Source organism: Ciconia boyciana, chromosome 5 (genome assembly GCF_034638445.1).
Source record: "Ciconia boyciana chromosome 5, ASM3463844v1, whole genome shotgun sequence".
NCBI lineage: Eukaryota > Metazoa > Chordata > Aves > Ciconiiformes > Ciconiidae > Ciconia > Ciconia boyciana.
In genome coordinates this window covers 6229764-6373942 of record NC_132938.1, presented here as the reverse complement: position 1 = coordinate 6373942, position 144179 = coordinate 6229764, and positions in this window count along the sequence as shown.

Sequence of the window (144179 nt, the reverse complement as noted above, 5' to 3'; positions counted from 1 at the left end):
TCCCTTCCCTGTTACTGGCTGATGCCAAAATTATTGTGGAGGTTGGAGAGTCCATGTCAGGTAGCTCCAGTGGCAGCTGTTTTGGAGTCACCGAGGGGAGAGTGGGCCAGGCAGTAAAGTACAAAGAGAGGGACTGCAGTACAGACAATATCTTTGTGGGAAAGGTCCCAAGGAGTTGGCTTTCCTCAGTGGAGTCTCTCTCAGGAGAAAACCACCAATTCTGTAGGACTGTACCAGAAAGCCCTCCCAGATGTGATTCCTAGTGTTCCTTAGGTTTCATCATGATGTCCCGCAGTTTCTAAGGCAACTGCTCTAGATGTAATCTATTCTGGACCAAGTCATAGAATCATAGAATAGTTTGGGTTGGAAGGGACCTTTAAAGGTCATCTAGTCCAACCCCCCTGCAATGAGCAGGGACATCTTCAACTAGATCAGATTGCTCAGAGCCCCGTCCAACCTGACCTTGAACGTTTCCAGGGATGGGGCATCTACCACCTCTCTGGGCAACCTGTGCCAGTGTTTCACCAGCCTCATAATGAAAAATTTCTTCCTTATATCTAGTCTGAATCTACCCTCTTTTAGTTTAAAACCATGATCCCTTGTCCTATTGCAACAGGCCCTACCAGAAAGTCTGTCCCCATCTTTCTTATAAGCTCCCTTTAAGTACTGAAAGGCTGCATCAGACTGTGCTTCAACTTTCCCCCTCTACTCTGCTGAAACAGCCCATGTTTTGCAGTAGAGTCACTAGCAAGCAGCCAAGGAATGGAAAATGGCAGACAGACGGTTTGCGAGCTGTAACAGCTTTGCTGGTACCAACAAGTAGTTGCTCTTATTGCTTCCTGCATGTTACGTGAAGCAAGAGTTAAGAAAGGACATGCATGTGGATTTTTTTCATCTGTGCTACCCACAAAGAAGAATTAAATCTTGTTGTGTACTTTAGTTAGGCTCCTTGCCTTTTCTCGGGTTGCAGTTCACGAAGTGTTTTGGTTTCCCATGGATAACCACAGATACCATGCATGGGGAAGAGGCAGGGAAGAATATTAAATATGCCTCAGTTCTGTGTAAGAGCTCTGTAGCTCCTGTATCTTACAGACACTTTCTTTTTTTCTTTGGATATCTTCACTAAAAAATCTTTCTATCACTTGATGGCAGTAGAGCTATAATATAAATTTATAGATAATGATGCTGCATGGATTCATCGAAGGGAAAAAAAACCCTCATATTTATGTTTATCCATATATTTTTCTATGGGCTCTGTTTTGTATTATAAGTTTTAAAAAGACATAAGGCATAGGAAAGCCTTGTATTTCCAGAAGGGATTAATGCAGAGGTTATTTCATTCATTTGCAGCTGTCATAAATAACAGTTGGTACAACCAAACATCCCCTAAATTTCTTAAGCTGTAGCTCCAAAGTCTGCGAAAGTAAAATCAACTTTCTTATTGCATTTTTAACTTCTGTGCACATAATTTGCTTTCTGTTGTTAGTGCTGTGGTAAAGGCAGCAGCTCCTGTAGTTACGAGCCTGTGAGCTTTCATGCTACTGGCAACGCTACTGCTTGCTCTTTTACAGTCAAAATACACATATTAAATGCAACAATACTGATATCAAGTTACTCTCAGCTCTAATTTCCTGAAACTCAGATAAGTCACTAACAAATAGTAAGACTTTGCTATATAACCAACAAATGCTGAAGCCTCTTTGTAGTAGTGCTCCCACAATCCAGATGAAAATAATCTTGGCTAAAATCAAGATCATCCCCTAAATACCCTTTCTACCTCACCCTGGAAGGTATAGCAGGGTATAGCTTTACTCTGGCTCCATCACCTAGAAGCAAACCTGCAATCCAGCTCATGTTTAATACTGCACTGGAGATGCAGCAGTGTGAACTAATTACCAAATAGCTACGCACTAAAATATGAGCTAGTTGCCTTGCTTGTCTTTTTACACAAGTGACTGGCATGTGTTAGCGACTCCGCTACCTGTGGCACTGAATCCAGGGTCTACCTTGCCAGAACCAAGCCTTTATTTTGCTGCCTAGATGCTCTGTGAGCTCTGAAATATTTCCTCGCCTGGAGTTATGAGCATACAATTTCATGAGTTGTCCAAATCTCCTTGCACAAAAATGGCATTGCCTTGTAGAGGAAAAACACCTCCCTATCCCAGTGCTGATCTCTCTTGGACTTTTATACTTTTAGCATACTTCGATGTTTCAGTCAGATCAAGCTGTTTTTTTCCCTCTCTTTTCTTAACTTTCAGTCCTAAAATGTTTTGCAAAAGTATTTGGCAGTTGCACAGCTGCAATATTTCACTGCGGAGGGCACTCCATTTCAGATATCCCCGGCCAGAAGCAGAGTAGCCCTGCAGAGAGCAGGCAGCATTTCACAGTAACCTCTATCCGTAAGCCCGGGAGCCGTGCTGACCGACATCCCCTCCTGCCTTCGAGCGTTTTCCCCAGACACAATGATTTCACCGTTTCTTCCCGCTGCTAGGTGGAAAAGCTTTTGCTCCGCTCACCCTCGCAGACGTTATTTTTGCGGGGGCATACCCAAGCACCGCACTACAGGACCGCTTGCCCGCAGAAGCAGGGATGCGGTCCCAAGCGTCCTCCTGCAGTCAGGGCATCGCCAGCCCCTGCGAGCCCTCCCTCACCCTTTCCCCATGAAGCTGTTGCAGATAGCATTGCTTATGCTTTCTCTCTCTCTCGCAGGTCTCTCTGGTTCAATTAATATTTAATTCTTACACTGAGTGGGACAACCTGAACTGGGGAGACAAAGGAAATCTTGTTCCAGGCTGCATCGGCAGCCTGCTGAACAGCTGCCTGGGGAGGTGGAAGACACAGAGTCATTTCTCCGTTCTAAATCAGGCAGAGATGGACTTGAAAATATCTCCTATCGCAGACATGTCTTAGATATAAATGGGTTTAGGATTTTGTTTTCTTTCCCCTGCCTCCACAATTCAGAAAGGAGACGGGTAATTTCTGCTGTCCTAGCTGGTAGATGGTCAGCACCATCCATTGCCCTCTTCTGAGCCTTATCCTGAACTGAAAAATGCTTTAGCAGGGCCCTCTACAGATCTAACCCTGAGACTTTTCCCTTGAGGACATGAGTTCACTCGGGGGACAGAGCCAAAGTGTGCACACCACAGCACCCACCTTGCACAGCCTCTCTCTGAGCCCTTGTCCTTCTTGCTCTGAGATGCTTGTTCTGCTTCTGGACTGTTAACAAGCCCCACTTAGCAGGACCTATCCTTTATTATCCCCCATTACTTTGTTCAATCCACTCTTAAGTGAGGCAAGCAAGGAAAAACAACCCTTCTTGATATCAGATAAACTGCTGTTATTTCACTCCAAGGTATTTTGACATTAATAATGTTGGGAACGTTCAAATAATAGTGCCAAGGGAATGGAGCAATATTTAACTTTCATTTTACCTTGATCTCATTACTTGTTAGAAAGCCTATTACAGAACAACTGCTTTCTTGTTTATGAAAGGAAAAGAGGAAAAATAACCATAATTTTAAAACCTGGAATGGCTAAAGACAACACAGAGTTTATTTACCCCAAAACAACAATCTCAACTTTAGCTACAGTAACTTTATAGGAGCTGCTGCAGCTTTTCAGTCATCTGCATTTTATGGCTGGTGAGGACTTTTACCATAAATTCAGACATTTGCAGTTCCTTTATCTGTCATAGGAAAGTGGTTGGTAAATGAGTGAAGTGCTCCAGTTCCCAGGGATGTTATGATCCAACATCTGCTGAAGTCCATGGAAAAACTCCCTGTTGGCTTCTGCCAGTTCTGGATCAGGCACTTTTGAAAAAGGTGGGAAAGGCAGAATATTTTTTCCTCTTTATCATTTAGCAGTAAGAGAACTGTTAGTCTGAAGCCCCTTTCCTGTGCCAATGTAATTCCGCTGGACTCAAGTCTTCACTGAAACGGAGTTAGACCAAGAAATATTAGGGATAGATATCTGGGTAATGAATTATGTTTGTCCTCAGGAAATGAATACCTGTGATGTACTTCAAATCCCTGCAGGCTGTGGGAGCCAATGTCTCCAAAACATTGCTTTATAGACAGCTCTGCTGGTTCCAGTCCCTTCAGAAGGGCTGACCTTCCTGCACTAAGCTCAGACACTGCCCGAATATACTTAAAAAAATATTACTGAGTTTGTCCAATTTTTTTTCCCTTTCATAGAAAAGCATTAGCCTTCTTTGTTTAGATGCCTCCTGAAATAATTTTTGCTCTGACAAGCCCACGCTTCTCCTAGGAGAGTCCCCTGCTGCCATTTGCTATCAGCACTATTTCTGGGGTACCGCTGCCGAGCTGTAGGAAGAGTCAGTCTCGGAACTGATTTCTTCCCTGTGGCATTGTAAATACTCTCAGTGTCTGCATAAAGCAAGTCTGACAGGAATCCACCAGCTGTCTCTGCTGAGGATAATATTGTTAAACAACTAATTTCTTCTGAGGTCTTCATGGAGAAAAAATTTAACTGTTCCCTCCATCCTGTTTCCTTCTAAAAGAGAGGGCAAATGGTCCAGGTGTCAGTCACCCTTCTCCATCAATTCCACTCTTCCCTCATTTTCAGCACTAAAGTTGGGGGTTAAGCTGAATTCCTCATTAAAAAAAAGTAATTTTCACCACTCCTTGTCCCAGCCCTCTTTCTTTATTGTACCACCTTCCTCTTCAGCTCATTTGCAGCAATGCCATCGGTTAGGATGGAGCTAACTCACTGCACTTGGAGTATCTAGCCCTGACTAGATCGAGTCTGAATTTCCTCAAGCTGTCCTACGATAACCGCAAGTTACTAAGAAATACCTTATGCCACCTCAGCCTTGAACACATGTCCTTATGAGGATCTTTAAGTTGGGCACCTCTAAATCAATCCTAAATTGCAAACCCTGAGATTAACAGTACCTATTTCAGAGTCCAGGCTTCTTTCATGATTTCCAGTACTCTCTTCCAGTGCCTTTCCCCCTAAAAATTACTACAGAAGTGTCAATTTTCCAGGAAAAAGGCTAAACAATTTGCTTATTTTCTCCTTTTTAATTTCTTTTTGAGATACTTGTAACCAACCAAATTTCCTAGAAAATAAAACAGTTTTGGCTAAGGGGAATGAAAGGACATCATGCACATCTTGGGAGGCCTGAAGCTGATAGACGAAAGTGTTTGTCTCGGGATAAGGCACAAGGCTTAAAGTGCCTTTCAATAGGGAAAGGATTTAGGGCCCAAGAAAAGGAAAGTACAAGGAAATTGCCGAGGGTCGTTCCCTTGTTCTGTGTACTTTGTATGTGCTCTGGTCCCTGTGAACCTGTACTGGGGCAGGGCTGAGAGGTGAGATGTTTGTCCATGGACTTGGATTCATGTTTAGGATGTTGAAGTTTAGGTGGTCACCAAGGTTTCATGGATAATGGAGCAACCTCTGAATCAGCATCTGGACATAGCGTTACCTGCAAAAAAATGCATGCTATAATCTGTTGAAGTTAAACAGCTTGGTCGTAGCCTGAGTTTGGGGTACATCTTTTGATTTCTGTCTGCCCCTCCTCCCTATGCTCTCCTTACTCTTGACCCAGATCACTAAACTCTTCGCCAGACTTAATCCCTAAATTATTTAATAGACTACTACACCAGTTGCTATTTATGTCCCCATGTTAGCACCCATGCGACTTTCAGTCTGGGGGATGGGGAGGAGGAGTTGCATCTCTGGACTCTGAACATGTCTCAGATCTCTTAGGAGCCCTCTTTGCTGATACCAAAGTTCCTGGCCTGTGCTTGTTCACACAAGACCCTTAAAACTCTTTCGTACTTTTCTGCTGGCTTCAAAAAGCAAGCATGCTTTTACTTTAGAAAGAAAAGCTGAAAGCCTTTATAGGAATATCATTGCTATTCCGGTGATCTCTCTTCTACATCTCCATGGACTTAGCAGGCAGAAGGTCTTCTGGCAGGGTAAGCTTTGCCTCTGGTTCAGAGTGAGCAGCTCCTTACATAAGGTCCAGTGAGAAGGGGAAAACTCAGGAGAAAAAAGTATTTTTTTTTTTTTTTTTTAAATAATTAGCCTATTTCTGTCTGGTTTCCTGCCACACTGTTAAAGCCTATCCTTTCACACCAACTTTTCCATAGATCTGAACAGGGACACATTGTATTCTTAGCCCTCCATCACTCTCAACTGGAGCTGTTGCAATTATGAGGATTATTTTATGTTCAGGAGGAAGCTTGCTGGTTCTAGCTGGTCCAAATCCCAGAATTATGGAACAAAATGAAGGGGATCAGCTGGTTTAGTTTTCTGAGTTACATACAATCTGAAGCAGTAGCTTTGCACAGCTCTGATGTGTATGTGCTTCTGTGTCTTGGAAATCTCCTTTCTCACGTGTGGGATCCATTTCACCTCATTATAGACATTGAAGATTTAATTGTTCAAGCTGAAACAGTCTGTGTGGGCTTTCTTTGTAGTCGTTAAAGAGAAAGTGTTTCCAGAGGGGGATTTATCTCATCTGCTCTAGGATGCTGTTTTACAGTCTCCTCAATACATCAGTCTCAGCTGTTGCAGAAAATAAGTGATCCTATTCCCCCCCTCCCTTTGGCTGTACAATCCTGCCCACTCCCTTGTGCTAAAGCTCATTTTTATGAGGAATCTGGACAGCGAATTGAGCTGGCAGAGAATTACCCCTTGTGGTTTTTTTCTTTGTTGTTTTGGTTTTTTTTAGTTTTTTTTTTAGTTTGGTTTCAGCCATCTCAGTTTCTTGGACACTGAGCAGTCAAAAAAAAATCTAGCAATGACAAAAAGAAAGACAAAGAAATAACTAGCTGAGGCCGAGGGCTGTTGAAACAACACTTTCCCCAGCACCCAGCACCTTGTGAGGAATAAAGCGACTGTGGAATTGCACCCTTTAAGAAGACGAATCTCTTTTTGGGGGTATGCCTCTCATACACCAAATGAGCTTAGAAGATCTCCACTTATGAAGAGGCTGACTTCCCTTTAGCCTAAAACCCAGCCTGAAAAGGCAGGTTATATGCACCTATTGCTCCGAAGGAATAGCAATAACTGCTGTGGATATAAGTGCTGGAGCTGTATCCATCTGGGCTGTCTTGGCATAGTCACTGCCTTCCCTTTGCTATTTGTCCATCATGGTTGCAGTGCAGCTCTCCTTTTTGCTCCTGGAGACAGCAGGCACAAGGCACTGCCAACATCATGGTCGAGTTATATGTGGTGGACAGACAGAGGCAGTGTCCTGTTCACAAACCATTTTGTTTAAAATTTAGATCCTCTGCTGTTGCACATTGATTTATTTCCACTGAAGTCAGCATTAGCAAAGGTCAGAGCTGTTTCTTTGTGGAATAAGGAACCATTAAAACTGATAAGACTTTCCATTAGGTTAACAGGCTTTGGACTGGATGCCACACATTATTTGTGAAGAATGTACAATTTGTGCGTTTCCCTGCACTGTACAGACAAGAGAACAGGAATGGATGAAAACCAGGGAAAATTTAGAGCTCTCACTCTCCCATCAGCTTTGGGAGAGAAAGGTGCAGATGATACAGGAATGCAGATGTGATGAGGGATTTCGGTGGCAGCTGCAGTTCCTTGGAAAAAGTTCACCAGAAAGCAATCCTGGTAAAGAAATTGCTGCAGGGATCCACAGCAAATAAGGATTACAATAAAGAACCAATGAAAAAAAAGCAGAAATTACTGTTTTTTCTGGAAGCATTTCCTGATTTATCTCCAATGAGATTCTCTCCGAGTGAGCCTATTAGAGCTCAGACTATATAGCAAAGAAATAATGAAACGATCTTAAAATACAGGCATCCTTGCTCACTGAATGATACTGGTTGCTAAAAGATACATTTAAGTATCTTTTAAGTAAGCTAATAGCCTTGAGGCACAAGGTGACCAGATGAACAAAATTGTTTTGATGTGCTGCCACAAATATGTTGGCTCTTAGTAATATACATGTGCTAATTTTATTGTTAGAGAGTACCGAGTATAAATAATAGCAGGACCATACGGTTTTCTCTTTCCTGTATCTCCTGACTGCAGTATATTAACTGAAACATTATTTAAGAATGAGCATAACATCCTGTGACTACCACATATGCAGTGTAGGCACAGATCATGTCAGTATGGTTCCTTCTGCCCTAGGCAGTCCTCCACTGCTGTCCCAGCATGGCCTTGGTCCCTCTCCATAAACACGCTCCTGTCATGTCCTGGAGCAGGAACATGCAATCTTGACTGACATCATGCTATGAACCCCACTGTGAACCCAGCCTTCCGGTTATTTTGGACACTTTCAGATGAAAGGCAAATAGTAATTATGGATCAGCACTACAGGGACACCACATAGGGCTTGGAAGAGATCCTAGATGAAGTGTGGACATAGCCAGTCTACTCTGGATGGTGCTACTGTGAGCAGTGTGGACATGAACCAGATGACACCAGCTGGGTCAGGAGCCGGGGTCCATTCACTGATGTGATTCAAAGGCAATAAGGATGTACCCACTTAGGCTATCAGATTTGGACTGCGCACTACAGTGAGATGAAGGACTTCTCTAGTAGACCCAGCAACTTTCTCCAGCATATCTAGTTATCTCACCATACCTTGGCTGCATCTCTTGTATGTTAGGCAGGGCTTTCAATAACCTGGACATTTTTCCTAAAATGGGCTGGAAACTAAGGACCATGACGCAGGGAATTATTTTGCCGGTGGACCATGGCAAGTTCAGTTGGCAAAGATTAGGCCTCCTGGTGACTCCTGCTCCTGTGCAAGAGCCATTGCACACAGGGTTGAGTGCAGCAGTATACAGAAGGTGCCTGGGAAAGAGCTGGGAGGGATAGAATGATAATAGCTGCTTTTTAGGAATAATTTCCCTTTAACACAAGACAAGACCACAATGAATGACAAATGAGAGTCAGTAGTTCCACTTTAGATTCAGGCACTATTTTTAAACAGACATTGGCTGTTAATTTCTGTGTTTCCCCCCAAAAGGAAGAGAGACAGGATGGGGCAGGGAGCTGGGGAGGAATGAATAATGTGGCATTCTCTTTTTGCTAAGTGACCTTTTAAAACCAAGGGACTGAAATCCAAATACCAGGGGGGAGCCTGGGGGAGAAATTACAGACAGCATCACTGCTTTCTGCTCTCAGTTACATGCTCCGTTCTTCTATTGAAAAGGCAGTGCAGGAGGCTGAGTTACAGCATGAAGAATAGGGTCAAAATAATAACTCCTTTTTCATTTAACCAACCAGTGCGCTCATTTCACACTTGGCAGATCATTACTAAAAACCTACTCACAAATTCGGAATCAGTTGGCTTAGAACCTAAAATTACAGATTTAGACAGCTGCAGAGTACAAGGAAATACTGAAATGAGTAGTATTTGGTATTTACATTAAATATGACATGGCAAACAAAAGGGGTTTACTTTGGTGTTCTCTGCATGTGGGCAACATACTGAAGCCAGTAACATTCAAAACAGGATTATGCTCCTCTATCTACATTTTGAAGTCGTCATTAAAGTCAAACAGTGCTTTGCGTGTGCTTGAACTCCAGGAACTGATTTGCAGATCATTGTATGATGCCATTGATCTGGCTGAACTCTTATTTGCACCTGACTCATTGCATGTCCCTGTTAAAACTCCTAAAGCCAGAGGCCACTACATCAGAAGATAGCCCTGAGATGGTGGGCGACTGTCTCTGGGTGGACCTGTTTGAGCAGGGGGGTTGGACAGGATGACCTCCAGAGGCCCCTTCCAGCCTCAACCATTCGGTGATTCTGTGATGATGAGAATGGGAAAATTAGGTGTTGGTAGTGCTTAAACTGCTCAGAACAGATCAGAACACAAAGTTCATTTTATTCCTTCCTTTTGTTTCCAGTTACACACATCTGCACTGCAAGCCTTGATAGTGACCCCACCTGAGAGAGCATATTCTAGCATTCATGGTAGTTGGTGTTATAAATCTCCAATATAACATTAAGAAAGTAAATTTTCCAAATAAGTTTAGCCTGAGAACCATGTCCTACATTTACCAGCTGACACAAATGTTGATCCCATGAATAGGTTAAAGGATAATAAGGAATGTAGGGCTTGAAAGGATATTTTGGCCATTGAATCCATCCCATGTAATCACAGCAAATATTTTATGGACCAAAAATGTCAATGTTATAACCAGATCTCCCATCATAGGTCATTAAACATTTTCTAGTCCTCTGCAGTAAACTTTAGATCTCAGGCTTCAACTTTAATGTACCTGACTGAGCATATGGGGGAGATAAGCACCTAGCCATGTCCTGGGATCATGCAAGAGGATCCTAAAGACCCTGGAGGTAATTAATTGAGTAAATATTTTAGAAAGAAAAGAATAAAACCCACATGGATAGTCCAGGTCAACATAAGGTGAAGAAAACCCATTCCAGTCTCTGAACTGTGCAGTTGTTTAACCCAGATTTGTGCTGAGAAACACAAAACAGGTATGTGCTGGATCTCAGTTCTAGAAAACCACCAGTAGATTGGGCTCATCCTCTGTCTCCAGCTGTGGCTAACCTCTGATGAACTGAGAAAGGCTAAAAACAGCAGAAAAAACAATTAAACCTCTCATGTCCAAACACTAACATTGGTGGAAATTTGCTTTAGGATTCATAGCTAAATGTAGTAGTTCAGCTCTATTTTTAACACCACGTATAAAACTAGTCTTATACCAACTCTTTCACTTGTTGAAAATCAGCAAGACACATACAGAAATTCATGAGCCAGACTGTGGTCATAGCAATTCATAATGCTGCAGTGAGGCAACAACAAAGATAAATTAAAGGGATACTCAACAGAGTAACAGTTATGGGAAAAATGAGGGAAATAACAAGCTCTTTAGTCAAGAGGCTGGTTCTGTTCAGCTGAATTTTGAAATTGGGTAGGGAAACTGTTCCTCATTTCACTTCATTCAGAATCAGGAAATCATCCTATGCTGGAGAGACAAACTGTGTTTTCTGTGGCACGCCAGCTCCAGGGGAAACGAAAGGGATAAGTCAATCCTCCCTTCAGTAATCCTTGACCCGAGCCTCATGAATGGCCTTAGCAAGTGATCCTTCATCCAGCCTGAAAATTTCCCTATAAGAGGTGCCAACACATCATGAAATGCCAGGAGTGACTCTGAAATTGGTGCTGCAGCTTATAACAGGTGAAGTGCTGGAAAGACAACGTAGATTCATGTGAAACCTGTGAAATGAAGAGGACGATATGGCCCAAAGAACCGATGATGCTCACAGTGTTACTGCTAGGTCTGGATAGGCATTGAATAGAAGCAAGATTCTGGAGCATCTCTCAGATCTGGTACAGAGGATGGACTGTGCTAAGTTCTACCAGATCCACAGGTCACTGTCACTGAAGGCATCAGGTAGTTTCTTTCTGTCTTCTCAAAAGAAGTGACCATTGGCAGCAGGCCACGGCTGGCTGGCTCTGAAGGCTTTGAGCAGAATCCATCACAGTTTGACCTGCCCTGAGTAAATAGTGACAGAAGGTGCATTTAAACATTGGAGTGACCTGGAGACCTGGTGACTGGTAATGAAAGGTTTTAAGTTTTAATTGTCTGCAGCCCCTGGCCTACTTTGAGCCTCCTGCTGAGTAGCAGAGGTCTGTAAAGACACAGTGCTGAAAATCTTAGGCTATAAAACATCTGCTGGCTTTAAAATGACTTAAATAGGTTATAGTCACACTGTGAAGCTGTTTGTTTCAGTTTCCTTGTTTAAATTATACCAGAGAATTGCATTTGGAAGGGAGGTGATGGATGGGAATTAGGTAAGAAGGGAGAAGATGCTCCAAATCCTTCCCTTCACACAGGCTCTGAAAAGATATTGCCTTTCCCCTGCTCGTACAGGACTATGAAGACAGCAGGGAGTCAGACGGCATTTGTCACCTTTCTGAAAGTCTGATAATTGGAGATGCACTAGGTTATTGCAAAACCAGCCCTATAGTCAAAAGACTACTGTTGCCCACAACTGCTGCAAAGAGTGAACCTCTGATACCAGCGAGCAGGGTGGTGAGGCATGCATACGAGACTATAAACAGTCGTGCTCTGATAAATCAGCTCCTCCTGTGGCAGGTCAAAAGCTATCACACTCTGTTCACATGAGAAATGTCAGATAATCAGCATTCAGTCAGAAGGAGAGAAAAACATGAGCCTAGAACTCATCAGTCAAAACAAATGTTCTAAATTATGTATGACAACTCATTTATCTGTGTATTTCCATTCATAAGATGGTCGAGGTTGGTTTGGGAGGGAAAAAAAATAAAACAAAACTTATGGTTTGGCCTAGTCTCCAGAAACTACCCTTTGACTTGGAAACAAAGTTGTACCAAAGAAATAAGTATCTTCATACTCCTAAACAGTCCAAATATTCCTTAGGGCAAATTTAATAAACCAAGAGTTATACCAAGAGTTATACTTTGACAAGTACTTCCTTCTGATGCATAATCTCCACAGTAAAGTGCTGAAGAATAACCAGTTTTGATTAATCCTACCAAAAGGTGTAAAACCCCCACACCTGTGGTTTCAGAACAGCGGTTGCATACTCCTGCAAGAATAAGAGGCCACATTAGTTCAGGGCAGCATATGTAAGGGCTATGTATGAATGACGTATGTGTATACATCAAAGTGGACTTTGGTCTTTGGACCTCAAGTCTAGTTCCCCATATTCTCAAGAAGTTTTATTGCACAGACTGTTTCACAAGAACCTGGAAAACAGAGAAAAAGAGGAACTTTGAGAAGCTGTTCATCTTGTCATGCGATCTTTTGCCAGGATCAACCACTCATGTTGTTCCTGGCATAATTTTTTTATGGTCTATCTTTAAATATCTCCAATGTAAGAGACATTTCATACCTTATCCAGATAATGAATTCAAATGCTTCACCTATCATTAGACTACTTATCCTAATACCTAGCCTGTATTTCCTGATATAATTTAAGATTCATTCTTGCTCTCCTGTCAGAGGCACCAAGAATAGATTATCCTCTTTGTAGCAGAATTTGTTTGCCATCTCTCTACCTTTCTCTCCTCTCCTCATCAGTATGAACAGCCCCAGATCTGTCAACCCCTCTCCCAGGGGACGTGATCTGTGAACCTCTATAGGTTCTTCTAGTTCCACTTGTCTACATTTAGTTTACATGTTTCAAGCGTGGCACTCAAATCTAGAGAATCGACACACTTCCAACAGTTAAGAGCCAAAGGATTTGTGTCTCATTTCATATGGTCCAGTGTGGTGTTTGGCATTTTTAGCAGCACCAGGACATTTAACTTGTGTTCTGGTTGGATCTGCCAAAGTCTCCCAGATACTGTGCTGAGGAACAATGGTTTAAGCAGTTGGATCCCATCCTCTATATGTCTAGCTTGATTTTTGCTGAGGGTTATTGTTTTGCACTTGTCCACACTGATTTTCTCATAGTTGTCCATCTCACAAAGCAGCTTTTCCGCTCTTGTAATAGCTACAAAATGGGACAGGTATTCACTGATGAAAGACTGTAGAACCCACTACAAACCCTGTGGAAAACTGCTCAATACATCCCTTTAACAGCAAACCTTTGACAACTTCTTTCTGTGTCTGATTATTCAACTAGTTTTGCACCAATTCTATGATAGTTTCTTGCTGAGTCTGCTTCCATCACTTGTTTATGAGGATGTCATACGAGGTATTGTCAAAAGTCTTAAGTAAAAAAGACATCTATTGTTAACTCCTTTCTCCACAGGCCTGTTATCCTGTCATAATGGGAGATTATACTTGCTTTACGTGATTTCTGCTTAACAAATCTATATTGGCTGACACCCATTTCTTTGTTATTTGCCAGGAAGATTATTTGCTTATTATTTACAAACTGCTCAGCTATTTATTTTAGGAGGATAATGTTTATATTTTCACTGTCTTCTGAGAACTGAATTTACCCCAGCTTCCTTCCCTTTCTTTTCCCCTTTCCTCATCCTTTAAAAATGGATGTGTACCCACTCTGCTCCACTCTTCATTATCCATCAAGCTCTATGTTAAAAGCAGCTGGGTTTTCCTCCCTGTTTGTCTGACTGAATGCTGCTTCTGCACCTCACTGCTCTGGCTGGTAGAGGCCTTTCCCTCTAACTTTCAGACTGGATTTATTTCTGGGCATTTTACACCTACTTTTTTTTTTCCTAGGTCTTCCATTTAACTTAAGTAGTTCTTTTTTCCCCCTGCTGTTTATCCCCAAGGAAATATTTGCAATTTCATCCCTTTCAGACTTCATTCTGCTAGACTAAACAGAAGAAGCAGTCACCTATTTTATTTTATTTTATTTTATTTTTTTTCTTGCATGAAATAGAATATCCTATCAATCCCTGGAATATATTTTCTGCACCTTTGCCTGTTGGATTTCCTCTTTCTTTGACATGCACGACCTGAATCGTCCCAAGCACGCCAGGTGAGGGCTCAGCGGTCACCGATGGTGACATAGCTGCAGGTCATGTTTGTCTCTTCCATGGCTGCATCTGGTTGGTGTCTCGGTCCAGGAGTGACTCACACCTCTCTAACTCACACCGTAGAACAGAAATCCCCATTTTTCATCCTGAGACACATGAGATCATATTGTGCTACAGAGCATAATCCTTTTTTTATTATTTTGACAGGCTTTAAAGGCATGTGGTTATTCCTGTGTGTTTTTTCAATTCTCTTTGTATTCATGCTGCTCTCCAGCTTCATATCACCAGCATACTCCAAGACTTCACTCTGACTTTCTGTGCAAGACTTACTCACAGAAATATTTTACTGAGATCACTCTCCAGAGAAGTTTTGGAAGAATCATCCCTGTTCCCTTTATGCACTACCAGTTCCTCTTGCTCCTTCCCCACCTTACTGCACCAGTACCTTCCAGCTGTGTCTGCCTTGTCTGGAAACTTCTACCATGGTATCAAACTTGAAATGCAGAAAGAAGACGGGACATTTGCTTCATTTCTTACATCTGCAGCATCAACTCTCAAATGAAACAAAGCCACCAGGCACCCTTGGTAAGACCAGGGCTGAACCAGACACCTCTCTGCTGTGTTAATGCAATTCTTGGCGCAGGGTTGTGTCCCAGAGCAGCTTCCTATTTAGGACTTACATCCTACAGCAAGCTGTAAAATTCCCCACTATCTCTCCTGAGCAGAAAGAACTGATTGCTTTCATTTAATTAAAATAAGATGTCATGCTTTAGCCCTCACTCCCATGCACATTCAGCCCAAGCTCAACAGCAGCATTTCTTGAAGCCTGAGTTGTGGGGTGGTTTTGTTTGGGTTTTTTTGTTTGTTTTAGTTTGCTTCTTCTTCGGCAGCTCTTTGCATTCTTCTGGCTTCTGAGTAGCACATATTATCAAGCTAATATGTGAGAATCACCATTTTAAGTTCAGGTATCTTTGCAACAGCCCTATGCCTTGGGGAAATATATTATCCTGGGGTTTTTTACAGGCAGGGAACTGAAGTAACAGAAGCAAAGGGTCAAATCTGCCACTGCAGATGTATTCCAGTGCAATCCAGGGAAGCAGACAGCTGTATAAAACTGCGCTTACACAGCGATTAACCAAGCTATTTGATTTGTGCTTAATGGTTTATTACAGTCTTCTTTTAGTTTTGTTATATTTACTAAATCTGCCGTGGAGCAGCTTAGGGTCAGGATGCTAAATCAGCATAATGATATTCAAATACCAGGCACAGGCACTGTGCTGTTGTAGAGAAACGAACATATTTTTACACATCTAACCTGCTAAAATGAAATCTGATTCAGCAGCAGCATGGGTTATATGCACACAGAGCAGTGGGTGACACAGCTCGCCTGCAGCTTGCTCCCTAAGTACTAAAACCCTCTGCCTGCCTTAGTGCAGTGTGGGCGCAGATTATCTGAGGACACGCTTTCAAGTGGCATTACTTTTAAAGGGAATTAGGCTGTCTGAAGTGTGATTTATATCTAAGAAAATATGATAATTGACTCAGAGCTGGGTGCTTTGACCCATCTGACTTTGATGTTCATGTGTTTTCCCCAGTGCCAAGCTGCACTCACTGGCGACAGAATTTTCCACTTTTCATCCTTGCTTTGAGTTGACTGAAATCTGCCTTTTCTCTCAAACTGGACAGCTGCCGCCATCTCCCTGCCTGTTGCAGAGAAAGGCTAAGCAGGTTTTCAGCTTCAGGGGTTTGCTGGAGGGAAGGATCCGTGAAACGGCAGCTGGAAAGATGCAAAATGCAGGTTCAAATAAAAACCAAAAGATTCTTTTGGCTTGCCCGCAGATGGCCCTGAAAAGATCCTTTCCAAATGGCACCCCTTGTTTACTGGGGAGGGTTGTGCAAGGTGATTCCTACAGTCAGAAACAATCTCTGGGAGATTTCTTGACTCGCTGAACAAGCTGATTTACAACCAGTGGAAGCTGAAATGTGAAACTCTCTGTATGGGTATTCTTGTTTTAGTGTCTGATGAGGGTTAAAGCCGCTAGGCCATAAATAACATCAATATGCTCCAAATTAAATCAGGCAGTGGCGAAGGGTCGGGCACCTCTTTACAGGATAGATGCCGGAGCACGGTAAAGTTGGCTGATTTGTGCCAATTCATTTAGTCCCACTTGATACCTAATAATATTTATGAGCCATGCTGCGCTGGGAGAAGGCGAGGCAGTTCCTGTACCTCACAACACATTTAAACTGATGCGGTGTGAAGCTCCATAATCCTGCCTTGATGCCTTACCTTGCAGCAGGGAATGCAGATAGTCCACCCACGGTGCTTGGAAGGGGATGGGCAGGTGCTGGGGTTACGTGGGGCTGGTCTCTCTAATTAAATGCAGCCACTTCTCCACTACCTAGCCATAATCCATCAAAAAGTGCTTGGGGAAAAATAATTCCTTTGTAACAGCATTGATTTTACCATTTATGGCACGAGGAAGCCCTGGCTTTCAGCTCTTGAACAGACCCTGGGGCTGATTTTGATGCAGAGGAGAAGGGGAGCTGTTTTGTTAAGGAAGGTGTTGCTAAAAGCCAATGCTCAGAAATTATTGCTCTGTGCCCTTGTAGTGACCTTTCTTTTAGTTATTCTCCTGTGCTCTAGAAGCAAAGAGATTTTGTGTGTTTGTTTATTTGCTCTCTCTTCTTTTCATCCCTCTTTTTCCTGGGTGTTAGGGCCAGCGCGAAGACCTCAGCGCCGGGAAGCCAATCAAGTCCCAAGAGAGATGAGGCTCAAAGAATAAAACCAAGGATTGTAAACCCAAAGCACATCCCAGGGCAGCCAGGTTCTGACTGTCTGAGCCTATTTTCAATCCGTTGCAACATAAATGGTTTGGGATGATGACAAACCTTTGGCCATGGCTCCCTGGGAATTGGATCCCTCCTGGTGCCACAGGTGTTGGCTGCCTTACCTGTATCATTATCTAGCTGGAAAACGTGCAGGGATGCTAATTTAAATGTCAGCTCTGCTTAGTATTTTATCATCGAAAGGACATTGTGCAGCTAGTTTGTGACCTGCACAATTTATCTCAGGGGATGCCTCCTCTGGTGACCCAAAGTTGGTGGCAGCTCAGCACAGACTGAACGTAAAAATGGAATTTTATTAGACCGCTGTTTAAGGATGAATCCAGCTGAAAACCACCTCCAGAGCTGCCTGGACCCCCTTCCGACTGTTTAAAACAAGTGTCACTAAATCAGACAAATGCCGGTGCTGGGACACAGCAGGCACTAATTTAACCCATATGCTCTGGGAGTGCTCCTACATCTGTTTGTTCTGGGCAGAACTAAATAGTGGAATTAAATTTTTTTCTCCCCCCTATCAAGTAAAATTGTATCACAAGCTAGCCATGCAGTTTTAAGCCCACTGGAAGGTAAATAAAGAGGACAATTTTTGGCTCAAGAGAGCACCAGTAGTAGCTCACTAATTGGTGTTAGCGTAGCGGAAACTGAAAAACTGCCGAGCAGTTCAGGGCTGGAAATCAGGGGTAAACTTGGCTGGGTTGGAAACAACTGCAGCATTGTCCTGAGACATACGAGATATTTATTATATGAAGCAAAATCTTTTGGTTTTGTAGGATTTGCCCCTCAACATTCCTCTCTCTCTCCACAGTCCAGGCTATCCCAGTGTGTCCAGTGGAAGGTTATTACCTCTCCAGTGAAACCTTACCTCCTCCTTGCCTTCACAGAGCCCGGCCACAACATTATCGCCGCTTTTGTGGAATATTTATGCTTCCCAGAGTCTGTCCTTTCTCTAGCCTTTTCGTCAAACGTCTTTGCTCTTTGCCATCTTGTTCCTTCACTATTTCATTGTACTTACAGTCTTTTAGTTCTCTTATGATCTTGTCTCATTCTTTAATAGCTTGACAACTAAGAAAGGGATAAGACAAAGTAAGACCAAAGCTAGTTCCTATTCTTTTAAAGCTAGTATATAAAAATAAATCAATGTAATATCAATACCTGATGGGAATATATAGCTCAAATAAGTATAAATGCCTTAAGTATAGCCAAGGTCAGGTTTCCAAATGCTCAGTGTTTAGTGTTTGTATTATCTACTTTATTATTACCATTATGTGCCATAATGTATTTAAAGCTTAGTCATAGAAAATGAAGGTGGAATATCCACCTCAACTGAAATGTCACAATTTTATGATGAAATTGGTATGAAAACAATCTCAAAATACTTTGCAAGAAGAAATTTCAAAGTTTGTTTCTGAGTATATGAAAATGACCTTAATGGCATATTTTCTTCCAGTAATTTCAGGCTGTGTCACTTCAGTAATTCAAAAGGTGCATATAAACAGTAAAATGGTAGTTTGATCATATAAGTGCATATTACTTTAAAATAGCAGCATTTTTATGATATTTGTGGTTATTTTCATGTTGCTTGCTATTGTAAAGGGACATCCAAATAAACTAATCCTTATTAAGGCAGGGAAGATTGTAATGAACATTTAATTGGGCTTTCTGAAAAATAGTGAATATGAATTTTCATCAATAATTCTGCTTCTCACCTAATGTTCAAGATGAACATATCTTTTTGGAAAGACATTTAGTCTTGATTTAGCAACTCCCAAATGAAAAAGAATTTACCATGAGTCTCAGTAATTTGTTCCAATGGTTAATTATCATGCCTTAAATATGTACATCTTATTTTCAGCTTGCATGAGGTTTACTCATATATTAATTGTATATTTGATTGTAATTCGCCCTATCTTAGCTAGTTAAATGCATTGCACTTATTTTTTTTTAATTCCCTGATTGGATCACATCTTTAAATAACCAACTTAGCATGAATTATGAAGTTTTACAATCAATTATACAAATGCAAAATTCAAGAATTGAACTTCAGCTGAACCATCCACAGATAGTTTGTTCTGCAGTAGCCCTCCAGTTTTTGAATATGTGCAGGAAGGAAATGTTGAAGAAACCCTAGCACAACATGGCTTTATCCAAGCATACCTAGTTCTTACTGTTTCTTTTCCTGCTGATTTACTCAAAAAGCACAGAAATGCCTCCAATACGTCGGGACTAGAGCCTGTGAGTACTGAGTTGTGCTCATCTGATTAAGACTGGTGAAGTCTACTGCTGGCTCATACCCCTGAAACATTTTGTTATACTGCTGCATAAAAGTATCATATTGTGAGATGACCATATTTTGTGATGCTCTTAAATCTTTTGGGAAGGAATCAGTGGGTTTTGGGGCATTACATTGTGCCAAGCAGTGCAGAATAGGACCAAAGAGGTCTATGGCAGATGTCCTGCCACCGCAATAGCCTTATCACCTATTCCTCTTCTATGTTGTCTGCAGAGGTTTTCAGCTCTTCCATGGTATCTGCATATTGGTTTTGGTGGTTAGAAATTACCTCTGTGAGTCCATGCAGAAACGTGCGTAATCAAAATAGTCCCACTACAGTACTGATTAATGTCCTGGCTTGCACTATTTGAATATACTGTGATTTTTTTAAAAGTTATTATTATTGTTTTAATTTGTCCTTAGAGCTGGTTTCTATAGATTGCTCAGTGTTATATACAGTCCTTCCTCTCTGGCTGAAAAAGATCCATATGAGATATTCTATGGTTTTATTGAAAACTTACTTGAATATTGCAATGTCAAAAGGACAGTTAGCTGAGAAGGCTCCTCCAGCTTCAATGAGATCAGTTTTCTTTATATTGTCGGAGCAGCATGATAGAAAATCTGGATTTTCTTATAGTAGATACTATAATATACAGATGCTCAGGTAGTAGGGACACCTAAATTTTTAGATAAATTGATAAAGAGGTGGATTGCTGAGCACAAATCTTGAATTAATTTCCCTCTTACATGGGCAGTTCTCCAGAAGGTCCCTCAATCAAGTGAAAGTTATACAGAGAGATAATATAGAGATAATATAGATATCTGAGATAAAAATGACATTATTTTTCTGGCCTCTTTTCGTTAACTAAAAAGGGAATCTAAGATGAGAAACTCATATGTAAATGAAATGAAATTAATTCTTATCCGTGTTCCATGTTCACACTTTGATTTGTACAAAAGAATCAAAGAAAGGAAAAAAAAATAAATGAATGTAGATGAAACTTGGAAGAAAGACTAACATTCTTATTGAAATGTTAACCTTCATTGAGATGTGTATAATTCCATCAGGATTCCCCAGCTTTGTCTTGCTTTTCAATGAAATATTTTAGAAGCAAATGATTCACTAATCAATTTAATTCTCGTTGGCGTGATGGGCTTTGGAGAGGGTTGGAAAGGATGCATGCTGTGGAGGCCAAGGTGGCACTAGAAGTGGGACAATGTTCTATATTGCATTTGGCAGGATCATAAAGCAGGAGATAAGAGGACAAAGATTAATCAGAGAGAAGCTGGTGTCAAGGAAGAGCAGAAAGGCAAGGAAAGGGTACCAGGCATGCTGGGTGGGAGGCATCTGCTCCAGTTTAAGTACCTGAAAGGTGAATCTCTAGGTTAGAGCTGACCACCTTCATCACTCTTGCAGTCGAAGAGAATAAATAAGTGACCCCAGGGAACAATGCTTCCAACCTTTCATGTGGATAATGTTCATTGCCTTATGCGTCATTCTCTCTCCACTGACTACTAAAGAGAGCCTGGTGTGATTACTTTGAGGGTAGATGAATCCCCTGTCCCTAGTATAGTCCATATTCCCTCCCAAAAGATGATGTGGAAGGAGCAGCTATTTGTCTAATCTATTCTTAATAACCTAATAAGAAAGGAATTCTGTAACTGCAGAGCAGCAGTCTGCAGAGGGTTTTTCCTGTTATCCAATTTAAGTCTTTGCTGTTGGACATCAATTGGATTGCACCTTGCACTGGATTATAGGCCGTAGAAAATGACTGGTCACAACTTTCTTTATTGCGTACCATCTTTATTGCATGTTGCGGCACCCGCGCTTCTTTACCTTTTCCTGCCTAAATAAACTCAATCTGCTTAATCTTCCTACAAACTTTCTTTGAACTTTTTATCCTATTTCTTTGTTCCATGATCTGGGACAGTTCATGGTCCTCAATTAATTATAAACTCAATTTCCATACCTCTGTCAGCTTTCCAACCTCACTTGGACTCACTACAGACGAGTTTTTGCCAGAGCTCCAGAGTAGGGAAGAACAGAAAACCTACATTTAACATTAGCATGGGAGCATTTTGTATAATCCAAAGTTGTGTATTTTTTGTCATTAGTTACAGGCATCCTTCTCTCACCTGCTCCCACAGGACTATATTCTGAGATGTGCAAGTGTGTTACTGTGAGAGCACGCTTCATGGAGCTGCAATCTGAAGAGCATCAGGGGAAATGCCTTGGATCCTCTTCTACTAAGCAAAGCAGCCAAGAGATAAATGTGACAAAGCACCACATAGAAATGCTTGATTCTTAGTGCATGCTATGAAACACACATATATAATACAGGCAGTAAATTGGGTTAATGGGTGTAAACAAAAGGTTAATGTTCAGAGGGGAAAAAAGGAGTGTAAATTGGAGGGCGAGCGGGTAATTTTGTATGGCAGAATATAAATCCCCCACGCTCTCTCTGGGGAGAGTTTACTGTTGAGATCCCCCGTGATGTATTTCTTGGCCTGGACCCAAGGGAGCTGAGAGGTAGAAGAGAGCAGGCCATCCACTTCTGTGGCCTGAAAGCTTAAAAGTACTTAGTTTAGTTTCTGAAGGCGAGTTGTACATACTCTGGAAAAGCCTGTTACTAACTGGGGGTTACTTAGTGAGTACCAGCCACATTACATTGATGTGTGATGGCCAATTCTCTAAGCTGGACAAGGTTTCTGTGCTTCAAGGCACCTGAAAGCTGGAAATGGGACACTGGACAGGATTTACTTGTGCTCCTAGTTGCACTGAAAAATGTCCAAGGTTCCTGGGCAGTATGTCCTGCTTATGCTTTCAGGTTTATTGCATTGCAAAGCTGGAGTCAAGAAGAAGTCCCAGTCAAACAAGCATGGATTATTGTGTGTTTTTCACCTCCTCCTATGACATAGGGTATGGTCTGCTCGCCAAAGCATTGTCTGGGCATTTCTGTCTAGTGCATTTCCTTGTTCTCATTGCAAGACAAACACTGTTGGTAATTTCTGTTCATCTCCTGTGCTGCTTTTGCAGCTTGGGAGACTAAATGTCTTACACTTGGAACACTCTGAAGTGATTGCTCTTGTGAGGAAGAGATTTCAGTGATGGCCAGGGGCTCTTCTGGTGTTCTGTTCTTATTTGTTTATACTGTCATCTTTGCTTGGATGTTCAAACTGCAGCTAATCACAGTCCTATCTCAGGACCATGCAATCCTAAGAAGTATCCTTTAGCAGTAGATTAATCTGTGATTTGCACTTCCCACCATCAGCTTCTCAGTATATTCAACATCCTTCTCTACTGCAGTTATCTTCCAGAGTCCTGGTTTCTCCAATTGCTTGCTCTGACCGTGTTTCTAGAATCAGGGGAAAGGAGAAGTGTGGAGGTGTCTAATCTAGTATATCTCTCTCTGTGGTTGAACCAGATCACTATAAATTAGTCGAAGCCTCAGCAGTGCAAAAACCTTTGTACCTCTAAATGTAGGTGCTGTAGCTGGTTCCTCAGTGTCATGCAGATGCAGTTTTACTGATCGATTAATGCATAACTCAATCGTTACACAGAAATAGCACAGGACCAGCAATAAAAGTGTGCGTTGAGAATACACCCAATGGGGAATTCAAAGATCATAATACCATGTATTAATTGATAAATAAACCCATGAACCATTCTGAATAATGGATAGTTTTCAGAATATGACATGCTGAAATTGGAAACAAGGCAAACTGCTCACTACACAATATTTATGCTTGTCTACAGGATGGAAAAATGTGAATGTTCAACTACAGAGGCAAGGAAAATTGGATGTGCTCCAGGGAGCTCATGATCCATGCATTTCATGAGATGAAACAGATGGATGAAGCAGACACATGGAGTGGGTAGGAGGAGGTGGGAGGATGTGTTAAAGGAAATGGCTTTGTAGAATTAGCAGCACTTCATTTTCTAGCACAGATCTCCCTATGACATCAAATAAGTCACTTAAGACCAGGGCTGGGCTTTTTTTTAAAAAAATAATGTCTGAACAGGTGTTTGGAGGAATTTTAAAAAGTGAGGAATTTGGGAACTCTAATGGAAACCATGAGGATTTGAGGATGTGTGTTCTCCTGACATTGCACTTAGAAATCTTGCTCACTGTCTCTAATCCTGATGTCTAAAAGGTAATGGACAGAGTCACTAATTGAAACGGGCTTTGGAGTTAGGCCTTACACTCTCGGTATTATTGAGTTTATGGAAATAAATAATTCATTTTAAAACGGATAAAGACTTCGAAAATCTGTAGGTGAAAACACCTACATTATAAGCTATTAAAGAAACAAAAACCCCCAAACCACCATCACATGTACATACTTGTCATGGTTAGATACCTTTACATGTCCCGCTTCATGTGACAAATGATACTATCATCTCCAGAGTTATTGCTGTGCTTAATCACAAGGGCTGATTATGCGTGAAAGATTTCTATTCATTCTTGCTAGAAATGTCCTAAATGGCTGGTTGGATGCCCAAGGCAAGGAATTATTTTTCAACTAGTCCTGCCTGTTAGAAACGAATTACCCTTTTCCACCCCAATTCTTCCCCAACTTCTGTATCTCTGCAAAGTAGGAACTTGCCTTTTCGTACCTCCAAACCAGCATATCGCAGAGGGTTTCTACTGTCCCAGTGAAACAAAACGCTTCTTTGGGTCCCAGGCATTGGTATTAATTGTTGGTTGTTTAGAAGAAAGAAACAGGAGAAAAAACAAGTACTTGAGCTTCTGATGTTCACAAATCATCAGAAATTAGTTCACCTCTGGTTAGTTAATAAGGGTAGGGTCTGGCTCAGAGAAAGACATGCAAGCTTGATACAGGTTCATAGGTGCTGCCCAGTGTAATTTGAGAGGGCCCAACATATATGAGACATCTGTGCAGGCTAATAAATATGGTATAGGATTAATGGGAGACCTATGCCCTTCTAAAGCAGGTGTTGGAGACCAGACATCATGCTCTGGAGCCTCTTAAATCACATCAGACACTTGTTTCAGCAACTAAATTGTGTCCTTGATCTCTAGTGACTGCAATGGGAATTCAGGCACCCAGTGCATGTACAAGACTATGTTTAGATGCCTTTAATCTGCCATCAGATCAGTCCTATCCCAACTATGCACTTGTCCTTCTCCCCTTGCTCCGTCCACTTTTTCCTGATACTCATTAGGGACTATGCCCCTGCACAGTCCCTGTGAGCCGCGAATTGACTGCAAAGGCAATTCGGCTCGCAGTGCCCCTGGGAATGCAAGGCCTCAGAGGCACGAGCACATCACGCCTTAGCAAATCACTGCAAGGCTTTTCCATGTTCATGCTGTTTTCATGCTACACTCATGCCACTTTCCCACGTCCAGTAGGCGTGAAGCAATTTGACACAAGTCTGCATTCCCAGGAGTGAATCAGATCCCGCATAGGGCCCCAACTTTAGATCTGTGGAAGATAGGAGTTTGCTTGATGGTCCTTTCATATGTGTTACGGTGCAAACTCCCTGCCTCCTCCACATCATTTTCAATATTGTTGACTGATTTTCGAGGGCTTTTTCATCCTTTCCTGCCTACTTACATGTTGTAGTCGCTAACCATTAGCCACCCAGCAATGAAAAGGCTTCTTTCACAAAACTCCTTAGTTATTGACTGCTCTTCATCTTCCTTTGAAACTTCAGAGAGAAAGCTCTGGTGAAATGTCTACAGAAAAGATCCCCAGGAGGTAATGGATAGAGGCAGGAGAGAAGGGACAGCAGATTGTGTTTTTCTATTTCTATTAAAATATGTTTCTGTGATTCACAACGATGCATTTGTGCCTACATGTGATTGAAGTAAGTTTGCAAACTCTTTGCTTTAGCTGTTGCTCTGCCTCTTCCTTTCATCTTGCTGTTTGTCATATATACACTTTCTGCATCTTGTCTTTTTTGACATTTTAGCTATCTCAGGGGGCAACACTGGCACTTTCACACATCACCATAATAGAAATAAAAGCTTGAAAGATCGAGATCTGAGACCTGCCTATTCCTGGGGCATTGCAATGCAACATTGTGAAAGATGTAGCTTGGCTGGATCCTCAGGAGATCACAAGAAACCTGGAACCATAGCTCCTGAGAATAAATGAGCTGATGAAGGCAGACAAACATCTATGCACTTTTTTTTTTCTGGTGAAAAATCCTGTCAGAAATTGACATATTTCTTTGCATGTGGTTAAGATGAAATTTTGTTTTCCAGTGGAGAAGTAATGTTTTATTTAAGGTTTTTGATGAATAGCTCTGGCTTGTCTACATTGACACATACTTCACACAATGCAAGTGGAATCTCCCTGATGGTTCTTTCCAAATTCCTAATGAGTTTCAGCTCAGGATGAATGAAAACCTGTATATTTGGGTCAGATTATCCATCAGTCCAGACTGGCTCAGCTCTGATACAATCAGTTAAACCCGCTGGTGAAGGAGCCAACTAGGGAAGGCGCCCCACTGGACCCATTGTTTTGTGAACAGAGAAGGACTTGTGGGTGATGTGATGGTTGGAGGCCGTCTTGGGCATAGCGATCATGATGATAGAGTTTTTGATTCTTGGAGAAGTAAGGAGCGGGGTTAGCTGAACTTGGACTTCCAGAGGGTGGACTTTGGCCTGTTTAGGAGCCTGGTTGACAGAGTCCCTTGGGAGGCAGTCCTGAAGGGCAAAGGAGTCCAGGAAGGCTGGACATTCTTCAAGAAGGAAATCTTAAAGGCACAGGAGCAGGCCGTCCCCATGGGCCGAAAGACGAGGTAGCAGGGAAGAAGACCGGCCTGGCTGAACAGAGAGCGTTGGCTGGAACTCAGGAAAGAAAGGAGAATTTATGACCTTTGGAAGAAGGGGCAGGCCACTCAGGAGGACTACAAGGAGGTTGTGAGGTTATGCGGGGAGAAAATTAGAAGGGTCAAAGCCCAACTAGGACTTAATCTGGCTACTGCCATAAAAGACAATAAAAAATGTTTCTATAAATACATTAGCAACAAAAGGAGGGCTAAGGAGAATCTCCATCCTTTATTGGACGTGAGGGGAAACATAGCGACAAAGGCTGAGGAAAAGGCTGAGGTACTTAATGCCTTCTTTGCCTCAGTCTTTAAGAGTAAGACCAGTTGTTCTGTGGGTACCCAGCCCCCTGATCTGGAAGACAGGGACAGGGAGCAGAATGAAGCCCACACAATCCAAGGGGAAATGGTTAGTGACCTGCTACACCACTTAGACACACACAAATCTGTGGGGCGGGATGGGATCCACCCAAGGGTACTGAAGGAGCTGGTGGAAGTGCTCACCAAGCCACTTTCGATCCTTTATCAGCAGTCCTGGCTAACTGGGGAGGTCCCAGTTGACTGGAGGTTAGCAAATGTGACGCCCATCTACAGGAAGGGCCAGAAGGAGGATCTGGGGAAATACAGACCTATCAATCTGACCTCAGTGCCAGGGAAGGTTATGGAGCAGATCATCTTGAGTGCCATCACGCAGCATGTAGAGGACAACCAGGTGGTCAGGTCCAGTCAGCATGGGTTTATGAAAGGCAGGTCCTGCTTGACCAACCTGATCTCCTTCTATGACAAGCTGAGCTGCTTAAGTGGTTGAGGGAAAGGCTGTGGATGTTGTCTACCTAGACTTTAGTAAAGCCTTTGACACGGTTTCCCACAGCATTCTCCTGGAGAAACTGGCTGCTCATGGCTTAGACAGGTGTACCCTTCACTGGGTAAAAAATCTGGCTGGATGGCTGGGCCCAAAGAGTTGTGGTGAGTGGATTTAAATCCAGCTGGTGGCCAGTCACAAGTGGTGTTCCCCAGGGCTTAGTATTGGAGCCAGTCCTGTTTAATATCTTTATCGATGATCTGGATGAGGGGATCGAGTGCACCCTCAGTAAGTTTGCAGATGACACCAAGTTGGGCAGAAGTGTTGATCTGCTTGAGGGTAGGAAGGCTCTGCAGAGGGATCTGGACAGGCTGGATTGATGGGCCGAGGTCATTTGTATGAGGTTCAACGCGGCCAAGTGCCGGGTCCTGCCCTTGGGCCACAGCAACCCCATGCAACGCTACAGGCTTGGGGAAGAGTGGCTGGAAAGCTGCCCAGTGGAAAAGGACGTGGGGGTGTTGGTTGACAGCCGCCTGATTATGAGCCAGCAGTGTGCCCAGGTGGCCAAGAAAGCCAACAGCATCCTGGCTTGTATCAGAAATAGTGTGGCCAGCAGGAGTAGGGAAGTGATCGTGCTCCAGTACTCAGCCCTGGTGAGGCCGCACCTCAAATACTGTGTTCAGTTTTGGGCCCCTCACTACAAGAGAGACATTGAGGTGCTGGAGCGTGTCCAAAGAAGGGCAACGAAGCTGGGGAAGGGTCTGGAGAACAAGGCTGATGGGGAGCAGCTGAGGGACCTGGGGTTGTTTAGCCTGGAGAACAGGAGGCTGAGGGGAGACCTTATTGCTCCCTACAACTACCTGAAAGGAGGTTGTAGCGAGGTGGGTGTTGGTCTCTTCTCCTAAGTAACAAGTGATAGGACGAGAGGAAATGGCCTCAAGTTGCACCAGGGGAGGTTTAGATTGGATATTAGCAAAACTTTCTTCACTGAAAGGCTTGTCAAGCATTGGAACAGGTTGCCCAGGGACGTGGTTGAGTCACCATCCCTGGAGGTATTTAAAAGCCATGTAGATGAGGTGCTTAAGGACATGGTTTAGTGGTGGACTTGGCAGTGCTAGGTTAACAGTTGGACTCGATGATCTTAAAGGTCTTTTCCAACCTAAACAATTCTATGATTCTCTACCAGTTTACATTAGCATAAAATTTGACCCAAAATTTCAGACTGAGACATACTAAATGCTGTTCCTGTCATTAGTGCTACTGAATGCATGGTTCAGAGATCACCAGTTATGTTTGGAATTTAAACCTGCTTCAGGTAGCAGACCAGCTTCTGAATTGAAGTGTGCTCTCTGTGTCTTACTGCCAGAATAAAAAATTTCCAACCGGCATAATGCATTGGGAAGAATTTCTTTCTGCTTGCATAACCCATCTGCAGGAGCTAAGGCATTTCCCAAATATTTTATAACCAACAAATAAAGTATGTCAAAACTAATCCAATGTATCAAACCATTTTGGATAGCTTTACAAGAATATTTGGCTACTAATTTTCAAGTACTTTAGGGGGGAAAAAAAAGGACACTGTTTAACATGTACTGAGATACTGTCATGACAGGTCATGCATGCAGTAAATACCATCCCCAGCTGGAAGAGCTTCAGCAGCTGTATAGCCAAGCACAGTGCCTGCTAATGCATGGCCAATATCTGTCCTTGGAGGCAGCTGGCTTAGGATGCTCAAGTTGATGAGTCTGCTAGGCTGGTTGAGTTCATGTTAGATACACAGGATGCTCACAGCTTTAGGGCCCTGCAGCTTACTTCCCCCAGATGCAGGGATGACATGCTGCTGGTATCACCTTAGGATTTTGAAAAGTACCTAAAAATACAATATGCTCACTCTCCAATTGACAGAAGTGATTCAGTCCCTCAGGAGTTCTTAAAAAATCCCACCAGCACAGTTGTGGGGTTGCAGCAGGCACCAAGGCCGAGGCAGTCAGCAATCATTTTTAATTTGGGAGCTGGCAATCTGATGTTAGGGCTACAAGAACAAAGAACTGCCTTTGCTGTTATTTGGGGAATTAGAATTTGCTCTGATTTTCCATTAGGAAATAAATATGTGTCATCCTGCCCCAAAGCCATGTTAAGTGCACAATAGCTCTGACATTGCTGTTGTGCACTCAGCTGCCGCGTGAGTCACTGCCATCTCTTGACTCAGAGAAGTTTCCCTCATTAAAAGTTGAAAAACAAGCACAAGGGGAAAGAAGAAGGAGAGGGAAAGGTGGACTTTCTGGGCTTCTCTCAGAACTGAAATTAAAACTGTGCAATTCTGAAAGGACAGTGATCCCTCCACCCACAGTCCCTTTGTAATGATCAATGCTTTCTGTAGCTCAAAGGATGTTCTCCCTCTCTCCCCCATTTCAGAAATGGAAGAAATAATCAGCTCAAGCCATGACAAAAATCATGCCTGATGATTGATAGATTTTCAGAAATATTTTGCCTCATTTACTGAATTGGCTGAGTAGTTCCTCCAAATCACTGCATCGAAGTGGTGACTGTAAGGTTTGTTTCAAAATCTCAACCAGGTTTTATTGTGCATCACATTGTAATAACAGACTGAGTTTCAGAGTTTTCTGCATCCAGAATTGGCATGGTTTTCTAAGGAAAAGCTGAACAATATAAAATTGGACCTTTGCCCTCAGGTCACGGAAAAAATATCAAAGTTTGAAGAACTGTGCATTTATTCCTTCTGCTGCCAAGCCTACTTTGAATAATCTGGATGCCAGAATGGGAGAATCAGGGATCCCATCCCTCTCTCCAAGACATTCCCTGTAGTTGATGATGTGATGAATAAAGGAAAAGGAAACTGAAAAATGAAGAAAAGGGTTTTTTTGGCCCTGAAGCATGTCTGCATGGAAAGGCAAAGGCAAACTGATGCTCTGTACTGATCAAACACAAATTTGTTTCCCTCAAGACACATTGACATGGCCCACTCTAACACCATTGCAGACTGAGTGCTTGGGCACAAGGTAATTGGGGTCCATTTTCATTCTTGCACATATATACTGTCAGTCATGGATGTTTTGTAGAAGCTTTGCCTTTGCGAGAGGAAGAACGGGCAAAATGAGTCTCTTCAATGTTGAGTAATGATAGGAACAAGCTGGCACCTGCATTTCGCAAATTTACTCTGAGGATATTTCTCTGTGGATATGGGCAACTCTCCCGGTCTGCCTTCATTCTAGGAGTTAGAAAAAAATTTTAACTAACAGGAGGAAAAATTACTAAGAAGAAAGGCTCCTTTATCTTATGAAGAGGTATCTGGTGCTTTCTGAAGCATCTAGTCCTAGCCACTGTTGAAGACATGGTAATGAGCTGGGTGGATCATGCTTCTGGAATAGTATGTGCCAAAACTGTTTGGTTCTTACCTCTTGGCACTGCAGCTGCTGGGCATAGTTTCATCTGTGCTTCCCCTCTTCTCCTCTCTTTCACTTTACACCTTCATTTTCCATTGATTGTTTTTTTGTACTAAGAGGGGGCCTCCCTTTTAGCTGGTCATGATAACCTGGGTTTTTGACTGATAGGAGTAATGCTTTGATACAAAGCAACCTTTCCAGGTTCTTCGGTTACTTGTTAGATGAAATTTAGGGTACTTATTCCAAGACAATTCCTTGACTGTTTTTTTGGCTTAGTGTTCAAAACTTCACCAAGCACCTCAGTTTCTGTTTTCAGTGCCTTTCCAAAGCTCAGTCTCATGTACTGGTCAGATTGCTCAAGGTCTGATTACAGTGACAAGTCGTGGGTTCCTAAAAATGTATGTTTCTTAGCTTGGTTGTGTGATCCTTTGACCATTTAGGAACATCAGAAAAATGATAACTCATTCCAGACAGTGAAGGCACACATCCCACAGTTCTAAAACAAGAAAGGTATGGCTGCAGAAGCTCAGGGATAGAATGTGCTGCTCACATGCATATGTTCCTCTTCTGCAAAGGGCTGTCTCATGGCATTGTGATCTGACAGAAAGCTGCTCTGCTTTACAGCCATCATTACCAAGAACACGGCAGTGCAGATGAGGTGGCTTTTGACAAAAAGTGGAAGGAAACCACTTGGTCCTGCACATAAAACTCTGGACTGACAAGGTGGGGTTCAGATCTTAACTCTGCAATAGCCTGTCTGGATAACAACAAAGTCAGTCCAGCTGCCTCAGCATCTAGATACAGTCATTTGAGATGGTCTAGGGCATTATGCCAGGTCTCTACTTGCTGGTCCAGAAGGGCAGAGGCTTTCCTTCAATCCCGTGTTATAACTTCCAGCCCGGTTTGGATGTTTTGGTGATATGGTAGCTCATGCAGCTGAATTGATAGTCACTGGGATCTGACCTGTAATCCACTGTCTCTAGTCAAAGGCTTATTTAATTGAATAGTTTGGGCTCTTCTCATCTCTGTGCTCAACTTCCTCACATACCAAAAGAGAATAGTGACACTGAAGATGGTGTTCAGTTTGCAAATTCATGAACTGTAATGAGATTTTAGACACCTACCGCACCTGCAGGTCCCTTAAGAAAGATATCTGACTTCAGCTATTTTAATCTCTGAGTCGAATCCTACCCTTGTATTATTTGTTTGTCATTTATTAGGAAGTGTTTGTCCTCATGAGTTTGTGCAGTGCCCAGAGCAGAAGGATCCTGATCCCGATTGAGATCCCCAGAAGTTGCAGTTGGAGACCAGTCAGATCTGATAATCAGATTGTTATTTCCATATTGGCTCTCCTTCAATTAAACTGTTATTCAGGCATGTTCAGTAGCTTCAAAACTATGCTGGATAACTTCTTAACTGGAAAAAAAGGTGATATTCCCTGTGATGAGCACTGCTTTAATGTAGATGATAGATACTTTGCTCAGGTGTATGCACTCCATCTTTAAGTGATCACATGTCACTGAAAATGCATCAGTGTTTAGCATCTCTCTGACTTTTTCTTTTGCCTTGGAAGAGGGACAGGGGGAAATAGTTTAGTCTTTTAGACTTTGCTGCTTCTTATTGATAAATGTCCTCTGTATTTCCATACTTTAAAGGAATGTTGTTGTATCATGATGAATAGCCCTTTTAGGCCCAGAATCAATTCAAACCTTTTCCATCCCAGTGCTTGAAATTCTTGGGAGGGTATTCCAATTTCCATAGTCTTGTTCGTTGTTATGCAACTGCATCAGCATTAGCACTGAAATCAATCTTGATTTACATTTTGCTCTTGTCCAGGTGCTCAGAGCAGCAGCTTTTCAATGCTTAGTTAGTGGACTTTGCACTAAATAAATTTTTGGAAGATTTATTAGTCTAGTGACTAATTTATTAGTCTAGTCACTTAAAATCTGGGAAGTTTTTATAAACTTTGACACATATCAGCTATGGTAAGGCTATTCCATCCTTTTAAAATACATTCACTGTGATTCTTGGTGTTATTTTCCTTCCCATTTTTATTCTCTCCTCTTTGTTTCCAGATTGTAATTCTACAGCTGCTTAACAAAATGAACTCTTTCTTTTCCAGTTTTTCTTGGCACACACAACAAAAAGGCTCTGAAGTCCTAGAAGAAAGACAAGAAGCCATACTAATAAATATTTTGAAGGAAAGTGTCTTCCCTGTGCTGACAGGTAAAAAATATTCCAGGCAGTAATTAAAGAAAAGAAAATTATTTGAAACCCTGCTCAACCTAGGTATTGCCCTGCCATGTTCAGATTGCTATTCCCAAACAAATCCACTCACATGTTAGCAGGAAAACACATTCCAGTGATTTCTAATTATATCTAACTTCTATTAATACCTTGAACCTTCTTTCATCTGGACTTATCCTTGCAGCATAAGATGGAATATCTCTGAGTAAACCCAGCCATCTGTAAGGTCAATGTACATGAACCAGTCCCTGAACCATTCTTCATGGTGCCGGCCCTCAGCCAGGAGCTGGAAACCAAGATAATTTCAGGAACCAGCAGCAGAAGAAAAAAACCCACAAAACAACTGAATTTTGAAGAATTTATTTGAAATATTAATTAAGAAATACATATGCAGTGTATTTTTTATAAAGGCAGAAGAAAGAATACTGACTTTCCAAAAAGTTTTAAGAAGCTAAAAGCTAATATAAAAGGTCTTGCATCTGCAGGTGGGAACCAAAGCATTCATGTGATTCCAGCTGAAGGAAGAGTCCTTCTTTCCTTACTTCGTTGCTACCTTATAAATATGGCAAGTAGCTGTGCAGAATTTGTCGCCCAATCTTTAGGTTTTGTAGCCAATCTCATCATGTCCTCCGATCACTTTTTAACAGCAGAGCTGTAAAGTTCATTGTTTTTAGTGCCTCTTGCCTACATTTTTTTCTTTTTGTACTTCTTTCTTTGGTGTGGATTTTTTTAACTTCAGCTCAGAAAGAAGAACAAAGAAAGCATTTTAAGGGCTACTCAAGGGCTACTACAAAAGTCTGTTAACATTGTTGTATACCTTCTAGCACATATTGACTATGTATGGTTTAAATAGGAACAGTTTGCACTTTGCACAATGTGCTGGTTCTCTGTGACTTTGGCTCCTATGTTCTGCTTGTAGAGCTACAGTAGTGGAGTGAAATATAGATATCCAGGGGCATGGTTTATCCCATCCTTCACTGGGCATCTGAGACAAGACAGGTGGCTTAATTGCTGATTTTATTTTTTTTTCATCGATTGAGGTCATATGTGATGTGGGATATGTGTGACTGGGAAAAGATAAAGGCAGGAGAGAACAGAGAGGATTTGTAACCAGGTCTTTTCATAACACATACAACTCCTTTTAAAAAAATGAGAGAAATTAGTAGACCTCACAAGATGCCCGGTCCTGTTGCAGGCATCATCCCAGCCTCCCCCACAGACTGATTTTCCTCTGTACTGATTCCAGAATTTCCCCTCGCTCCCAACTGCATGATGCCAATATGACATCCTCTTAAACGCTACAGAGAGAGCTGGAGTTCAAAATATTTAAGAAATGGCTGAAAAGGCAACAATCTTTTCTCTAACAGACTGAAGGAATGCAGTATGCAGTTTTTCAGGGAGCTTTTCGGGTTCCCCAGGAAAAATGAAGTAAATGCTATTCATTCTTTGAGCTGCCACATAGCTTTTACTCACAGCAATTCTTCCTTCCTCCTCTTGCCCCAAGACCTGTGATGACTCCAAGACACCCTGCTACTAATTTCCATGCCTTCCTTGATTAACCCCTTTGTGTAAAGCTGAAAAAGCAGGTTCTTGCTGTCCGTTGCTTTAAGACATTTATTTAAGACATTTATTCTCTATTAAAAATCAAGGATAATAAAGAAAGTACAGCCGCTTGTGCTACACATCTTAAATAGTCCTAGCTTTGAATTAATCATCAAGAATAAGCTGGGGGGGGAGCAATCTGTGAGGGAAAATTACTGTTTTAACAATGCTCTTTCTATCAAATAATATGGAATAGTTTGTTTCTTTAATGGGAAGATAAGTCCTTATACTTCAGACCTTCATCATTAGATCCCCAAAGAAGTCAGCTTCAAGATGCTTGGCTTGATGCTGTCAGATGCTGCTAAGGTGTGATGTCAATGGACAATGAGAACATGAGAATGAGTAACTGGTCAAAACTCAAATGTTCATTTTGGGGAAATAAGATTGTTTCCCCCTATTTTATAAAGAGGAGCTGTGGGAAAGAGGAAGAGCAGTTACAGAGGCATCTGACATCCAGTAATCTCAATGGGAGGTAGGCATCAGGATATCTTTTTAATCTGAGTCTCAAAGCCTTATCCTACGTCATGCTGAGAACCCATGGCTAAGCTGGAAATTGAAGCCAAGCAATCTTAGAAGCGGCAACCTGACATTATGCTGATACTTGCATAGCCCTTTCAATGTTGGTTTTTTAAATGTGCCTATCTGAGGTCTCCTTATGAGTGTACGTACAGTGCCCACCATTCTCTTGAGTCTGCCTGTGTTTCTGTGTCCAGCTGGAATGAAAATACTAATTACGAATTTTTTCTTGCATTTTGTTTGTTAAAAAGCACATGGACAAACAAGGAGGGGAAGAGTCTATGCTACATTCACACCCCAATAGGAGTCACTTGATTGTGTGGTTTGTGATGTGCAATAGGTGTTTGCTTGGAAAAACATAATGGTGTTTGGGGATGCTAGGATATAGCCAATGGTTTGCTCATCTCATCTTCCATTTGGCTGAAGGCTTAAGCAGTTTATTAGGTACAGCAGCCCTTTAAAGTCAGTTCTGTACAACACACCAGCACAAGCTTAGGAAATTTGTCAGGTAAGGGCTTTGAGGAAGCACTTTCGAGACGCCACAGAGGCTGCAGCTCAGAGCCAGCTGATTCTTTGGATTACAGAGAAATCAAAACTGCATCTGTGTCTTTTTGAAAGATTTGTACCTTCTAAAATTCTCATTTGTTTCAAACTCTCTGTTGCTATTTAATCAGCAGTCATTAAATATGTTTTAGAAGACTCGCTGAAGACTGAATACTGCTTTCTTCTCTTTCTGTAATAAATGACTGAAACATCATAATTTTGGGATCTGCTTTAGAGACAGCTTCGCAGTGAGAAGAATCACCTGCATATAGGCTCCCAAGGAAAGAGATGATGGTGCTAAAGAAGCAGAGAAACCAATCACATTTTCCACAGTTCCTTACTTTGTACACTTTTGTCTCTGTTTTTGTTTTTTTTTTACTGGTGAACTGGTTAAGATTTTATTATTGTTTCATTCACAAGGATGAGATGACTCACTTTAATGTTTTAAACATCAGGTGAATTACGGTAGTTATTTTGCTCCCTCTGTAATCAGTAGACAAGGACCTCAACACTATTACATGTCTAGTTAAATGAGGTTATTCCTATGTAAATGATGACTTAGCTTCACTGAAATGTCTTGTCCTTATGTATCAGTTTCAGCAAAACTTCATTTGAAAACTTTTTCTTAGATTCAAGGTGGAAATTTCCTGTCAGCATTAAAAGGGAAAGGAAGGAGTAGTGCTATCTTATCATGGGACACACAGTAGCAGGGTAGTCTGAGAACTCATGTGAGATAGGAGAAATCCATGTAAAAAATCCCTATCCCAATGAACTCCAAGGTCCCTGAAGGCAAAGACCCCCACCCCCAAATCAGAAGGCAGTATCTCCTTTAGGACAACTGGGGTGTAAATGAAATTTATAGATCTCTCAAATCTTTGATAAGTTCCCCAAAAGGCATGCAACTGGCTAACTCGTATTAATTTTCCTTGAGGCTTATGAAAACTTCAAAATGTCTTGGTTTTGTCTCAATACACAAAGGAAAAAAGTTTTCACATCTCAAACAATGCCGTGAGATGCAGAAACTCATTCCTGCCCACGTCTGCAGGGGATTTTAAAAGCTATATGCAATATTGATACATAAAGTATTAGCTCTATAGTATGAAACAGTGTTATATACAGTTGATATAAGCAAACACTTCATGTAACATTTATGTTACATAAACATTAGATATTCACAGTGTAGATGCGAACTAATCATCTCACATCTCAGCTAATAAGCCAAGGATCTCTTCACAGTCGATGGGAAGAAAAAGAGACATTTTTAGGGCACAATTAATTTGCCATATTTTGCAACGTGCTTTAGAGTGAGATGAAGTGTCTATTTGTCTCTGGTGGCTTTGTGGGAACCTATGGGGACTCATTCAAGTGTACAAATCTACATTGCAAAAGTCTACAGTCGGTCTGAAAAATCACCTCCTCAGTGTCTGTAATATAGAGGAGTGCTAAGTTCTAAAGAAAGCCTCTAACTATTTTGATTTTATTTTATAAAGGAAGCTTCTCTTAATGAGTTCCCATTTCAAATCTAATCCCCCAGCTTCTTGTTTGGGAAGATTTCTTTAGATAGGCTCTTGTAACATTAATGTTCTGGTCCAGGACTGCTTTCTTATAAAGTCTCTAGCTATCATCAGTATAGATATACTTCATGTATAATGCACTCACAGCATTTCCCTCGTGTCCTTGCTTCTCTGCTGCTTTCTCATTTGTGTCAAGCCCCGAACATCTGTGTGGGATGTTTGGCAGGCAAGCCTCCATTGTCTGCTGTCAAGGTGGATTTCGGCTGGCCAGACCTTTGTGGTGCTTTGTTGGGTCTTCTCCCATGGGGGCTCTGCACTGCGGCCAGTGAGCTGGCCGCTTCTGTGTGGCTGTGCTCTGAGGGCTTATTTATGGTAAAGGAATCTGTATCCCCTCTTTTTAATGCAAGAGTAATAAGTGAGCCTAGATTCAGCCTACATTTGAATCACTTGTACTGGGGTAGCATCCAGGGGCTTTGGGCTGTGTGGACGCACTAGTCACACGCACAGGCTTTGTGCTACATGATTTATAACTGAATATACACTGTGAGCTAAAAAGCCACACTCTTTAGATCATTTTAAAAGTGCGTATATGGGAAGCTAGAGACTTGGAATGGGATTGAGTTGCTTGAGGGTAGTGTCTGCCCAGGTGCCCCAGGGTACCTGAGATATCTACATGGGCTGGCAGGACCTAGGAATGTCTGAAGAGGCATCCGGAGCCAGGTGAGTTACTCTAAGGTATCTAAAATGGCACCAGGCACACACTGAACCCTGCCTTTGCTATATCCCCTGGCTTTTTTCACTATGCTACTTCACTAGCATCACAGCTTGCATCACTGCTCACCCTTGCTTTCCCCAGCCATTTCAGTGTAATAAATAAAGCTTTCTTCCTTGCCTTCTGTCGTGGTTTAGCCCCAGACGGCAACTAAGCACCACGCAGCCGCTCACTCACTCCCCCCCGCCCCCCCCCCGTGGTGGGATGGGGAAGAGAATCGGAAGAGTAAAAGTGAGAACACTCACGGGTTGAGATAAGGACAGTTTAATAGGGAAAGCAAAAGCCGCGTGCGCAAGCAAAGCGAAGCAAGTGAAGCAGGGCTCCCTCACGCGTAATGGTTGCTTGGGAAGACAAACGCCATCACTCCGAATGTCCCCCCCTTCCTTCTTCTTCCCCAGCTTTATATACTGAGCATGACGTCATATGGTATGGAATAGCCCTTTGGTCAGTTTGGATCAACAATACTGGCTGTGTCCCCTCCCAGCTTCTGGGGCACCTGGCAGAGCACGGGAAGCTGGAAAAAGTCCTTGACCAGTGTAAATACTGCTCAGCAACAACCAAAACATCAGCGTGTTGTCAATATTATTCTCATATTAAAACCCAAAACACAGCACTACACCAGCCACTAGGAAGGAAATCAACTCTATCCCAGCCGAAACCAGGACACCTTCTTCGTTGGAAATGGCACCAACAGACTAATACAGCATTTCAATGCCCTTTCTGTCGATTAATGACAAAGCCAGTCACAATTTATGAAATTTACTTTTCACTTTATTTGGAAGTGTACTGCCACTTGGCAGAAATCAGTCCAGGACACTGGAAGCTTGCAGGGACAGGGAAAACCTGGAGCAAAGGGGCTTGATCTAGACTGGGTCTTCAAGCACAGCAATGATTGATCACCACAGTCCTCACGGCAATGGATTTCATTGACTTATTTTAGTCTACTTGACCATTAACCTTATTTGACCTATTCCATGCTATTTAGCTCCATGATAATACTGTGCATTCCTCAGAAACCTGTTCCAAATACAGTCTGATGTTTGGTGATAGTGTAGTTACAGCATGTACTTTGGCCATACTCTGTTAATTAGAGATGAAAAAACCCGCATGTTTCTTTGACCAAACATTTCTGGTACAATAAAATGGTGACACCGGGTCTTGCATAACAAAAGGGTGACAAGGGTTCCTGTATTTTTGATGTGTTCTTTATACCTTGTTTTTTCTGCTGCTGGTTCTGGAATGGGTATCAACTAGAGAGACAAATAATGTCCATGGCAGTGTCTGAATATCAAGTGTTTGAACTAAAAAATGAAAGCTAATCATCCTCAGAAGCCGCGTTGCAAGAACAAAGGGACACATTCCGGCTCACCCTATGCCCTTGCAGTGCAGTGAGACACTTGGTATGCCTGCAGTGTACATAATTAATAGCAATGAGAAGTAAGTACATGATTAGTATTAAAGATAATAAAAGGCCCAGGTTGCTCATAGTTCAAAGTCAAACTGTTTCAAAATTAGAGATGAAGCTTTCAGTCCTGTTGTCTTTGAGGGAAATCCTGATAGACATCAAGACGTGGCTCTTGGTTTTTTTAAGAGAGCCATTTCCTTCAATATTTGTTTTTTGAGTTCAGTGCTTTTGGTGGGAAAGGAGATGAGAACATCTGAGGGGCTTTGGGAAGGAGGGCTCCTGCGGCAGGAGGAAATGGGAAGAGTCCCAGTTTGAGGAGGAGGAGGTGGATTGAGAAGCTGAGTAGAGTCCAGGAGGAGTTTGAGGATATTTTAAGAGAGTTGTGTGGTTGGACTGGGAGAGGTAGAGGAGCTGAGGTGGGGACAACTTACCATGGGACAGGACAGCAGGTCCAGGGAATGAGGAAATGCATTATTAAGTGCTGACTTGCCACCTTCGGGTGCCACAGGGGTAGGAGAAGGACAGAGACGTGGGAGCAGGCTACTGTAGATGGCATTAGAAATAAATGATTTTGATCTTCTCATAGCTGGAGAATAAAGCCATCAGATGCAGAATTAAAAGGCCTGCCTCTCTGTTCCCTTGCTGCAGAAGCCCAGGAGAAGCTAAGTCCAATTCTAGAAGGAAGAAGCATTAGAAATCTGCTTGACAAGCTGCAGCCCTTCTCCAGCGAGACAAAATGAATGGTGTTTGAGTGATGCAGGCCTGCTCTAGGTCTTGCCTGAGACAGGAATGCTTGGAAGGAGATTGGCCCTGCAGTTACTGTGCAGGTGGAGCTCAGGTCCCCTCCTTCGATCTCCTAGAGGAAATAATGGTAATGAAGGCTGATTTTGCTCTTGGAAAATTAAGTTTCTGGTAACACTTTTAAAAGCTGATTACAGTTTTGCCTCACTTCATACCCTTAGATGACCTCTAGCCACCCCATCAAGTGAGAACCGTATCCATAAATATGTAGCTATGTTGTAGCTTTGGACTGGCTGTCTTCAAAGATGGAAATATTGATTGAAGATAGTGGATCAAAGGCTGAGGGGAGAATACTTTTTACTGAATTTAGGAAGCTTATATATTGCTCCCCGGGGAAGACGCTGCCAATCCTAATTTATTTGTAATTTAATTCCTGGTGATCTAAATTTTCTATGACAAATAGTTTCATTTAATTGTGTCACCTCTGGCTTGTGTGTGCCACAAAAAGAACTTTCCATTTTAACAGTGGGTAACAAAGGAGTAGAAGTTTTGAGTGGTAATGTCAGGGGAGCTTGCAAACAAGCTCAAACTATGGGAGGTCATGTTTTATATTAGGGAGAAATTATACTAGATAGGAGCATAGTCTTGTAGTTGTAGAGAGAATTTCTTTCCAAACAGTATCGTGCCTTTAGCGTGGAATCTAGCTAAGCTGTTCCAAGCCTTTACATGGCTTTCTGAACTCAAGAATATTTGCTTTCAATAAAAAGGGAAATAATAACTCTGGAGATTAATTGCTTAGTAATATGCACTGGCACATAGTGATGGCATCTGTATCTAATGGAAATACAATGAAAATGGGCCTTCGTAGATTAATTCAGCTAAAATAAACAACTAGAAAACAATCTGGATTCCTGGCTAAAGCTAAGAGAAGAAATGAAAATTAATGTATAGAGAGATTATCTTTGGCAAATTTATCTTTCTCTTTTCTCTCTCAGAAGATTACATTTTGGCTGTTTTTTCAGAGCTAGCCTGTTGTTCCTTCCACTGTAAGTGTTTGTGATGGCCGTTAGAAACGCTGTCTGCAGCAAGAATGTCCATGCAGTGCCAATGTGCTGCTTCTGCTATAAACGTACTGCAGCAGCATAAAAGGCAGTTCATGTGTTTCCAGCTTCTCACTGTGAAGTAGAGTGCCCTGGTGAAAGCCTGCTCTGAGCTGACATATCCCTCTCCCTTCATGACAGGTTTCCCCCAGCACAATGACATCAGGGGCTCTGTGCCTCCATGCAGCCGTTTATGCAGGCGATGCCAGGAACAGACCTGATGCTCTACATACCAATACCATCCTCTCTGCAGGAGTAGAACTCTAAATCTGGGTTCCAAATTGGGGTCTCAGCTCCAAATGGATGCAAAGATAATTTTTCTGGATTGTCTTTTTGAACTACTTATTGTGCGATCACAGGAAATACTGAGTTAAGGTTTCTAAGATCACATTTTGTGTTTTAAATAATAATAAAAAAAATCATGCTGCACTATTCATATTTTGATTTCTCCTCACAATGCAGTGATTTTCCAGCAGAAAATGCATTTCTGGGAAGGTAGAGGGGATGTAATTCAAACCGTTAAAAAAAACATTATAGGGTATAAGGTACAGTGCATGACTGAGCAGTGATTGGCTGGGAAAAAAGAGAATTATAGAGACACTACCACAAAAGCCTTATCAAGTTTAGGGGATGTGGCCAGTAAGAGTAGATACAGGGTGGAGATTTTGGAGCTGACAATGGTTGCATGAACACCAGAACTACAACCAGTGTAGCTCATAAGTAAATGACTCTCCTTGAGAGACAGAGCTTGCTAGACCAGAGGTTCAGGTAGGCTGATACAACAGCACTGGCCTGGAAACATAAGCTAGCTTTTCAACAGGGCACACTGTGCAATAGGGCATGACGTACCAGCATGCTTGGTGCCACCTCTACAATCCATTGAGTGTTGCAAGCCTGCCCAGTTTCGGTAGACATCTTTTGGGGAGAAACTCTGCTTTGCAGCACACACCACAACAATTTGTAGAGTGATGTATCAAGCATGTTAAATTTTAAAACAACATATGCAATTTTCTGTCTTGGCATTCTGTCTGCAACATGGTATTTCCAGGTACATTGGGAAAACATAATTAAGGCTGTAGTCAAACAACCACTGCAGAAATGTCTCTCATATTTTAAGAGGTTACTTCCTGTGGTTGTTGTTCCACTACCCTCAGCTGGAGGTTGTGTCTAACACTGATGGAATGAACCTTGTGAGTGCTCCTCAGGATTCACAGTGCAAAGTCAGCATATTTGCCTAAAAAACTGCCCTTGAAAAGGGATATGTGTGCAACATGCTTAGCTTTCAATCCCCTTTTCTTCATAATTTGGGGAATTTGTTAATTCAAAAGACATGCCTGCTTAAGAACCTGGCTGGTGTGTGTTGAAATTTCGCTCCATTCAGGAGAGCAAGGTGAATTTGGGGGATGCACTACCAAGACATGCTGAGTAAGGGTGCTTTGCTGGGTTCAGGCCAGGAGAGACTGGAATCCCCAAAACTCAACACTTAGCCCAGGATTCACTGAAGACCATGATTTTGGAAAAAGCATGGCAAATATTAATGAATGCCTACAGAGCTCAGTCCACTATTTTTGCCATCCTTCTGTCTTATTTTCTGAGTTTCTGACATTAAATCAGGCTTCAAATCATACGTTACCCTGGAGTGACAGTGTTTCTGGTTTTGCTGGGCTTGCTCCATGCTTCTGTGTGTTGTTCCAGACTCTCAGGAGCAATATATTTATTTTATTGTTAATAAAACAAAAAGATTGCATCATTGTTCTGCCCAGTAAGATGGCAATATAAGTCTTGTTAGTCAGCCATCAGATCAGTGTTTTATGGTTTGTCAGTGCATATATTGTCTGTAGCTGATCAAAACAAATAAGTAAACAGGAAAAAAAAGAAGAACTATTAAAAATTAGCTTTATTTAATCTGCTTCTTATAAAGTTTTAAAACCACACTGGGAAATGAAGAAAAAAATTATGAGTTGGAGAAGAGAGAAGGTAATATAAGATATCATTTTTCTCATACTGCTCCACTGTCTTCTTGGTGTGGTAGGAGGAAAGGCTTTAAAGCAATTAATGTTTCACAGTTTGCTAGAAAAAACTAGGAACATAAAGCATCAGATTCAAAGGGACTTTCATGATCACAGTGTCAGATCCTGAGGTATCACCAGCATCCACAGCCAAAATGTATCAAGGTTCATCTTAAAATTGCCATGTTTCTTGACTCCTCAATCTATATGCACACTTCTACTGGGACACTATCCCAGACCCTCATGCTTGTCATGCTTAGAAACCTGCTTTTTATTTCCAGCCTAAAACCATCTATTACTAGTGTGTGGCCTTTCTGATTATTTGTTCAACCATTTAGATGATGTCTGTGAGATCCCTCACATCATTTGGGAATTATGGCTCATTTTTCCAGAGGGAAGATCTTCCCGAAAATGTTTCATGAGGAATCAGGTCCTTGATAAAACATGGCTGGGCTCTGTCTGAGGAATCGAATAGGCCAAAAGAGAATCAGATGGGCTCTCTTGGTGAACTCCACCTGTGCTGAGCTGACCTGAGACGTGCTGATGCTATCAAAAAGAGCAAGAGGCCCCAGATTCCTTTATTCTCAGTAAATCTTGTGCAATTATTTCCCAAGTCGGAGCAAGAGTTCAAGGGAGAGAGGAGCTGATGAATGGCAGACTCAACAATAACCTGATTTTGCAATGCTGTAGGTTGTTTGGGTTAATGACCTGACTCTTAGCTCACACACAACTCTACAGACCCACATGTGCAATTTGATGATTTGACTTATTTGCAAGTCCCCTCCTATATTTGTATAGGGGTTTTTTTATATGGATGTCATCTGTTGGTCTTTACAATCTGTACTTCATAATGGGGATTATAGGCTCTTTTTTCCCCACCTCATTTGCTGATACCTTTTGCTTTCATTACAACAGTTATCTCTTCTTTGTTTTCCCCCCCTGTGTCTTCCTCCTTTTCGTTCAATAAAAATACAGAAGAATGTCTTTGGGGATTATCTCTAAATATGACTGAGAAGCTGTGTGTGTTTTTCATAGTTTAGCTTCAATATCCACTTTATTTCCTTGAATATGAAAAATGCCACCTTGGTTTAGTCCCAGAATTTTGTATATGTATATTTAAAAATATGACTAAAGCTAATCTACACAACATTTTTTTGTGATGCACAGGAGAGACTGTGAACTGTTCCACTAAAAATAGTTGAACTTCCTGTATCAACATTGTTTTTTATTGAAAATCATAGCTTCATTAAAATTGAAATGTTACAAGCAAAGAGTTTTTCCGTTAAAGAATATATAGCACACTATCCTTTTGAAAAAAGGTATTAATTTGTTAGTTCCTGATTGGTTTTAGGACACTGAAAATAAAAAAGAAAAAGTATTTGAAACAAAACTGTTTTTTTTTTTTTAGAAAAAAACTGATTTCTTTATCCACAAAAGATAAAGGGCTGCTGAGGCATTAGGAAGCAACAAGGAAACACCTGTCAATTGCCTTAAGGGAATTAGGGTGAACTCCTTTAAAAAGGTGATGTGGCTGATAGCCCGGCTGGAGTGCCTCTATACCAATGCATGCAGCATGGGCAACAAACAGTAGAGAGCTGGTAGCCACTGCCCAGATGGAAAACTATGACTAGAAATATGGTGGGACGAATTGCATGATTGGAGTGCTGTGATTGATGGCTTTAAACTATTCAGAAACGACAGGCAAGGAAGGAGAGGTGGGGGAGTTGCCCGCTATGCAAAAATGGGATTAATTGCACAGAGCTATCTTTGAACAACAGCAATGTGCAGGTTGAGAGCTTATGAGTGAAAATTAGAGACCAAGCCAACAAAGGAAACTTTGTGGTTGGTGTCTACTACAGGCCACCAGATCAAGGAGAGGAGGTTGATGAAGAGTTCTTTCTTCAACTGCTGGAAGCATCATGCTTGCAGGCCCTGATCCTGATAGGGAACTTCAACCACTCTGGACATCTGCTGGAAAAGTGGCACAACAAAGGCAAGCAGTCCAGGAAACTACTGGAGTGTGTTGAGGACAACTTCCTACTCCAGCTGATGGAGAGCCTGACCAGAGGAGAGACACTGCTGGATCTGTTGCTCACTAATGCAGAAAAACTTATCGGGGAGGTCAAGATTGGGATAGGCTGTAGCCTGGGCTGCAATGATCATGCCCCTGGTAGAATTCCCAGTCTTGGGGGGTACAGGATGTATAAAAAGTAGAGTCAGGACCCTAAATCTCAGAAAGGCAAACTTTCAGCTATTTAGGGTGCTAGTGCGTGGGATCCCTTGGGAAACTGCCCTCAGAGGTAAAGGAGTAAACGAGAGCTGGGAGATATTTAAAGACATTTTTCTTAGGGTGCAAGAGCTCTCAGTCCCGATGTGCAAGAAGGTGGGCAGGGGAGGCAGGAGGCCAGCTTGGCTAAGTCAAGACCTCTTAGCCAAACTAAAACACAAAACCAAAATGCATAGGCAGTGGAGGCAGGGATACACATTCTGGGGAGATTATAGGGAAATGCCCCGAGAGTGCAGGGAGAAGATCAGGAAAGTCAAGGCACAGCTGGAGGTGGAATTGTTTAGGGATGTAAAAAATAACAAGAAAGGTTTCTTCAGGTACATAGGACAACAAAGGAAGATGAAAGAAACTGTACCCCCCTGATGAGAGAAACGGAAGATCTGGCTACAACCGACATGGAGAAGGCTGAGGTACTCAACAACTTCTTTGCCTTGGTCTTCACCAGCAAGTGCTCTAGCCATACCACCAAATTCACACAATCCAAAGACAGGGACTGGGAGATTGAAGTACTGCCCACCATAGGAGAAGATCAGGTTTGAGACAATCTAAGGAACCTGAATGTGCACAAGTCCATGGGACCTGATGAGATGCATCTGCGGGTTCTGAGGGAACTGGCAGATGAAGTTGCTAAGCCACTATCCATCATATTTGAGGAGTTGTGGCAGTCTGGTGAAGTTCCCACTGACTCGAAAAGGGGAAACATAATTTCCCCCATTTTTAAAAAGGGAAAAAAGGAAGACCCAGGGAACTATAGGCCAGTCAGTCTCACATCTGTGCCCAGCAAGATCATGGAGCAGATCCTCCTGGAAACTATGCCAAGGCACATGGAAAATAGAGAGGTGATAGGTGACAGCCAACATGGCTACACTAAGGGCAAATTGTGCCTGACAAATTTGGTGGCCTTCTACAACAGGGTTACAGCATTGGTGGAGAAGGGAAGAGCGACTGACATCATCTAACTAGACTTGTGCCAAGTGTTTGACACTGTTCTGCACAACATCCTTGTCTCTAAGTTGGAGACACATGGATTTGATGGGTGGACCACTCAGTGGATAAGGAATTGGCTGGATGGTTGCACTCAAAGCATTGCAGTCAACGGCTCAATGTGCGGGTGGAGACCAGTGATGAGTGGTGTCCCTCAGGGGTCCATACTGGGACTAGTGTTATTTAACATCTTTGCTGGGGGCATGGACACCCTCAGAAAGTTTGCGGATAACACCAAGCTGAGTGGTGTGGTCGATACTCTAGAGAGAAGGGATGGCTTCCAGAGGCAAACTGTGTGAACCTCAGAATCATTTAGGTTGGAAAAGACTCTTAAGATCATTGAGTCCAACCATAAATGTTAACACTGCCAAGTCCACCACTAAATCATGTCCTTAAGCACCAGTGTCATGAAGTTCAACAAGGCCAAGCACAAGGTCTTACACCTGGGTTGGGGTAGTCCCAAACATGGGTACAAGCCGGGTGATGAGTGAACTGAGAGCAGTCCTGTGGAGAGGACTTGGGAGTATTGGTGGATGAAAAACTGAATATGAGCTGGCAATGTGTGCTCACAGCCCAGAAAGCCAATCGCATCCTGGGCTGCATCAGAAGTGTGGGCAGCAGGTCGGGGGAGGTGATTCTCACCCTCTACTCCACTCTTGTGAGACCACACCTGGAGTACTATGTCCAGCTCTGGGGGTCCCCAGCATAAGAAAGACATGGACCTGCTTGAGCAAGTCCAGAGGAGGGCCACAAAGATGATCAGGGGACTGGAGCACCTCCCCTATAAGGATGGGCTGAGAGAGTTGGGGTTGTTTAGCTTAGAGAAGAGAAAGCTCTGGAGAGACCTTCTAGCAGCCTTCCAGCACTTAAGGGGGGCCTACGGGAAAGGTGGGGAGGAACTTTTTATCAGGGAATGTAGTGATAGGATGAAGGGTAATGGTTTTAAACTGCAAGAAGGTAGATTTAGATTAGATCTTAGGAAGAAATTCTTCACTCTGAGTGTGGTGAGGCACTGTAACAGGTTGCCCAGAGAAGTTGTGGATGCCCCCTCCCTGGCAGTGTTCAAGGCCGGGCTGGATGGGGCTTTGAGCAACCTAATGCAGCGGAAGGTATCCCTGCCCACGGCAGGGGGGTTGGAACTAGATGGTCTTTAAAGTCCCTTCCAACCCAAACCATTCTGTGATTATATAATTTTAAAACTATTTCAAAAAGACCCATTTCAAAACTAGTTCAAAAATGGAAGTTAAAATATTTTTAACACAATTTATTTATTTCAAAAATTACTTTCAAGAAAAAACCCCAAGTGATTTAAAAGCACAGCATTTCACTGAAAGTGGTTGATACTGGAAAATACCTAAACCAACCATTAAGGCCTCACCAATCCATACTCCTCAAAATTAAGATTGATCTAAAATCTGGAGTATACCAGTATCTCAAGGTGTCTTGGGAAGGGAGGAGGGAAATTTTCCATAGCAGCATAAATTACTGAAAACTGTTTTGGGCAAAGTGCTTTAGAGAGCCCCACAGACAACAAATTCGGACTAGGTATAAAGTCAGTGGAAGTCTTTCAGCTGATGTTGCTAGTCTCTGGATTAGGCATAAAGCTGATTTCTTACACTTGCTCTTCTTCTGCTTCGTGTGGCAGATTGAGTTATATTTGTCATGGGAACGGAGTGGCATTTCATCTGACCAAACACAGAGATCAACTTCTGAACTCCAGCCTGCCAATAGGCTCCGTGTGAGGAACAAGTATTTTGAAGGCATGATTCATTTCATGCCAAAGTAGGTCAATTATATCATTTCCTAAAAGTGCCCATTATTTTCCAGGCAGGTGCCCAGCTCCATTAGAGGCAGTTTCACTGCAGACTTTGAGAGTCTGGTGAGATGAATCACACCCATTGAGTTTTAGAGTGTGCCTACGTTGCACACTGCAGAGTTACCTGTGGTACAAGCTGGTTAGTTCATATATCATGATGCAGAAAAGCTAGCTTGACTACCTAGGTCACAGAAAGTATCTTAGTTTCACTTTTCTAGGTGAACTACTCCAATATATCTTGCCTTTTGATACTGCAGTGGATTGTATCCACTTACTGCATTGTTGTAGACAGCACATCAGCCTCATCTCTTTTGCACTTGAGGAAGCCACTTAATGGAGGTCATTTAGTTGCGAGCATTGTACATGGGTTAAAAAATTAACTACATCTCGGGAAGGTCTAATGGGTCTTCTAACAGGTTGCATCCTCCAGCTGTTAAAGATGCTAAACAGATCGCCAGAGGATAAGAGGGCATGTTGAGGAAAGCATCAATTTACACTTCCCTTGTTTTGCCATCCTTTCCCTAACCATGCACTGCTGGATGTTGTTGAAGACGTTTTTCTTTTCAGTTGATCCTTAATGTAGTTTTGCTGAACTCTGTGGGTATTGTTTCATACAAGGGATGCAGAGAGTAGAGTGCAATTCAGGGGGAATATAACAAAGCCCACAAAACAAGAAGTGACAGATTAGGAAAAGCAACTCTATTGAACCACATAAAATGTCATTTTGTGTGCAGGTGACACTTTCACATTATCAGCAGATGACAGTGGTGTTGCCTAAGACCTTTGACAAGCTTTTATCATAGGTCGCCAAAGGCAGAAAGCAGAATGTGCATAGAGACTTTTGGGGAAATAATGCAAATCTAAACTGTCTGAACACCAAAGGCCTTTGTATTGCAAATAATGCTTTATGTTGAAGTGATCACATTTTGCTTGGGGAAATTGCCAACACATTTAAGCAAAATCGACAATGTATTTTCATCTAATTTCCTGATTCAAAAACTTACTTTTTTGAAAGATCCAAGACCCACATTCATTACTGTCCTTCCACTTAAATATTTTTTGGCAGGTTGGTCTTTTAGTTTTAAATAAGCCAAAATTAGCTACAGATAGCTAGAGCTCTGTGTTCCTATTCTTAAAGTAAAATCTGTGAAACTAATTGAGTGAGACTGTTTAATGAGACAAACCTCATTAAGATGGTAATTCTTCCCGGCATACTGTATCCCTTTACTCCTTCTGAATATTTAGCTAGTAGTATCAAAGATTTAGAGAAACATTTTGTGAGGCTTATTTGTCAGAGTACAAAATAAGAATAAAACCTTACAACAGTTTGCAATATGTTCACCTAATGGCAAAAGTGGTCATGAATCAAACATATACATTAAGTCTGGGAGAGCTTTCTTAAGAAGTAGAGACATAGGCCAAATCTTCAGGAGACCCAAACTGAGGGAAGGATTTCCAAAACTCTCAGGGCATACTAAAACAAGCCAACAAAGTTCAGTCTTATACTACCTTTAGCTTATAAGCAAATTTCAGCATTCAGAATGGCGGTCTTGGTAGTGTTAGGTTTATGGTTGGACTCGATGATCTTAAAGGTCTTTTCCAACCTATACGATTCTGTGATTCTGTGATTTGGTTGCAGGTGGCTATCTGGACGGTGTCTTTATGCTTTTGGCTGAGCTCTGTAAAAGTCTAGAGCTGATATAAGTTTGTATCACTGACCTTTTGGTTTTCATATTTGGAGCTCACGTCTAGTGTCCCTGTGATAATAGAACTTGTTTTGAATCATTTTTAATACACTTCTCATTCCAAACCTGTAGAAAGCCAAGCCCAGTTGTCTGAAATATATAATTTCCTTTAAAAATTGCATAATTAAAAAAAACCCCAACACCTGCCAAAAGGGGTCCAGTGGTACAAATCCAAACTAAAACAGAAAACAAGGGTCATGAATTATCCTTTAACATACTTAGTTACAGAGTTTAGTTGCATGAACACAAGAGTCCAGTGCCATTTGAGATGCCATGTGATATCTGAGACAGACACCAGCTCTGGCAGATACAACACAGGACCTATGGGAGACTCCTGGTCTTTTGGAGAAGAAGCTGAAGGCTAGGTGAAGCATGGTGGGGAATTTTGGTGCCCTATGTTTAGGAAGACTTTACAAAGGCACATATAGATATTAAGCTAACGTACGACAGGATGCTTTTGTCTGAATTTAGAAGAATGATACACAAAAATCCTGAGTAATCCAGTAATCCCCATGTGGGTTGATGCAGTATCCAAAGGCTTCTTCAAAAGTTCCTTAGGCATATACAGTTTTTACTACACGTAACTGGAAGCAACCATGGCTGAAGTGTCTCTACTCACAAAAAGCCATTCAGAAAATACAGTGGGGTTCACCTAGGCTCTTGTTCAAGTGAGTCACTTACGTTTTCTATGGTGGAAAGATATAACACCTGGGAAAATTTACCTTGACTATGCGTGCAACTTCTAGATGGCTGAAATGAGGTGGAGACGAGTCCCTCCCAAACGTCCTGAAAGTCCCCAGGGCAGCTGAGCTCTCCAGGTGCTTAAGTGAAGGAGTGAGGTTCAAAGCCTGGATCCATTTCAAGCAAGTGCCTGAATGTTTCTTCTTGTTAGCTTGTAAAGGAGACATAGGAACTATCCCCTTCTCTTTTGGGTGTTTCTTATTAGCGTAAGCATCTCAGCAATTTGTGTGCCAGCAGCTGTGACATCCCACTATATTCCCTGGGTTCTCCCATCCCCGGCTCCTCTCCAGATCCCCCCCAGCTGTAAGGCACAGGGTTGTTGAACATCTTTTTGTCCCACCTTGGATCTGTCACTCCTCTGTTCCCTTGAAAATGTCTCTGTGTGTGTCCTCCAAGCATTAGCCTTGTTTGCCCTGATGTGCTGAGGAAAATATGGCAAGGGAAGGGGCTAAATGAGCCTTGCAGCCTGCAGTCAGAGACCCCCAACTGCCCTGTGCCAGCCACACGGCACGGTTCGGGGACTGGCACCAGACGATACGCAGTCTCTCTCGTGCTTTCTGAAGTCCTCCCTGCAGGGTGCTAAGAAACAAGACAGCTGCCTGTATATTTTCAGGACTTGTTTCCAGTCTTTTACTCCAGCGGCTGTGCTGAGCTGCAGGCACCGCAGGGGTGTGGTGAGGAAGACCAGGGAGGGCAGTCACGCTGGGAGGATGAATCGCACAAGCCAAACCCCTGCTTTAACCCTTTCAGTGATGTGGCTTTCCTATTCCTTTCTTACATTCAGACTATGTCAATGAGGCACAATCTCCCTTTATTTCCAAAGAACAAATGTTCATATATTTAGCATTTGCCTCAATTCAGTATACCTTATCACCTTCATACTGTGGTCCCTCCTCTCTCTTCTCTTTAATGAACAACATTTTAAAACCATTAAAATTTTAAAAACAAGCAGATGAATAGAGAAATAAAACACCACCTTTTGAAAAGCCCAGCTCCCTCTCTGTTTTCCACAACTGCCATCACCTTTGAGATATGATAACAGATACAGCATCTCTCACATTTGAATTTGTCTCAGAAACACCCTGGGGAAATACGAGGGTGAAGTAGGAAGGGGTTTGAGCCCATCACGCCTGTGATGATGCCCACATTGACCCAGCTGGGAGATTTCTCCTCCAGCTGCTACAGAGGTACGGAGCGACCTTTTCACCGTGCAGTTTCTCATCTTGCTCAGACCAAGTGGGTGCACGGCAGAGATATAACTCAGCTCGTGAAAGCAATACAGATGGATTAGCTCGGGACTATAAATGTGTTAGCACAGCACCTCAGCTAATAACTTCTGAATCAAGCAGGTGTTTTGCTTCCGTCCTGGAGCATGTCCAGCTGGGCTTATTCTGAGAGCGTGGCTTGACTGTGTGTATTAATTTGTTCCTGGTTCATCCCTGAGCAGTCAGTGTCTCCTTTGAGACATGATACAAAAGATCACACAGGGAGAAATGAGAAGGCAGAAAAATCAGCTCCCTCAGTTACTTATTATTGCAGGATTTAAATGGTTCAAACCCACTGTCCAGCACTTTTAAAAAAATATTCTTTAGGAAGGATGCACAATGTTACAGGTTCTTCCAGGACCAGGACCTATGAGACCAGAATACCCAGCAATTGCAAAGCACTAAATCAGCTTCTCCAGCTGAGATCACTGTGCAAACACACAATTTACAGCCTCCTGTAGCAGAATGTCAACCACACAATTCCTTTTGCACGATGAACTGCTGAATGTTTTTGTATTTACAAGAATGCATAGAGAAATCCAGAATGAGACATGCTTTATTGCCCTGTGTGTGTGCTGTTCAGCACACCAAGGGAATTGGTTTAGTGGGCAATAAGCTGTTAAAAGACTGAGACACTGGTAGCTAATATCCAAAGAACCCAACTGCTTGGGGCTGTAATGTGAGCAGTGGGTCTCATCAGCATTAATGACTTATCCTCTATTCTGCTCTCACATGGAGAGACAAACATAAGCCTCTATTGAAAAAATTCCTACATTTTACTAAATATAATACAATGGAATTATGACTGAACTCTTCACAATTACTTTTTGCAACTTCTTTTCCCTAATTATTGCAGGTGACATGCATCAGTGAATTTATCACTGAATTTATTATCAGTGAATTCACACCCCTCTGGAAATTAAATGGTGCATTACCCACTTCAGTTGTGGAAGGAAAAAAAATTTAGGAGCCTTTTGGCTTCTTGTCCAGACTAGTTAAGTTCATAATAAATGGGTGGGACTCTTGCAACTGTCAGCAGTGCAAGTCCTGCTTGCTTAGTTCCTTCTAATAGTTATTAAATGTTCAATTTAGAAGCTGGAGGCCAATTGTCTTCTTTGTTTGATCTGTCTTGGGTGACAGCGATGTCAGTGCAGTAAAGCTTTTGTATTTCCATAAATATGGCACTTGTCAGATCTCATCAGCCTTCTGCAAGGTCGTATGAAAGCACAGCTCTCTGCTGTGGTTTGGAGCAGTTGTCAAGGAATAATCAAGTTTATGGCTTTGAGACTCCATTCAAACGTGCACGGTTTGAAAGGGCCCTTTTATAAATGAAATTTTGGTCCTGCTCCTCATTAGGAAGCTCACAAATTTCAAGGGATTTAGATTCTATTTTTGACTTTATCAGTATAGGCTAACACTGTAAAATTCATATCTGCATCTGATTTATCCTTCAGTTTAAAAGTTTTCAGGAGTTTTCTGAATTTATCCCATCTCGAGGGTAGTTGTTGTCCTTGATTTAGATTGACTGTTGTTGTTACTCGTTTATGAAATTTCATCAAATAAAAATTAAATTAGACAATAAGAATACATTTGATGGTCAGTATAGTCAATTTCAATAACATAGAGAAAGATCACAAAGGATGGGTGCTTCCCCTGAGTACTTATGATACACTAAAAAATCTATTTGGGGAGTATATATATAATTAAAATGTGTTAAATATTAATATATTGTCTATACATATATTAATTAGAATGTTTGTACTCAATTTATTTTTAATAATTACATATTTTACTCTTTTTTGAAGTTTCCTGTGGCTGATTTCTGCCCTAATAAAAACTCTATGAGCCTTATAAGTGTGATTTATACTATAGAAATCAATTCGGGGAAAAAGATGCTGCTGCATCAGTGGTGAGGAGAACGGAAGAGGAGGGGATGTTTGAAGAGATGGTTTAAAAAAAGACAGAAATGTTATTTACTGGGTCACTCTGTTGGATTCTGGAAGCAACATGGTATAAATCACAAACCGGGAAAAGGAGAAGGGAGTAAAAATGGAGGAGGATTGAGCAGAATGAAAGGAAATGGAGAGGGAGCAGATGAGTGAAAGCAAAAAGATAGGTAGTGGAAAGTTTAATTAGAGTCTTATAGATGAGAACAAAGAGCAAGGATGTGATGGATACACAAGTCATTGCCTTTGAGAAAAAGCTGACAAGTGTAACAAAGTGTTTTTGGAAACAAAACATCACCAGTGAAGTTCACTGCTGCTGGATATATTAAGGAAAATAGTCCAGGAAGATTCAAAAAGCACTTAAACATGAGTAAGAAGTTAAATAAAACCTCTCTATTACACTAGCTATTGATAGGGGTTTTTTTTTTTGGTTTTTTTTTTTGTTTTTTTAAATCAGACCCCTCTTTAACATAATGTTGAGTTTTGGTTGAAATAAGGGGGTTTTTTTCTTTCCTCACAGAAGTTTTCAGATTTCCCTTGAAAAACTGAAAAACAGTTCTCCCAAAATTCTGCTCTCCCCCTTCATGTCCCAGTTTTTGAACAATAGCATTTTCATTTGGGAAGATTTCAGTCATTTTTGTTAAACAGTTTCTGGAGGAAGCAAATGGAACATCATTGACTTCAGACAATGAAGTACAGACTAATCTTCATCATTTAGCATTATGCAAGGCTTTGCCCTCCGTGCTACACAAAGGACAGAAATATGATTCAACCTTCCACAAATTTGGCTGAGAAAGGATTTTTTGCTTATGTGTGATTTTCCCTCTGTCTTTCACTAAAACCGAAATCGTTTAACTCATTATTCTTTAAAAGTTTTCAGTTTTTTGCTAAAAAATCAAATGTGTCACAAAAGTAGAAATGTAGGGTAAAGAGAGACAACCTAAATGATCAAACTTAACACTTCATTAGCAAAAGAAGAAACATGTTTTCATAAGCTAGCCTTGGTTCATGCCCATATAAGTTAATTCTCCCCTTTCCTCGTTCTCAGAAAAATTATTGCAGAATTTAATTGCTCCATAAGGATATTCTTCCTGTTGCTGGCTAAACTGATCTATAGTCAAATTCCACTCTTGTCTTCTTGGAGCAACATCGGTCTGTAGCTCAAACAGCTAACTTTACTGAAAAATCATATTCAGTAGGGAAAAAAAAAATCAGAAAGGAACATTTAAATCAGCTTTGGTTGGGAAACTTATTTGGCTCCTTTGGACCTCTCTAGAAAGAAGATCTAAATCTCACAGCTGTCTACATAAACATGGGCCTCTGAATCCACAAAGAACTTTTCTTGCTCAGTGAGGTCTTAGCCCATAACAGGGAGCTTTCAGAGAAGCAAACATTTTAGGCCTAAGACTTATGAATCCAGCAGTGCAAATATGGAGCTCTTTCTTCTGTTCTGCCCAAATTAAAATTGATAGAGAAATGCCAAACTCAGGATTCATTTTATTTTGGCAGGTGATGTTAATGCAGCATTTCCTTTCCTTTCTGCTTCTCTACAGGTCTGACACCAAGCCAGCTGGATCATCTAGGAGAAATTTCACAGTGGCTTTGCATGAAGTTCTTATGTTCTGACTTCAGTTCTTTGCATTGCATTAATTTGGACCCTATCCAGTTCAGTGCTACATCCTTACCTACAAGATATACGAACACATTAGACTAATTTATCCATACAGAAAGGTAGTAAGAGCTGTGGGTGTGAAGAACTCAGTGGTATCAAAAAGTGTAGTGTATTTTCATTTTTAAAGTTGAATAATACTCTAAATGCACATACATAATGTTTTACCTAAAAAGACAAAGCCAGTATAAGAATTTTGAAGTTTCTCGGGAGGAAATGTATTAGCTTTGTTCTTCTGATTATTTCCACAATTTATAAACATAAAGCAAAACTTGAAGATACTGGAAGAAGTTTGAAGACACTTGGAAGTTTGCTGCACTTTTAGTAATTGTTTTTATTTTTATTATTAGTGCTTTCATGCTACTTAAAGTTTCATAGCTAAGAGCTAGGAAAGCTTGTTCTTAATTTCATCAAATAATGATTTGTAGATCAAACAATCCTAAATTAATAACAATGGCAAATGGCCCTGAAACTGCTGTTGAACATAAAAGCAAAGACCTCAATTAAACAAATGTTATGTCATCAAGAACCTCTATAAGAGTTACACCGCTCTGATCACAGCTGTGTAATTTTTCTCATCACTGTTAATAAAAAGCAAAGTTAAAATGCATATGAAGTTTTAATTAAAAATCTGTGTAATATTGATGTGTTTTCTACAGCTCAATGCTCATCAAGCATTTTAAGATTTAGGCCAAAGCCACAAGAAACCATATAAAATGAAAGCAAAAAAGAGAAGGATAGAGAAATAGAAACAAGAGAGAGCAGGAGTGGATTAGAATAAAATACAAAGATAAAGTTTCCAGCAGAAGATGAAGTTTCCAGTATATACACATAGTGCGACTGGCGGCCAACATGGCTTGGCATAGTCTTCTCCTAGATGGGGTGGCTCTTTAGAGTAAAGCAGTTGCAGCAGCTATCGAAAACAAAAGAAACGTTTCTTGCAGAGTCTTGACACACCTGATAGTATTTCCTGTTTGGGTAAATGCTTAAAATTATTTATGAAAGCGTAGGCTAAATCCTTCTGTCGGATATATGGACGTTGTCTCTTGGCTGCTGTCACAGAATCACAGAATTGTTTAGGTTGGAAAAGACCTTTAAGATCATCGAGTGCAACCGTAAACCTAACACTACCAAGACCACCACTACACCATGTCCCTAAGCACCTCATCCAAACGTCTTTTAAATACCTCCAGGGATGGCGACTCAACCACTTCCCTGGGCAGCCTGTTCCAATGCTTGATAACCCTTTCAGTGAAGTAAAATTTCCTAATATCCAGTCTAAAAGAGCAGTACAGTCATAAACAGCAGTACAGTGCTGTCTTCCAAAGGAGCTTGCTCTCCAGGCCAAATGAATATCGGGATTTTTTTTCTGGTGTACTTTCCCTGTATCACCTATTACTCAAATTTCAGGGAACAAGATAGGCTATGAAGGTGCTGTGGGAACATTTAGCAGGTGAACCATAGGGGTGGGCACAAGTACCCAGCTAAGGACTTCAGTCAGCATCTCATCAGTGGGCAAGAGATGATAGGTGGACAAGTCCCTGGCCCTGGGGCTCATGCAGGTGCAGGGAAGCCAGGCTATGTTTGACAGCCTCTGGGGCATAGCCTCCTCCACCCTAAAGTAGGTGTCCAAATTGCTACTTATCACAACCTGCACATGACCATTCCCGCCCATGGAGTATATGTGAGCACCTCAGGTATGAGCTTTTGTATGCCAGATGTTTAAAATTGTGTGAGATTAATAAAATGCAGTGAAACAGGACTGGATGAGAGAGAAAGCTGAGAGTCTAAAAGAGAGTATCCAACACCAAACTGCACAGGGGATAACATATATGAGTGGGGTCTCAATGCACTGACCTGCAGAGCCCCATTGAAATTATAACTGGATGAGAGGGATGTTCTGGGAGGAGATCAGAGATATAGGGGCAGAACTCAGTGGGAGAGATTTGCTTTGTCAAATGGAGGTTTCGAGTAACAGAGCAGGAGAAAAATGTGTAGGCAACAGGGAGAAGCTGAGGGTTGTACAGGGAGACCAAACCAAAGGGGAATGAGGATTTGGGCTGGTGAGGCAACAGGACATTGGGTGGTTGAGGTGGAAAGGTGGCGAGGTCCAAGGCTGAGAAAACATTTAAATGAAAGAAATGTCACTGCTTGATCAGGAAGGTGGCAAGAAGTATTTCTTCCTTCAGCCTCCACTGTGCAGCACTGAATTGCTTCCTCCTCCTCGTTACCTACCAGCAGCTCAACACCGGGATGCAGACCCCAGTCCCTTCTCAGTCTGTCTCTACCACCTCCTCTCTTTGGTCTTGTTGCATTTAATAACGCTACACGAGGTTTTGGAACAAGCACACTTCTTCTGGAGATGAGTGTGGTTTTTTTGTGAACAGAAATGTGTCTTAGAGGTTGGCTTGCCACAACTGCATGTTTAACTCTATAGATGCTGTAACAAATATACAAGATTCTGTAGAGGACTGTGTTCTAGAGGGGTTATAGGTCACAATTGTGATTGACAAAACCAATTGAATATCAGCAGGGAATTTGTGAAACAACAGTCAGAATAAAATATATCCCTATCTTTGAAGAAAAAAGATTTTTTTGGTAAAATGTTAATTTCAGGGGGACAACTATAAAAGTGGAGCATTTTCATTTAGAGAGCTCAGACTAAATCTTGATGCTGACATACTTGTTCTGATTTTTCTCCTCCCTTAGCTCATCAGCCCATTTTTATAAGATCTTTGGTGAAGTATGTAGCAAACATCACCATAAACATAATTTTGTAAATTATGTGTGATAACAGAATTATATTTTCTTCCAATTCCTTGCTGTGGAAATTCATCATTTCTTTCATGAAGATAGGTAAAAATTGAAGCCTATCTGCAAATTAAAACCTCACTGACAGCATCACCAGATGATTTACAAAGTCAAGTGTCTAATTACACACTCTCATAAATATTCATTCTCATGTTCACAGTTATGGAGGAGAGAAAGTGAACATGTTGATTAATCAATTGATAGTATCTGTTTCTTCTGGCTATACAAATCAGAAAGATAAGATAGCAGAGCAATTTCCAACAAATATAGGCTCTAGCAGATTGTATTGTTTAGGAATACTAACATGAAATGAAAAATAAATAAATGCTAAAAATTAAAGGATGCTTGAGAGCAAAGGGAGCCATGCAGGCAAAGTGAACAGATTTTCCATATCAGTTGGCCCTGTATGTAGTTCAGGTGACAGTGTAAATTCACGCTTCCCCTTCTCAGGTTCTTCTTAAAATTTGCCTTTTTAAACTTTGCCAAGCTTGAGACATTGCAGCCAAATAGTCTGATTCAAGCTGCTTTTTTTTGGACATAGCAAAAATGGCTAAGCCTTTTCCACAAATGCAATTAGTAAGAAATAATTGTTTTATCTGCATTAAAAAAATGAGGAAAGTGAAAACCGTCAATTGCTAGTACCATGACTATTAAATCTAGAGTAGGAGCATAGTGTCTATCAGTTTTGTGTAAGAGATGTTTATTCTGTTGTTCTGGAAAAGGTGGGGAGGCACATCTGCATTTGTGTTCATTATAAACCTTTGGAAAATTGCAAGTTCGTATTAGAAACTTGCCATGTCTTGGTAGATTCAGCATCGGCACAGTGTCCTGGGACACTCGCACCTCCTTTGGCTGCAGAAACGATCTGCTTTTGGGTCCACATTATGCTGGTGTGCCCTATAGTTCCTGTAAAGGAGAGGACAGAGAGGTGACCAAAAACCCCTCAGGCAGGTCCAAATTTTTGTGACTTCTCTCTCCAATGACTCTTGATAGCCTTTGGAAAATTGATTCCTAATCTAAGCACTTCAGCTATGTACCTCCCGTTAAACTGTGAGAGTCAGGCCACAGAGAGAAGCAGTCCTGAGGAGTTTATTACTATAACAGACTGTCAGAGGTGGGGAAGCAAGGCAGGGATGGAGAACAGGATTTGTCTGAAGCCAGAAGCAAAGGTAGGAAAACAGCACAGCTCCCTGTTCCCTTCCTCTGAGCCCCATCTGCAAGACCACAGGGCTTAACTGAGGCCACCTCCCGCCAAATCCTGCTTGCACTGCTCAAATGAATCACCTCATTGACTTCATGGCGTTGTGACTATTCACACCTTCACACCTTTTAATCGTGACCTTGTAACTCCTCTATTAATACACTGCAAGCTCCTTGTGCTTTTTGCTAATTACTGCCAATTCTGATAATACTTTATCATATGCCAATATAATCTCCACCAGTGACTGATACTGAAAGGCTATCTTTACCGATACAAAGATCTATTTTATGGGGCTTTGACTTCTACTTTTTGCAACCAGATATTTTTCCTTCTGTCTTCTTTTGTTACTTTTAACTCTCACTGTGGATGGTTTATTGAAAGTAGTTTCTTTTTGCAGTGCACCCAAGGGAAAGTCAGGAACGAGAATTTGCAGGAAGGAAATATATCTATCACTTTGACAAAGAAGTCATTAACTTATTGTTAAGGTAATTAAATCACACTGATATTCCTAGCATAAGAGAGTTATCATGTGCTTAACACAGTATTAAATGTGTACCATCTTGTATATTACAGACTTTCCTGTACATTACAGGCATCTTTCCATTTGTCTTTATAGTGTAAATCAGATATATGTATATTATCTATACAATTAAAATATCCGTGTAAGAACAGTTATGTGAGTGTGTATGCCTGTGTCACTGTCAATAACCAAAAATAAATCTAACCTTTCTCTACTGTACTACCATATTAGATGTGCATAACCTGTCACTTTTCAGGGATTATAATGGCATACTGTCTGCTGTTTCTTTTTTTTCTTTCAGGTTTATTCAGTGATTTTAGCTGTAGCAAGATAATAAATGAAGCTATTTGCCATTGAAAAAGTATCTTGGCTGTATACAAAGTTTGCCTCTTACTGGAGTTCTTTCCTTTTTCAACTCACACCAGTTCCTAAGAATAGGAATTTTTGTTTTGGGAGTCAGACTCAAATAAAGCAGTTGAAGAAAAAGGTTTTTTTTAGAGCTCCCAGACTATATGCTAATGCAGCCAGGAATGGAGTGGTCCAGACTTCCTGCGTCCTGAGCTAAGGATCCATTTAGGATGTTTAGGCTTTTCTACCTGTATCGTACATTGCTCTTCCAAACCTCATTTTTTTCATGTTATTTTTCATCTTCACAGTCCCATTAGCCTGCATGAAATAACCTTTCCCTGCACACACAGAGCTTTGTGGAAGTCCTCATAGCAGGTGTTGCAGCCTTTTACATCCTGTATCAGCCACTCTTACTCTGCAAGCAAGAAGTCCTGTAGTGCACTCTGGATGCCAGTCCCAGCATGCCCAATGTACTTATGGTCATAGTTTGCAGTGGCTGGCTTGCATAATTGTGGCTCTCTAGTGCCACTTTATATCTTAATTTTCAAGTCTATAGTGCAGTAAATTGGTTCCCAACAGGCTGTGAATAAAACACTATTTTTTTGGACGCTACATTTGTTTTTATGATAAAAATGCATTATGTGTGAGAATGCATAAAGCCGGCAACACACTTATGGTTCCCGGACTCCACCTGGGGCAGGAGGATGAGTGTGACCATTTTCCAACGTTAATGACTCCCTAACTGTGGTCTGTGAAACTGCTTCTGTCCCAGCTGTGAAGCTTTGCTGAAAATTGGAGCTATGTACTAGACTCTTCCAGGCTTTCTAGAGACCTTTTGATTAGCTAATTAACAATAATGCGGCCAAAGTCTAAGAAGCATTCTGAAATTCTACACATTTTTGCCCTGCTTGTTCCTTTTGCCATATTTCTTTGCTGCAAGTCCAATCATGATTATGATAAAAATTACAGGGGTAATGAATTTAGGGTGACTTGCTCAGCTGGTGCTCAGATTAGCTTCTTCAGTTTCACAGGAGTGGCAGCAAGTAGTATGAGCTAAGCTTTGAATCAATTTGCTGGCCTTTTGCTGGTTTTACAACTGTGAACAGAATTTAGCTCATAATAAAACATAGAAGATAAATGCCTGGAAACAAGAGAGACAAATAAATTAACAAAAACTGTTGTTGTTTTCCTTTCTGGCTGTGTCCACAAATTCTAGGTGACCTTAGGAGAATAATCTCCTAGGAATGGAAAACTGAAAACTCATTACTAGTATGAAAGGCTTTAGAGGACAGAGTTTTATTACATTTACAGAAGTTAATGCCTCTTCAATTCTCTCTCCTTTGACGCATTTCAGTATTATCAGATTAAATACATTCTGTATAGAAGAATTCTGATTCAAGTATCATGAGAAGCAAATAACATTTGGAGACAGACTTCCTAGTACACTTTTTTGTTCAAGCGCTTTATTAAACTCACCTAAAACACTGATTAAGCTGACCTAATGGAGTAAAGGACCGACAAGGTGAAGATTTGAGAGCAGGCTAGCTGACTAAATCTAGATTTGGTCATTTATGTTAATCCCCCATAGACGTATTCAAACCAATGTTACTTCAATATGTGACACATGATTTTTTTAGCATCTTGAAGAATAGAGCCAAAGCTTACCCTTGTTGAAGTCTAACTTTTTGTTAAATACTGTGAGAGGTGTTTGGATACTCTTTGGGCTATCTTAATTTTCAGCATATTTTTCAGCCTATTCTGAGGAAGTTGCAAGAACCCTCTGAACATTTAGTTAACTAAGGAATCCCAGGTCTCCTCCTTTTCTTGATTTTAGTGGAAGTTAGATGACTCAACAGAAAACAGGTATATTTTATACCTTATTGTTTTTCTCCCTTTTATAATAGAGAAGCAACTAACCAGATGATCCAAATAATACCCAATGTTAGTAAAATGACATACTCCAAATACTGAGATGGTTAAGTATTTATACATTTCTCAGCAACCCTCAATTGTTCTATAAGCAAATATGTTTCTCCTTTCCTCACTCATTTAGTTTTTTATTTCCATGAATGTATGTGAACAGCAAGTTTAGGGAAGGCTGAAGGTAGCGTTAGATCTACTGAATCTTCTGAAAAATGTTCTCCAAGTGTCTGTCTGGAGGTGAGACAGTGTTTGTGAATCCAGACCTTGTAGCAGTACTTATAACTAAGGCTGTTTTATTACATTACCACATATATACACTGCCCAATGTCAAAGCCTCACTGAAACATGCCTGATGTTAATGAGGAAGAAAAAAATGCAGTGTCATTCTGAGAGTGTGCTATCTAATTAAAGAGACGAGCAAAGACTGGGATAAGGGCAAACACTGCTGCTCAAGAGCATGCAGCAGGCGAGGGGCAAAGCAAATTAGATTTGTTGAGTCTCAGTGTAAGATCAGCCCTACATGATCATGCTCCTTCCCTGTCTTCTGGATTGTGGAGCCAGAAAAGACAGGAGCATTAAAGTTGCCTATACTATAGCAGGGGGATACTGGAACAAACTTCTGTTCTGAGGCCTGGAGGCAAGTAACTTATTTCTTTTTAAGACAGACCTGGATAAGTTTGTGTAGAAAAATTTTAATGAGGAGCTAGAGATTGTATTGAGGGATACAGGAGGTCCCTTTAGAGTTCTGTTGTCCTGTAAAATGTCTTAACTTTCCTATACCTGTGTTTTACTGTAATTTCTCTCCTTCACTTCAATACTTGTTTGTGTTGTTTCCTTTACTCCATAGATCAATATTTGCAAAATGCCTTGAAACTGAAAAAACCCAGCATTGCTATTATTATTTATGCTTGGCCTCTCAGATGATGAAATGTATGAGAGAAAGAGAAAAAAAACCCATAGTAATTTAAAATCCCTCTTCTTAGTTTGAGGTCTATCTTAACTTTTCATTTTTTTCTTATTATGCCCAAGTAAACACAAAAGGCAGGCTTAAAAATTGGTTCTGAAGATTCTCCCACTTCATACTTAGATATACACAGACTGTAAGGCAGTTTCAAATGCAGGCAAGAGCTTCCAGACTTGAAACCTCTTAAGAGTGTTTTTTTCCATTTTTCCTCCAGTACAAACACAAACAAACTAAGCCCAAGCCAACAAAATAAAACAAATCTGCAGTGAGTAAGTCAGAACTCTTGCTTAAACTATCCTTGAGGCTACTTATTTTTGGCAAAACACCTTCTCAAATTAAGGTGTTTGCTTAACACATGGACACGGCCTTAGCTTTATTGCACAGAGCAGAGGGAAATCAATACCATAACAGTGATATTTTGGGACTGTTGATAAGAGAGTTCACAGGAGAAGGCAAATTAGAGTAAAATTGCTCTTGTAAACTAATAATGTGCTTTAGTAATATAAATGTGCTTGGGGGTTTAGGACACTAGTAGAGGGTCTTCATTAAATTATAAGTGTTTGTAAATAAGAGGAAAGTACATTTATCAAAATTAAACATTGTATCAAAAGCAGCAGCAATATGACTAAATTAGAGCTTGCTACAAGTTGATGTCAAGCAGGAGAATTCAGGAGAGGGCTTTCCCATCAGCTGAAATGCAGGGGGGATATTTGCATTACAGGAGCCTGAGCTCCTGCTGCTGATGGCTCTGTGGAGCCCAGCGAGCACAGCTGGGGCATCTGGCACTTCCGAACAAAGTGAAGGAAAAGTCTCTGGAGCTGTCGTGGAGGAGAGGACTCGAGCTCCTTCTGCAGAGCTCCTTGGGTTGTTGTGCCAACCCACGTGGAGGCACCTGTTATTTGCATGGGTTTGCGATTGCTGTGATCTCATGTGAGCCTCAGCCAGAGAGGCTGATTCTCAGTACCTCTCCATGGAAGTGATATAACACCAGTTTGCTGTCTGAAATAGTTATTCCCACTGCTCTAGAGGCATGCTATATGGCTTCCTTCTACCTTTTCAATTAACCTCAATGAGTCCTGCACGCCCCAGGTGACAGTGCACACTGCAATGTGGGGCCAGATCCTATTACTTTTTCCCAAGCAGTACTCTTTAAGTGCTCCCTTCTTTCTTACAATATAAAGTTCAGCTCAGCAATAGTAAAGGTCCCTAACTGAGAGAATGCAATTCATCTGTCTGCATTAGACAGTCACCCAGTATAAACTGCTGTACTTCCACATCATGGAACAAAAGTTACTTACATAAGCTGAGGTATGGGCCCATGGCCTAGAAAATTATAAAATAAAAGAACTAGATACGGAGTAATTGATAGGAGCTGTGTAGAAAAAAATATAGGGATATGCTGTTAATTTGATCCACCAGGTATGTCCTCTGGGGTGAGAACTAGTGCCCACATCCCAGGTTGGGTAAGATGAGCCCACCCCAAGCTGGTATCATGTTATATTCAGATATGTGGTATATTTTCGGAACAACACCTCAGGTGATCTGCTCATATGGAAAACGAAACAGCAAAAATTCTCAGAGAGACCTAGGATTTGTTTCATCCACCAATGTTTCATCCACCAATATTTAGAAATTTAGGCCCTTAACTAGGAGAATCGTAGCTCTGAGTTTCCTCTGCAGTGAATAGGGAAAGTGAGCCCTTCTACAGGGCTACGTCTCTGCCCTAAAATCTGACTCACCCTCTGTAACTCTATCTGTTTTTTCCCTGTTGACCACAGAAAGAGCTCAGGACAGCTGCTCCTAATTGATGCATCTCACAACTGTCTGAAAAAAGTCAGATACATCTAGGGCTTTAGTAGTGTAGGGCTGGATTTCAATACCTCTTCTTTGGCCCCTACATTTTGGATTTTAGATCAGAGCTGAGATTTCTCTCCTTTCTTTCTTTAAGACGATGGGTATTTTAGGAACCTATTATCATGACTTTGACTTACATGCGTGTTAAAGATTTGTGCTTGTGTATCTTTTCTTGCTGTCTAGTCTGTAAAAGTAAAGGCTTAGGAGGGATTAGTAGAAGGTTCCTGACAGACTGAAAAATTTTAGTCATAGCAAAAGAGGTAAAAAAAAAAATCTAATTACTTCTAACTTGGAATCTGATATGTCCACAAAGAGGATTTTATTATAAGATATGCTATTCAAAGTCTCATTGACCCAGGAGGTCTCTTCTTGTCATGCTGGTGGTTCTGTTTTGTTGAGGGAAGATGGGATTTGCAGTCAGAAGTGCAATATTTCAATCATTGTCAAAACTATGCAAAGCACTGTAAGCATACTGGATCATCTTGGTAAAAATTCTAAAGAGTTCATAGTTTAGAAATACTCAGGCTCAAGGAGACAGCTTGTCCTTAAATTGAACCAGGCTCTTCCTCAGTGAAAAGAATGAATTTATTCTCATGCAAAAGTGTCTGTGGCACAGAACTGGAGATTTAATTTTACATGCAGTAGAGCAAAGAACACAAATAAAAAATGTCTGTTAGAAAGCAGTCCATTACGTTGATACGCTATCTGTACACATTCATCTTCCTCTTTATTCATCATAATTTGTAAAGAAGTATTATTGCTTGCCATTCAGTAGTGCTCATCTCATATTTATCCACAACATTAAGCAGATGTCTGTGAGTGTAATTAAAGAGATAAAAAAAAAGCATTGTTCTTTATTGATAAAAGATGCCGAATGAGAGAGACAAAATTGTTTTTTCAGTTTGTGACCTGGTATTTCTTGACACTTACATGTAAAAATAAAGGGTCAGATAATAGATCTTCAGAACACACAAATTTAATTCTTTCAGTACTAAAGACATAGGCACCGAATTTGTTCTCCTTGCTTTTCAAAGAGAAAGTAAGTTGGGAATTTGGTCAGATATTTTGTATTTGTGCTAATGTCAAAAGGTGTTTTAAATTTTAAAATTATCAAAAAGTGGCTTTCAGTTGTGCAAGCTTGCTTGTAAATGTCTGCTTTAAGTCACTGTTATTATTATGAGATACTTGTTTAGTTTACCTCTCACCATAGTCCCCCAGTGCATGATTTTGAGTGATTTCAAGTATCAGCAGAGAAGGTCTTTGCTTCAGGGTGCTCAGGGTCTCTTCAGACACAGATTGGTGAAAGGTTAGACATGTGAAAGACACAACAAATATCCTTTAGGGTCCATATAAGTACCACATCAAAGAAGGACCTTTATGAGATATCTGCCACTGTTACTCTGCTGTCTTCAGGGTACGCCCAGGTCGTGGTGTGCACCTTCAGGAGTACTGGTCTTCCTCTTCTAGTCCCTCAAAATTTCCTATTATGGCAAGTCTGGGGCTTGGGGATCTCTATTTGTCCTATCCACTGTGGGAAACAGGACCTCCCTAGCTCAGGGTAATCCCTTTTTCTTTCATCTCCCCTCAAGGATCACAACCTCCACTTGCACCAAGAAGTTGCCCAGCTCAGGCAACTTATTAGAGAAAGAAAGGACCATCACTAGCCAGGGGATGAGGAAGGGAGAAAAGTATATCGTAAAAGCATCCTTTCTTCTCCCCTGGTGATCCCAAGGGTGGAGGGCTTGGGCAGAAGGCCATGTTTCACAGAGGACATGTAGCTATTCTGGAAATTACAAGGCAAAAATTATTTCTGTCATGCTGTCTGGGCATTTCACTTCAAGTCTCAAAGTCTGCTCTGAGCAGAGGCACAGGTGGGCTGAGAGGTGCAGAGGGGGCCAGGCAGAGCGATGCAGTGTTGCTGCTGGATAAGCATTGACATTGCTTCAGAAGTATTTGTTCCATATTGCACCTGAGACTGGCTGGTTTGCAGCTGTGACACCCTGTGGAGTACTGGTAGTCAGCAGCCACGTGCCATGGATCATGCTTCTGTCAGCCATGAGATGTTCTTTTGGAAATATCTGTAGGGGTTGATTCATTTCTCTGCAGAACACTATAATTCAATCTCATTATTGTGATCATTCATATTACAGTAAGGCCTGAAGGTCTCAGCCAAGATCAGAGCTGAAAACTTTTACAGCAAGAGGCAGTGCCAATGCTCTCAGAAGATGCTGCTTCAGTATCAGTTTCACTGCTGTGCTTACAGTAAATGCTGCTTCACATTTATGTGCAAGCGTGGAGACTTGAATTCTGCATTTAGATCTTGCTCACAGCAGTGGTTCAGGATTATACCGGTGCCACCCCCAGCTTCTAATAAATTTTCAATAGAGTCATAGATTTTAGAGCTAGAAAGGAACCATTATATTATCTAGTCTGACCTCCTGCCTCTTGCACACTCAGGCCTGAGTGTGCAAGTACTCTGCTGAGTACTGAAGAATATCTTCTAGAATTGTCTCCATCCTTCAGCTGAGGGACAGTTTGCCCCTTCTGGAAATTTGCTTCAGCAGTTAAGCACCCTTGCTTTCCAAGTTTCTACCTTATTACTGAGAGGAATTGGTGTGGAGAACCTTCTACCGCTGGTTCCTCTGTAGGTTTTCTCTACTGGATTAGAGGGCCCTTTGCTAGCTGGCATTTTCAGATTCAACTGCAAGTCACTTCACAGTTTTCTTTTTGACAAACTGAGCAGATAACAGACGAAAAAGATAATACTGCATCTTGTTTTATTAACTCCTAGTGATCATTTCCCACCCTCACCACAGTTGTCATTACTTTTGGTTCAAGTCAGTGACCTGAGACCTAATGTTCTGAATTTTTTATGCTTGTATAAACTGGAAGCACTCCAACTCCTGCCCAATATTATTGCTATTAATACTGTACGCTACCATAGCTCCTAATCTCTGAACATTTTCTTTCCAAGAGAAGCCAGCAATAAACTGCATCATCTGAGTTAAACTGCATTATCTGAGTTAAGTGTGGACTTTCCTCTTCCCATTTTTTTCAACAAGATTTGAAGAATTTCTGAGACTTGGGCGAAAGCTCCCAGACAAAAGTCAGCAACATGAGTGGTGGCTGGCCATTTCCATTACCTTAAAATTGTCTGTCAGGAAGAGACAATTCTGCTCCTCAGGGAGTAAAATAAGATCACAGCGTAGTAACAGTTATACTGAGCTATCCAGCCCTGTATACTGCCGTTGAAGCAGTCAAGAAAGAAAGAATATAAAAGATCATTCTTCACATGCCCTTTCAGTTCCTGCAGTTAGTGGTATACTGGTTTTCTGGGATGGAGATTGGACTATCATATTTAATCCCCCTGGTTGGCCTCCTATACACATTTGCCCATTTTGAGCCCAATCCTACCCTGCAGCAGAGGAGGTTCCACAATTGAAGTACACATTGTATGGAAAGCATGACAGTTCCCTTTTTGAGGCTTAAACCTGTCACCCCAAAATATGGTGTGCCTCCTCATTCCTGTTCTTTGGGGAACGGCAGACAGTTTATCTCTCTTCACTTTCTTTGCAGTTTTCATAGCTGTAGAGTTCCCCCTCAGCCCAGCAGGTGTTTAATTTCTGAACAGAACAGACATACCTAGTTAGGGCTTTTCACAACCAAGAAATTTCAGTCTAACTTCTTGGTTGGACTGAAGCAGGAGTCCCATGGTCATGTAGAACATCAGAGTCCAGAGACAGGACATCCAGAGACAGTCATAGGGCCAGAAGGTGAGAATGCAGGAGGGTGCCTAGTTTCAAGGCTGGGGCTAATATGATTTTCAGTCTGACTGAACAGCAGCCCTACTTTTGTAGGTCACATTTGTTCTGACTGGTTTCACACCTCAGTTTTCCCTGCCCAATTCATTCTGTAGACACACATTGCACCCACCAACAATCTGCAGCGTGCCTCTGAAAATGTGTCTCCAGTTATTACACAGTCACCTACATAACTGAAAGGCTTTTATTGGCATCTGATGTGATTTCTTTGTCAAAGACAAACAATTTGTTTTACATTTGGAAGGAGAATGCTGGATTTTAAGTGTAGCGATCATAGATGCAGCTGCCACCACCTTATGTTCCATTTCAAATGATTAATAATATTTGTCACTTCCGATGTGTCATTGTGCTCTATTGCTGTACAGCATGCTCTAAATGATGGCACTCTCTTTTGGATTGGCTTGATTAATGATGGATGAATCTGTTTCATTTTATTGTAAGCCTCTCTTAACTGAATGGCTTAGGTTAAAAGAGAACAACCTCCACCAAATGTTATGAATTATGCCATAATTTAAAACATGTTTTCTTTCTCTTGTTGCTAACAATTTAGTGACAATACCTGAAGAATTAAACTTAATTACTTCTGATCAAGCTCTGCTCCTCCAGATATAAATATTCACTCTTTTTTTTCCCTTTAATTTTATGATTTCATTTTTTGCCCAGTGATGAAAGTGTCCCTCTGTCATTACAGTGCTTTATGTTCTACAACAGATTATTTCAACACTGCAGATGCCCATCTTGTTCCTCATGAAAAGTGCTCAAAACATTACAAAACCCTTTAATGATTTATCTTGTTTCCTATTCAGTGGTTTGAAGAGTTAGTTTGACGCAATGGCTGCAGCACCAGCTTATAACAATAAGATGGGTATTTAGGCTATACATAGCTCTATTGTTATGAGACCCGAGGCTTTGTTTTCATGTCAGTTGCTTGTCCTATTCCTTGTCAGTCTGGTTTAATTAGCTTGTATGGTCCTGTATGGCAAGGACTTTCTAATGATAGTTGTTTGCTTAGTGCTTAGCACAAAGGTGCCTCTATCTTAGGTATTGTAATACACAGCATAAATAATATTCACGATTTAACAGAAGACAGCAGGAAAATCTTCACAGTTTCCTCTCTTTCCTAATTAGTATTACCCGGTATTCTCTGTAGTTAGTACTGGCAACCATATGTTAATGGTAATCACTTACAAAAAGTAATAGCAGAAGTTTAAGGATTGACTACTGAAATCAGTTACAGACCTGAAGAACAGTTTTTATGCATTAAAACCTGTCCAAATATGTTGCTCTAGTAAGAAACACGGCTTCTGACTACAAATGTTTCTCTAGGTGTTGCATTTGCCACAAGCTGTAAAGGAATCTGGGGGAGCCTTGGTTGTCTTATCCTTCAGACAGTTGCCAGGATGACATGAAACACAAACAGCAGGACCACAAATCTTTGTACAGAGTCAGGATTGGTTTCATCCAGAAACATTTTCTCTTCTGAGACTCTGATTAAGACTTTCTTTGCTCAGTCATTCAAACCCTAAGCAGATTCAACATTTCTGGTCTTGAAAACAGACACGGGATATTCTTCTCATGATGCTAAAGATTTCGTCTTTCGTCAGGACTACCTCACAGACCCCCTTCTTCCCATCCTGTCTGCAAGAAACAAAGTGGCATTTTTAACCCTCCTTAATTGAAGCAGTTAATGCAGTCACCAAAATTAAAGACTTCTTTCCTTGAATTTCTATGCAGTTAATGTAAACACATGGTGACTTTAGTAAAAATTAGTAAGTGCTTGCCTAGGATGTACAAAACCTACAAGCCCTACAACTGAGCTGCTCTGAGCAGCATAAACCATATTTAGATAACCTCCTCATAAACCCCTGAACTTTCAGAGTTTTATACTTTATAAAAATAATAATAAAAATGTTTATTTTCAGGGAAAGGAAAGCCTTGCTTGGGTCACATGTTTTTTTTCCAGAGTTTTGGATGACAACAATTATTGCAGTCTAGCAATCCTTTCTTTATGGCTGCCCGTCTGTCTCTCAGTGTCTAAAGGTACTGCCCAAGACCACTGTGGATTCCAGTTTTATTGTTGTAAATACTCAAGAAAAGTAAATATTTTCTTTAGGTAAACATACAAGCCCAAACACTGGAGCATACCTAAATCTCTCAGATATTAATGATTTTATGTTTGCACTAGCCTGAGAGGGAGGGAAGTCCTCTCACTATGATAAACACAATTTAAATAATAAACACAATTTAAATAATAAACACAATTTAAATAATAAACACAATTTATAATAACAAACACAATTTAAAAAGGGAAGTGGACTAAACAGAATCAAGATTAAAAGAAACATATGAGTTACTGTAAACTAGAACTGGCTCCTCAACAATGAGTTCTATTTTAGCCATTCTACCATTTCTTTTTGCATTTTCTTATCTGACACATATCTGTTGACTTCCAAGGGCTGAAGAAAGCAAAAAATTTCAAAAAAAGTTTTTGTTTTCTCCATGAAATCAACAGGTATGACTGACAGTGCCCATGAACCAGCTCTTTTCAGTCAGAAAGTATAATTTTAATACAGTAAACTCAGAGTACATAAACGGCACATTGAGTCATGATGTGTTACTCAAATATTGTAACGTGTTGTTATACTTTATATTTGTGAAAAACTTCCTTCCTGAAGCTCATCTGAGCTCAGGATGTTTCACATTCACCTCAGAAACAGGCCACATTTTCTGGTGAGCTCCTTTTTAGCCAGATCTGACTGACTCCATTTTTTTCACCAAAAGGCAGATGAAGTTAATGGTGGTAGAAATTTCCTTTAAACAAATTTGCTTGACCTTTAAACTCCATAGGAAACCTTGGCTTAAGGAAACCAGATGCACTTCACAGAATTAAAGTATTTTTGCTTTCCTCCCACATAAAATGAACAAATTACGCACTGCATTTCTCAGTCTAGACTGCTTTTATTTTGGAGAACAAGGGATGAAGAAACATAAAAAGTCTGTGAATGTGAGGGAAAATACACAGTGATTCACTGTAACCATTTGCAGAACAACATAAAAATAGTGGTTGAGTCACAGCTGACCTTTCAGAAAACGTAGATCCTCATCTACGTTTAAAAGGATGCAGTATACTAAAACCAGAATGACACAGGCTTCATTATGTTACACAAGTCTTGCATCAGAATTAAGGTAGTAGAAGGTCTTTTATTCTGCAGGTTGCCAAACTAAATTGATCTATTGTCATTCTTTCTTTTTTTTTCCCCAAACACTTATATTCCCCTGGATAGATGATTTTATTTTTATTCAGGTGGTTTAGGGTAGCTGCTTCAGCCCAGGTCTAATTCCAGAAGAACACCATTATCATGTCTGATGAAATGGAGTGGACATAGGACTTTTGCCCATTTTTTTCCAATGAGTCGTATTTGTTTTTGCAGTCTGGATTTGAGGATTTAGTGACATAACTACTCCTTTCTCCCATGCGGATGAAGTCAAACACTGCTGCTCACCTATTAAGCCAGCCTGGCTTTCTGTAGGGTGCCTGCCTGATGTGGTTAGAATTCACATCCCCATGAGTGTTTCTTACTTCCTGAGCTACAGGTAAATTTGCTGTCTGGCTTTGACCCATTTATTTATATGTATATGAAGATCAATAATCTCAAAAGAAAGATTGGAGGACACCTGGAAATTCTCAGCTCTCACTGGAGAGGAAAATCTAAACTTTCACACATGATCCAATTCCAGCAGATGAAGAATGTGAACCCAGGTCTTCCGCACCTCAGGAAGGCATCCTAGATACTGACTTATCACCCCAAAAGGTAAGAATGATTTTCCACACCTCCATGGCATTTAGGATGGCGAACAAGATGCTCTGAACAGGAGAAGAAATTCTGCCCCATGCAAAAATAAGTAGAGGAATGACTTTGTTGTGCATCAGAGAAAAGAGTGACATTCCCCTGGGGAGGGCCAGCTGGAATGAATACCTCCTTGCAGCACCATGAAGAGCTGCACAGAGGCACTCACTTGGCTCCAGAAGCCACATGGCTGGATATCTCACCACTGCAAGAGGTCCAGCTGATGCAGCTAGATCATCTGAAATTGGAGGACATCAGCTGTGATAAACCCGAGGTGTGATGTGCAGGTCCTTAAGAGTTTAGTCACAAGATAGGAAAAGCAAGAAGTTCCTCTCAGTCAAGAATCAGATGACTCTCTCCATGCCTGTAGGTGAATTTAAAGAAGCTTGAGTGACAGGATTTCCAGACATACCCTTGTCCTTCCTGAAATTGATCTTCCTTTAGCACATGAGACAAATGAAGCCTTTGTCCACTTTCTGGATGACTCTTCATTAACCACTTTGCACTGTAAGCAGTTTGTGAAGCTAGCTATTAGTAAGTCTTAGAGAACAATTTGAGTAACCAATTAAAAAAATCCATAGAGACACGCTGTATGGCAAATTAAACATGTTTGTAATGAAGAACAGTAACACAGCACTTACAGTGGTGACTACACTACTTCTCTGCATTATCCCGTCATTGGAGACAATTACTGGTCTATCAAAATTAAAGTAAAAAGGCAAATTAAGCAATAGTTGTACCAGTTAGGGTACATGAGCAACTCATTTGGTCACTCTGAAAGGGAGTGTTATGTAGGAGACCAAAGATATCAGAGCAGCAAGGCATGAAAGAGTTCGCTATAATTTTTGCTCCTATTGCAAGGGTTCTTATTACAACTATGAGATGTCATTGGTGAACTCTGATGAAAAAAAAGTATTTATCTATGCTAGTTAGGGGATAGTGTTCTTTTTTGTTTAGCATTGTGAATTCTGTTTTCATTATTTCCTGCACTGGAGACATTCAGAAATGTGTCAGTGCTTCCAAGCATGTAATATCATTGTCACATGGACGTGACCTTTCATTATCAAACCTGCCTTTGAGTGGTGGGACATGTATGCACACATCATTTATTTATTTATTTATTTATTTATTTATTCATATATTAAAACTTCATGTAAATTTTTTTAAAAAACAAACACTCTTTGTTTCAGAAGAATGGATAAATTCAGGATTAGGGGAATTCTTAGGTGGTTGAAGACCGAAGGAATGATGGTTCTGCTACAATGTGTCTTGATAGTGGTCTTGCAATACACTACATAATTGTGAACTCTAGTACCTTGGGATGGAGTGCCCTTGAGATCCAACTGTCAGAGTTGAGATCCACTTGCAAAATTTTGTTGATGTCATTTTTTGTCAATGCTTAAACTGAAGCACTTTTGTAGGAAGAAACCTGTAAGTAAGTGTTACTTTACCAAGGAGTTTCCATCTTGCTTTGGAATGAGTTGCATCTTACCTTACTCTACCTGTGTAAAAAGTAAGTCTTGAAGCTAAGCTGCTCTTCTAGGCTGATAGAAGACAAGCCATCCTGATATAGGTGCCTCAGACTGGTCGGACGAATTTCCTTTTGGAAGCTACCTCTCCTGTAAAGGGTTCAAGATGACATCTTTAGTGGCAGAGCAGACTGACAATAAGCCACGGAGGCATAATTACAGATTGCCAGGTCAGATAAACCTTATTCTTCCTAAATCGGCTAGTGCTAATTCCCAACACAGAGAGAGCTAGATAGGATTTTCTTGTATGTGCTCCGTTAAGATCACCCTCATTTTTGATGAGAGAGCATTACTGACTGCCTTCGTTAGGCACAACAGGTTGCAGACAGGCAGCTGACTATCAGAGAAATTATGCTGTTCATGTTCTAGCTGGGTGGTGGCTACTAATTGGATGCTAGCGCAAATTACATCTTGACTGCCTGCAGCTGTGAATTTGCAATGCTGCATACTTTGTATGCTCATTCAATCATATTCACTCAGATTCCTGTCCAATTTTTAACATTCACAAAAATCCAAGCACCAAGCTTCCAAGAATGAATGTGGGTGGCCTGAGTGCTCACATCACTGTCCCATGATACATTTAGGTTTTAAAAACATTCCTAAAATCAACTTCCAGAGGATAATTCATCTCACCTGTTTTAGGAACCTATTTCAGAATAGCTTGTGCATGTACCAGCTGCTCAGATTTTTGTCTTTGTTCTCCATTAATAATGGATGTCTCCTTGGTTTTAAAAAATAGAAATATAAACTCTTTTTAACAAGTGATCAGATCCTGCTGTCCTTTACACTGTGCATTTATTTAATATATTTATGCCACATGATACAAATTATAACTTGGTCTTCTTTCTCTATGTTAACATAAATCTCAATTTCCCCACTGGGTGTAATCATAGACCTCAGGCATGAGGATTTAGATGCACCAAGAGAACAAAAGCTAATAAAAAGCCACTCTGAAGATGGAATATCTCACGTCTTTTATCTAATTTTCTTCCTTGTTCTTCCTCTGACTTCAGTGCTAGATGATTTGGACCATTAGTTATTTTTATTATACTGGCAAATGCAGAGTGAGGTAACGACACAAGTTGGCTTTGACTGAGGCATAAAATCACTGCAAAGATGGAGACTTCATTTAGATAATGGCTTCACTTAGCTAAAACCAGAGAAGAACATTGTGTACTGCTGTCCATGAAGGCCAGGATATAGAGAAGAGTTATCCAACCTACTCTACCAGGGTAGCAAAATGGATTTCACTTCAGTCTTCAACTCAAAGCCTGGAAAAACCTCTCAAGACTTGGTGTGTGTGTTATTTTCCTTTTCTTTTCTTTTTCTCCTTACTGATTGAAAGGGGAAAAGGGAAAAGGTCACGGTCACCTTTGATCATGACGATTCTTTTGTCCTTTCAAGCCTGTGCTCCTAAGGGTTTGCTGGGCCATTCTCAAAAGGCTAATGGTGAGGAATCTGCCTATTCAAAGACTCTCTGTTTTTATCCTTTCTAACATTAATTGCCCAAATGTTGCCAGTCACTGGTCTCCTTCAGATTATCCACTGCTAGTCAAAGGCAGCTGGTGTCTCTGGTGCATTAAGAACTGGATGTTAAAGTCTGCAACCTCCCAGTCTGCACAGAAGCTAAATTTGCAGAGAGTTAAAATATCTCTGAAACAAGCTTTATTGTTACTGCACAAAAGTCACCATGCATACTCCAGATGATGATTTCCATCTACATCATGGCTTTATGGCACAACTGGAATAGCTTGATGTGGCAAGTCACTTCCAGTTTTTATGGATGGTACTTTTCAAATGCCTTGGAAACCCTCACCCTGTGCATATGTGGCATTCAGGACTGCACTCACTTCTTATTGCATCCATTAAGTTCATGCCCACAAAGGCAGATTTCAGAGAGCTGAGTATCACTTTGTATTGTCTCAGGAAGGGGTTGAGTTTGAGAAAGAGCTGGAGGTCTCAGGAAGACTTTCTGGGAAAGCAGCCACTTTGCAGGAGCGTCTGACATTATTCAGCAAGCAAAAGTCTGGGTAGTGGGAAATTCACCGTTGCTTGTGATTTAGACTCATCTCTTTATGAGTCAATGATCTACTGAAGTGCTTGTGTCTGTGGTTATATAGCTTATAAGCATGGAGGCTGCTCATTCCCATCACTTGCAGTCAGAGATGGTCTCCCAGGCACTGCATGGGCATGACCCCAAGCGCCTTGACGTCACTGATGGATTTTAGCCTCAGGACAGCCCTGTGAAGAAGGACAAGATGAACCTCCTTATATTTAAATGGCTTTCACAAGGTCACAAAACCAGTAAATGGGGCGAGGCAGGGGGGGAAGCTACACTCCCATCATCTTCTGTGTGACACGGAGACCCACAGCAAATCCTGACCCCTCACTTGTTCCTTTGTCAGGGGACTTTAGGTGTCCACCAGCCCCTGCATGCCTGTGTGCCCTCCGGTTTCTTCTCCCCCAAAGCACAATTTCAGTTGCATCCTTCCTTCTTCCAGGGCTGAGTTTGGGTCCCTGTGGCCTCTGCAGTTCCCTTGAGCAGCTACTTCAGCTCTTGGAAATAAGAGTGGCAGCCACACTGACATGTGTGCAGCTCAGACCATGCAGCAAATCCAACAGTTTGATTAAGAAGGCATGGCCTCAGGACTCAGCAGTGTTTTGGCAACAAGCTGGGAGGGAAAGGATGGTCATCCAACTAATTATCACACAGATATGCTCTGGTATAGCTGACCGGTCAGGCCCAGGAAAACAAACGTCCTTATGGCACCAGTTCCTCAGTTAAAGCCCTTAAAATTCACTTGCAATGTCTGCCTCTCCCTTCCTCTTTTCCCCATTTCCTCTGACTTTCTGCTTTTTTCTCCCTCACTAGTAGCAAGTTCAACTTGTGCAAATAGCTGAGGAGCCCGTGCCCTCTCACTTTTCTTTCTGTGATTCATTATTATTAATAACCAGGGTATTTTTGGCTTTTGCTCATCAGGCAGCTTGTACTAAATAAGCAGCCTGCCTTTCAGCGTTGCCAATCAAGCCTTTCGTTCTGCTTATCGGAGCAGAATGCCTCGTCCTGTTAGCGGCTTCTCTGCAGTCCTGCTGCTGCTGCCGTTACCCTTACCTAAAGCATATACTTGGACTTGAATGTATGCACGTGTGCGTATACATAGAGGGACAATAAATATGGGAGCAGCTCACATTTTCCAAGCCTCCTCTTTTGGAGACAACAGCAAAGACTGCTGCGACTGCAGCACCGAGAGCAATAAACACACTCCATATGGCACCTGCCTTTTGACAGAGTGCTCCTTGGCTTGGGGAGTCCTGGGACTGCTATGGCAATTTTCAGTGTGCTTTACAGTGGGTTTGTTTTTATTTCAAGTTTGAAAATCTATGCAGCGCAGAGAGGGTGGAGGTTGGCTGTTAAAATGACATAAATAGTGGTACCAAACCAGATGGGAAAAGCAGGATAGAGACGGGAAAACAAACAGGATGATAAATGTTAACCTTATAAAGATGTGCAATTTTATCCTTGGTGGTTTCTTTGATGTCTTTTTTTTTTAATGAACTGTGAGGGGTATTTTTTTCTACTGTGTGAGTTTTAACTCTAAAACTCTGACATGCATGTCAGCAACTCGGGGCATGGGTTGTGTGTAGGTTAAATTGCATGGCTCGCCTATTTGTATGGGATTATAGTGTTGATGCTTTAATAGGTAAGACAACTACTGATGCACGACAGTCAGTCAGGCAAATAACAATAATTTATCCAAGATACCACTAACACAAGCAAATAGAGAACTCTTTGATCACTCCAGAATCATACAGGAGAGTCAGGCGCAGCAGAAAACCAGCTAACAGAGTAGGATACTAGTATTAGCTAAGTCTTAAGCAACTATCACGTATCTCTGTGTGGCTGACCACCAGTTTGCCCAGAGGCCCACAGGAATCCCTACAATGCAAGGCAAGCTGTTGTGATCAAATGCTGGGAGTGGCAATGACCTCTGTGGATTTACGCTGGGAATTTGGTCTCAGCTGCACTTGCAGGTTCTCAAGACTAAGCACTGGAAAAACTTGTGGTGTCACTTAATCCCTCCCTTTTCTTTCCACTTTAAGAGCAACCATTTCTGCCTCACATGCTTTTCCCTGCTCGGCTCTAAGTGGCTCAGCGATGAGGACTCAGACCATTATTTCATGGCCCAGCACATCTCCGAGCACAGAGAGTGTGCTGTCACGAGTTACCATGCATCACTGAACTGCAGTAATTTGCCGTGTGCCATCTGAAATAATGTAACTTAAGTTAACCCTCTTTCCCTGTGAGCAAAGCTAAATAAATTTGCCGTACATTTGCCTTGGGCTGAGGGTGTGCATGGGGACCAGGTTGATGGTTTGGATGAAGTGTACCAGCTTGTTAAGCCATGATAGTTCCGTCACCTGATAATTATCATTATGGTCAGAGCTTTATTTTAAAATTTAACGTAATTTAATATTTAAGATGATTTAACATTTATTTTTAAAATCTAACATCATTTATCTAATCCACCTTCTGACATTAAAAAAGGTGAGGTACAAATTCCTCTTCCCAGCCTGCCCTCTCAGTCCAGCTGTCCCATACATCCCCCAAACTGGATTGCTGTCATCACAACCAGTCCCTTTTGGCAAGAAATAGCGTCTGCAGAGAGTCCCACATCAGTAAGTTCCAGTGAGGACCTGGCTTATTCTTTGGCCACCCTCCTCTCTTTCCCTTCCTATTCTTTCTAAAAGATGGCAGAGAAAATACTTTCCTTCTCCTGAGGCCATTCTTCTCCCTTCCTTCCTTTGCAACATCCTCTTCTTATCTTTAATCTTTTTTATCCTTTGTCTTCTTATCCTAACACCGCAGGACATGTGCAGAAGCACAGGAGAGGGCCTTGCCCCAGCTCACTGCTCTGCTCAGTGAAGTGTCGATAAGTTGGCGATGTCTCCAGCAAGTGGAGTGGAAAATTTAAATATTGAGGAGGCAAAGGTGAAAGGTCCTCAAAGCCAATGGAAGCAGCAGCCTGTAAGGAAAAAGTACAGCCTCACAACCTGCTTTTCTTGTGTATTGCTCAAGCTGGGGCAGCAGCATTAAATTTTATTAGATGCTTTGTTTAGAACTTTCCTTTTAATAACACTGAAGTAAAAAACAAGAACCATGACAATGTGTTTCTTGCTAGCTCTTTGCAGTAATTTCATCTTGATGAAGGTCAAAAGCAAATGGATTTTGTCTCAGGTTACTTTTAATTTTCACTTTGTTTTTTTGTTTTGTTTTTCTTTTTGCAGATGGACCTGAGACCATAGAACTTCCTCCTACACCAGTGAGCTTAATGTATTTGCAACCCAAAATCTCCCTCCTACATCACTCTCCACACATCAACCTGCCAATTCAGATCCTTTTGCAGCACTTTCAGTCACTTGTTAAAATATTCTGTTACTTCTTATGCAAGCTGACAGCTACAAGAGCATGGTGTGTCTGATGCCAATGTTGTTAATGTGAACTAAGCCTTGCACTTGCCTTTTATCTTATTTGTAGACCTAAACTGACACTTGCAGAAGGTCATTGATTATAGGCAAAGGCAGTTTAAAAGGGACAGGAAGACACTGAATATTATTGTGGTTAGGTTTTGGTCACAATCCTTATGCCCACCTTCCTTCTGCTCCCAGGAAGGGGTCAGGAACTTGCATTATATGGTCTATCTTGTGCCTCAGGGAATAATAATTTATGTTTAAGGAGAAGATAAGGAAATCTGTGGGAGGTGATGGTCTCCTGAGGAGTGGTGGGGGCTGTCTGAAATCCCAGCACATCCAGATTTGATTTAATTAGAGGATAATCTCTAAAACAAAGATGACAGTGTTTGTGTAAGTGGAACTACTACCTAGTGTAACTGAATTACTACCAGTTTTGCCATATAAGCTTCAGTGACAGTGGGGCAGGTCTACATAAGTCATGGCAGGTCTACACAGGTCATTCTTTGCTTGGAAGGTCATTGGCGGTGTCCAGAAAAATGTTGTAATGTCATAGCACCAGGCACACTGGTGTGCTTTATCACAACCGGAGAGTAGAGTGACAGATTTACATTTGAGTGCACCAAGGTGTCACGCTGTGAGCAGGGTGATACCATGGTGTAATAGGCCTATAAAATTATGCTTTAAAGGTGAAAGTCCAAAACAGAATGAATATCAATACACAACTACTTTCCCATCTCAGTGGCTAGATCCTAGGCTGCTGTAAATCAGGGGGCAGATCCGGATGTGGCGTATTTATAGAACTGATTTGTTCCAGCTGAAGGTCAGACATGTCTGCTCTACTTCCATTGTGGACTAGCTACCTTGCATCAATCCGGAAAGTGAAAAATAGTGATTTTAGAAATCCAGTCCACAAGAAAGGAGGGATGATAATCCCAAATCCCTCAAACATTCCCTGGAATCTCCCTGCATCCCCAAGAGACAGTAAAATACAGATTTTGCCAGCCTGTGGTATCTTGACTGAAAGATCTCTGTACACCAGGGAAGAGGAAGGGAATGATGCATCTTACACATAGGAGCATGTTGCAGTCCCCTGAGGCTTGAACAGAACATAGACCATCTGGATTTTTGTAATGTGAAGTTCAATTAAAATATTTTGATGTTAACCACATGCAATTTTCAAGGATATAATTTTTTTCTCTCTGGCTTTCCATCTCTCTCTATTCTATTAAAAACAAAAATGAGAGAGAGAGGAAGCAAATAAATATTTCACATGAAATTCCATATGACTTCAATTGTCATATTAATATGAATTTAGGAATTATTCATTTTTTAATAAAGAAATGCGATTGAAGTATGACTGTTGCCCTAATAAGGTAGGAAAACAAGCTTTGGAAATAGGGGTGACTTTCTAGACCTGTGTATGACATACAGAAGAAAACTCGCTGTCATTGGACAAACCTTTACAGGTGAGATTGCTAACATATATGCCCCTTGAGTCAAACATTTACCTGACAGCTCCAGGACCCCTGACAAGTAGATATAAAGCCAGTCTCCTATCAGTCATCTTGGATTTGCCCCATATTGATCTGCTTGTCCATCGAAATGAATATACTGGTCTGCAAGCAAAAAAATGATGGAAAACCATTGCTCAAAGCACCTGCCCCTCATTGTAAAGCCACATCCCAGTGGAAGGTGGAGCTGGGCAACACTGTCTTAAAAGGAGCTTTGTGAGAAGCATGTAGCACCTTAAACAAAGTTCCTTTGTTGCCAAGCGTGATAGCTATCTGTGCTAGAAGCAGTTCTTGGGGCATACACACTTGGAGGTCTCTTGACATAAGGCAAGAGAAATGGGCAAAACTTTCTAGCTGGTTGGCTGGTTTTCTATCTTGTGCAAGGATTTTTTCTTTTTGTTGGTCTGTTGCTCATGATCAGGAATCCACAGCATCGTGGCTGCTGGCAGGGCAACATGTCACATTGGCATGAGGACCTTCTCTGGTGGCTATTTGTGTGTGCAAAGACATTTGATGGCGATTAATTGCATGGCATCACTGCAAGACAGATCGCACTACTGTGCTTAACAAAGTTCTAGCTCTTTAAGTAAAAGCATATGAAAAAGACAAATTGAGGTGATCTCAGCCTAATTAATTCAGTCCAGGTTTACCAAGCCAGTCCCGTGACTGTGCATAGTTCACCCCATAGATCAAGTAGACACTTTGGATGCACTGTCAGAGTGTGCTGAACTTGGGATGTACTGTGTGATTTTACTGCATGCAAGCTAGAATGATTTTAAGAGCCAAATCCCCATCTCACATAAATTGGCATGATGCTATAAATTGTTTGATAGTTTAATACTTTGAAGTTGCTTTCTTTATATTGCTGAAAAAGGACAGTCACAGTCATGTAGAAACTGATTCTGTTATTCAGTTCATTGCTGTTAACTGGGACAAACCTCATTCTTACCCCGTGTGGGACTGGATTTCATTTCATTGTAAGTAGGCTGGAGAAACAGATCACCAACCTGTTTCGAATCTAGCTCAAGCTGACACTCTGCCTAATTTTTCCCTGGACCAAAACATATCTAGCTGAGCTTTTTTTTGGCATTCCATGTTTGCTGGGGAATATCCCCACGTCTTTTCTCTCTGGATTTCTGGTCAGAGCTGCCAACTTTGAAATTTTCAGTGATTTGATGGGTGCCAGCAGAGCATTCTAAAATAAATAAATCAATACTTACATTAGCTGTTTTCTCTGGAGTACAGAGCACCAGCTTCATCTCTGAGAGAAGCAATACAATTCCATTATAATTAAACATAAGTTACATTGCTCACAACACAACTTTTGAAATGTGTTTAAAAATGGCTTCTGTGGGAAGTCTTTAAAGCTTAGTTTAAGCAGATGAGTATTGCTACTGAAATAAAGAGGATTATTCATGTGTTTACAGATAAGTGCATGAATAAATGCTAGCAAGATTGAAGTCAGGGAGTTTATGTTAAAGTGAAAAAAAAGTAACAAATTTCACCTAGTTTTTGTTTTGTTTTATTTACATTTTATGCCAAGATAACAAGCACACTGTAAAAAACTATAGTGCTTGAGTCAAAGTATATGGGGATTATTTATGTTGCCTTTCATAGGCTTTTTAATTACTCCAAATAATGCTAAGGTACAGGTAATTCTCGGTTTAAATTCTCAAGCTAAAGAAGCTTGGAAAGCATTGGAATTTGAATCCCAAATGTTCTACATTCCTCAAGCAAATGTCTTCCCAGGACACATCTGGGATAAATTGTTTTATTTATGTTGATCGATCTTGGATTATTGCAGAACATCCAGATTTATTCAGACTACGCTGAATGCTTAAAGATACTTAGTGACCCAGATTGAGAGAGGTCAAGGAAACAATGCAGAAACAGTTTCTTTTTCCATTAAACATTATAAACATCTGTGCTGGTTCAAAGTATGCTCAAAGTCTGGTTTTACTAGCTACTGATAAATCAGTGAGATTTGAAATAATCTATCAGGCAACATTGCCTTTGCTTATATATTGCTACATAAGCAATTTGCCATTTCTTATAGTTGTGTATTTGATTTAAGTTCAAGTCTCATAAGAAGGATGAAGGGACGGAAGAAGGTGAAAGAAAAGCAGTGAAGATTTTGCTCTCTTCATATATGAACAGTGAAGTAAGTGATTTTAGCTGAATCCTCCAGGCTCTGCAATAGGCTGAAAATAGGAGAAAATTACAGAAGTTAGTGACCACCTTGGTGTCCATAGTCCAATATAAAAGAGGCATGCCATGTAAAGCCTAGCAGCCTAAAGGTGTTTTAATGTTCCCTTGCAGGGTTTTAAGTGCCTAGCAATAGTACCAGATAGAGAAGAATCAATGCTAGGGTGCAGGTCAGGGTCAATTTTAAGGAAAGGTAATTTTAAGGAAAAGAAAAAACAAGGCAAAAAAAATTACCCCTTCCTCCCCCAATGACTAGTGCCAGAACAAAAAGCTTCTGAACTCAAAGAACAGTTTTATTTTGTAAAACACAAGCATGACTCAGGGCCTACAGAAAATCCCCAGATGTACTCTGGCTGGTGGCTGCAGCACCTTACCCAGTGCGATTGCTCACATGTCCCTGAAAGTAGTGAATCCTATAAGAAGTGAGAGCTATGATCATCTACAAGGTAAATTATTGTTAGCTGCTAGACAAGGCTAGAAAAGGCCTAAGAAACTAGACTAGAAAATGGCCTAAGACTAGAAAATGGCTTAAGAAAGGCCACCACGTCTTGATTGTGAACTCTTAAGAGGGCTTTGTTAAAAAGCATGTAAATAACCATTTGCTTTTCCACTTGGTGCACCATGATGTGACAGTCTCTCTGACATTACATTTCAGGACCAGCTTTTTAAACCGCCTGTGTGGTCTGCCTAATGAAAAGCATATACAAGTTATTATTTGAACTTTTCTCCATTAGTCATGTTGTCTGCTATTTTTTATGGAGGAGGGTTGTGAGAGAAGCAGCCCAACAGATTTCCTACCTTAGAAAGGAAGCTGCAGCTCACCAGCTGAGCCATGCCTCCTATTTTTGCAAAGGTGCTCTCACAGCTAAGAGTACAGCAGCCAGTTTGGGCATATGCTTCCTAACTAGGCATCAGTCCACATGTAACATATGAAGTTGCCTCTGCAACCATCTCTTAGCAACTCCTCCTACCCATCCATAGATCTTGCACCTTATATACAGATTTCTGCAGGGAAGATGGTGAAAAAGTAGTCTAAATGCCTTCTAAGGACCTCAGCTGTTTTAGGTATACAAGCTGAGGTGTTAGTGATACATCTAGGAGTCCCTGGCTTCAGTCCTTGGTGGTGAAGATGTACTGCTGGGTTGCTTTAAGCTGTGACTTTGGTTGTTGGTCACTCAGCCAGAGGAGACAGATGGAGGACCTGGTGAAGTTCTCCTCCCTGCTGATCTCCTCTGTGAGGGCATAATTATTTTCTCAGGAAATTTCTGTTTTGGAGGGTGTATGTGGAGGAGTTTAACCTCTTCTCACCACTGCAGTGACCCAGCAAGCTGAGCCAGCTGCTTCCCAAAGCCAGAATTTGATATATCCTTGTGCACTGGGGAAGAGGTAAAAGGCCAATGCTTATGTGTTTGGTCTCAAGAAGAATTTGTGGTTCCTCAGCCCAAGGGAACCTATTTTGACAATTCTTTTATGGAATACAGTGCGTGTGACCATCGCACCCCTATTGTGAATATATTAGGTCTTCAGAGATGACTGTGCTTGGGAAGGATCTGCTCAGAATGGGTTTACCATATACAAGTAAATCACTGTAAGAGGTAGGAAAGTCCCAAGAAGTCCTGCACTATTTAGATTAAGATTGTCAGCAGTGGATCCTAATATCCCATAATGTTGCCTTATCATTGAAGATTGATTAAAAAAACCCAGGCCAACAAGAAACTTTCTCAGCACCTCTAATAATGGAATATAGATTACAGTAATATTAGGACTTTTGAATCTTGACCTCAAGGAAATGAACACTGAGATAGATAAATAAATACAGAGAACTTTCATTACCTCTACAACACTTTAAAATGACCAAGTAGAAAATCCTGAACCGGCTATATTAAACCTCTCATTCCTTTGCTTACAGAAATGAAGTAATAAAATCTATTTCAGATAGAAAGCTCATATTAGCCATGCCATTGGGACTATTGTTGGTAAATAGGTATGAGAGTGAAAATGGCCTTAAGCCAAAATTCTGCTTCCCAACATCATGATCTGTTGTACTGGAATGAAATGAAGCTCTTGGAAAACAGAACCCAAACTGAAGACCTTTAAAATCACCCAGCATCTGAAATGTCCAACTTGATGGCAAGAATATTTCCTTGTATGTCTAGAACCACAAAATCTTCACACGATATCCTTCTGCACAAGATATTTTCCATGTTTTGACACCACTTTGACATGATTGTGTAAAAACTAGTAGCAATAAGAAAACCCTAGGGGACCTCTACATGATCTCTCTCTTCCGGGATAGAGATTTCTGGTTGATGGACAATGATACTGGGGTATGATACTGTGTTAGTAACTGGAGTAAGATTACAATAACAGAAATAATAATAGAAAAACACCTGCAAACATCTGACCACTCAGAAAACATCCCAACTCACTGGGAAGATGAAAAAGAAATATTCACCTGTGGAGAAGAAAATTCCACCGCAGAAAATTTAAGGAAGTTGCTTCTACCATCCCAGTCCAAGAGGGCAGTCTTTTTCGGCTAGAGCTTGCAGTGGTTTGGTTCTAAGTTACCCAGATTGCTTAGATAAAATTTAGTCCCACTTATTATTGTAAAAATGCTAGTAGCTTTTTCTCCAAAAGAGCAGTCAGCATGTAGAAGCTTACCATGCTCAGGTGTGTAAGGTACCAGGCATTCATTTGCAAATGCATTCACAGAGATGTTATTTGTCATGTTGGGGCTTTGCATCTACAGGACACCTCTTTTCTACCTGCTGCAATAGGCAGATTCCTCCGAAGCTTGCAAGGAGAGCACCTGGAGGAAGGACTCCTTCACTCCCTTGTAAAGGTCATTGCATACACAAGGAAAAGAGTATGGAGTTTTGACTTTTTCTCCACCTCAGATGTCGCAGCAGCTGCTTTGAGGCTGTTCTATCCTCTGAAGGAACATTCTGTCTCAGCAAGCAAAGAAAGGAAAAGAGAGATCCTACACCATTATAATTACTTGAGCAAAAATAAACACACATATGGTGTGACATTTTCCTAATGCTCGGATCTTATTTGGAAGTAAATGTATTAATTAAAGGGGGGAGTAGAAAGGGGAAAAACAAACAACAATCCCTGAGTCATGAGAACATGACAAGCTGTCCTTTGAAAATGTTATTTTTATTTTTCAGTGACACTGGTGTTAATTTATTAGGTGTTATAGTGTGTGCCTACTTATTTGTTGTTAAAAAGCAATGATTTTCTTCCTCATCTGCTTTTCTGTTTTATGTTTCAGTTTTGTTTATTTTTATATACAGTGCTGAGCTAAGAAAAAAGTTCACCCCTAGATAAAGGGCCAAATCAACATCTTTTTGTCCTTGAAGCTCTCAAAAGCTGATGTTAAACTTTCCCTGGTCTCATAAAAGATGTGATTCAGCTTTGGGGGGCAGGGTAGGTGGTTTGCAATTCTCTTTGATTCTCTTTGATGGTGAAATTCTCTTTTTATTTAAGCCATGCTACCCTTGTGCTTAGGCTTTAAATGAAAACATCTTTGACAATTGTCTTCAGGAATTAGCAGTAGATATGCAGAGGGCAGTCTAGAAATGGCCATTCCAACAAATATTTACAGTGTTGATGCCACAGCAGCAATTAAGCAGAAACAAATCTTTAAAGATTGAAAAAATGTATCTCTTTACATAGGAAAAGTAAAAAGACAAATGGATAACAATCACATGCGTCTTCCCAACAGAGTGTATAATAAACTCAAGAATGGATGTAGCAGGCACTGAAGGAGGTCCTTTGGGGTTTTCTTATTGCTGCTGTTTTTCACATGATCATCTTTCTAATTCTACAGAATTGGAAAGCCATATGCCAGGCCAGGGAAAATACGGTGCTTTTACCACCTAGTTTATTCCATACCTCCTTTTATACTTGATAGGTTCTTATGATTGTTTTCATAACTATAGGTCTGAAATATTAAAATGAAAACCTTTTGAAAGAACACAATAGTTGCCTTTTTGGTACTTTCCTTTGGTACTTTTCTGCTTTCCTCTGTGAAGTTTTTCCTTGTGGAAATATTTTAATTCCCCAGAAATGTAAAACAGGTCAATTTTATATTTTCCATTTTCTACTTTGCCTCACCACCCCCTTCTTCGCTCCTTTCTCAGAAGAGAAAGAAGGAAATGGAAAAAAACAAACAAACAAACAAAAAACCTAGAGATGCTGGAGGGAAAAATAAAATGCTGAAAAACTTTTTTTTGTTCTTTATTTAAACATGAAACCCCATTAGTAAATAATTACTTTCTTGTACAGAAGTTTCCCTTCAGGAAAGCACAACTTTTAGTTGAAGAAGATTTTAAATGCAAGCCTTAATCAGTTCTTGAAAAAAAGCCACATTTCAATCTAAAAGAATGTTTGTTTTTTTTCCATTCTGTTGTAATTTCAGAAAATGTACTAACTATAAGGCATCGTGAAATAAATCATTATATATTTCAGTCAATTATATGTTGTAATAAAAACCCTGTAAGTGTTTTGAATCATGGCTGTTGTTGTGTTCTTTCAGAAGATGTCTCAAACTTTTTGCCTAATCTATGGAGCTGTTCACTCCCAGCACAGTTTTCAATCTATTCACTGTTGCAGAAGCCATCTGGTTTTCAACTGAGTCTTTCTCATAAGCTCAGTTTCTTTTTTCTTCTGACAAGCTTAAGCATATAAAGACTTTTTCAAGTATAGAGTTGGGCTGGTTAAAATACAATGCATGTTCTCTATGGAAAAAATGATTGGAAACAAATTTTCAGATTTTTAATAGCTTGTTCCCCTCCCCCCCCTTTTTAAAAATCAAACAAAAAGATCTAGTTTTCATTTGGATTCCCCCCCACCCCTTTTTTTCTTCTCTGTTGTTTTTATTTTGTTTTCCCCCAGATGGAATAGGTAGAAAAAGGTAAAAGATAGAGAAATATTTTCAGTGCAAGTTCCCTAGCACTTGCTTCTTTTCCTAGCTTGGTTCTCTAATAGCACGTTAACCTCATTGACCTTCTGCCTGACATTGCCAAAAGTATCAGCATTTGCAATGAAAGAGAACAAGTTTTATCTATATGAGGTTTGTTGGGACAGAAGAAAACTTAGAATATACTGAAAAAGAGAGAAAGATGCCTCCTGACAAGGAAAATGACAAAGATGGTTGTCTCTTACTATTCAGCTCAAGATGATATGAATGGTTATTGCTGTCTGGATGGGACTTCATGGTTACACTGGTGGATCATAACAAGTGGGGAATTCATTCTCACATTCTCCCATTTTTCACTTTCAATTTGAAATTTTTCCATTTCTAATCCTGAAAAATCCTAATGGGCTGCACAGAGGTGGCACGGCAGATCCTTACTCTCACACAGAAGCATAGTCAGGAGGCAACTAATGTCCTTTACATTAAGTATGCTGAGTCATCTTTATTTGATTAAAAAGGAATAAAAAAAAGCAGCTGAGATGGAGATTTGGCTTTGAATTTTTTTCCCTACATATTTAATGGATGTGATTAGACTCCATCTTAGGTTATCACCCTTCTACAGTGGATATTCCTTTCAGTTGATCAAATGTAAAGTATCTGAGACAACAGCATGGTCCTTGGCAGAAATAGCACAGGAATTACAGGACACATGCCTTGAATGAAATACTCAATTTTATGTGGAACCTACCATAGTGTTCATCAGTGAGTTGACAGGGTAAAAGCTGCATATAGGAAGGGCCAGTTCCTATTTGCCAGTTCCTCTAGTTGCACCTCTTGTGTGTTGTTCACCTTTGAGATAGCCAACTGCTCCATAACAAAATGCCTGCAGGACTTTCTACAGTTGCTTCTCTTTCCCTGGTGTTGCATTATTTATTACTTTTCTTCCACCTAGAGTCCTTCATTATATATTTTCTCATTACTATTTATAAATAGTTTAAAAAAAACCCAAACCAAAAAAAGTAATTTGAGAGGTTAACTGGGGCTCTGCCTGTTCTCTCCAATTTCTGTGCCAACTTTTAGCATAAAACACTGATGTTTTAATATATATGAAGATGTCTCTTTGAATTTCCAATAGAATTTTTAATATTTGAATGCAGGCTGACAACTGAGGATCAAAAATATGCTTTCAATAGGCTTTTGTGCTCTCCTTAGTAATCCAACATAATTTTAAAACTATTTTTTAACATCAGATATAAAGACGCACAGAAGAGTTTAGATTAAATCTAATGACTCCCGAAAATGGAGGATTTTGAACAATCTGACCTTTCGGAGGAAATTTATATCAAAGCCAAAGATAAATCCAGACCTGTACGTAATCAGTGGACTGACTTCTGTTTTGGCAGACTCCTGCTGGCAACAAAAGAAGAACCAAGGGGGAAATATGTAAGCAGGGGCTAAGGGTATGTAAAGGAATAAGTGAATTGTACAAGCAATGGTTAGCCGAGAAAGGAGAAACTGCTTTATTTTTGCCTGTAATTGAAACTTCAACTCATGGCGCTATCAGTGTGGGGTTATTAGGTTGAGGTGATTTAGACCTGCTGTCCAATTTGACCTGTTGCCATAGGGTTAGAAGTAATATGTATAAAAAAATCCCACAGGACACTGATAGATTGGGAGCTGGAAATGTTAGCTTAATTGGAACCCATAGCTCTGATATGACAGACAGCATCAAGTCTGAGAGGAATGGAGGTGCTTGGTCAAAATGCCTGCCTCCTTAACCCTTCTCACACTGTTTGAGTTAGCATTCTGTCTTTACCCTGCTTTAGGAAATGAGGTTCATAAAGACTTCTCTATTCAAAGTATAAGCTGCTCACCTCAGGAGGCTGATCACACTTTATTGTATGTTTTTAGGGTGCTTATCATCTGAAAGCAGTTTTGTTTCTGGATGAAAAAGGGTCTGTTTAACTGAAAATTGATTAAACAACAAAAGTAAAACAAATTGCAACGCCAAGTATGACAAATGACACGAGTTGCATAACTGTAAAGATGAATAGCTCTCCCCGTAGGCAGGCCCATTATAAACAGCATCCTCTAGTTGGTTTCACTGGACTTTGAAATTTCCCCTTAGATGGTTTAAGATTAATTAAATAAGGCAATACTAAAAAACTGGTAGTTCTTTGGTATGAATAATTGTCATGACTACCGAAAGTAGCCACTGAAAAAGAATTAATCATCTCTAGTTCAGTTCCTTTTCATCAGCAATTGGCTTTGTTATGAATAAGGTTCATGTATAAAATTGACCTACTCTTCTCAGTGGTAATGAAGTCTCCTTCATTCAGACTATCAGATTTCTAAAATTTAATGAGAAAGCAGTATGTTAAAATTACAGAAAGTTTGATTCATGAAGTTTTCTTGAGGTGGTGAATCCAGCTTCACTTGAGTACCATCAGTCATATGTATACAGAGCTTATACATATTTGTTTGGAAAGATAATGAGGCTTTCCAAAAAGCAGCCATAATGACACTTAATCTGAGGATGAAATCCAAGACAGAAACCTGGATAATATGGGTCTCTCAAGCAACAAACACTTTAAAAGTCACAGCATTGAACACTTGAATCAATAAACACATCTACATCTTTTGTTGTGCTATCTGTAAGACAAAAAGACCTCCATGCTATCCAGATATGAAGTGACTTGTCCTTAAAATTTAGAGCATGACTTTTCTCACTAGGAATATTATTCAGTCAGATTGGCTAAACAATTTTCTAAGGCCACTACTGAGAAAAAACTTGTGTCAAGAGGCTTTAGTAATATTTGTGGTAGCAGCTTTCATGAGCAAACTGTCCTGTCTTGTCATTTAATGTAGCGCACATTCATCAAACTAGAAAAAATAGACTTCATCAGGAAGCTATATCTTCATCCTTAGTATTTGAGCTTTTTATAAGTCCTGACACGTGACTTTTGACTCTCTTCTCTGCAACAGTGAGTTGCATATCTGGATTGCCTAATAGTTTAAGGGAAAGATAACTGATCTACAAAAGATCAGGTAATAGATCTGACTAACAATACAAGTATAATAAGGAGAAATCTTATTCTGGAATGTGTTCATAGGAGAACCTCGTGTCAGGTCTTGGATGTTACCTTTTCCTATCTTTCCTGTGAACTCCCCTTCACACAGCACCAGAGTGACTGCAACTAGACTGCTGTATCCAGTTTTTTTGTGTTCCACTCAAAAACTGGAAGAAGAACTTTAGCAAATATCATGTATAAGGGATTCTTGAAGCATCCGGGTTACTGTAAGCTGGGAAGGACTTAGATTCTGCCTTCTACAGTAGGTAGAACAACAATCTTCCAATGTGTATAACTTTAAATACAAAGCAGATGAGTTTTTGCTACTTCCAGTTCAAGGTAGGAAGAGAAATATTAGGATTACATTGCACCAAAAAGGTGTGAGGAGAGGTTCACTGAATATTCAGGGACCCTTCCTAGCAATAATGGTGATGCAGCACAAAACCAAGCTTCTTGGATGGTTGCTGTACGTAGTCTGCACCAAGGTCTTTTTAATCAGTTTAAACAGACACCTGTCAGGGGTAGTTTAAATATCATTAACCTGTCCAGAGCAGACAATGATTTAGATGGACACATGGAGATGCTTCCAGAGTAAACATTCTTTTTTTAGGCTGAGCAGTCCTGGCTCCTGCCAAGGATGTCTAATTGGAAAGTGAGGCCCTTCTGCATCGCCTGTGTGGTTTACAAAACATTTCTAAAATGATGTGGCAACCAATGCACTTTCCATAAAGAGAGCCATGACCACTTCCCTTTCTCTATTGTGTGCCATATGCATTATTATACTGCCTGGGAGCTCAAAAAGGGACTAGGACTGAAAAGACTTCCAGAATTAGCATACATCTCATATTGAGATCCAGGTTGCTCCAGCACCAGAGCCAGCTGGTTTGAAGCCAGCATGGTTATGTTTCCATAAGTTTCTGCCTTGAGCTGCTGGAGCTTTCTGACTCTTCCTTGCTCTGAGCACCTTGAGAGCTATCATGCTCTTTCTCTATGCTAAGCAAAAGCTTTGCTCCCTTTGATACAAATCTCAGCTTTCTTGTTTAGTTATATAAAATTTATCATAAATGTTCAGAAAATGTGTAACAGGAATGAGGGGAAAAGTAACCACCTCTGAGGTGGCACTCTTCAAAGAATAAGCTGCTTTTTAATTAACCCTAAGGAGTTTTAGCAAGACAAGCCAATTTGTCTATGCTACCATTAGAGTCTTGTTTCCATAGGATGCTTTCGGTGGCAGATAACAGGTCAGGTTTATTTTAATTAACTTTGGGTGACTAAAAAAGACAGACATTTCTATCTATCTCGTCCGTCATCGCTAATCTTAACATCTTTCTTAAGCAGATTTGAATAATAATAACATGGTAGGGTCTTTAATACTATCATTAGTTGTCCATGAAAGAGAGAAAGAAAAAAACTTTTAAAAAAGACAGATTTCTTGCAGCCTACAAAGAGCATTTTAGTCCTTCATAATACCTGGTTTAATCTGCTCTCAATTAAATAAAAAAAGTTGAAAATATTTTTTTCTTAAATGCAATTAAATTTGGTTTCTTAGCATCTTAGCATTTGTGGAGCATGCACTGTGTAATCAGCGCAGGATAGAGTAGACATGTAAGGCTCTGAGCAGTGGAGAATGGATATTAGTAAAAGGGCAAGGACATAGCCACTTGTACCTCGGAAGCTGGAAGAAAAGTCACCCTGTTTTCTACTTGTTTTCTATTTACTTTGTTATTTTGCAGCCAAATGTTATAGCCATAAAATTTCTGGGACTAGGAATCTCTTTTTGTTCCTAGCGTATGACATTTAGCATGATGGTATGGTGACCTGCACATGAAGCTCTCAGTGACTGCTGCTGCCATTAAATTATTCCAGCATAATGTTAACCAGATCCCTGAAACACAGAGCTTGTGCAGCAGCATTGTGCGTTATCATTAGGGAAAATACCTCATGTTGTAGCTGCCACAACATAGGGTAAAATCATCAAGTGAGACTCCTGTAAGAGAAAGTTTTCTCAGCAGTTTCCAGCCTGACCCACTGATGTGGGGATGCCCTGAGTCCCCTCAGGGCCTTTCATCCCAGCTCCAGCAGATGCTGGTTGGAAAATAAATTCATCTGGATCTAGACTTACCAGATGGAACTACACGTCTGCAGACTCAAGATGTGAGGGTCTTCCATGTAAGGGCCACCTGATTAGGAAACAATTTCTAAATCACTAATCAGCTTACTAACAAGAGCTTATTGTAGAGTTATTTTGCCTGTGAACTCTTTGCCATACTTATTGGGTGTACTGGATTAAGCCAAGATTAGTATTTGCTATACAGTGATTATCTTATTTTTCTCATTATATTAATATTCAGCTTTCTTCAACACCCTGTTTGAATCCAGAGCCTTTTTTTCCAGTGTTACCTGCCAGTCTCAACGTTTGTCATTTCTTGCCTTTAAAATTGCACACTACTGTTATAGTTGTAGATAGGTTTTGTTCATATGAAACTCATTTTTCCCCTTTATGAAAAAAAGAAAGAAGTTTTAAGAAACACTTGAGTCCCATTGCTTGAATTATTCATGTTTTTTCTGGTAATTTATCTACTAGTGCTGTTATTTTCTTCTTGCTCTATCTTTAGTTTATACTTTTGGTAATACATAAACAATTCCACAAGTAATAAAGAAACAATCAGTTGGCTGAGTGCTTTACTTAAAAAAAACCCCACAAACACTGCAAATACGTCCTTTTCAATAAACCAAGACGATTGGAGCTGGGTGCAACTCTGACACAGAGGTGAGCACAGCACTGTGGGCTTGTTTCTAATTTTCATATGACACGAATTGTGTGCCACGGTGGGTCTTTTCTTCCCCCAGTTTAACTGCCCCCTCACCCTGCTTCTCCCCATTGCAAATCACAGGAATTAGAGAAGTGGTCTCTGCTGTCAAGCCCAGATGATGAACAATAAACACATAAATCAGTGCTTAGTGGTTTTGGGATTGAGGCTTTTGAAGTCAGAGGAAAGACTTGAATTGATTTCATCGTGCTCTTGAGGGCCTGCCAGCCTCCTTTCCTCAAACAGCAATAGATGCTCAAGCCTTTGTTTGCATGAGCACAAGGTCTAAGTGCAGAAATGGTGATTTCAGTGCACGTTTTATCCACCCTGGTCCGGACCCTGGCTCTGTTCCAGTTTCCATGTAAGTTGCTGAGAATTGCTTCCCTAATTTACAGAGAAGATGGCTTAGCTTTTTAAGGAGCTAAAAGAGTTACTTCAATGTGTGAGGGCCTGACTCTGGACCAACGTCCATTTGGTCCAAGACAGTTCTGGGATCAACAACCAAATTATGTTTATTTGTTTTTTTTTAAAAAATAATTGAAATACTCATACGTGAAAATTTCTCCTTTTAATGCTAAAGGATGAAGTAAAAAAGGTACAGAGTATGTAGTCAGCAACAGGCCTGAACTGCAGAAGCAGGAATGTGTCACCTTTCCACCTGGAGACATAATAGAGACCATTTTAATTATTTAGTTCATAAATGCACCACCCTTGACGTTGCAGTCAACAGTTTAATTTCACATGAAATACAGTGCAATTATGACCTACTGAAAGAAGTGACAGAACCGTTTATGTCACTCAGTAGAGAATTACAATCAGATTAAAAAATTACTGTGGCTTTATTTTTGTTTATGAAGAAAATTATGCTTGTGCTTTCTTTCATACATTGGGTATCTGATGGGCTGCTCAGGACAGTAACACAATCCTGTGAAGTAACTTGGAGTTATTAAGATAATTTCTCAAAACCACTTCCCTAAGGTAAAAGCTAAACTTTTCCCCACCTTTTTATTTTTAATTTTAACATGACTTTTTGTGGAAACTAGAATGATAAATTAATGGTAATTTAGGTACTTTAAGGCAAATTTGGCACTGCCTGGGGAAAACCTCCATCAGAGTCTGGGTTCAACACTTTAAATTATCTAGAGTTTTAGATCGAGATTTTTGATCATTTGTAAAAGGAAAAAAATAACTCAGAAAACCTAAGCAATAGAAAAAATGTAAACCAATAAAAATGGCAAATCTTCCTAGAAACCCCTTTCTAGGCTGGGCCCTTGAAATCATCCAGCCATACCAGCATGGGGCTGTGGCACCAGAGCTTCACCAGAACCTGAGATGTGCCTGAGCATGCTGAGTACATGCTGATCCAGCTATATTGCTTCCCATTTTGGAGCTGGCTGATTTACTGGTACTTGGAGGAACCATGTGCAGATGTTTCCCTCATCTCTGATAAAATAGGGTCTCCCTTCTATGGCCACCCTACTTGTCCTTTGCTGTACCTGCTCCAGTTTGAAGTCCTTCAGCACTGAGGATGGGAACGCAACACACTGGTCCAGAGGACTTATTATTATTATATCATTATACACTATATTATATATTTTATATATATATTATATTATTATAATGATGCTTTACGCAACAGTGATCACCCAAATGCTTTGCCTAGGGCTCCATTTCGCTTTTCACTCATCACGTCAGTGGCTTGTAGACTCCCGTCAAAGACATGAAGGTCTTTGCCATCGCATGGGCAGTGTCCTTGCTTGTAACAGAAATGTGTCAGGCATTTTAGACAAATTTTCCTAGCTTTTTTGATATCGGTCTAGGAACCAGGAATCCCAGAGAACAAACACTAATTTTACATTGATATTGTCTTTTGCACTTGAACAATAGCTGCTCAAGTGCCTATTCATCAAAGGTTTTGAGTGAGTTAAATGTTTCTTCATAGTTCATTTGCTTAACTTCTCTTTACCACAGTTTTTCTACCTGTTAATTAATTTGCAAAAAGAAACAAGCAAATAAAAAGCCAGTAGTACTGCCTGATAAATACTTGCTTGTTTTCTCAAGGGTTTGTGGAGATTTATTACTGAACAATTTGAGGTGTAAATATGAACTAAATATTAAATATGAAGAATATGAACACTGTGCAGACTGTTGGTCTCCAAATATTACAGCCCTTACATCTCATGTTGTTTGTCTACACCAGCCTTCTTCAAAAGAGTCCCTGTGAGTGATGCTGGTGCACTGCAAGAGACTTCTTCCTAAGGTTTTTGGAGATGTCTGAGGAACTATCCTGAAGCAGCATAAATAGTAGAGCTCCTCTTTTGCTTTAGTAATTCAATATTCCTTGTATTGTTTGCTGAGGGATAGTCAAAGGTTATCCTGGTTTTAGCCTAGGATTTGGGAGACATAGCACCCAGCCTCTGTTTCCCTTCCCACAGTGCTGGGGAGATGACAACCTTCTTAAAGGTTCAGAATTCATGTGCTAACATGGACTTGCAGAAGTACCTTTTTAATCATCTCTATTTTAACACTTTTTTTTAGCATTATCAGTCAGTTTGAATCACTTAATACTCTCAGAATTCATTTTTCTGTGGATCTTGGTATTTCCTTTGAGTATTTCTGAGTGTCTTTGGCTGAATTATCCCCTTCTTAACTCTCTGCACAGATAGCTCTGAGCTATGAAGGAGTTATAGCAAAGATAAACTGGCAGGAGGAAGCAGAGAGGTGTAGAGCCCAGCATGCATATCAATTGATGTGTTTTTAATGTACCTAATTGAAATTCAAATTTCAGATCTATGCAAAAAATTACCTGATGTGCCAGATCAGAGGTGTTCATTGTAGAGATGACCTCTGTGTTGTTTAAAATAGAAAAAAATCACATACATGTGATTAAAGAAATTGTCCCTTAGAGATGCAATCTGTGAAGGCCTCCAAATGACCTAATTAGTAATGTCTTCTAAGAGTATGATGCCTGAAGGCAGTAAGGATCCTTAATTCTTCACACCCAAACTGTGCATGTTTATTATCTGGGAAAGACGAACCATATTCTGGAGAGATAAGATGGAAAATAAGGATATGAAAGGAAACTCTGGAAACACGTGTAGACATGGTTTTTTAACTGAGTTTACATAAGTTGCTTTTATGGCAAGCTGTTCTGTGATAGCATTATCACGTGCTGGATACATCCTGGCAAAGTGAACATCAAGTCTATTAACTGTGTAATTTGCTTTTTACATTGAGATTTCTCTCATACACCATTGGGATAGTTTTTCATTATATATGAATTGTTTTTCCTTAAAGCACAGGTGAGATTATGGTAGACAGCCACCCTGAACACTCATCTTTGAAAATGCTTTACTGTTATTACATTATCATAGTTACTTTAAAAAATAATAATAATCCTATTAACCTCATTAAAATGTCTACTGATGTATGATCATATTTTCTGGCTATGAACTGCAAGGCAGTCTATGCTGTACTAATGAGTCCTTTGAATGCTGAAGTTGTACAGCAGGTACCCCCTTGTGCCTCTTGGAGAATTTCTCCAAGAAATCTTTATTTTCAATCCCATCTCCTTGGATAACTGGTTGTCTCATTTAATAAGCTGTTACGAAGCTTAGCACAGAATCCTTTCCTCCATAAAACAGATGCAGAGTTATGTTATTCCTTGTTGAATGTAAAAATTTTATTTTAAAAGGCTATTCTTTAAAGCTTTGTTCTGTGCAATTCGCCTCATATTTGTGGCAAATATTCCCTTGGACAGACAAAATGAGTTGAAAAATTTGTAGTTTCTGATTTACACGGAGCCTGCCAAGAGATGGAATTCAGAACAGCATATCCTCCTATAATACATTTCTTGGGAACCAAATACCTTCTCATCGTTCACCTGCACTTTTAAAAAATTCATTTAGTGCTGTTGAAATGCCTTAGCTTAGCTGCTCTGGAGACAAACATCATGTATCTACCCACAGAAAATGGTCTGCCTTAGGCAAAGCAATCCCAGTGACTTCTTGAGTCCACATTTGCAGAGATGCCTGTTAGGCTCCTTCCCTCATAAAACTGCTACTTTTGTGGCCTTAATTCACCATCCAGTGATACCATTGGAATCCTTCCATCTCGCTTCAAGAAGCTGTAGGAGTTCATCTTTATTCCTTTAGAAAATGGGAGCTTCCAAGATTAGGGGTTCCTGCTGAGGGAATTATTTTGGCAGAAGTTTTTTTCAAGTCCTGAGTGTTGAATAAAGCAACACACAAAACAGTCTGATAGAACTGTGGAGCCAGGGCAGGTTAATGCAATATGGCTCAGACATAGTAAAAGTGTGTTGGCCATGGCGTGGGTCTCCACACTTTCAAACCAAAGTTGCATGGTGGCATTGGCACACAACCTGGAAGTTGAAGTCTTTGGAGAAGAGATGCCAGAGAAGCATGCATCAGTTATCAGTGTGATCACATTTCAAAATAATCTCACTGACCTGGTCTCCATAGGGCACACAGCATTTAAATATTGGGTGGGGTATGGGTCTCAATGGGAGAGGAGAGAAAGGAAGTTTATACTCTGAAATTAATTTATTTTTTCAAGGGAGGGAAAACTGATGAGTCCTACTGAACAGAAGCACAATGTGTTTTTTGGGTTGCTTCCCAAGACCCTGCTGCCCACTTCCCATGCTGCCTGGCTCCCTGGGAAGAAAGGGAAATCAGTGAGCCCCAGCTGCCTCATGGAGCAGGAGCATCGCAGGCAGCAGCCCATGAACCAGCAGCAGCCAGGTGCCCAGGGAACCTGGCAAACCCTGACCCCGGCTCCTTTGTCCCCCAGCTGAGGAGATGTGGACCCTGGTTCTGATGCAGACCAATAGCCAAAGTGCAGGGAAATCCTCAGGCAAGGTGCATAAAAACCCAGATGACTGGGAGACCTGGAGGTTTGCCTGCCAGCCAGCAGAGAAGCTGGTGAGCAGGTGGGCTGGCAGAAGACCAGGGTCATGGGGATGATAAAGTGCTGCAAGTCACGTTTAATTTTTATAGGAGCCATGGAGAACACTGCAGCAGCAGCAGAGTGGCACAGAAACTCAATATGAATAGGATGTTTGTTAACTTTTAATTGAACTCTGGGACAGAAGCCAGAGATCTGACAGAAACAGTGATATGAGCCATAAAAGAAAGGCCACAGGTACTGGGGGATAAATTTTGAACTCCAAGATGGGTGATAAGCTCTTCAGCAACAACAGAAAATGTGAGGCAAATACATGAGAAAGTCACTGTCTGAAAAGAGACATTCATAATAGTGTTTGAACAAAGGGTAGACATCATCATGTTAAAGATACACTATGATGTCCTTGATGGCATTAGAAGAATGCACCCAGTGGAGCGGTGGTGGGCAAAATATTTGAGGCAGAGCTGGAGTACCCTTTTTAATTGCAAACAAATGAAGCATGTATTTGAAAGAGCCACTTGTCCCCATTTCCCATTAGGACAGTCCTTCTCAACAAGATAGAGCTGTAAAGAACAAAGTGGATACTAATGTTTTCAAAGTCAAACTTTGAACAGAAGAATTAAGGGAGTGAATTGACTTATTTCACTGGTACCAACAGGCAGACAAAAACAGACTCAAGTTTTTACCCATGAATAGTCCCTGAGCAACTCAGCTGGTATGTAAAGGAGGAACACTTGTGATGTCTCCAGCGCCTAGGAAGATGGCTAAGAGTTTGTGCTCATGCAATGATCTGTTTGAGAAATGCCATTTTCATAATTTGCTGCTGAGGTTGTGCTTTGTACCCAAAGAGTTCTAACCATAAATATCACCACTAGACAACTTACAATGGAAGGGAATATCATAAGCAGCTTTAAGACATGAATTTTTGATCTAAGGGATGATGGTAGAAGTACATCCACAGTTTCTTGTGGGATCTGGGAAGAATTGGAGCTAATGGACTGAAATAAGTAAACAGTAATGCAGGCTGCATGTAACACAGGAGAAAAGCTAACATAGCAAGGCAAATAGGTTGATCACGATAAGTGTGGTGACATCCATATTGTGTTCATCCCAGCAGAGAAAAAATGGGTATAAAGATGTCTTGGAACAATGATCTATATACCGAATGTATCTGCTGAAACCAGTTATCTGAGAGCACTGCAGTGCTAAGATACCTAATGACAGCGAGGTATAAATTTTAATAGGAGTTTGAAACTCTGGAAAAAGTAAATTCTAGAAACCCTTGTCCTAAAGAACTCCTGGTGTGATTCCACTCTACTAACTTTACCTGCCTGAAAGTGGTGTGTCTTGTCAAGTCAGTGTAGATCAAGTTAATTTAGTAACTCCTAGGTTGCTTCCAAGATAATTCATGTTGTCCACTTTTTAAATCTGTTTTTGAAAAGGATGAGTTTCTCTCTGTAGTTGCCTGTCGTCCTCCACAGATGATAAGAAAATCAAATGCCAGTACACAGTAATAGAAAAACAGTGTTTTATTTTAGTCCAAGGATGTAATGTTTTCAGGGATTTAATTAGGGGATGATATTGTTAATATGAATTGGCTATAAGCGATTTATTACTGTTGACAGGAGAGACTGGAAAACACCCCCCCCCCCCCCCTCACCTGAGAATGCAAAGATTGTCCCCCCCACCCCACCAGCTACAAGTGTATGCCTTGCAAATTGCATGCAAACCTGGGTTGCTGGTTTTAGTCAGGCTCTCTAGAGGATTTGACAAAAAGCAGTGAAGCGAAGTTCAGAGCAAGACTGGAAAAAGTAATTAACAGATACTAGCATAGGGTGAAAGGGAGAATATGTTCCCTGTCCCCATTAGATTTTAAGGCGGCACTTAATAATAAAAGGACTTTTGTCTCTAGGCTATTAATCTCTAAACTGATACAGAAAAAAGAATTTTAAAAGGCACATGAAAATAATGTAGACATTGAATGATTTAAGCAAAAGGCTAGACACATTTTCTTCTGGCCTCAACAACTATTTCTTCTGAACAACTGTAACATCAAGGAAGCTGTTAGGGGATGCATATTCTGAAAATTTAGGTGAGCTTAAAAGACCATGCTAAAGGCCTCTTGGAGGAAAGCACACAGACATTTTTACATTGCCTGAGTAGACAGCTCACATTCATAGACTTGACTAAGCTAAACAGGTGATTGCTGCAATCAAATATATTTTAGTTTAACATGAAACATCTATCAGAACATGCCGAACAAGGGGTCCCATTTTAGTAGGCATGGAATTAAATAAGGAGTCTACACAGGCAAAACTAAGCTAAATTGTGTGAATGCCATTTGTCTCCAGTTAAGAGTGTGCTTATGAGCAGTTGACATGCAGTCACTTGTTAAATTGTAGTAACTGAGATACGGAAGAATTGAGTGTATAACTGGAGGTCAGAGAGGATTTCAGTATCAGATTGTAGCAGCAGAAACCTGTTCTGAGATGCTTTCCGATGCATTAACCACTGTGAATGTCTGTTATTTAAAGGAAGTTATTGTTTGATATTTTTAACATCACTACAGTTGCACTGTTTCCTACTCTGTTGCTGAGTCAGATCCACTTCCCTGTCTTAAAGTTTTAATAGTGTGGCTGTTAAACTAAGAGTATACACTTTGTTAAAAAAAAAGGTACAAGCTTTGTGGGGCACTCTGAAAATTAGCTGTCTGAGAACCAGGTTCATAGCTTAAGGCAATATTTCTCACAACTGTTCATTTTGTGAAAAAGAACAATCTGAGCTATTATTCCAGGAATTGAAAACAGTCTTTGCCATGGCCAGGTGAAAGCACCAGGTGTTAACACAATTTTGATTTATTCACTGTTTTAAAGAGCATACAATTGCTGACTATTTATAGTACAAAGTATGAGAAATTTTATGGTATTTCAATGCTTTTGTTTGTAAAGCTCAGCTGTTCCTGACTTACCAGTCATGTTTCTTTGCATAATTCTATTAATTAATGCAGAAATGTTGCATTAATTAACTAAAAAAGAGAGCTCTCCCTTCCTCCTGTCCACTGACAACAGTCTTACCTAGCTAAGGTATTTTATGGGTTGCCAGCAGTAAACCATAGGTAGCATCAGAGCCAACTCCATCAGCCCATCATGTTGTATTTCTTCCACTGTGACCAATGGTTACCATAAGCTATCTCCAGTCTCCATGGTATACGACAACATTAAGATGGTGCCACCTCCCACCACCAAGAGCCCCATTCTTGCCTCCATCCCTTCTTATCTGTGCCAGCACAGGGCCACTGTTCTCACCCCTCAATATATTACACCACTTCGAGGATGCAGGCAGACCTACCTGTTCGTAAGAACTGACTCCTTAGGGATTTCATACTGTATAAGCCAATGGCAGTCTTAAAGAGCTGCAGACAGTGAAGTTATTAATTAGGAGCTATAGTTTAATAATCATTGACTATGACACTGAAAAGAGAGTGTAAATTTAAAGGAAAGGAAATAAGAAATCTGAAATGCTTTCAGGATGGATTAAAAAACCCCTATTCTTCTATATTATTATTATTAAACTGTAAAAATAGCCTTTCACATGTCTTTTATAATATAAGATCCTGGTACCTCTAAGAAAATCCTTCAAATGCATCAGCTGATGCATAGAATTGACTGTGAAAATGGCATCTCCCAAGAAGAATGATGAAGGATCCCAAAAAAGGAAAAGAAATATCAAGACAAATGTCAGCAGCATAAACAGGTACGACACTTGTTGTTTGGTAAAGGAAGATGAAGGATCTGCATAAAATCTGGACAGCACAGAAGATGTTGAAGAAGAAGAAAGAATGTGAATGGGCATAAAGTAAACCAATGGAAGAGATTTAACAGGACAGAAATGAAGGCACCTGTACGGTCTTCTGAAACTAGCTTTTAACCCAATCCACATTAGCAATGTAATGCAGCCCTACTATTTATACAGGATACTGTATCAATTGCAATCATCCACTCTCAGACACTAAGGCAGGAAAAATGATCTCATCTGTCTTTACCTATTGTTTATATCATGTCATTAGAGATCTGAGCAAGCCATGCCATCGTGTTCCTGAGCTTAGACTAATTAGACCCACTTAGAGGAAGCTGATTAAGGCAGGAACAGAAGTGTGCTGAGAGTGCTCTGATTTCCAAAGCTCAAGTTAACACTTCTACACGGCATTTGTAATGTGTCACATATAGCTAATTTGGAGATAACATGGGTATCTCCAAACTATCCTGCATCTGTGATTATGAGGAGCAAGTCTCCACCCTGGAGACCAGTGGTGGTCAGAATACCGTGTCCACGCAGAAGCAGCTGTGTTTGAAGGGTGGTTTTCTCAGAGAGCTCACACGTGCTTGTGCATCAGACACCTCTTGGGCCTTTGTTTTGCTCCTTCCTAGGTCATGTCTTCCAAGGAATGAAGAAGTTATGCTTCTGGTTAGCAATGGGCTCATAAAAGGGCTCATTATAAGTAGAATATATCTAATTTATCTTCAGCTGTTTAAAAATGACTGCTGAGATGGACCTATGATGAAGCAACCTCTGTTAGTGTTTCTGTCTCTTCAGTCATTGTTGACTCTCTTACGTGACTTCATTAGCCTTTTTTCCTTTGGTAGCATTCACTTTGAAAACCTGTCTGCAGTGGCCTGAGTGTGGGGTTCAGACTGATGCAGAGGGAAGCCAAATAAGCAGCAAACCTCTTCTCAGAAAGAATGAAGTACCTTTGTTCCCCCTTGATGAGATTTTTTTCTCTCATTATGCAAAACTAAACATGGCTGAAACAATATAAACTATGACTTCCATGATGGTATATTTAGTGATACAATAAAATTTAATTTATTTGTTGTTTGGGAAGCCTTTATTGAGAAATTATTGTAATGTGGGCTTTTAAATACACTATATGCAGAATTATGCTTTATTAAGCTTTTTTTCACTCTAAACAAGCTCTAGATGGAGACATTTATCCATAAAATTTTCTTTAACAAAGATTGTGAGATGAACTAACCAGTACAATTAAAAAAAATTGCTTTGAGAATTCATTTTCAGACTGAAACTTACTACAAAAATAATATAAATTATTAAAGGATAATATTTAACACAAATGCCATTGAAAAAATACTTTGTAAATGTTAAACTAAAGCTGGAAATAAATGATGTGGTATTACCCCATACATCTTTTAAATGTATATTTATGCAGATAAAAAGTGACTTTCTTTATATATTCCCTTTTGATTTAACATGTGACTACTGGTAGGATCAAATGAGTACTTAATTTTTTTTCTTAAAATCACTTAACGGTTGTTAAGTGACTGTCCTTAAAATGTTGGTGAGGCATATTACATTTCATTTCGAGGAAGACTCCCATAGCTATTTAATGAATAATGAGATCACTCTATTTAATATATTATATGTGTATCTTATATTCATATATTAAAATATATATATCATACAGTGCTGGGTAAAAACAACCAGATGTTAATAATGTTTCATAATTATGCTAATGACATAGGTAGGTACGAATATAGTGAAGCTAATAGATAGATAGACTGACAGACCTGTTTATTACTATGCTGTTTATAGCAATCATTACTGTTTTCACTAAGTGCAATAGTAAATCTGTTTGATTCAGTGCAAACAGAAAACAGAATTCATTCCTCTATAAATTCATGCATGGCAGGAGAATTGACTTAGTTCTATTGAGTACCATTTTAAACCCTAATCTCACAACATTTAGGCCTCTGTGTATTTCCAACAGCTTGATCAGTCCTTAGTGCCAGACACATAGTCTTGCACTTAAGTATGTGCCTAATTATTTGCAGGGTTTGCTTTTTCCTAAACCAGAAGATAACAAGGGAATGAAAAATGAAATGTGAAACATTCCGTATTTACACATTTAAGTTGTTAGACCAGCTCAGAGCAATGGCCCAGCTCCTCCAGCACTCTCCATTGCGGCCAGAACCAGCTGCTTCAAGAGAGGCTGGTAGAAACTCTCAGACATGCTGACATGCAATAACCTGTGCTGAACGTGATGTTTGCACACTTCCTCTAAAGAGCTGTGACCTATGAAGCACTACGTTTAATTTGTCTTCCAGCACTTGTGTTGTCATTAAATACAACAGCTCTTGATACCCTTGTCATCCTTACAAATATCCCTGCTACTTTCCCTGTTGCAAAAGTCTTTGCTAGAAATTAGTTTCTTGGCTTTATAACATGGTGGTATGTGGATACAACTTTTTGTCCGGTTTGACTTTCCCAACATTTCATTTTATTTAGTGTTCCTGTGTAGTGGCAAGAACAAATCATCATGATTAAATATGCATAATTTCCTTTTGCATAATTTTCTACATTACATCTTCATTAATACATAGGATTTTTAAGGAGAGAATTATTATCTCTCTCTTTCTATTGACTTAAACTGTTCCTCTTTCCCCCCAAACTAAAGGAAGGCAGGACCATGAAAACATAAAAAAGCATGAGAAATCATTGAAAATTCAGAGCGTGACAGATTTTTGTCTGTTGGACTGTTTCAGATCTTCTAACATCTTTTCATGAAACAGCTGGTTCTTGCCATGGTGGAACTAAATGCACGCTTGGTTCTCCCTGTGAAATTCACGTGCATTGCCCAGTTTTATTCCCCAGTAGCAGACTGCAGGTACCAGCTCAGGCAATAAGCTCAGACACCGAGCTAGGGCAGCTCCCTTTGCATAGTGTCCTGTCTAGGAGTTGCTACTCTTCCTCTCACCACCGTGAATTAGTCCTAACAGTGCCATGTTCGGACCGGTCCCTTCCTTCCAGGGCAAGGAGAGCTTGTTCACACCTGGTTTGGCTGCCTCTAGAGAGCACTGCGACTCTGTTTTGTAAGAATACACAGCATTTGTTCTCCAGATGCTGACTGAAAATTCAGGTTTCTAATAGAAATCTTAAAATCCATCATGCTAAAGAGGAGTGGAATGAAGGGCTACCTTAATCAATCTCCAGGAAAAAAAAACAAACCAAAAAACATCTGAAAACACCGGGAATTTCATCCCTCTCGCGGTCTTAGTCACCTACGTGTAGGAAATGGGCTCCTTTGTGCCTTTTTGATTCCCTAGTCTGAAACTTTTACTGTGCTTAAGGAACTTTTCTGAATAAAGGATATCTAAGTTATAAAATGAGCACTGTGTGGGTTACTCACATTAATTTGCCTACACAAATTCTTCATAAAAAATCACTTATGCAGCTAATTCACTTTGCCACTCGAGCACTTGTAAGAAATGCTTGCAAAGATGGCAAAACTTCATAAAACCTGACAGGGGTAAAATTTCAGAGAAAAGTTTAGGGTAATCACTTTGTTTTATATAAAATCCTTTAGTCATTATTTTAACCTTACCTTTCCTGTTACAAAAAAAAAAAAAAGAAAAGGAAAAAGTAACACCTAAACCAATCCACGGCTTTACATTCAGGGCAGACATGGCAGTTCTTGCATGTTTTCAGCTTCCCCAAAATTGCTGACGATGGCTGATAATGAGCAATGCTAACACTGACTCTGATTAGGACTACAATCTGCAATAGCTCCATCCCAGTACCTCAAACAATCACTTGGGTCCCACAGTGATCAAACTGTTTAACTGGAATACAATTAATCTAGAAAAGGTAAGATCAAATTCCATTCTCAGAAAGTTGGCAACATCCCAACTATGGGGAAAAAAAGTTAAAAAAAATCACTTCTGTAAAGTCTCAAAATTTTTCAGGTGTGTTGTTGTCATTCCTGTTTGCTGTACTTAGCACTTTACAAGCAGGTTGAGATGTGGTTTCAAGGTATTTAATAAAGGGTTTTTATAATTCGAAAAGCTCCACTTTACTAGCTTTTCTCTCACCTTCATCTGCACACAGTATTGTCAAGTCTCCTGCATTCAGCGCACACACATACTTCATGCTGTTGCATGGGGTTCTCATCAGACTGATAATTAGTTCTGATATATTAACTCACTAGGCTGTGAAACAAGCCTTGGAGAGAAAGCATGATTTACTTTCTTCTTTATATTATTTTATAGCAGTAGAACTCCATCAATTTCTATGGTGTTACTCCCAGTAAACACAATAGAGAGCAACAAAAGAGTTGAGGCTTGTGAAGTGGACAGTGCAGCCAGGACACCTTGAGAAGAAAGCAGCTAGAAGAATAAAAGCTATTGTTATCACCTTGGCCAGTGATAAATACAGACAGGTTCAGAGAGATGCTAAGCTTCTCGGATTCCTTGGAAGAACTCAGTTTCTCCAGATTTCTCCTCTGTGTTGCAAATAAACCTATTTTTTAAATCCCCAAAGTAAATAAAAGTACAGCTCTATTCCCAATAGCAATGCATATATTTCACTCACTGTATGCTTCATTTTTCCTAACTCTTAATTAGAGCGACGGATGCTTCTTGCCCAACTGATTTTGATCTCCTGTGTGCTCACATCACTATGCATGTTTATACAAACACTTAATCACCAACGTTACTTGAAAATGTATCTCTCTGCCATGCACATGGGTAGGAAGATGCTGCGACTTCATTCAGCAGTTCCTTTGTTCAGGCATGGACCCTGGTGCTAAATGGAGTATGTCAGTGTTTCCATGGGAACCAATCAAAATTCATGAAAGGACTGATTTGACTGGCTCCAGCTAGCAATGTTTTATTTCATTTGAGTGCACAATAGCAAAAGATATTACTTTCATCTACTTTAAAAAGAGAGTGGATTAAATTGTTGCATCAGAGTTTGATGGTAGCAAGAAAAACAATGTTATTCAGCTGATTGCAGGAAGGTTGTCTGGTTATCCTTGATTGTGACAACCAGCTCTGTAGCTCTGTGCACATCACAGTGCCACTGAAGCAGCTGCAGCAAAGCAGCGCAGTGGAGACAGTCCCAAGTCCTTCCTTCTCCTGCCTCTTTGCCCACTGTACAAAGCCAGGAGGATCCTGCTCCAGGGTCCTGCTCAGCCACAGCCCGTCTCTGCCCACTCCCCGCCTGCCTGCAGGCATGAGCTCCTGGGCTGACTTTTGGATCCAGCTGCAGTGCAGGGGAAGTTAATCATATGTTTAGAGGGTGATTTGCCCACAAGAGAAGACTTTTTGACAATATAGACAGCAAGACTATGACTATGGCATAGCTTCTCCATGTGAATGCAGGGGCATTCTGTACAGCACAGAGAGTCCCACGGGGCCAAATGTTCACGTTGGTTTGTAAGGTAGAAGGTCCTTTTGTATGCTAGCAACTACATACTACAACCACTCACATAAGCTGTCCCCAGCCTGCCCACGGGAATCTGTGACTGTGCAGGTGGATTGGAACAGAGGAAGCATCACTCTTCAACCATGAAGAAGAGTGCAATCTTTGCATGGTGAAAAGCCTCAGGATATTCTGATCACAGCTTTGTTTCAACAGCTATAGTCTCCAGCAAAAAGGACAAACATGATTCCAGTAGGTTTCATTGTCTTTAGTAGTGAAATATATAATAAATTCTTACTCATTGGACCATAATATTCCAACTGGGGGAATTTGATACATAGAGGAATTATTCAGTTGTTACCTAACCTCAGTTTACCAGTCATTTAACACTGAGTCTTGATTTTTATCATTTTTTCAGCTGGAAGAAGAAACTGCATAAAGTTTTATGCCAGCCTTTATTTACTGTCTTGTACATTGTTGTAGTAATAAACTCAGCATGATTGAATGCATATGTTAATTTAAAGCATTGAAATTGTACCATTTACATGTATGATGTATCTTCAGTTTGAAGCTTCTTAGAGCCGATTCTGTTTGACCCAGAGCAAAACTGTTTTGTGCAATCATTCTTAAGAACTGCATCCCAAAACTCAGTATAGAATTCTATTAATGACTTGCACATTACAATGAGAAATAACAGCAGAGGGAAATGAAAAAGTATGGAGAAGAGAGAAAGGATGGGCTTGTATTCAGCAAAGGTTTCACAGTTACTGCTGCTGCATAATTCATTTAGATACATATTGTAATAAGAAACACAGGTTATGTCGTGAAGCTGTACATTTGATCCATATGGAGCACTGATGTGCCATATTTAGCAATATTGGAAACCTCATCTCCCATTAGGTTCCTTAAAAGATAATTATAAATTTGTGGAAGTGAATAGTTCCATCGGGAAGGCTGTTATCAGTAGTTGTTTCACGTATTATATGACTGAATTGAACAGGCTTTGGATCAAGCCTTATCAAAGTATTTGAAAGGAGAATGGAAATGCATCAGAAAGAGGGAGAGGAGGCGAGAGGAGGGAAATACCATCTTAAATCTCCAGTGAGGCATCTTCAACCTAAACTGGGTGGAAATTCAGTGTCACCCTCTGACTCAACTTTGTAGAACCAGATCCCAAAGATAATCTGATACTGACACATTGGGCTATGTTACCCCTAACTTTTGAACACTGTCCTCTGATACAAAATAAAGAACCAGCCAGACACATAGGATCCCTGGTTAGTGGGAGGAGAAAGTAGAATATACTTGTAGGAAAAAGTAGAACTTTTTCTACAAGTTCTAAAAGTAGAACTTGTAGGAGAAAGTAGAACATACTTGTAGAAGATAAGGAAAACACCTGAATGCTGCTTTAGAGGTTAACTACAAGACATATTAAGCTCAAGGCTGTACCTCCAAACTTTACCCCTCTTCAGCAGCTGAGAGTCCAGGGCAGGGCTACAGGGAGGGACCCTTCCTCCCTTGAGAGCCAGTCCCTATGTTCTTCTGGAAAAGACCCCTCTCTACCCATGCTCTCCTGCCTACAGCCATTTGCTTGGAAGATCGAGAAGGGCTTTGTACTGTCTTTCTTTTAAAAATAAAGCAAAAGCAATTGCATTTTATGAGGCACCTGATCTGTCAGTGCATGCTAGATGTTCTTTGAGCGCACTTGCTAAATGCAGCCCTTCTTGGGCACCAGCAATCTCGTAGCCCAGCACTGCTGACCACAGTGCATCTTGATCATCTGGTAGACCTGGGCATCTCTGGGTATGTACATGAGATCTGTAGGCACTTACAGGACATACGGGTTTAACAGAAAGCTTTTCATGCTGCCATAGGGAAAGGTTACCTCACTGGGTCTGTGGAGGACCAGACCCAGTGAGGAAAACTAATTCTCCTCTGAACTGACTTGATAATTGCCCCTTCTTTCCACATACCAGTCATTCCTGCCCCACACAGCTCTAAAGAGTTAGAGGTGCTCTATTGCTTTGACTAAAATGTTGGAAATAAGCAGCTGAAGTCCATTTAAATCTAGTTTACACACCCAAATCCTGTTTTTTTATCTGGGCTATTAGTCATCAACATCAGGTGAAGAGCTATTTGTTATTTTAAATAGCTTAAATTCCTCATAAAATAGCATGTCTGCCTCTATATTTCTTTCTCTTAATCTGCAGCTCTCACCTTTACATTTATGATTTCTTAGCTATAAAAGAAGCTGCACCCAAACATTGCTTTCAAGTTTGGAAAAGTTTGCATGTCAGTCCCACTGTGATGCAACACACTTTCAAAGAATATGCCTTCTCTTCCACAAAAAAGGCATATCCATTTTTTGTGTTCAAAAGACCTTTAAAGAAATTTGAATGGAGATACTTCTCTTTCCTTTTAATAAAGCAATACACTATGGAGTTCAGACAGAAAGAAAGGGACCCTTAGGACAATTTATCACTGGAATAATTGGAAAATACCAAGACTAACTCCTCCATAAGATAAAAATATACCACCTTTGGCCCAGTTCTGCAAACATATAGGTGAATATCTTTGTATGTGGAAATGACCCCACTCAAGGCCCTGGGATAAAAGTGTTGTTTGAAGAATTAAGCCCAGTTATAAGCACTTGGAGAATCAGAAGCACATTGGGCGGTATCTGCATACCAACATAGCAATGGCTAAAGAGTGACTGGTTATTTTGTTATGTTGTAAAGCACCTACTTAGTAGTTTTAAAGACACTGCTAAACCAGGGGGAATACAGTTGCAAGTTTTCAAACACGAGCCAGATTTCTTGGTATACAGGGGGAATCAGTACAGAACAGGTTCATGCACACTTGGATTTACTGAGGTGGGCAATGGGGTTGGGCCATGGACCACTCTGCCCAGCTCAAAACCTCTGTCTCCATCACTAACATGGCAATTGAACAACTACCATTTCTCTGGGAGAAAATCTCACACATGCACACCTGGTATGCCTCAATCAGTTCTTAATAGATGCTTAAAAACAGGTCAGCACTTTATACGTTTCCACAATGCCTAAAAAAATGCATCCCTAAATTCCTCCATAGCTGTAACTGTTGTTATACACATTATGTTCTAATGTTTATATATGTCGTATATAGTAAATACAAAACGATACTTACTGGTCAGTGGGCATAAAATTTTTTAAATTTATTTGTTTCTTTGACTTGTTTCTTGTTGTTTGATGTCTTGTTTTGAAAATTTGTATTAAGATGACAGTAATCACTTGCAGAAACAAGTTCTGATAATACAGATGGTTAAAGTTGTCAGCTTTCAGAACAGCAATGAAACAAGAAAAAAGGAATGGTAATTTCAGAGAAAAAGCCATTCACTTTCAAAGCAAAGGCAGTCAGTGCTAATGGCTTTAAATTCTTTTCCTTATACAATTAATAACTCAGTGACATGGATCTTTTCAGGCTATTACTGAAGAGCTGTGTGTTTGATACCATTGTCGTCACTTTAACAAATTGTTGTATGAAATAGCCCTTCAGAGCTTTTGTTGATTGATAACTGAGTTAAAGAAACTTCCCTTTGTGAAAGAAAGAGTAAGGTGGAGGGATGCAAATGACTTCTAACTGCAGATCAAAAAAGGGGCACTCCATCATTCTGTCTGCAACTTGTCAACATAAATTTCAGTAAGTGTTGTTTCAAAAAAAAAAAAAAAAAAAGAAGGACCGAGAGTGCCATTTTAAACATCAATATTTAAAATAAGTTCCCCCATAGTTTACACAGCAGGCTTAAGTTTTGCATAAATTAACAGAGATGATAACTAGTTTCAAACTCTAGATAGCATTGACTGATCTTCTCCAACAATTGCTGTGCATCATTTCTACTTTAAAGATTCCCCTAATATGAAAACCATGATAGCTACTTTTTTTTTCTTTTTATGCTTTGCTTTTTCTCCCCCTTCTAACACTAGGACTCAGCTGTCGTTTCACAGACTTATAGTAGCACAAAGATTTATACGCTTACAGAAAGTTCAGCTATACAAACCTGTTCGGAAGAGCAGGACGTATAAATGCTGACCTACATAGATCATCGTGTGCTATGCCTCTATCAGATTTACTAGGTAAAACAAGGTTACACCAGACTGCAGGTTGGAGATGACTCCTTAAAGCAATGTCTGTAGGTAAAGGAAGAAGTGGTATAACAGATGCAGTAAGCTCTATGCTTCTCCTTATGAATCAATACTTTAAAAAAGCCATATGCTGGTTGAATGGCACCTCTTCCCTGACAGAGGTTGTAATCTAGAGTTTCAGCAGCTAAGGTCATAAGTGTAATAGAAAGTGAATTGCTTATGCTAAGTTTTGAGGTTGTGAACCTGATATATATGAGGCCCACCACTTGAAATGAATGTGAATATGAGATACAATAACAATACTGATTACATGTTCATTAAAAGACCTGTAGTAATTTTTACAAATATTGAAGTGCTCTGGCTAAACCAAATAGGTGAAACCATCATAAGTACCTTCAGATTCTCCCACAGTTATTGCAGAGCAGTGTCAATCAGCACTGACAATCTGCTGTCCTCTGCATACAACAGCTATGTGTGCAAATGTTTCAAACCCTCTAGGAGGGAAAGGACAGCTCGCCTGGTGCAAGATTAAGTCAATACAGAAGGTTTCACCTCTGAAATAATGTTAGAATTTGGTGCCTGATACAGCATGCTTTGATATACTTGGCTTTAATTTAGAACACATTTCCAGATGCTAAAAGTATTTAATTTCCAGAAGATGAACAATGTGTCAGTCAGAGTAAGAGCCTTTGAAAAATGTTATTATTTAACTCTAAAGACAGAGAGCAAGCTGTAAATACATGCAATATCCAGCATTTATGTAGCATGAAAATTCACTTTCAGTCGTTCTTATTGGGTAGGTCATCCTTGACGGCAGGAAAGGAAAGCAAGCAAGAAAGGAGAACTTGAGAAAAAGCTGATTTAAATCACCTCAGTGTATAACTTTAGCCAGTAGAAGAGACATATTCAAGATTTCTCTTGCCTTGGACAAAGCTATTATCAAAGAATACTCCTGGATCTGTGTATTTCTGTCCACTAACACTTCACAATTCAGTAATTATGAGACATATAAAGTTGAAAAAAAGAACTGTGTTTATAACAGATATCACCTATGGCTAAAGCACAAAAGCTGTCTGTCTGAAAGATTGGAAGAAAGTTTTAGAGTGAACATAGGCTGTGTTTTTAAATCTGTGTGATGAAATGGTTATTTCATTTAAAAACTGCATTGCGGGCAGGCAAATAGGTCTGTGTATTTAAGGTTGCCTGACACTTCCCATTACAAGAACCTGTTTTCAGACAGTCATACCTTTGACAAATGTGAACTGTTTGGACTGAAATATCTCATGCCAGGTGTCTATCTCAGAATTAATTCTGTGAGTAAATTTCGTCAAGGAAAGTTTAGTGTTTTTCAAGAACAAGTCAAGGAAAAAATACTGTGTTTTATTCCTAGTGAAAACATGGACAATTTTTTTAAGCTCTTAAACAGGAACACATCTATCTTGCAGAAAAGTTACTCAAAGTTTGTTAGGAGGTCTTGTCTGTTTATTAGTGTTTTGCCTTCATTCACATAAAAGTGGTTATGGTACCCTTTTAAAGTCCCAGTTTGGGATGAACTTGCAAAAAATCAACCACCACAAACATCCACGCAGAGCATGCTCCCACTGAGAGTTGCTGTTGGCTAAGGAATAATATCCTGAAATTTTAGCCCTAGATTGATTTTGAGTCGAGCAGGACAGGGAAAGTATCTTTCCTGCCTATCCCTGACACTATACTGAGATCCAGGAAGATAGTGGAAAAAGTAAAGGCTAAAAAAGAAGTATGGAAAATTAGGTTTGCTTTAATTCTGGTATTTCTTAATATTTGGAGGTTGTCTTTGTACTACTAATAGTTTTCTTTAAATACAGTTATGTGAACATGTTGTACAGTATCTATCTATCCTTCCACCGATCCATCCATGCATGTACATGAAGTATCTTCTGTTCCTAGCCAGTTTCTAGCCTATTTCCATTTACTTGTGCTGCAATACAGTGTCAGTTTGGTACTAATGAAATCTTTTGTTCTTCTACCAAGCCCAAATATTGTGTATATTACGGGAAGGATGACTTCTCTGCAGGGTTTTCCCAGTTCCTTTTTCTGAGACTACAACACTGGGAAGGCAACAGTGGATGGAGTCAGATCAGATGGATGCAGATGCACTGGGGCTCACATTGGAATGGACCTTGTACCACTCACTGGGCCAAGTGATGCGACACGATGAAAAGCATTTCAATTATCATGTCTTGCTCCTGTAATTGCTCCTTGATCTGCTTCTGCAGTGGTGTTGTGACATGATAAACACAGCACCTGTGACCACAGGCTCCCCTCCATGGCCGTCTGCCAAGTCTGAGTAAAAAAAGGCATCTTAATTAGGTCAACCATGTCTTCAGATCACAACAGACTTCTGTTCAGAAAAGGATTTTGGGAACTTATTTTCACATTTGGTGTTTTTTAATAAGAGGTTGGCTAAATACCAGTGAAAAGTACCACAGGTAGAATGGATTCTGTCTTACAGTGGAAGGATAGGTTCATTCATCTTTCAAGAGCCCTTCAAGTCCTATTTCATGTGATTTTCAGGTCCAGTGATTCTCTTGAATGCTCTTGAATTGAACTTATGTGCCGCTTGGTGCTATAGGACCATGCTTTTCAAGAACGGATGAAACTCCTTGCATGGAGTCAGGCCAAAATTAAGACACTTACAGAAGTCTGTAGCTAAGCTATTTGCTTCAGCTGTCATTATAACTGACAAAATCCTGGAGATGGATTCAGATGACTAATTATAAGTGCCTAGTGCCATTTTAGAGATCCTAAAGTATTCAGTGACTTGCTTTGCAGTCCAGCGGAAGTACAGGTGTCACTTTGCTATTGCAATTTCGCAAGTGCAGTTTTAACTGTTTTAATTCTGCTGTGGTAATATGGTAATAGTCAATCTAGCCCATTCAGGAGAGGACTTTATCCTCATGCTTTTAACTTACAAATATTTTGTTGTCAAGAGGAAATCCTTTACTCAGGAAAGAAATTATATCCTTACTTCGTGGCCATAAATTTTATGGTTAAGTTTACGGAGGATTTGTCTTGGGAATTTTTTCTTTGTAGGGCTAAAGTGCTCTGAAATCCTTCTGTTTCACTTTTCTATTACTTTCATCTTTCTCTTAAGCAGTATTAATAGAATGTTTGCTTTGTTCCTTTTTTTTTTCTGCAAAACAGGACAAGAAACTTTCTATTTGCTTCTTTCTAAAATGTAAATAGCCTGAAATAAATAAGAAGCACAGTGTCTTTGCAGATTGGCCTTTTCAAGTTTAAATGTCCCAATTAAAACCTAGTGCTTGCTTCAAAACATCTGGTGAGTTTATGAGAATTCATATATTCTAGAGATATGACAATTCATACGTACATATTTTATTGCACTGTTCTGATGAAATACAATGTAGACAGAAATATAGTCCCTTTAGCTCAGCATGCTTGACAAAAGAGAAAAATAGGCCCACAAAATTTTGAACAGGTTTGGAAATTTATCTGATTTGTGGAAGGTAGTCCTAAGAGGAAGACAGACGTCCCGTGAGGTGATTTAGATTTAAATTTGTAAAGACATATGGATATTGGTCTGCTTTGTAGGGTAAGTGAAGCTGAATGCTAATTCCTGGTGTCTAAACTACCATAAGCATTTTGACCTGGAGGCATGAAAAGCGATCACTTGATGGTTAGAGCTGGTGTTAAGAGGTGGGACATGTGGACTGGTGCCTCGTCAGGATGAGGACAGCAGTGAACTTGGTCCCCTGCCTGCTGTTCTGGTTTCCCACTTAAAGATGGGTCCTACTCCTTTCTCCTCCAGTCATGTTCAAGTGGTGGGGCTGTGGCCTTTGATGAACTTGAAATTGTCTGGGTTGTGCAAGTACCCAGGTTGAGCTTTTCAGGGAATGTAAGTGAGAAAATTCCTAAACTGTTGGTTCTTCCTGGAGCCTGCCAGGTCCTCAGCTCAGTGCTGCAGGAAACAACTCTGAGAATACATGGAAGGAGAACGTCAGGACCACCACCAAACAGTGCATGTGGTCTTTCAACAGTTTAGGTCTAGGGAGGCAGGGGCAACCCTCTGTGCTTGGGTGGGCACAGTCTACTCACCTTTTGTGATGGACACCTAAACATTTCCATGCATTTCACCCCAGGCTACTAACTCCTCAGAGGTGAGATTTTCTAGGCGTAATTAGACTCTTAAGATTAGGCACCTGGGAACTTTCAAGGAGACTGAGGAAATGTTCTGTGAATTTTAGTCAGTCCTTAAGTGGTCACTGAAGTGTGGGCATCCACACTTGGTTGTGGGATCCAAATGCCCTAGGTGTGGATACTAACTTCAATCTCAGTCCCATTTCACATGGTCTGGAGCCTGTTCTCTGTTACTGCCTTTCTCTATTACTATAAAAAAGATAATTCACTTTCCAGGCCCTTTTCTCTCCCTTATAATAACTCTTGAGACAGAGTCAGACTGTCACTATATGTTATACATGCTCTTGCGAGATGTGGAAAAGAAGGTAAGGGGGTCATTTGGTGCTACAGTAACAAGGGAATCCCAATCCCTCACAGCTGCATAGATATTTCTGAATTACTATGTTTCATGCAAAATGCTTTAGTATTAGGATTTGATAGAAAACTCTGACTGCTATAGTGCACTTGGGAAACCACAGAATGCTTTGGGATTCTTATAGCCAATCTCTGCAGCCTTATAAGTATCCATTTGCTCTAAATTTCATGGAAACTGTGCTGCATACCCAAAAATCAAAATATTTTTTCTGCACTTAATTATGCCATGATTGGGGCCTCTAAAATGTAATGCAGTATAATTAGTCATTCCCACATCCCCAAAATGTAAAACAAATTTCCTTCTTTAAAAAAATATTATTGCACTATCTTTCCAATAGACCTAGAGAACTTAGAAACAATGATAAATTAGTAAAAATGCTCCTATGGGTACATTTTTATCCCTACCCAGCTTATAAATAGATTGCATTATAAAAAACTGAACAAACCCCAAAGTACCTTTTACTAAGTAAAATAAAACTGTTCAGACTTATTACAGTTTAAGAAACAACAAACAAACCAGCCAACAAACAAAAAGTTCTACAATGTAATGAATGGCAAGGTAGAAGCTATTATTTGTATGAACCTTGTTTAAAAATCAGCATGCTGTTAGCAAACTATACAACATTTTTCTGCAGTGTACTACTTCCCAATTTTAAATTTTTTTTTAATGAATGGGGGAATTGCTGTTATTTCCTGAAGCACTTTGATCAGGAATTGTTATACTGAGACTTCCAGCTGACTTAGTAGCTTGAAAATCAGAATGCAGAAAAGGAAAGGGAAAGCAAAAAGAAATCAATGGGTGCTAAATAACCCCAGCTGAAAAGAAAGTGCATGTCACAGATGTATTTAAGCATGGCATGTCCAGGAGAGTAAGAATTAGCATAACTCTGCTGCCATGAAAATCAGCAAGAGTTCAATGGGTGATGACTCAGAATAATGCTGAGTGCTTTTGAAAAAATCTCACTCCAATAATTTGACTTCTCCTTTTTTCTATGACTTGTTATTATTAAGAGAATGGGAAAAGAATAAAAGACTCTGCTCCATTTTCTCACATCTAGCAAAGCGATAAATCTAGTTGTGCAGTGATCTAGGTGTGCCATTAGAGAGTTGGAATTTGCTGACTGAAAACATCAAATATTTGAGGTGTTACAGATATGAGGTGTATGAATCACCGGCATTTTTTATTTGGTGAGTGAACTGTTTTGACACTTCTGAAATACACTGTCATTTTTATTTCATTCAAAATGACACGGATATATCAGCCCTAAATTGTAAATAGTTTAGGCTGTCCTGAAGCTGCACTTTCAATGCATAAATGTCCCTCCCAAAATCTCCACATTTGCAGCTTGTGCTAAGAACTGGAAGAAACAGGCTGCTCCATAGCTCGTGTTAGCCAAATGGAAGCCAAATGGCAAATCTCTGCCTTTTGCCTTTTGATCAACCCTGACTGACAGAGATGGCAAAGCTCACAGCGAATGCTGACAGAGTAAGTCAGCACATGGCATGTTCTAAACTGAGTGTATGAAGGAAGGAGTGAACTGAACTGAGAGAACAGGATCTTTTTTTCCACAGTCTTTCTACTATGAAGCTGCATCTTGTCAAAACCATTAAAAAAAATTCTGATTTTTTTTTCTGCTCTCTGAAAAAGAAGTATCAGAGTCTTTAATGAAAAAAAAAAAAAATTATTGCATTCCATAAAACAATTTAAAGCAAATGGAAAAGAAAGCCAGTTCTTTGTAAAACATATTGATTTAAAATATGAAAGAAATATATGGAGGCAGGGGGAAGAAACATGGCTTGTCTTTAATTACTGAAACGACTTTGAATTGTGTAGCCAATAAACCAGAATAAAATAGAGGAGATGTGTTTAGATAATGTAAGACAAGACTGATCCATATACTCAGGCAGCAGACCAAGAAAAAATGATACTAACATTAAGATTTTGTATTTGAGGTAGCATTTCTATCTCTAATGCTTTCCTATTGTTAATTTCTGTTCATAAGTTAAGAGATTTAATTCAGGAAACTTGTGTATATTTTATGAAATAGGTAAATAGAATTAATAACTTGGTACACACTCCTACAGGAACAAAGTCTGGCATTTGGATTGGGAATGCAATCTCTGTCATCCCATTTATGCATTTCAGCACAAAAGAAAATTGCTTCTTTCAGTATCTTTCATTTCTTTTCATCTCCAAAAGCTTGGACCCTGTATAGTCCTTTCAACAAAAGTTTCTTTTTCTTCTTGTTCTGTTAAGTTTCTCTGCTTTGCAATACATTTTTTGTTCTAGTGGAAAGAGAATATTAGTGATTTTGACCTTCCACTTAACTTTGATAAATGTAGAAAGCATCAGATAATAATCTACTATATCAGCTTCTGAACTATACATGTTGTAGAGGTAACTAAGTAGTCTTCCAGAAAGGATGTGAAGTCAGCATCCTTCAAACCTTAGGCAGAGTAGCAAAGTAAGTACTCACCTTGCTTTCAAAGTCCCTGGTATCTTGTTCTTCCTTGTGTGTCTCAGGTAAGAAAAAGACAAGATTTCACCTTTTGAGATGTTTGTTCAACATCTTAAAAAGAAGGGGAAAAACCCCTTTGATTTTAGCTAGTAAATGCAGACTTTCGCTTCTCCTTTTTGCAAAGAAAAAAGTCACTGTTAACTTTTACTTTAGAAGTTTGCTTGTAACAAAAGCTTGGGTAACCTGGCATCTCTTTCTGCTCTATTTTTAGTGACAGTTTAAAAAGAAATTAGTAGAAACAGATTTCCATTCTTTCTCCTTAGGGTACATCAAACTCAGCAGGTGGCGATATAAACTTCACCAGATAACACAATGATTCTCACCCGTGCCACTTGGAAGAACAATTTTTGAGGGGAAAAACAAAGTTAACTTATAAAAATACCCTTTTCTGATACATGATCAGTGAAGAGAACATCCAGAAAACTGAAGTCTGCATTTGCACAAATACTTCAAGGCATTTATTCCATACTTCTATCTTATAAACATAATTGCTCTAGTTTCCCCCTGTAGTCAGTGGATGAAGGAATGTTTCATCAGATGGTCTTTTGTGTTCAGATTTTGTGCTTCTCTTCATCCACTGATATGAAGATCTCAGGGGTGACAAGGTATCCCGGAGGCACCTCCAGTTGAACTTCTAAAAGTCTAGAGTGATTCTTCATCTATTACTACTTCGCCTTCCACCTTTCCTGACAACCACATTTTCATGAAGGAACATCCAAGATGGGCCAGGCAAAGCTTTGCGTGACCTTTGTATTGATTACTGGTGTCATCAAGCAACTTTTGATTGTTAGTGAAAGCTTTCTGGTCTGCTCCTCACTTTGTCTTCATGTTATTCTCATTCTAAATGCCTGTTATTCTCTTCCTAGCTTTTTTTTTCTCTTCTTCTCCATACTCTGCCTCATCCAACATAATCTCTGTCCTCTTCACATTATCTCTTCTTCTACTTCTCACATCCTCACTGCACTTAAAGCGTGTGTTGCAATTACATATTAAATAAACACAAGTAATAACTAAAAACTGAAATTAACTGAAATTAAAGAAATAAATTTGAATTCCCAACATCAACACCCTGTAACTTACTTACAATTTGAAATCCCTGCCCCTGCCGGTTTTGCTTGCATGATAGCTCTTTCCTGCATGTGGCTTGTCCATGTAGGCTATGAAATAATTCAGGCACAGAGAATCCCTTGTTGCATATTTGTGCAACTGGGGCTTGAAGCCTGGCTGCTGTCTACTGTCACATTTACAATAATCCTTACGACATTTTGTTCCAGCAACAGGGACCCCAGGTTTCTAGGACACTTGCAAAGAAGTCAACACGTTAGGTGAGGGGTGGTAAGAGCTCCTATATATACTCTTGTCTGATGGCAATAATTTAGTGTAATCCCTTTTTGTAATAGGCTAAGCTAAGTCCAGTGTCAGATTTGGTGCAGGTAACAAGTATTTGGGCAAACAATTGCACAGCTCTGTTGACACATGACAGCTTGTAAAACTGTTGTAATTTCATTCTGTGCAAGTCCTCTGAAAACATGGTCCAGTTTGCTTTTGCTCTTTTGCTAAAACTGCTACTAGGTAAGGAACTAAATAGTCAATAGTCTAGACAAGGAATTTAGAAGCTTGAGTTTGATTACTGAACAGGCATTTCTTGAGTGACCTTGGGTAAATTACAAATAAATTGACCCATGGTTCTGTTGTTTATTGCTGGACCTGCTATAGCGGTAAACTCTATGAATAGTTATGAAATAGTAGGATTCTGTAACAAGGAAGACTGCATGAATACTCCAAAGAGAAATGAAGTTGCAGAACATTATTTTTCATTTGTATGGTGTCAATTTTGTATTACCTCAAAATATTGCCTACACGGGGGAGGGAATCCTGGTGATCCACATCACATCACCCCATGCAAAATAAATTCCCAGTTAAAGGGTATCAAATCCTACTTCATTTTTCATGCAACATCACTTTTGTGTAAACATTTAGGAATATAACTTTAATATCACTTTAATGGAAGGCAAATAATGTGCTCTTTCCATTCAGTGGAAGATTAATCCTGAAAAAAATAATTTACTGCCCATTGTTTTTGCCTTTTAAGTTAATGGAGCTTTTCAATTAATAACAATAAAGCAGGCTTTTACACAGTGTATTAATTTTATACAGGCAATATCCTCACCTTTTTGTCCAGTCCAGTGTCATAATATTCTTCTTATTCTCTTCTAACTCAGGGATGTTATTAGAAAGAACTGATAGTTTGGCTATTGTTCATCTGTTGTAACTACAGGCAGCCACAGAGCATCGTCATAAAATGCTTAATGGGTTTGCAAGTGCTTTCTGGAGCAGAAAAAATCAGTGCAAATTGGAAATCTGTGTGTGTATTTCCCAAGTGTCTTTGCACTTACAATACCTTTAGTAGATACAGTGGATTTACTAGAGACAAGAGGACTTCATCAAACATTGGTTATTTCCACTGTCCCTGTGGCTCTGAGTTTAGCCTATTTCTAGTTCAGTGTAGCATGATCTCCCCAGCAGTCTTATTTCATGTACCAGAGTTGTAGAGCAAGAGACCACACTGCCAAGAAAAGATGCATCTCTTCCCACTAATTCCTGACATGAAATGATGCAAAGGAGGGAGATTTGGTTCCCCTGTTCTGTTCTACCCACCACCGTTGAGGCAGTCTCTTCCCCTGCCTTTGGCTTTCAAGTCACGCAATAAAAAAAGGTCTTTGCACAATACCATGAACCCATTTCTGGGTTTTCAATACAGATGGCTCCCAAAGGGAATGTCAGTCAGTGAGTCCTCCCATTGAAGAAATATTTAATTCTGTAGTCCAGTACAATCATGAGCATATGGTAATGAGCCATACTAACCACACGACAAGAATGGACCTGACATACATTGACTGTAGGGTCCGGTGTACTCCTAATGCACTCTAATGTACTCCTAATGTACTCCTAATGCACTTACTCCTAATTGCTCTGTCACATGGCTTGCCAGACCAGAAGGCTGAGTGAGATGCACCACACCTTTCTCCTTGTCTATGTGCTCAGGTTTTCTTGCAAAGGAGTAGGTGAAAAGGGGATGATATCTACTGAAGAATCACCCTGACATTATGTCAGGACCTAATCAAATTGTATTTCCTAAATTAAGAACTGCTGGAAGCATTGTGGATAACAACTACTCTGCAATGAAGACACAAGCATTGCACAGTAGCCCCACTCAATTCTTTATTATCTCTTTGTCCCTGAACAAAAAGCTATGTACTGCTAGTCTATTTTAGTTAGGGAGCTTCCATGTCCTGATTTAGCTGCACTGTCTTGTCTCCTGCCAGTTCACTTGCCTCAGAATGCCAGTAAATTGTCATGTAGCAAGCACCTCTACGCATATCAACATAAGGGCTGAGGTTCATCTGAACTCGAGCCAGAAGAAATCTGGAAGTTTATTTTAAGCTGCTCATCTCCATAGTCATTGAGAAGGGATTCACTTACAGAAGGTGACTCATTCCAGCTGTCTTAGGCATTCATTTTTGGGCATGTTGGACTGCCCTGTGGAAATCTCTAACTTCCATTGTCCGCAGAGGGCATCTACTTAAATAGCAACCTAGGGACTTGCAGTTGCCTAGATCCCCATAGGAGATACGATACTCATCTCCTGTGGAGACATAGGGCAGACAAATCAACCCCTTAGCTCACATGGAGAAATCTACAAGCAGGTTTAATTTCAAGCTGAATCTCATTCTCATGTCTTAATTATTAAGGGACTGAAGGTAGGTGAGCTACGTAATGTCTAGGTCACCTTTACAGGAATTTAGAGTTATTACCCTACTTTATTTTTGGACACACTGCAAATCAGAACCTGGTGATACCAGAAACAAGATCATTTGCCTACAGTTGTAACACATCCTGCCTTATGTGTACAGTCTCCAGGAAGAGTAAAGTCTATATTATAGAGGACAGAAATTATTTGCAAGCAAATTTCAAATCCTACTCTATTGGGAGTAGGTGGTAAGATTTTGGTAATGGGGGGCTCCAGGGGAGGCTTCTGTGAGAAGAGGTCAGTGACTGCCCTGTGCCAGGCACCACAGCCAGCTCTGCAGTGGACCCACTGCATGCCAAAGCTGAGTCCATCAGTGAAATTTGTGGTGCCTCTGTGAAAACGTATTTAAATAAGAGCAGAAAATGCGGGAAAGAGGGGGAGGCAATCACAGAGAAACAACAGAGGGAACACCAAGGTCAGAGGAGTAGGAGATGCTTCATGGTGGGGCAGATATACCTGAAAAGACTGCAGCCCATGGAGGACCCACAACAGAGCAGAGTAAGAGTGAGAAGGAAGGAGCAGCAGAGAGAAACTGTTATGTCCTGATCACAATCCCCACATGCTGCTTGTTGCCTCACTGAAGGGACAGAGAGTAGCCTGTAGCGATGACAAGGAGGGAGGAGAGGTGTCTGGAGTGAAGTTGAGCCTGGGAAGGAGGAAGGGTGTGTTTTCCCTAAGTGTTTTAGTGTTTGTTTCTTTTTAGTTTTTTGTTTCACAATACCCAATTCACTAATTATATATTTATATTAATTGGCAATAAATTAATTTTATCGAGTTGAGTCTCTTTTGCCTGTGACAGTAATAGGCAAGCAATCTCTCTGTCTTTACCTTGACCCACAAGTTTTCTCACTCTCATTCTTCCTATTCCCTCCCTGCTCCTGCTGAGTCTGGGGAGTGAGTGAGCGGCTGTATGGGTGCTTGGCTGCCAGCAGGGGCCAATCCACGACACCTATGCACTCTGCTTTTGGTGCAAAACACATTGGGAAACTCTAGCAATATATATTGCATGTCTAGTTAATGCTAATCATAATACTTTCCACAACTTAGGAACAATGTAGCAAAGGCTTGATTAAATTGTCCACATATAGGGGTCAAATGTCATCTGAGAAGCCGTAAGGTATCTGAGATATCTGCAGAGGTTTCAGGGTATGATAGAGCACTTTTAGGCCCTTTGACATGACAGTTGAAGGACCAACAAGTTACTCTAGGACATTTCAAATGCCACTAGATGCTTTTCAATGGGAACCTGAATTGACTATTGATGGTCTATACTCAGGAGTCTTAGAATCAGACAGGGGCTAATTCAAAGTAGCAACACTGACTCCCATGGGACTATATGAAAATATGCTAAGGATTTGTCTATTTTTTAAAAAAATACATTATTGAGGAGTCAGGCCTTTGAATGTTTTAATAGGCAGAGGTATCAAACCTAACGGCAAATTAATAAAAACAGAGTCTAACTCAAATATGAAAGGATTTACACTCATACAGTTGCTGTAGCAACTTTGCTGTTGACAAACAAATACTTAAAAAAATTCCTGTGAATTCAAACCACTGTTTGATGCTGCTGAGAAGTATACAATGAAATGATTCCATTAAATTTCCCCTGGAGGAAACACTCAAGTGCTCGGATGCGTCTCAATTATGAGCACACAATCCACAACCAGGTACATTACTGAGCTTTCCTGTATCAGGGGAGATTAGGGCATGTGTAAATCCATGACTACTTTCAAAGAATTTTGTTCAAAAAAAAAGTGTGAGCTGGTAACATTAACTCCTGCAATGTATTATGGCTATAATCACTTTATCTTACAGTGGCCAAATATATAACACGAATCCCTACTGTTGCTGATCAGATAGCTGCACTCCATGATCTGTTAAAAGAATTTGTTTTCTACCTGGTTTTCGTGTATATCAACAAGCTCAGAGATTCTTTTTTCTTTTCCTTCCTTTAGATGTAAAAGTTTTCTGCAAAAATCAATTTTGCCTTTTGAATGAATGATGTGGTGGCACTTCTGCAGACACGATATCAGAAATCTATGATAGAGTTCTTCAAAAATGTCTCTCTTTTGTGTGACTTGTCTGTGAGGCATAGTAATTAGCCTGCAACAAGTCCAGGTTTTCCGATTCACAGGGCCCTTCCTTTCAGCACCACAGAAGATACAGTAGTTTCTTTTAATTTTTCTTTCCTCTAAGGAAAAGTAATTCATGACATTTTTAAAATAAAACTATAGATAATGTCTTCCTGACCTTTTTCTGGGAAAACATGCTGTGTGTGCAGTCTTAAAAAAAACTACTGACACTTATTTAGAATAACACAGAAATAACATTATGGCTCTTAAACCTGTGACATGTCCTTCTCTGCCCTTGTTCATATACATTAAAGATCTGGAAAAATGTTATGGAAATTGAGAATTCAGTACATGAAAGCACATGTAAGATAAAATATATCCTCTCACATTGAGGTACCCATGATTCTCATTAAAGATTCAGAGTAGTACAACACTGTCAAGACAGGATGTAGTAGTACAAAACTTACATTTACATTAGTATATGTCAAATAATTTATACTGATATTATCATATTGATAATGCCTATAGAATGAACACCTCAAGCATTTCAGACTGTGGGGCAGAAATACTCAGTCAACGTTGGTATGAGTTGGCCTGTTACCAGAACACTCCTGGGACCTAGGTAGGTGTCTTGAATGTACATGAGCTATGCGACTTCCTCTAGACACGATCCTTCATTTGAAAGAATTTTGCAGTTTCATGAGAAAATAAGGATATTATTGAAGACGAAGACTGTAAAATCAGCTTCATGTAGTTCCAGGAGGGCCCTTGCAAAGTGCTTTCTTTTGAAAGACATTGGACTTTATGTCATACATATATTCTGGCTTCAGTTATCACTAGTATAATATTTTGAATTTTAGCAAAAAAACTTTTCCTATCTTCTTTAGGGTCTGCATGTGTCCTAGACTAGCAATTAAGTCAGCGTGGTTCAAACTTTATGATCTGTTCAACCAGCTTTTGAACAAACAAAATCTTCAACTTACAGAACACTTCTGGTGTTACGGAAGTGCATCTCTTCTCACCACAGATAACAGGATTTAGACTAAAATACCTACACATACTTTTTATACATGAATTTGATAATTGATAGATGTTCAGGATCTGTATCAACGTCCTTTGTTATCTTAGGCCTATTTCTCCTGATTTCTGTTCTGATCTCACTTTCTCAGAGTAGCTAGTATGAACACTTGTCTATTAAAATACTCAGACACACAGATGAAATATTCAATATATAACAGGAGATTTCTAACAGCCATATAACACACCTAGCAGAAGTTAAAATGCTGAAAATATGATCAGGATTAGAACCAGGTTCAAAGTCATGCAGCTGGCTGCTTTGAAACTCTTCCACTCTCTATATATCATCTGGTATAAACTGGGAAATCTCCTGCTGAAGCTAAGAAAGATACACTGATTTATACTAGCTAAGCATCATGGGGCAATGGACTGTTTAGAGAATTTTATCTACAGCACTTGGTTGTCAAATAAACAGCTGAAACTTCACTTACTTAAATAAAGTCTTCCTTGATTTATGCTGGTGCAGTGACAGTAGAATTTCATTCATGTTCCACTCCATGTTGCATGCAGTGACATTTGCTAGGTTATATAATGGCAGCTACATTTAAAGAGAAGAAAAGTTTCATTTCATTTAATGAAATTGCCCCTAGCAAAAAGCTACTTTATTTTTTTCATGAGAAAACAGTAATGAGTTACTCATTTGTGTGACTCTTTCAATTCTGTGAAACTCTCCGTTATATACCACATTGTGCCGGTTTAGGACTTGAAGCCTGTGATCATCTTTGTATCTCTTTCTAGTTAAATTCAGAGCAATTGCACTAGTTAGCTGAAGTGAATCATTATTTTGTCAAATCACAGAGACCATCTGCACTGAACTGATTCTACTTCAAAAGTCACACTATGGCTGTCCCCAAAAGCCTTGAACCAAGCACAACATTTTTTGCTGCTCATGGGAAATGTGATGCTTATAATTAGACTGAGCTGCTCTTTTTGGTACAAGCCTGTGTAGAGAAATAAATAAAGAAAATGTTTTTCTTTTTGCCCACCACAGATTTGACTCCCCACAACTATAGTCTGTAGGTAAATACACAAATGCAAAATAAAATATCCTGTGGGCAGGCAACATGGGACAAACAATCCTTTAAATAAATTAATATAAAGACAAACAGACCAAAGATTTGACCTTTATATCAAGTTGACTTGAAAATGTTCTACATCTGTCCTTAACATCAATCTTCTCCCATGTGTCTGTCCACATGCTCTTCTGTAGCATCTTTCCTGGATGGGTGAACAGACTTTCATCAGTGAGGTGTCAATCCAAAGCTTGTGACCCAGAAGGTAATTTATCAGGTTCCATTTCGAGGTTGAGAGCTTGAAAGGTATTTAGAGGACTTATGGCCTCTGAAAAGTCAAGGATTTTCCAGAGGGTGAGTTCTTGGCAAATGTGTGTACAAGACCTCATTCTATGGAAAGGAAATAAATGTTTAGGTGAGCATTCATCTGTTGTATTAGTCTGTTTCCACCCATCTTTCTTGTTGAGATGGATGTCTTCAGTAGATGTATCATTGACTGATACAATTCCCTTTCATTGAGTTAACAAAGTCAAAACAAGCTCCTCCTCTCCATAATGCCCCTGGGTATGTTTAAGAACAACAGTGCACTCACAAACCCACACTCAATAATTACCAGATCAGATTTACTAGTTCATGTTACAGCAAAAAGTTGGGGGAAGAAACCATAAACAGTTTACTTTATTTTTCTTAATGATAAAAAGCAAAAATACTGATGCAGTAGCAAGTAAGAAATCCTCATGCTTAATTACAGGTATTTCTCTTTGAGCATATCTGCCAACAATCTTCTACATATATTATTAATATTGACTCGGCATGATGTGTAGCAGAATACCATGCTGGTTGCAGAAATTCAAAATCAGTAAAATCCTAAAACATTTGTATTTCTTTACTATCAAATCAAAAATCCTAAAAATAGCTTTCAGCATCTCTTCTAATCCTATGCATGGATTAAATACACAACTTACATTCTCATTATTTCATTGCATGCCATCATTCAAGAGTGATAAATAATCATAGAAAACCTCTTTCTCAATATATCCAGTACATGGATAGCTCTGAGAACCCAGAAGCTCTCTTTACCTGCATAAGATAGCTAGCTCCTTCCATCCCTCCTTCTGAATCTCTCTCTACTGTAAGTGAGCACTGCCACATGTGTCATAACCGTGAGGTTTATAATTTGCCGATTTCAACAGCCTATGTCCAGCACTATAGGCATATTTTGATTCTAGAGAAGAAATAACTAAAAAATGAAACTTTCCATAAATTACATTCACTACATCTCTTCTACTAATGGTAGATACTTCAGAAAACTTCTGACCTACAGTTCAGGTCCTTGGCTAGTCTCTATGAGGGCCATATCCATATTACACACCATTTAGTCCTGGTCTCTTCCAAACCTTATGTGGTACCTCTGTAGATAAACATATTTTGTAGGTATGTTTATGTTTATTTTTCAAGTGCTTGAAATAATCTTAAAGGCTGTATCACAGCCCACCAAAGTAATATTTTTAGAACATATGTATCTCATGTCCTAGCTTATGACATGAGGTGAACATGAACTGTTTGAGAGGGCAAGGTGATATGAGGTAGGTTCTACAAGGTAAATTAAACATAGCATGGTTTTGTCTATATTGTTTTGTCATGGTTTAACCCCAGCTGGCAACTAAGCACCACACAGCTGCTCGCTCACTCCCCCCCGGTGGGATGGGGGAGAGAATTGGAAGAGTAAAAGTGAGAAACCTCATACATTGAGATAAAGACAGTTTAATAGGTGAAGCAAAAGCTGTGCACACAAGCAAAGCAAAACAAGGAATTCATTCACTCCTTCCCATGGGCAGGCAGGTGTTCAGCCATCTCCAGGAAAGCAGGGCTCCATCACACATAACGGTTACTTGGGAAGACAAACGCCATCACTCTAAATGCCCCCCGCTTCCTTCTTCTTCCCCCAGCTTTATATGCTGAGCATAACATCATATGGTATGGAATAGCCCTTTGGGCAGTTTGGATCAACCATCTTGGCTGTGGCCCCTCCCAACTTCCCGTGCGCCCGGCAGATCATGGGAAGCTGAAAAGTCCTCGACTAGTGCAAACATTACTCAACAACAACTATAATATCAGTGTGTTACCAATGCTGTTTTCAGCACAAATCCAAAACATAGCCCAATACTAGCTACTGTAAAAAAAAATTAACTCTATCCCAGCCAAAACCAGCACATGTTTACATGCAGTAGTCCTGGAAATAAATGATCCCCATGACTACACTTACATTTTGTTTTAGCCATACCTAGCTGGTTCTCTCCAGAAAAAAGCCCCACTGGTGAAGTGATGTACATGCAGTTTGAATGACTGCAGTGTCACAACCTTGAAATGTTTTGGTAAGCTAAGTTATTTTACAGCATACACACTTGGACAAACCAGAGCAAGGAATGACAGTAACCAAAGGGAAATTGAATCTCATGTGTGTCCCTCAACCTCCCCATACATAGCATCAAAACTATCAGCATCTTGAATTTAGTTAAATAAAGGTCTTTAACAAGGTAAAAATGGAAGCAAAACTGTTAGCAAAATGCAATCGCTGATCAGCCTGTCCAAATCAAAATCTGGACATTGGCAGAGAAGTGCACGTTGCAAATGAAAGAAGGTATTTAATTCCATTGGGAAGCAGACAAGTGGAATCACTAAGGCAGGGTTACGTGGTCACATTAATTTGACTTAAATTTGTACTCTTGATGGGAAAGTCTTGCCTTCCCCAGGTTCTGGACAATCATTTTCCATCCATCCCTTGTCTTTGAGCCATATGATGAACCAATCTAATAAAATTATTCTGCTGGAAAGAATTTCTTTTCCTCTCTTTTCCTTTTCGTTTTCAACCAGGTTAGTCTCTGCAACTATTTAAACAATAATGCTGTTCTTCAAGAAGGTGTGGAAACAAGCTGTTGGAGACAGAAGAAAAACTATGATCAGATAGAAATAGTGGCTATACAGATTTCCTTTGACTTAAGGTCACAACATTACAAAGAGAGACCAGGACAAAAAGGGAAAAGTGAGAAGAAAGACTGAAATCTATCTGGAAAAGCAGAGAAGACTGATGTTAAAAGGCAGGAGAGAAAAAATAAAAATATGGGGTTTTAAAATTATAATTAATAATTCATTTTAATTTATGATTTAGGCTAACAGTATCATCTTTTTACCGGAATACTGGCTAAGATGTTTTATCAAATATAAGAAAAGCATTGATAAGGCCTTATAAAGGCAGGAGGGAGGGACTGTGTTAAACTATTTCTAGACATCTAAAAGTCCTTTCACTATTTCAACTAGTTGCCTGGGTTCTTCCACACACCCACTGGAAAAGTGGCAAGCATCTCTACAGTGGAGCTTACGTTATTTAAGTCAGGTGTCTACAGTTGGTGGCATGAATCACCCTCTGAGGTGATTGCCTCTCTCCAGTAGCTATGAAAGAAACATAGAAAATGAGCTTATCATAAAGCCAGCTTTCCATGTAGGTCAGATAAGAAGAGATTAATTGTATCCAGAAGTCATTGTCTCTAGTAACGGGCAAGGGTAGCAGATGTGTGGACATATTTTGTAATCCTGAGGGGCAAGGGATACAGTCACCATCCTAATGGAAGAGGTGAAAGGGAAAATTGCTCTGGATATGGAAGAACAGCACAGCAATACGTCTAATACACAAATATCTCAGCTTGCCTAGCCATGTAAAATTTAGTTTGCTTACACATGACCAGCAAGTATTTATTATTTTGTCTTTCAAATAAATAAATAAAAAGCTGCTAGGTCAGCTTTTTGTTCTGTAGAACATGAGGTTTTGTGATTCATTAATGCTCATTAAGCTGAATTTTTCCTCCGAGTATTGTAACTGAGAATCATGCAGCAAATAGTCCCAAGGCAACATTAACTTACCTCCTAGCACGCTATACAAACTTTAAGACACTTACATTCCTTTAGTCAGTGAAAATGCACATTAATCGGAGAAGGTTCCAGCTGATTCTGCAAGAGCCCCAGCACCTTTGAACTCCAGGGACAGAAACCAATATGTGGAGCAGCTGCACTTTCTAAGTAAGTTTAATGCCAGTTAAAAACCAAGGTAGGCATTCAAGTTCAGTTATAGGAAGTAAAAGATTCAAGTTGTAGACCAACATACTCCAGAGGTACCAGAAGGAAAGGTTACTACTCCTACCTGCTCATCTTCACACATCTGCTGACAGCCAGTTCTGGTCATGGACCTCTAATTGCATGAATAAATCAACCAGTTTGACAGAGACAAATGATTTGAACTGTTTAACCTAATCCCACTGCATTTGCTTAATACAATTTGGAGACTAACTCATACAAACAGAGTGGTAAAATGAATCATCTCAGAAAGAGTTTGACACTCATTAATGGGTAGGGGGAATTATCCTTTCAGTGTCACTGCTGGATTTGAAATGCTAAGTTTGTACACTGCCTTTGTCTTCAAGGAAAAGGAGGTAGAGCTCTAACAGTACCTCTGCTATAGTGTGGACATAGTAAGCACTATAAAAATGCTTGCAGCTATGCTTATATGAAAGGAGATATGATCTATACTGATACAGAAACTCATAATGTTGGCAGAAATGTGTGTATAGAAGTCTTTAAAATTGGGTTAATATTTCCGTACAAATGAAAGCAACTGTTTTTTCATTAATTTTTCCCTGTAACAGACAGAAGGCAAAAAGAAATAAAAATAAGGTAAAAGAACATTCACAGAAAAGAAAGAAAAAATTAAAGATGAGAGGAAAAATAATACTAATTGATGATTTAAAATAATGCCAAAACCTGAACTTAATTAATTCCCTCTCAGGAAGACCGGCATCTCCAGTTCCCTTTAGAAGAAATCTAGATTCCCTTCTATGTGCTCTGCCAAAAACAAGCTAGGATTTCGTCAAGCACAAAGTCAAGCATGAAGTACTAGATTAAAACTCAGAGGAACCAGGTGAAATTACAGGGAAGGAAAATCAACTTTTTGAGCTATTGGTCTTTTTGGCCCTATAACTTATAAAGTTTTAGGCTTGTATGGTTTGAAGCAAACTAATTCAGAAGATTGCATCATGACAGCTGGCACAGAGTGAGCTAAGTAGTGACAAGGAACCTAGCCTCAAAAATTGGCAGTAAGTTGAATAACACACTTTTTAACTACCACTGAAGCTGCAATCCTGCCAGATACTCAGTCTTTTACAAGTGCTGCTTGATGCACTTTTGGCTACAGTGGCTTATTAAAAGCCATCAAAATGACTACCCAGTTATTACAGTGTTAATGTGTTTTTAATAATAATTATTTATTACATCTGTAATTTTGAGTCAATTACATACCAGGCTGCCCATGTCAAATAATGTAATTTCTTCCAATGCTGAAAACCTCCAAAGGAGGTGCACTTATAGTAGCCTATCCTATGCAAAGCATATGGTAGGTCTTAATAGGGCTTAATTAAATGCTTGTTTAAATCAAAATTTTGTAAAAATATTTATTTTATTTTTATGTATAATTAAAGTGCATTTGTAAAATTATGTTAATTGCTAGACAGAGGGGGAAAAAGAACCCCCCCTCCAAACCCATTAAATAAGCCTAAGAACACTGTGCATTTACCTTACTTAATGTTAATGAGATAATATTTGCAAAGTATTTTGAAGCCTTGAAGGGCTACATTTTCTTTTAGTCATTATTGCTATTCCAATTGCTTTTTAAAAAATTTGTTTATTCATTTAATTTTATTTCAGTTTACAAGGCAACATTTTTCAAACATCTGGTAGATATGGTGTCAGGCATTGGAATTAAGAGCTCTACAGGATCTTATTTTCCCAAGACATCATGGCCCAAGACCACGAGGAAAGAGTCCTCCAGGACTAGAGACACAAGTGGCAGAAGCATTACTTGCTGGTATTGCAGTCAATTCACAGAAAAATTGTTGCTGATATCCAGCTGTTGCTGTTGGATCTTTAGCAAAAGTCTCCCTAAAATCTCTCTAAATAAAGGAATAGGGTGTTAGCTTCCACAGGGGTCATGGTATGCATCTGTGCTGGTTTTGGCTGGGGTAGAGTTAATTTTCTTCATAGAAAGCTACTATGGGGTTAAGTTTTGGATTTGAGCTGAAAACAGTGTTGATAACACAGGGATGTTTTAGTTGCTGCTGAGCAGTGCTTACACAGAGTCAAGGCCTTTTCTGCTCCTCACCCCACACCACCAGTGAGCAGGCTGGGGGTGCACAAGAAGTTAGGAGGGGACACAGCTGGGACAGCTGACCCCAACTGCCCAAAGGGCTATTCCATACCATATGATGTCATGCTCAGCATATAAAGCTGGGGGAAGAAGAAGGAAGGGGGGACTTTCTGAGCGATGGCATTTGTCTTCCCAAGTAACCGTTATGTGTGATGGAGCCCTGCTTTCCTGGAGATGGCTGAACACCTGCCTGCCCATGGGAAGGAGTGAATGAATTCCTTGCTTTGCTTTGCTTGCATGCACGGCTTTTGCTTTACCTGTTAAACTCTCTTTATCTCAGCCCTCGAGTTTTCTCACTTTTACTCTTCTGATTCTCTCCCCCATCCTACCAGGGGGGAGTGAATGAGTGGCTGTGTGGTGCTTAGCTGCCGGCTGGGGTTAAACCATGACAGCATCTAAGTTAGGTTTCTGCTGAGCCCACCCGTTATAGGATCCTCTCCCTGTTAATCTCATAGACTAAACAAGGAATATACCACTCAGCAGTGCGAGTTCTTCTGTGACTGGATATATAATGGGACCTGTATTATACCCATAGCATTGTGTTTTGCTTGAGATTTTTAAAAGTGCTGGAAGATATGGAGTCTTTTGACTTTAAAGTGAACTAACTAACATTAATTAACCTCCGTGTAAGACAGAACAAATCAGACTGCATATGGGGTTGTAGTCACAGTGTCTAACTCCTGCTGAACACCATTGCTTTTATTCAGGTTGCTCACACCAGGAAGGTTATTTGAGCTTGACCCTGCTTGCAGAAAATCAATGAAAAGTCAGTCTCGGGGGTTAGACCAAAAGTAGAGCTTTTGTGTTTGAGGTTAAGATGTATCAAGAAAGATATTTTACTCTGGAGTTGTTTTACTTTTGGATTGAGTTTTGTCCAGCAAACACAGTTAAAAGTTTCTATTAAATAAAATGCAATTGAAAAATGCATATATAAATTTGTTCCAAATTATGAAGTCAGATACTTGGGAAAAATAAATAGGAGCCAGTGGATTTGAATCTAGATGAGGTTTAGCATCACAGACTCTTTCTCTTTCCCATCTACTGCACTGTTTGAGAATATAAGGGAAAAAAATTGGGGGGAAAAAAACCCCCAACTTTTTGTTTTCATCGGAGGCTTACATTTTTCCATTTCACTGATATTAATGAGTATGAGGATTTGGTCTTCCCTCTTTGTCCTTATCTTCTATCCTCCCCATCGTATTACTTCTCTCCTTCCATGTTACTGGACTTTTCTTCCTTTTCTCCCAGTTCTCTCATACTCCCACTGTATGTTGTTTCTGTTTCCAATAATGGGCAATTAGACTACATAGTCTCCTTCATGGCCATATCTATTGACTGTCTATACCAAACCACCTCTCCTTGAGTGTGCAGCACCAAGCTATATCAATCCTGCAAACGCTCCTGAGCTTCCAAGAGCAAAGACAATCTTGTTTGGTCTCCCTGGGAACTGATGCACACAGCAGGTCTCAAGAATGCGAAACCCATCCAACCAATCACACAATTCACCTGCTTCAAGCTAGAGATGGAGGAAGGCTAAATCATATGCAGAGTGACTTTCTGAAGGACTCTGCCTCAAAAAGAAGTTTAAAATATGGGACAGGGAAGCTACTCCAGCTTTTGTGGAACAACATGCTGTGAAAAAAGGGAGGAGGGCAGTTTTGTGCCCCTAAACAGCCTTTCCATTCTGCTCCCATTCTTCTCAAAGCTTCCTACAGGACTTAGAGTTGTTGTGATTGCCATCTGTCCTTGCTCTGTCATCTCACCTATCCTCTTCTAGGATAGGTGAGGTTTTGTTGCTCCCTGCCAGGCTATGGCCCAAAGGGGCTCTCAGGAGTGGAGCAGGGAGGAGAGCAGACAGAGATACCAGCAGGAGCTCCATTCTTTCTCCATCTGCCCACCCTGCTTACACTCTGTATGTGACAAACTTTACGCTGGGTCACCATGTCTATATACTGTGTATATAGACCAGGGAAGACATGACTGCTGTTTGTTACCTCCTTGTAGCAACGAGACTCTCAGTGAGAGGTCCCACAGAATGCCTATGTTCCATGATACTGCAAGATCAGAGATGGGGAAAGAGTTACTGCAAAACATTTTCTTTTTCTGTGTCCTCCACATTGTGCTTCAGAAAACACCTGCGGTCCGTGAATGCCCTTCCTTTAAATGTTAGGTACAATTAAATCAGTCTGTATGGCAGTGTACAGAATTTCAATGTGCTGAATTCAAAAGGCTAAAATCCCTTATTTTGTCAGGAGAATGTCAACTTTATGATTTGAGGAGAGCAAGGGAGAGGAGAGAAAATATCCTTCTTTTTTTTCCCCCCTGTAAAACATATTGCACTGCAGAGAGCTTTTTGATATGTTTTTACATATCTCTGACAGCACCACATGTCTGTCTTGGCCAGTCAATACAATATAAATGTGCTTTGGATATCTATTCCCATTAACAGTGCTCTCTCTGTACCAGGGCTGGAGTGCCACACCAGATGTAATGGTTTGTTGTCTTTTCAGATTGCCCCCAAAAGGATGGATAGTTTCATGAATGGTTGGACATTTGCTATCTACTTTTAGTCCAGGCGGTTGGTGCAGCGTGGGGTCACATTCTGTACTTATCTTGCTTAGCTGGAAGTACAGCAGTATTTTCTTTGACTTGAACAAATGACTGACCTATAACTCATAACAAGGTAGCTGCTGTACTGGTTTGCCTCGAAGCCTCATCCATAAATGAGAATGGTGTTGAATTTGATGTGCTTTTATTGATGTACGATATGAAACAAATGCATAAACTGTATACAGGGATCATTAATTCACCCTGGAGTTGCCGGTAACTAGAGTAGGTGCAGCAACTCTTTAAAACCCATTTTAATGTTATAAAATAATAGAAATATATATGCACATATATATGTGTCACTGATCTATCCACATTTATATATCCAAATGGATATGCAGTACAGCTTGCTTTCGTTTCTTCTCATTTTTGGAATGGTTACTTCTAGCCTCTCAGAAGACAATCCATACTCAGGAAGATCTGTTAGAGAACATGGCAGTTATACAGTCCCTACGCCACATAATCAACAAAAAAACAAGAGAAAGAGGTAAAGGCACAAGAAAAATGATTAAAAATCTGAAGTTGGAGAGATCACTGTGTAAGGCAATCATATCAAATAAGGAAATTCAGTTTAATCAAGACATGCATATTAAAGTACCCAGTCAAAAATAAACCCTTCGGCTGATGGAAAAGAACATAGGTATATGGGGGCTAGGAGAGCTGCGAGACACACATTAATTATTGAAATCAATGAATCTGACATCCAGCTCTAAAAAAGAGACAAAAAAAAGCACCATGCATTCTGAATACAGACGGGATTATGTAATCCCACAAAGCTCCCGCTGTGAAACTCTATTCTGTATTCAGTAACTCCACAGACATCTGAGGGCTGGGGTAGGTTACAGGATCAGGAAAGTTTCTGTACTTTGGTGCAGAGGAATAACATGACACCTATTGACAGTGTGGCCACTGTGTTTTGAGAAATCAAATATCTAATTGCAAAGATGAGAAGGAAATGGTCTTGCAGTGCTACTCTGGCCAGTGAGATATGCTATGTGTGCTCCTCTGTGGGTGAGATGAGGGATTTGTTTATCTACCTTTTTGCTCAGCAGAGGTCTATGACCTGGCAATTTTCCAGTCTTTCATCTTAAGTATTATCCCTCTCCTTTTTTGATTTCCCTGATGAGAATAAGGAGGATGAGTGGGGGAAAACCCTTAAAAAGAATCAAAATTCCTTAATCAATGTATGACTGGTTGGGTAAGATGATGGGGTTTACACTGTATTCAGTCTTTGTTTTGGAATTGGATCTGGGATAGCATTTGTAGTTTCTTAACTTGGGACCTCTTCATCTTCTGTCATGATTTAACCTGATCTCAGCTAGCTCTGCCACTCCTGATGGTGATGTGCATTCAGCAGCAGGTTCAGGTACGATGGCTGCACCAATTACTGTCCCCCGCTATCCACACCAATCGCCCCCTCCCCCCAGAAAGCCTGCAATCTTTTCAGCTGAGACAGAGAAACACAAAATACATCCTGACCCACGCAAGCCTGCACATCAGTGCACACAAAACTGCTGATTGGCATTAATGAGACAGTCTGCAAACAGTTCAGGCACTGTTCCGCCACCTTCTCAGCTGTTCCTGATTGTCAACCCACCACAGGGTACCAACTTCTTGTACACAGGTGAGACAGACAACAGGATTTAACCTCAGCAATTCCAACTTATCCGTTTGTGATGTGTGTGTGAAGACACATAAAACAGCGGCAGTTCCCTGGGCATTACCCACTCGAAAGACCAGCAGAGGACAAAATACTTTGGTTATGTCTCCCCTCGTTCATACACATCTCGTATCTGGCTACAAGTCTCAGCCCAACTGCTATATTTACTCTCACGTTTCATTCATTGTTTTTGCTATAACGCACGCATTTATAATGCCCAGTTCTTTGCTTCTTTTGTCCAGGGTTGTAAACTGGCTCTCTACTCCAAGGGGGTTTGGATTGCTTCATGCTCCAGCTGCAACATGAATGATGAAGAAGCATCATGACACAAAGAAGGCAGTAAACATCTTGTTCCACCCTTCAGACAGTATGAACTCAAGCCATCCTAGACTTGCAAGCACAAGGCTCACAGTGAGCATCTATTATAAAGTCTCTGCAGACATAGAGGGTCAATAAAGGAAATAACCTGGGGGATGACCATGTTCCCTGAAGGAACTATTGGAATTGCTTAGAGATGTACCAAGAGCTCTAGCCTATGAACAACTAATAGTAATTCTCCTTTACCTTAGGCCCAGGAAGTTCCTAAATATTATGGCCTGCAGCAAAATAACAGGTATGCAACAATTTGGCAGTTGTGGATTTGTTATACTGTGTTGTTATAAATAGGCCCCATCTCCAGTTATTGCTCAAATTAAGCTATATGTTCCATTTCCTGTGTTTGATGTTTACTTCTAGCTTGATACCTATTTAAATATTGTCAAAATAAAACCATTACTGATTCCATGTGTTAATGTAAGCACTGCGTTTAGTCTGTTCACTAATTCGGTGGGTTTAGATTAAGATGCCGACTGCACACTGAGAAAAAAAAGCCTGGAGAATCCTCAGGGTAAGAATTGCAATACAGCAATTCTTTACCCTAGGTTAGTACTTTTTCTAACTGTGAGTCAGAAACAGATTCTTTTCCACTACTTGCATTTCAATGGACTTGTGCCTTATTCGGTGAGATGTTAATGCTATTCTGGGCAAGCTGCAAATCTTAGCCAGGGGAAGCCAGTTACTTCAAAATGTCTCTGGAGGTTTATGTATTCATGGCAAAGGATAATGTTTGGGGGCTAGTGAGGACACTGTCAACACTTCATTAAGACTATGCTTCCTTGTTAGCTGGCATTTTCCTTGCACGTAACTCCCATAGTACATATATTGCACCAGTAATAACAATCATGCATTTTAATATTTTGGTATTCATTAATAGTCCTTTCCCCCTTCTGCATGAAGCTACATTATCTCCAAGACTATCAGGATTGTCTAAAGCCATTAAAACAGCAGATTCTGCCAGGGAATTGAAAAAGCTACTAGTATATTTTCTTGAAACTCCTGTTTCATAACATTTTCTTTCAGTTTAGCCATCTAAATGTTCCTGTCATATAGGCTCCTTTCCTTAGCCAGTCTGAGACTCCTGAGACTTTCTAGACACAGCTTAGTTTCACAGAAGGAAGTACAAGCTTAGACTGGAAATCTAACTTTTTGATGACAGTCAATCTTTTTGATAAGCATACCTTTAATGGCAGTCACAACATGAACATACACTCGAATTCTAATTTTTGTTTCTGCTCCCCTCTGAAATTTTGTGTCATCAGAAAAGGAGTTTTCAAAGGAATGTTCTAGAGATTTTAGGACATCTACTCATGTCTTCACTGTAGCTTTTGAATCACAGGTGATGGAAGGAAAGATGAAATCGTTATACAGATAGAAAAAAATGCATTGCCTGATGGCAGCTTTGACTTACAATTCATAATTTTACCTACAGTTTTTTACCAAACTTTTCATAGAATCATAGAATGGTTTGGGTTGGAAGGGATCTTTACAGGTCATCTAGTCCAACCCCCCTGCAATGAGCAAGGACATCTTCAACTAGATCAGATTGCTCAGAGCCCCGTCCAACCTGACCTTGAACGTTTCCAGGGATGGGGCATCTACCACCTCTCTGGGCAACCTGTGCCAGTGCTTCACCACCCTCATTGTAAAAAATGCCTTCCTTATGTCCAGTCTGAATCTCCCCTGTTTAAGTTTACAACCATTACCCCTTGTCCTATCACAACAGGCCCTACTAAAAAGTCTGTCCCCATCTTTCTTGTAAACCTCCTTTAAGTATTGAAAGGCCACAATAAAGTCTCTCTGGAGCCCTCTCTTCTCCAGGCCAAACAACCCCAACTCTCTCAGCCTTTCCTCATAGGAGAGGTGTTCCATCCCTCTGATGATTTTTGTGGCCCTCCTCTGGACCCACTCCAACAGGTCCATGTCTTTCTTGTACTGAGATACAATATGACAGGAAAAAGTGCTATGGCAATGAGATACCTTCTGTTCATTTTTCTGTAACATCATAAGCTTGATGTACCTAGCACTGTCTTTGAAGCAGATCTGGAGTAACAACGTCATACTTGGTCTGCTCTGTTACAGATGTCCCTAAACCATCTTACTACCTGTTCCACAACCCTCATGGCACAGGAAGGAAGAAGGGCTGTTTGAAGAAAGAGACAACTGTGTGGAAAAAATGCTGTTTTGCAAGAAGTATTAAGTGTACTTCAGGGCTGACATCCTTATCCCATGTTTAGGTGTTTTCACTGCATTAGAACTAGTCAACCTGAGCTCCCTTTGCCTTCAGTGTGAGAAAGAAGCATTTCTAAAGTGTGATTTATCTGCCCTGTTTTAGATGTCTGTTTTAGCACAAGATGAATTGCACTGTCAAAGTGTCTCCTCCTCCTCTCCATTGACTATTAAGGGAGTCCAGGACAACAAGGTAAAGTGCAGTTATCTGCAGAAGGAATGTCTGCATTTGGTCAGATTAATCCGATTCCTGATATCTGGCTTTCAAGTCACCAACATACTGTTCAAACTGACATCATCAGTGCCACGAAGCATAAAATTAGGCCTAAGGCTAACGTGTGATGGATATTGTGTCTCGATATTCTGAAATAAATAAAGAGAATTGTGCTTACAACTGAAGGCCTAGTTATTTAGCTGGAGTATATCAGAAGCACACTGTTGCTTTCCATGTCGTGTGTTTAGTAGTAGTTGTAAAGCAGGGAGCAAAGCAACATAAACATGGTGAAAAAGAAATTCACATGGCTACATATACACCCAAACACACTATTATCTCTTTACCAAGCTAAAATATGACTCAGTTCCTCTTCTTTTTTTCCTCTCATTTAAGGCTAAGAAGAAGCAAATAAAAGCCAGAAGAAACAGTTGGAGATGTAAATGCTATCCTGTCCTGCACTATAAGAACAGTCACCACATGAACTACCAGATAAAACTGATCAGGAAATGTGGGTTCTAGCTATAATGGACTTTCCATTGACATCAGCTTTTCCATCTGTAAAATAAGGATGATGATATCCACCGCTAGTCATAGGGAATTTGGGAGTTTTTATCAGAATGTGACAACATGTCAACATGTCAACATCCATGGAATTGCTGTAATTTCAGTGGTCAGGTATGAGAGCAGACGGAATGAAAAGCTATCACTTAAATTGCTATGCATCCTACCTAGATTAAAACCACAGACCAGTATGGCATATCTGTTCATACTAGCAAACATTACTGTTTTGATAGGAAGACATATGCTTAAACAGTCGGAACCTTAATAGCCACAAGAGTAGATTATCATGAACTGAAGAGTAACAGAATCTACATCATTTTAGTGGGGTGAGAGAGCCACACATCTGTGAAAAACTGTCTCCTTACATTTCTCCAATATAAGAGGATTCCTTATAGATATGAAAGAATGACTTCACTCCCTCTTGCAGACTATGGCAGTGAGTGTGCTTGAGACATGGCTGGGAAGGAATGTGACTTCGCAGGCAAGTTACTTTGACCTTTGACTTGTAGCTTAGAATGGAAAAAATACCACTGATCACTCACGGTGATATGGCAACTCACGGTGAGAGTGCTGGAAGGTTATTAGAAATGTGGAAAAAAAAAGTATTCATTTTGTCATGGGGAATATTATTGAAGTAAATGCATTTTAATTTCCTATTAGGTGGCAAGCAACCTAGAAATGTGCTAGTTACCTCGACAAGAAAAACTGGATGAACTGTAGGACTTGATGGCTTGTGTTTGTTTAAATGGACTGCGACCCAAGCAAGATCCACACAACAACTGAGGTCTACAATGCAGTAACAGGTTTAGGCATACCTGAGCTAGCTGGAACAGAGCTATGTCATGACTAATAACTGAACACAAGGACTTTAGCACCATTCACAATTCTACATGCATACCCCAGCAGCTACACTGAACTGAAGTTTGTGCCTCAAGTCCTCTACAGTATCACTATTCCTACAACTTAGATTACAGTTAGCTCAGCTATGCCTATTGCAGTTACTTCCTAAGTAGCAGCATAGATATACCCAAAGTTAGTAGAGGAGGCTTATTTATGGCAAAGCATATGAGCAGAATAAAGAAGCAGACCTGTCTGTATGCCCACCTATCTTCTCAATAACAATCTCTGCAGGCTTACTTCTAGCATTTTCAAATTCAGCAAGAAAAACTGACCTGTCTGATTAGCCTCATGTGGAGGTAAAGCTCTGTACGAGAAATACCCTCCAAATAACAAGCTTTGAGGCCTTTGATTAGCAAAAAGGTCATTGATGGTTTAATGCCCAATTCCCAGATGCCACATTAGTGAGCATAAACTCATTTAAAAGATTTGTGATAAGTAATTAGGCTACTGTACAACTGCTTCAGCATATTCCCCATCACTCCAAGGGCAAGTAAGAAAAGAGGACTGATTTCCTGTGTGAGCAATAATGAGAGAGAAAGGAGACTCATTATTGTTTTCTGCCTGGGTGTATTGGTGGGCTGGTTCCTTCCCCCACCATACCTGCCATGATGTTTGTTAAAGCCTAGTGCACTTTAAATGAGAATAAACCTTTATGAATGACTGTTACAGAGGATTTCAGGGCCATTGTGCCTTTTTAGTTGTGTACCATACAGGGGAACTGAGTATGAGTTGCAGGAAGCCAGGAAAGCTGTGTGTCACCCATGTCTGTAGAGCAAGGACGTCTGGGTCATAGAGTGAATCCAACAGTCACGGGTACTCCTTAACGAATTAAATCATCTAGTGGAACAGCACATTTAGCCAAAGGAAGCAACACAGTACCGCTATTTTGCCAGCTACTATATGTTCTGAGGAAGCACCAGGTACTATTCTGTTCTTTGTCTGTCCCATTCCTGCCCTTGGACAGTGGTATATTGGATAATAGGAATTGGCATTAGTGCACTAATTACGAGTCCTAGATAGGGTCCCCCACTTGGTAAATGCTGTACCCTCTCAAAGTGGGATTCTTCCTCTCTTTTCAGCTATTAAATGGGTGAGTGTACAGACTGTGCTTGTTTCCTAGGGTCTCTCTGTAGTCACTTGGGGATAGCAATTGATCCTGTCCTATGAGTCAGAGCGAGGCATGATGAACTGTCCTTGGAAAAAGCCTTCTCTCACTATTATCTAGAAAAGGAATCCCAGTGACAAACACTTAAATATCTAGAAGGAAGGAAGATGAACAAAGGCAATCCCTTCATTAGAGACTGAACTATAAAGGAAAAAAGAAAAAGAGGCAGATAGAGAGGACTTGGCTTGACTCAGGCTCTAAAGATGAACAGCAAAAAGTAATGGTTAGAGTTCAGGTCTACCAATTCCCATCAAGGTTGCTTTCTAGTGGAACCCATCGCACAAAGCCTACATGGTAAACCAGTATAACTCACTAAAATTTCTTCCCTGTTGACATCCATCCTCCTGTTTCTTTCACATTTTCTTAGTTTTCCATTTTATTCTATTTAGAAACCACAGACTTTTCTGACTCCCCCCCTCCACCCCAAATGCAGGAACTAAAGAATGAAGTGAAGGAGTAGGAGTAGCAAAATCCACATATCTTACACTTTCCTGTCTTCTTGTTTTACATCAGAAGTGTTTTAGCAAATAAGGAATGAAGTCAAAATTCATCTTAACTCAGCCAGCAATTTTGATTTTGAAAGGTTATTTGAAAACTAAGCCATTTGAATTGCTCAAAGTTATGTCTTCGTAGATATTTTCCTTCAGGAGCAAGGTTTCAACA